Genomic DNA, 143,440 nt, shown 5'->3' with positions numbered 1-143,440 from the left:
GAATGATTGTCTAGAGCAATCATATGTTTACATATTGCTGTGTCCTAGGTGTGTGTGTCCCCCAAAATTCATATGCTGAAATCCTAGCCCCCGTGACAATGGAATTAAAGAGCAGGGCTCTTGGGGAATGATTACATCAAGAGAGCAGACCCTTCACGGAAGGACCAGTGCCCTTACAAAACAGAGCCTCGAAAGACAGACCCCGCCCCCTCTCACCAGTGTGGACCCAGCAGGAAGTCAGCATCTATGAACAAGAGAGCAGGCTGACAGCCGACACCCAGCCTGCAGGCAGAATCTAAGCACTGAGTTCCTACTGTTTATAAGGCACCCAACTTACAAACTAGAACGAAAGCACATCCTCAACTCCCAGGTGACCGGAGATGGCTGACTCGCCCAGTATTACGAGTGACCAATGACACGCACTGAATACGTGGGCCAGGGGGAACCAAAGCCAGCTGAGTTTAGGATCATGAACCAAAAATGTCCTCTTGTGGGCAAAACCAGGGAAGGTACTGTGGATACAGAAACTTATCTGAAAACCTCAAAGAGGAAATCAAGAGTTTGCAAAGCCTCTAAACTTGCTATGGCAAAGCAGTCTTACCCCAGGAGTTCTTCTATGATCTCAAAGAAACAAACCACAATTATGAATTGGGGAGGAGTTTTCACAGTATCCTCTGGACCCTTGGCTATCTCTGCTCTGATGAGAATTAACCCATCCTATGAGTGACCCCCACAACCATATTAGGACCATGTGACTCTGCCACCCAGCCACAGACAATGAGAAAATTTGATGGCTAAGACCCCAGGGCTTGGATGCACTCTATAAAAATCTGATTTTGCTTATATAAGTTGAAAGTGGGTCTCTGTTACTTTCAACCAAAGGACCATTAACCCAATCAGGAGCTCATCAACAAATCCAAGGTGTGTTTCAGGAGCAAATGTCTAAGAAGCCCTTCAATAGTGGGAGGGTGTTCCGCTTGGTCTGCTACAGAGGAGAGTGATCCCAAAATCTGGAATTTCTGGCAAGACTTACATATTTCTCCATTACTTTCAAAGAGTGGAGTCATCAGCACCACAAAGCAACTTCCTCTGATAACACCCTTGTGAGCAATACCAAAATTACTCTAGAAAATGGCATGCAAATGCAAACTTTAGCCAAATCTGTCTGAAGTGCCCAAAACAAGAACCAGATGTTTTTTTTTAATCTAAAGCTGTAGACACATGGGTATTCATTAATTAGAATTCATTAATGAATAATTAAGCTAAAACATGTTTGGGACTTTTGTTGTTATTTCTGGTCCCACGGTGGTGTAGTAGTAGTAGTAGCAACAGTAGTAGTAGTAGTATTTGATTTATTCAGAAGACAGAGAGGCAGGCAAACAGAGGTCTCTCACCCACAGGTTCACTCCCCAGATGCCTGCAAAGGCTGGGGATGAGCCAAGCTGAAATCAAAAGCCAAGAACTCAATCCAAGTCTCCCATGTGGGTGACGTGAGCCATCACCTGCTGCCTCCTGGGGTGCACATTCAAAGGAAGTTGGACAGGGAACAGAACTGACACTGGAAACCAGGCACTCTGAGATCCCTCATGCCCACCCTGGTCCCTTCTGCTTCGCTGTGACAGAGAACACTTGGCCCTTCCCTCTAACTCCAGTGTGTTTCCTATCAAAGGGAAAAGCCCGTATAACTTGAGCATCGCCCAGTGTGCATGAATATTTCATTGTTGTTTAGCTTTAATTTTGCAGTCTGGGGAAGAGGTCACGGTTGATGGCCTCTTTTTATCGGGTTGATAATGTAACCTGAAATTTATATCTATAAAAATGCTAAGTGTCTTTTTAGATCTCCATCTGCTTTTGGTTTTTGCTTCTGCTTTCTTTCCTGGACATCGAGGCTTTGGCTTGGATAGATTCAATTAGATCCTTCCTCCTGCCCTTCTCCTCTATGGCTCTCCTCTAAGTGCTGGCCACCCTGATCTCTTTAAAAGTCAAGATGAGCTCAGTCTTTCTAAGATGCCCCAGCACGATGCCCCTGCCTCTAAATGGCTCTGCCCCATTAAGCCATTAGTAGGCCAACTAGAGGTTGTATTCTCAACATTCGTGAGCACACCGAGCCTACGGAAAATAAGGAGGACTTGATATTGATATTGATATTGATATTGATATTGATATTGATATTGATATTGATTCTTCCTGCTCTATTTTATAAATCACTCCTTGGGTGCAACTATCCAAAGATTGATTTCTACTCTGAAGATCATGGAATGCACTCTTAGTTCCAAACATTAGTTGAACCCTCAAGGATCATCTTTGTGCAGGGCTGTTACTGGCCTGTGCCTGTAGGTGAAAATTAGCAGAAGTGTATTTGTGCAAACTAGAAAAGGCACCACGGTAGGCAGGCACTGCTCGCAGGGGCTGAACTCGGTCAGTGGTCTAGGGGCCGGATTTCAATTCCTGCACCCCCTCTCAGCCACACTGTAAAAAGAACAGATGATGCAGCCATAGATGGCACCTTCCTCTAGGGCTGGGAGATTTGCAGCGATGCATTTAAGAGATGTGGTATAATAAATGCATACAGTTGCTGCTAACCTGTGAAGGATAGAAATTTTTAAAATCAGGCACTTTGGAAATACAAGTTTTAGAGTCCTTTTTTTTTTTTTTTTTTTTTTGACAGGCAGAGTGGACAGTGAGAGAAAGAGAGACAGAGAGAAAGGTCTTCCTTTGCCGTTGGTTCACCCTCCAATGGCCGCCGTGGCTGGCGCGCTGCGGCCAGTGCACCGCGCTGATCTGATGGCAGGAGCCAGGTGCTTCTCCTGGTCTCCCATGGGGTGCAGGGCCCAAGCACTTGGGCCATCCTCCACTGCACTCCCTGGCCACAGCAGAGGGCTGGACTGGAAGAGGGGACTAGAACCCGGTGTGCCGGCGCCGCAAGGCGGAGGATTAGCCTGTTGAGCCGCGGCGCCGGCCTAGAGTCCCTTTCTGAGAGACACCTGGGCATACACAGAGACAAGAAATAAACCAGAAGGCATGTTTTTAGTAGGTACAGAACACTTCTAGCAGCCCATAAGCTTCCTTTTAGACACTTCCCGGGAAATTCCCCCTTCCCATATGATCTCTGTCACCTTTGATCCATTTTACCTGCCCTTGACCTTGACAGGCGTGGATCACGCAATATAGAGCCTTTTGTCTTGCTTCTCCCACTCAGCAAAAACCCGCAAGCCTCTTCCATGTTGTAGGACATATCAGCAATGTGACTGTTTTTAAAATTCCAGCCTATGATGGCACCACAATTTGTAAATTCTCCTAATCATGCATATGCAGACTGCCTTTAATTCAGAGCTATTATGACAACAAGCCCCTAGCCTTTTTGAATTCAATAACCTGGAATTTATATCTTTCATCAACATTATTCCACAAAGAAGATACATAATAAAATAACAGCAAAAGTAAAAAAACATGGAGAATTAGAATGAGGATAAAATAGCCTACCTGGGCAGATAAGTATAACCTGCAATCTGTCTTTACAGTTATGGCTATTGTGTTTCATGTTAGACTCTGAGCTTCCTGGAAGCCAAAGCAAAAAGGAAAATAGGATGAGTAATATGATATTCACTGGTTCACTCCCCAGTTGGCCACAATGGCCGGAGCTGTGCCGATCTGAAGCCAGGAGCCAGGAGCTTCTTCCAGGTCTCTCACGTGGGTGCAGGGGCCCAAGGACTTGGGCCATCTTCCACAGCTTTCCCAGGCCATAGCAGAGAGCTGGCTTGGAAGTGGAGCAGCCAAGACTCGAACCGGTGCCCATACGGGATGCCAGCACTGCAGGTGGCAGCTTTACCTGCTACGCCACAGTGCCAGCCCCTGTCATTATGTCTTACAGTACCCAGCAGACTTGACGCCAGCCTAGTAGATTGTAAAGCAATGTCAGTCAGAGGCATTACTTGTAGGTGATGCCCACACATAATTTTTCAGAATGGAAAAGAGAGAGGATACTTTCAAAAGTTCATGGAATTATGAATTATGTATAATTCATATACATAATTATACATATGTATATTCATATACATAATTATGTATTATGAAAAATGATACACAGATTTCAAAAAATTTACATCAAAATAAATGTAGCTTTTCGGTCCATTTTCCGTGCATTGTTTGACCTAGCTTCTCTCTCCCTTGCTGGCTGGAAGAAGCCAGAGAGTGCTGTGAGGGCACCTCTGGAGATGACCAAGAGGCGGAGAACTGTGGGCAGCCGGGGTCCTACAACCACGAAGAAAATGCGCCAGCAGCCAGGTGAGCTTAGCAGAGGGTCCCAAACCTCGGGCGAGACCGCAGCCCTGGCCAGCACCCTGCCTGCAGAGAACTTCTAACCCCTGCCCCAGTCCATACTTACGAAACCTGTGGGACACTAATTACGTGTTGTTCTAGCCTTCATTGTTAGCGATACAGATACGCATTGCATAACATCCCAGACAGCTACGGACCGCACGCATACACAGCAGTGGTCCCGTAAGCTTGCGTCATCAGCGCTGTCTTCGTTGGTACCAGTGCACTGTATGACTCACACAGCCATGAAATCACCCAACAGCGCGCGTCTCAGGAAGGAGCCCAGTCATTCAGCGACGTGGGATTGCCATCTATCAGGAGCATAATCTTCCCACTTTGGTTTCTACACTACCCCTCAGTTTAAGCGGCCAAAGATGGATGCGATCGGAAGAGAACCCAGAGTACTCCACCCCTCAGCTGAAACACCCAATCCGCAGTCTTCATAAAGAGGTCTTTCACTTCAGAAGCACACGCTGAATGATCTATCTGCGTCAGAACAGTGGGAGGGGATGGGGGACGGTGTAGAGGAATCAGCTGGCTCTGGGCTGGTCAGCGTGGACGTGAACTGAGAGCTTCATGGGGATTTGTTGCCCCGTTCCTTCCACTTCTGTATCTGCTCAATACAGACTCATACAAACAGAATTAGCTAATGGGGTGCTACTGGCTTCTGCGAGGGGAAACTAAAGTCGCATGTCCAACAAAGGGACTGATTCATCCCTAAAAGTGTGCAGCCTGTTGGCATGTACTTTTAACATTGGTTGAATAGAAAAACGATGTTGCTAACATGTTTCTAGTGTCCTCTTAATTTGATGTAAATATATATATATATATATATATATATATATATATAGGGACAGGAGTTTGGCAGAACAATTCAGATGCCAGTTGGGGACCGGCACTGTGGCTCCGTGGGCTAAGCCGCCACCTATGAAGCTGGCTCCCATGTCAGAACAACAGTTCAAGTCCCGACTGCTCTGCTTCCAATCCCGCTCCCTGCTAATGGGCCTGGGAAAGCAATGGAAATGGCCCAAGTGCTTGGGCCCCATATGGAGTTTCTGGCTACTGGATATTGCATGCATTTAGAGAGAGAACAGTGGAGGAAAGATCTCTCTCTCTCTCTCTTTCTCCCCCCCCCCACTTCTGCCACTCTGCATTTTAAATGAATGAATGCTTAAAAAATAAAAGGACTCCAGTTGGATGCCACATCCCACGTCCCACATCAGAGTGCCTGAGTTCGAGTCTCAGTTCCAGTTCCAGCTTCCTGCCAACGTGGACACGGGGAGACAGCAGGTGATGGCTCTAGTTGGACCCCTGCCGCCCACATGGGAGACCTGAATTGAGTTCCTGGCTCCTGGCTTTAGCCTTGTCCAGCCCTGGCTGTTGTGAGCACATGGAGGAGTGAGCCCAGCAGATGAAATACCAGTCTCTCTCTCTCTAAATAAAAATAATTTTATTTTTAATATTTAATTGTAATTTCAAAATAATTTTTTTTAATTTTTATTTATTTGAAAGAGAGAGAGGGAGAGAGCTCCCATCCACTGGTTCACTCCCCAAATGACTTGACTGGATGCACCTGGGCCAGGCCGTCCTGGTCTCCCACATGGGGGTCAGGAGCCCAAGTACTTGGGCTACTCTCTGCTGCCCTTCCAGTCACATTAGCAGGGAGCTAGATGGGAAGTGGAGCAGCCACAAACACCGTGATCCGGGATGCTGGTGATACGGGTGGCGGCTTCAACTGCTGTGCCACAGCGCCAGCCCCCACATAAAAGAATTGCTTTCGTAATTTTAAAGAACAAATGTCCAGAGATGAAAGTAGGCTTTAAATCATTTCAAATTTGCTGCACTAACCAGGGAGAGAGACAAGAGACCCAAAGACATAAAGCAATTATGGGTAGCCGAGGTCGCAAAGCAGGGCAGACTTGAGAGGAGAACTCAGACATTACAGCACTCGGGCCAGCACCTCCCCGCAGGCTTCCTGAGTCAGGCCTCTTAGATTTTCATCAATAGCATTAGTTCAGGCTGATGCTTAGATCTACAGAGCAGTAGCACAAAAGTTGAGATCCGAGCAAGCGGGTGACCCACAAATGTAGAAGCAAGGAAAGGTGGGTAGGGAAGAAAGAAAAATACAGAGAAAATCTAAGTGGCCAAAAAAAAAAATAATAAGATATTGACAATGTGCCACACACACACACACACACACACACCCCAGAATGCTTTTCAGGCATTAAAAAGAATGGAATCTTGTCATTTGCAACAACATGGATGGAACCAAAGGCTGTTATGTGAAGTGAAATTAGCCAAGAACCGCTTGATCTCACACATATGTGGGATACAAAGGGTTGGTATCATAGAAATTAAACATAGGGGCCAGCGCTGTGGCATGTTAGGTTAAGCCTCCACTTCTAGTACCAGCATCCATATGGATGCCGGTTTGAGTCCTGGCTGCTCCACTTCCGATCCAGCTCTCCGCTGTGACCTGGGAAAGCAGTGGAAGATGGCCTAAGTCCTTGGGCCCCTGCACCCACATGGGAGACTCCTGGCTCATGCCTTTGGATCGGCCCAGCTCCAGCTGTTGTAGCCATTTCAGGAGTGAACCAGTGGATGGAAGACCTCTCTCTCTCTCTCTCTCTCTCTCTCTGTTTCTCCCTCTCTGTAACTCTGACTTTCAAATAAATAGATCTTTTTTTAAAATATATAGTATAAAAAAGCTCATGGATTTCAAAAATATTTGCAGCAAAACAAACCTGCTTATAATTCTACTTTTTAATGAACGTTTTGAAGTACCCTCCTGTGTGTTGTCTTTGGTCTCTTTTACATTAGACATTGTCATTAACCCAATTTTCCAAGCCAAAGACCCAAAACAGAGACCCCAAGATTGCAAAGCTCCTCAGCAGCAGAACCGAGATGCAGATCCAGGGTCACTTTACTCCCAACACCAAGAGTTAGTCCAGCAGGCCCCACGTAATTCCTTACATGGCCCGAGGCTGTTACTGCCTTTGACTCTTACCCATAAAACAACCTCATAAAACTTGTGCCTCACAAATATCTCACATACACAAAGCAGCCGAGGTGATTTCTCCGGATAATTATGGTGTCATGCTCTGTTGCCATTTACAACCCGGGAAATATTCCACAGTCTTTACTGCTAATGAGAAAATAAAGGGGAGTCACAGGTTCCCTAATTCCCAAATATTATTGACTTGCCCATGACAGGCAGAACACAGCCACACCACCCCCCGAGAAGCCTTCTGTGAAGGGAGGGCTGCAAAGGCCACATTACTCTTAAAACTTTTCTTATTGCAGCTGTTTTAGTATGGATACATTTCTAACAGCATCGCAGGGCTTGCTTTATAGGCCTACTAGCGCTGAAGTTAATGGTAAAGACGTGACAAGGAACTCCACTTGAAATTTTGAACTAGAGTCAAAGTTGACCAAAAGCACGGACCAATAACACCAAAGACTTCTGAAACGCTAAGACCTTGTGTCCTGACGGAAATGGAGGCAGCGTGCAGGCTTTATTGGGCTTCACCAGAATGCAATGTTCATTACAACTACAGAAAGCAAAGCCTTCGTGTTAGGATGGATTAGAGACAAACACATAAACAAGGAAAACATTCTTCTATTCTTCTTTCCAAATGGATGCGGTAGGAGTTGGAAGATACTAACAAGGCTACTGTGGGTATAAGATCATGCAGCTATTAAAGAAGTCTACTTAAACTTCCAATGTTGATATGCTTAGTTTGGAAAAGGCTGATGGTGATGGTCGCCTTTCACTAGAGAGACATGAGTTTTGTTAACTGTTTTCATGGTTCTACCATGTGAGTAATTGAACCACAATCTTGCCCATTACCCCATGCATGAGACATTCAGAACTAATAGCAGAATCCCTTCCACATCCACATGGTTGGGTTTCCTGGAAATCTTCCTGAGAGTAGAAGAGTGAGACCGAGAAAAGCAAGGTCCACAGGGTAGGCTTCTGGATGAACGTTTTATAAAGCTTTTTAAGCGTGCTAACACACAGCAGAGCCATCTTTCACATCTAGCGTTAGTAGGAACGCCCTCCACACGGCTAATCTCATCCTGCACCTCTTGGCTCCACTGATACTTACTAAGAGTCTCCTTAAGCTTCAAAAAGATGCTGGTGAATCCACAGCTAAATAAGAAACCAAGAGGCAGCTTTTTCCAACTGAAGTTCTCCAGGCAAACACATTTCTGCCACTGACCTTTTACAACTCACAGACTCCTGGCCACCTGCCTCCCCCAACCGGCTGGCTGCCTTGATCTCAACAATGCAGAGTTGCTCTGTGATGGAAAACGCCTTGGATGTTCTGAAACAACTTGCGCGTCCCAGCTCAGTAAACTGTCTTTCCTCTCCATCCTCAGAATCCTGGCTCTGAAATCCACACACTCCTTGCCACAGTCATTCTCCTCTGGAAGCCAGCTTCCCTCTCCCTGGTTCCTGCTGCCCCACTGCAAACACTCCAGCTCTCCTTCCTAGGATGTTTACTTATGTGTCAGCGTGGCTAGGTGAGAGTAGCCAATGATGCAGTCAAACACTAACCTAGGTGTGGCCGCGATTGGTGATGATGTTGTAGGTGTCGTACCATGGGCGGTCAGATGGCGCTCAGTGATGTGCTCAGACCTCAGCCAATCAGGGGAAGGAGCTAAGGTTTCCGGGAGGAAGAAGAAACTCCGCCTGGAAACTTCAGTAATGCTTCCGTACCCAAAGAGGTGTTCTAAGACACCCCTCCCCAGTGTCTGAATAGTCTGAAGCCACAGACTGTTCCCAACCCTATATACTCTGTGTTGTGTCTATACATACTTAGAACGGTTAACTAATAAGTTAGGCACAGTACAAGATTACCAGCACAAAAAGCAGATAATAAAACGGGACGATGTTAACAATGTACTGTAACAAAGGTTATGTGAATGTGCTCTATCTCTCAAAATATCTTACTGTACTTTTACCTTTGCACTTAAAAACCACCTCACAGCTTTTCTTTGCATATCTGCCTTGCACTTTGGGGCCATGACTAAGTAAAAAAGGGTTATTTGAACACAAGCACCTTGATACCAGGACAGCCCCTCTGATTACTGAGACATCCATGAAGTAACGGGTAGGTAGTACATACAGCACGGATACTCTGAACAAAGAGTTGACCCACATCACAGTTAGAACAAAGCAAGACAGCAAAACATTTTACCACGTTACTCAGGGGAGCACTCAATTTAAAACTTACGAATTATGTTTTTCTGGAATTTTCCATTTTATGTCTTCAGACCTATGTTAATTACAGATGACTGAAAAATAAGAAAAACTGCAGAGACAGGAGACTATACATGGCATGACCTCCTGCCTGAGTTTCCAGTCTGCCCATACAGATGTCGGATTTTGAGCTCGCAGCCCCTACAATGCAGGAGCCATGCCAGAGAGAGGCACTTATTTCCTACCTTCTCTATCCCTGCAACTCTAGTTCTCTCAAAGCAAGGGACTTGTGAGCTACCCCCCTAGGCGAACTCTTAGCTATTCCATAGTACTTTTTATGCACTAATATTTCATGGAAAAGGGGATTTAAACTGTGTAGCTTTTGTTACAATTCAACATCCTTTCTTCCATTTTCAAGGTGGCTTATTATTAGAATGAATAGCCTCGTTGCTTAATCATTCTCCAACATTGAAAAGACTTGTGTTGGGGCCCGTGCTATGGTGCAGTAGACTTAGGCAGTGCCTACAACACTGGCGTCCCATATGGGCACCAGCACAAGTCCTGGCTGCTTCCATTCCAACCCAGTTCTCTGCCAATGCACCTGGCAAGACGTGTAGTGAAAATGCCCCAAGTGCTTGGGCCCTGCACTCGTGTGGGAGACCCAGAAGATGCTCCTGGCTTTGGCCTGGCCCAGCCCTGGTCATTCTGGCCATTTGGGACTTGAACCAGAGGCCTTTCAAATAAATAAATAACTCTGAAAAAACAAAGAAGAGAAGTGAGCCCCAGCAGCGTGGCTGCAGGCAGAGGCCTTCAGTCAGCCCTGCAGCACAAAGCAAACCTCTAGAAAGTGCCTGGGGACGGAAGAAGCAAAGGACTGGGGCATCAGCGCTTGGGGCGAACAAGGCAGCCGGGGGCCCTTTTCTGTCTCTGGGTTGTGCAAATCTTAGAAACTGCATTTGGAAGACTGTGTTTGGATATGAAAGAAACAGAGGCTGGGGGACTTGGCAGCCTGTGGGTTTCACACATAGAAAAGTTAAAGCAGTAAACTTGAAAGTGACAGGGAGGCAATGACTGTGACCTTGTGTCACCCTGAACTAGGGGCAGGACCCAGGCCCTGTGTTTTACTCTGAGAGCTGTGGCTGATGCAGGTCACCCTGGGACACCAACTCCTTCTCCGATTCGCCAGACACTGCCTCCTCCAGGCTGTATCCAGGCAGACTGAGGGAGGCTCTTGTCTAAGGCAGGCAGACTGCTGTAACACTGACAGAGTGGTTAAACAATAGAAATGTACTTCCCATAGTCTTGGATGCTGGGAAGTCCCAGATCAGCGGTCCAGCACAATTGTGGTCCAGGGAGGGTCCCCTTCCGGTTTTTTTTTTTTTTCCTAAATTTTATTTACTTATATTGAAAGGAAGAGCTGGGGCCAATGCTGTGCATAGTGGGTAAAGCCAGCACTGCAGCGGGTTAACGCCCTGACCTGAAGCGCCCGCATCCTGTATGGGTGCTGGTTCAAGTCCCAGCTGCTCCACTTCCTATCTAGCTCTCTGCTTTGGCCTGGGAAAGCAGTGGAAGATGGCCCAAGGCCTTGGGCCCCTGCACCTGCGCGGGAGACCTGGAAGAAGCTCCTGGCTTCTGATTGGCTCAGCTCCAGCCATTGCGGCCACTTGGAGAGTGGACCAGCAGATAGAAGATCTCTCTCTCTCTCTCTCTCTCTCTCTCGCTCTCTCTCTCGCTCTCGCTCTCACTCTCAATCTTGCTCTCTATTTATCTCTATTTCTCTTTCTCTCTCCCTCTCCTTCCCTCCAGTTCCCCAACCCTTTGTCTTTCCCTCTATCACTTTGACTTTCAAATGAATAAATTTTTAAAAAAGAAGAACAGGAGCTGTGTGTCTTGGAGTCCGGGTAGACTTGGAAAATATTCAGAAGCATTTCCATGAGTACATAGCAGGTGCTCCTCAAAGTTTCTGTAAATAAGAGGCAGAGGAAGCGTCCACCTGGCCCGTGAAGGGTGATTGTGATTTCACTAAACAAAGATGAAACCAAAGACGCTGCAGGACTCGGAGCTCCAGAAGAGAGGACAGAAAGGAGGGCGTGATTGGACGCGGTGGGCGGGATACAGGCACTAATCCCTGCTCTCCTCTGAAAACCCACTGACTGAGAGGAAGGGAAAGAATTTGTTGGAGAAATTTAAAAGAAAGACTCCTGTAAAATCCACAGAATACATAGGATTGGCCAAGTCAACATGCTTTTGGATAAATGAGAAAGGGATGGAGGAGTGGATGTTGTTAAAAAGGACAGAGCCTGAGACGGGGTGTCCAGAGAGGTGGAGACCAAGGAGCAGCAAGAAATGTAGGCTTAGATCTCATGGCAGAGAGGACTTGGCGCTGTGGCTTAGCAGGTTAAGCCACTGCCTGCAGCACCAGTATCCCATACAGGCAACCGGTTCGAGTCCCAGCTGATCCACTTCCAGTACAGCTCCCTGCTGGTGCACCTGGAAAAGCAGTAGAAGATGGTCCAAGTGCGTGGGCCCCTGCACCTGCCTGAGAGACCTGGAGGAAGCTCCTGGCTCCTGGCTTCAGACTGGCCCAGCTCCAGCCATTGCAGCCATTAGAGGAGTGAACCAGCAGATGGAAGACCTTTCTCTCTCTCTCTCTCTCTCTCTCTGCCTCTGCCTCTGCCTCTCCCTGTCTGTAATTCAACCTTTCAAGTAAAATAAATAAATCTTAAAAAAAAAAATGAAATCATGGCAGAGAGACCCCCCCTGTGTTCCCAAAGCATGTCCTGTGTGGAAGGTTCCTTGGGTTTCCCCAGTTTCTGTCTTCCTCCTTCAGCCATGTTGATGGCAGCAGCAAGGTAGGCAAGAACTCACAGCCCATTTCCCAAAGGAGAGGAAGCCATCACCTTGCATTCAGGGTACATTATCTTTGCCATTTGCAAGGGCATCACACTTAAAGGGGGGAAGGGAGAGAGAGAGAGAGAGAGAGAGGCAAAATCCATGAATGAGCTTGTACTATAATATTCCTATTACTAAACGACCTGCCTTCAGGGTGATGAAGGGATTCACTCATTATTCTCAGCCTGCTTCAGGATTTCGTAATTTGTAGTAATTATGATTTCTTTTTTTAATACCAAAAATGTATAAAAAGGAAAACTTGAGGGAGGTGGGCATTTAGCCTAGTGGCTAAGACACAGGTTAAGAAACCCACAGCCCAGATCAGAGGGACTGGGCTCCAGACCCTTCTCTGCTCTTGACTCCAGCTGCCTGCTAATGCAGACCCTAGGAGACAGCAAAAAAGGACTTGGGTCCCTACCACCCCTGTGGGAGACCTGGATTAACCTCCCAGCTTTGGTCCCATCCCAGCCCTGGCCACTGGGGGATCTGGGGAATAAACTGGTAAATCATAGGGGTGTTTTCTCCCTCTCTCCCTTCATAAATAAAAAATTAAATTAAAAAGAAAACTTTGGAGCCAGTGCTGTGGTGCAGCGGGTTAAGCCACTGCTTAGGATGCTTATATTCCCTTATCTGAGAGCCAGTTCGAGTCCCTGCTACTCGGCTTCCGACCCAAACACTTCCTGCTGACACTTCTGGGTAGGTAGCAGATGATGGACCCAACGCTTGAGCCGATATCCCAAGGCAACAGGAGCAATGAGACCGGGAATGAGCTTTTGTGGGTTGAGCAGTCCCCAAAGGAAAGCACAGAACTGACGTCTCTATCAAAGCAGGAGGTGATTTGGTTTAGGATAAGGAAGTTCCTGTAATTAACACCGGAGGTGACTTTTTCAAGAAGCTCAGAAAACCTCCCCAGGAACTCTGGGTAAAGATGAGAGGCTGGTTCTCTCCTAATCCTTAGTAAAATAAAGGCATGTTCTTAATCAAAAGAAAAATCTTACCCAAATTCCAGTCAAGGAAAATGACATAATATCCTGTCCTAAATTTCAAAAGTGGCAGCAAAGAAAAGAAATAAAACATTCTCAAAAAACGTATGGAGTCTCTGGAGTCAATCGTAAAAATGTTCTCAATTCTTTTTTCTAATTTTGTTTATTTATTTGAGAGGCAGAGAGACAGACAGATAGAGAGGGCTCCCTTCAGCTACTTCACTCCCCAAATAGCAGCAATGTCGTCCAAGGCCACAGCCAGGAGCCAGGAACATCAATCCAGACCTCATACATGGGTGGCAGACTCAAGTCCTCCAGCCCTTAGCTGCTGCCTCCCAAGACGACATCAGCGAGAAGCTGGAAACAGGAGCAGAGTCAGGACTCAAACCCAGCCACTTGGAGACAGGGTGTGGGGGACTTAGCTGCCTGTTGTCAGTTCTTTGCTTTCTCCCGTTTACAGGGTTTTGCGTCCTTGCCGTTTGCCCCACTAGAGTTCGACTTGGGCAAGTGACTTGCCTGGGCACTTGCAGACGTGATGTAAACAGAGACTTTAAATGTCCTTGTAGACCTCACTTGGCCTTCAATGCCATTGTGATCCCACCAGATTGCACCCGCCCTTTCTTCCTGGGCTCCCTGTGACAACTCAGTGCACCCCTGAACCAGACCAGGAACCTGGAGTGCAGCCAAGCCCAGCCTACACCAGACCAACCATAGCTTATTTACAAGTTCATGAGCATGGAAATAAATATTTGTGGTAAGCCGCTGAGATTTTGCAGCTGTTTTTTTTATTTTTTCCTGCATAGCAGAAACTGCTCCAGGCTTCTTAACTTAATCCTCATCTCTTAGAGACAATCAACATCAGGGAAAGAACATGAGCAGACAATATTCTCAAATTCTCACTTATCGCCACTAATTTGAAGGGAAGAGTATTGAAGGGGGTGTGGGTGGCCCAGGAAAGGTTATGGAGGAACCGTCAAGACAAGAATTCACCTGCCTCTCCCAGGAGCTGGAATCTCTGAAAATCACCAGGGCTAAAACAGGGGATCTCTACAGGCTGGGCCTTCCAGCCTCATGGGAGCTGAACACCTGAGACGTGATGAATCCTGGTACAAGACAAAGTCGAGGCCTCCAAGAAAAGTTTTGCACAAACCCAGGATAGCCTGAGCTCTGCACCCCCAGCCCCACATCCTCCAATTGTATAAAAGTAACACAAGTTCACAGAAAGCAAGACACAGCCTTCAGACAGCCCATCAGGAGGAAAGACAAACAGGTCTTAGATAAGGAAGAAAATTCCATAGAAGTGATTTATACTACACTATATTGACCACCAAGTGGACAGAACTGTTCATGTCAAGCCTGTTCAAGACAAAAAGAGGGCTGGCACCTGTGACTTCTGCAACCCATGTGGGTGCAGGTTCAAGTCCCAGCTGCTCCACTTCCGATCCAGCTCCCTGCTGTGGCCTGGGAAAGCAGCAGAAGATAACCCAAGTGCCTGGGCCCCTGCACCCACATGGGGGACCTGGAAGAAGCTCCTGACTCCTGGCTTCACTGTGGCCCAGTCCCAGCTGTTGCGGCCATTTGGGGAGTGAACCAGCAGGTGGAAGACCTCTTTCTCTGTGTCTCTCACTCTATCGTATCTCTAGAACTCTGCTTTTCAAATAAATAAATAAACCTTAAAAAAAGAAAAGAAACAGGGACCAGCAGTGTGGCATAGAGGGTAAAGATGCCAGCATCACATATAGGCGCTGGTTAGTGTCCTGGCTGCTCCACTTCCAATGCATGCTCCCTGCTAATGCACCTGGAAAAGCAGAAGATGGCCCATGTGGGAGATCTGGATGGAGTTCCTGGCTCCTGGCTTCAGCCTGGCCCAGCCCTGGTCATTGCAGCCATCAGCAAATGGAAGATCTCTCTCTCCATCTCTCTCTCTTTCTCTGTAACTCTGTCTTTCAAATAAATAAAAAAAAATAGCTTTCATTTTTATAAAAGTGCTTTCTTTTTTTAAAATTAGTTTTTTTCTGTATCAATAAATCCACAGAGATCTGAGAAGGAAAGAAGGAGATTTGAAAATGAAATGCAAATCGACAGTTGCTTTAGATTAAGTGCTGTGCAAAATCAGGCCCCAAATAAAGTTTTATTGGAACACAGCCGTATATTGTCCATGGCTGCTTTCAGGTTGCAAGTGCAGAGCTGAGCTGTTGAGAGAGAGACCATATTTATCTCTGTATGTAAGTATAGTTTGGGATGGAATGGAATGGAATGGAATGGAATGGAATGGAATGGAATGGAATGGAAAGATAAAGCCTGGTACAGACACATTACACCCATGCTTTTGCTGACCCCCGCCCATAGAGGATGAAACTGGTGGGGAGGAAGGGGATTGTTGCAGTGTTTTACTTTCTTCTTTGTTATTTGTTGCATTTATATAGCATTTGTTCATTATGGGGTGGGCACTTGGTGTAGCAGTTAAGATGCCACTTGGGATGCTAGGCTTCCATCCCGGCTCCTCCACGTCTGATGCAGCTTCCTGCTAATGCACACAGGTGATGGCTCAGTAGCTGGGTCCCCACACCCACCTGGGAGACATGGAGCGAGTTCTGAACTCCTGGTCTTGACCTGGCCCAGCCCTGGCTGTTCAGGCATATGAGGAGACAATCAGCAGTCAGGAGATTCTCTCTCTCTCTCTCTCTCTCTCTCTCTCTCCCTCCCTCTCTCTCTCCCTTTCAAATAAATAAAAATTAAATGTTCAATATAATTTTTAACAAAGTAAAGGCATTAGTGTATTTCCAAAATGCCCAAGAACTAGTCTGCTGTAGGTAGGAAGACAGACCAACTGACTTCCCAGCTAACTTGAGCTTCAATCTTTGCAGCCATTGACAGCTGAGAAGATGCTGCTTCTATGAAGCCTCAACATAAAGCTAGCCAGGGGCCGCGGGACTCTGCGCCAGTGCATCAGCTGTCCGTCAGAGGACATTGGTTATGTCGTGGTCCTGGCAAGCCGCTTGATGCCCAAATAATAATAGGATGATGGTACGGAAATGCAGAGAGGGAGAAAAAGAATTTCTCTATTTAGCATCTGCCAAAATCCCAACCCTCAGCAAACATCACATAACTCATCTAAAAACTCCTCGTTTGCTGAAACTAAAATGGAAGCGGCCCAACCATCAGAAGAAAAGCGTAGCTCTGTTCACGCCGTTCCCAAACCTTTTCTCAACGCCCGCTCGCTTGCCTGGGCCTTTTCTCAAAGATTCCAGATCTCAAGGCCGTCTCAGTGTCTACCCAGCCCAGGACAGACTGCTGGGGTCTGTGCAGTCCCAGCAGATCTGTGTGGGAGAGGCCTGGTCCGGCTGAAAACTGAGACGCGGCCGGCACATGGTCCCCCAGGGAACCGCTGCCCACCCCCGCCTCTCTGTTTTTCCACCTTAAATCCCTGCCGAAGTCAGCATCTTACCCGGCCCCAGCCTGGGACCATCGTCCAATCCCGCTCCGCGTCTCACTTCACCCATCGTAAATTATTCATTAATGACAGCACATTCCAAGGGCACCGGGGCAGAATTCTACAGAGTGAGCCATCAGCAGTTAGGAACACGGAGGAAGGTTAAGACCCACAGATGAGGAGTTTTCCTGATTCAAGATGTGTCCCGTGTTGCAATAGTCAATAATGCTGATTTTATTTCCTTGTTGAATAAATGTGCTTATTCCAAGAACAGTACATCTCCCTAAGTCCAATAGCTTTCAGAATAAAAATGTTCCCAACAGAAGCCTGATAAGATAGCACCTTTACTTTTTAGGGAAAGGAACAATCTACATACAATTTGTATGAGGATTGTTTTCCGTAAATATGCTTACTAGATCAACTAACTATATCCCAAAAGAGAGAACTAGAAATAAATTCTCTTCTTTGTACCTCTGCAGGCTTATTATATAGTAAAAGTTTTCTTTTTTCAGTCTCCCCAAGACTGCCTCTTTTCTTAATTTTTTTAATTTTTTTTTATTTTATTTTATTATTTTATTTGAGATGCAGAGAGAGACGAACAGACAGAAACCACCCTCCCCCTCATCCATTGGCTCATCATCCAAACGCCCACAATAGCACAATAGCAATAGCTGGGCTAGGCCAAAACCGAGAATTGAGAACTCAGTCCTGTCTCCAGCCTGGGTAGCAGGGACACAAGCACTTGAGCCATCACCTGCTGCCTCCCAGGGTGCACGTAGAAGAAGAAAACTGGATTCAAGAAGAGAGCCAGAACAGAAACTCAGAAACTGAAATGTGGTGCGAACATTCCAACAGTGTCTTAGCCACTACGGTGAATGTCTGCACCAAGAGGCTTAAAAATCAAATGCAATAGGTAAAAATTAAATTAGTCCAACATGCAGCACAAATTAAAGCTGCCTATGACAAATACCTAAAAATCCTTATCACGCACCAAAAAGCTACAAGATGTGTCTTCTGCAGATTTTTATCATTTTTGCGCAAGTACTATGATTCCTTGCTACTTTACTATCAACCACCCAGATGGCCAACAAAATCTAGGATAGTCTCCTAAATACACAGATGATTCTCCGCCTGTGTTACCCCAGCATCCATCCCAGTTCTGTAAAATCTTACCTAGAGGGAAAAAGAAACAGACAACAGGACCGTCTTTTAGAAGAAGAGGAGGAAACTCTTGGACATAGTTCAAAGCAGCATCCTCTACCTGAGCCACAAAGGTACAACTGCAGAGGCTGGGTCGTCCGTGCTGGTACAACTTCCCACCAACAAGCGGACGCAGGGGAGACCAGCCAACCCACTGAGAGCAAATAGAAAACAGACAGCTTGTGAGTCCAGATCAGATAGGTATTCAAGCGCATTGATAGATCTCAGACATGCAGAGCTCCATGAATCATTGAAGTCAACCTCTAACTCTGCCAGAGAAGAAAGAGGGATGGTGAAAGTCGTTGGGTTTTCAAATCATAAGGGCAGTCTGGGTCCAGCGCTGTGCCATTAGCAGGTAAAGCTGCTGCCTGTCATGCCAGCATCCCATATGAGCCCCAGTTCGTGTCCCAGCTGCTCCACTTCCAGTCCAGCTCCTTGCTAATGGCTTGGGAAAGCAGCAGAAGTGGCACAAGTGTTTGGGCCCCTGTCTTCCGTGTGGGAGACCCAGAGGAAGCTCCTGACTCCTGCCTTTGGCCTGGCCCTGCCCTGGCTATTGCAACCATCTGGAGAGTGAATCAGCAGGTGGAAGATTCTCTCTCTCTCTCTCTCTCTCTCTCTCTCTCTCTTCCTCTCTTTCTCCCCTCTCTCCCTCTGTCTCTCTCTCGTGTATGTGTGTGTGTGTCTCACTCTTTCCTTGTAGCTCTGACTTCCAAATAAATAAATAAATCTTTTTTAAAAAATCATGAGGAAAGGGGCCAGTTCTGTGGTGCAGTGGGTTAATGCCCTGGCCTGCAGCACCAGCATCCCATATGGGTGCTGGTTCAAGACCTGGCTGCTCCACTTCTGATCCAGCTCTCTGTTAACACTCCCAGGAAAGCAGCAGAAGATGGCCCAAGTTCTTGAGCCCCTGCACCCATCAGAGACCGGAGGAGGCTCCTGGCTCCTGGCTTCAGATCGGCACAGCTCCAGCAGTTGCGGCCATTTGGGGAGTGAACCAGTGGACAGAAGACCTCTATCTCTCTCTGTCTCTACCTCTCTCTGTAACTGTTATTCAAATAAATAAATCTTTAAAATAATCATAAGGAAAGTCTTCATATTTAATTGGATTCTCTGTATGTCTAAACATGTTTTATAACATGCTTCCATGCTTTGAATGTATATGTCCCTTTAGAATTCTTATGTAGGGGGCGCAGCCGGTTAAGCAGCCACTTGTGACTTTAGCTTCCCGTATTGGAGCACCTGGATCCCTGGCTGCTCCTCCCCCTCATCCAGCTCCCTGCTAATGTGCAGGGAAGGCAGTGAAAGACGGCCCAAGCGCTTGGGCCCTTCCTCCTCATTGGAGACCCTGATGGAGTTCCTAGCTCCTGGGTCTAGCCTGGTCCAAAGCAAGCTATGAATTTTTGAATTGATACAGTAGATGGAAGATCTGTGTGTGTGTCTCTTTCTGTTTCTCTCTCTCTCTCTCTCTCTCTCTCTCTCTCTCACTCTGCCTTTCAAATAAATAAACCTGCAAAAAATAAAATAGAATCTGTATGTTGGAATCTGAGACCCAATACAACAGTATCAAGATGCAAAGCTCTTTGGGAAGCAGTTCACTGGTGCGCGCACCACCCTCATGAACGGGATTCGAGCTGTTATAGAAGGTGAAGGGAGCACCCGACTTCCTTTCCCAGACACAGCAAGAAGGGTCAGGATGAGAAACAGGTCCTCGTCAGACAGCAAATGTGCCTCTCTCTGCCTTGACCTTGAACTTCCCATCCAGAGCTGTGGGAAAATAGATTTCTGCTCTCTATAAATTCCTCAGGGTCAGGTGTGTTGTCATATAGCAGCACAAACAGACTAGGACAGACACTGGACGTGCTGTGAAGAGCTGGGATGTTGTTGTCTTTCTCTGAAGGATGTGACTCTCTGTTCCAATATGCAGTTAAATTACTAACATGTCACCGGGATCCCGTTGAGTCTCGGGTTTTGGCTTTGTGAAGACTGGTCCTCTTTCTCAGTCCTACTGCATGCCCCTAGTCCTAAGATACAGTCTTTCGTCCTATGGGGAGTCTCTCTGGGGTAGCAAATAAGCATCCAGCCCTACTCGGTCTGGATAAGAACTCCAGCCTCTTCCTGCCAGATACCACTTGGAAAACTGCTGCTCACGGGTAATTTGGCTTAGTGGTTAAGACACTGCTTAAGATGTCAGCATCCCTTGGGGCCAGTGCTGTGGAGTAGTAGGTAAAGCCTCCACCTACAGTGCCGGCATCTCATATGGCCGCCGGTTCGAGTCCCAGCTGCTCCACTTCCAATCCAGCTCTCTGCTATGGCCTGGGAAGGCAGTGGAAGATGACCCAGTTCCTTGGGCCCCTGCGCCTCCATGGGAGACCGGGAGGAAGCCCCTGGTTCCTGGCTTCAGATCAGTGCAGCTCCAGCCGTTGCAGCCATTTGGGGAGTGAACCAGCAGATGGAAGCCCTCTCTCTCTCTCTCTCTCTCTCTGCCTCTCCTTCTCTCTCTGTGTAACTCTGACTTTCAAATAAATAAATAAATGTGTAAAAAAAAAAAAAAAAAAAGATGCCAGCATCCCGGCTCAGGTTGCCTGGCTTCGATTCCCAGCTCTGGCTCTCGACTTCCTACAAACGCAAACCCTGGGAGGTCCACGTGGGCGCTGGTTCAAGTTCCAGCTTCTGATCCAGCTCCCTGATAATGTCCTTGGGAAAGCAGTGGAGGATGGCCCAAGTGCTTGGGCCCTGCACCCACAGGGAAGATCTGAATGAAGCTCTTGGCTCTTGGCTTAAGCCTGGCCCAGCCCTGGCCATTGCAGCTACTTGGGGAATGAACCAGCAGATGGAAGACCTCTCTTTCTCTGTGTCTCTTCTCTCTGTAATTCTGCCTTTCAAATAAATAAATAAATAAATCTTTAAAAAATTGTTTAAGTTCGTGGGAAATGTATATAATGAAGATTACATGGGGATTTCAAATTTTTTTGCATCAAATCATATTTTTTAAATTTATTTTATTTATTTAAAAGAGTTACACAGAGAGAGGTCTTCCATCTACTGGTTCGTTCCCCCAAATGGCTGCAACGGCCAGAGCTGGAATGATCTGAAGCCAGGGGCCAGGAGCTTCTTCCAGGTCTCGCATGTGGGTACAGGGCCCCAAGCACTTGGGCCATCTTCCACTGCTTTCCCAGGTGCACTAGCAGGGAGCTGGATAGGAAGTGGAGCAGCCGCGACTCGAACCAGCACCCATATGAGATGCCAGCGCTGCAGGCCATGACATTAACCCACTGCACCACAGCGGTGGCCCCACAACTTATCTTTTACTTCTTCTTTCCCGTGAGCTTGTTAAGTACACTTGTCTATGTTTCAGAAGACCAGAAGTTTTTTTGTTTGTTTTTTGGTTTGGTTTGGTTTGGTTTGATTTGTCACTGATATGTAAAAACGCACAAGATGTCCCTGAGTGTCGCTCCCCCTCTTCGTGGAGGAACGACACAGGACCCTGCGCTGTTCTTTCGTCTGCTCAGCCCTCCCCGGGTTTGCTGCTGGTTCTTCCCGGGTTGGCTACTATCCCTTCCACCTCCGTGGAAGGGCAGTTCCCCCTGGCCACATTCCCCACTTCCGCAGGGGAGCGGCACACCGCCAGCCGGCTCTCTAGGGGCTGCACAGGCGTTCCCTCAGATGTTCCCCTTAGATGTTCCTGGTGAATGCCGTCTCTCTCCTCCTTTATAGTCCTCCTCCGCCAATCCTAACTCGGCTGCCCACACGCCGAGTACGCTGCTCTCCTCCAATCAGGAGCAAGTCCTACAGTTTATTGGTTGAACTGGAGGCAGCTGTGTAAAAGCTGTTTTCTTCTCTCCCAGCGCCATATTGTGGGAGAGCAGATGCACAGAATAAGTCTTAATTCCAGTAACTTAGTCTAGTCCGAATTGCTCCCCACACCTGAGTGACCTTTAGGAGATGATAACTCACTCACTCAGGTTTGAAATATTCTGCCCAGCATCCTCTCTGCCACTCCAGCACCACCACCCCACACTGCATGCTGGCCAGCAGCACACCCCACAGTGGCGCCTCACTGCCCATCCCCTCCCTTTGGAAATCATCAGATTTCCACTTTAGATCAGAAAGAACTGGGAAGAACTCGGATCAGTTAACATCATCTCAAAAGACACAGGAATAAACGTCAGCATTGAGAAATGCATGGGAGAAACGGCTCAGGTAACCAATCTTTCCACCTTACACTCAGGACTAAAGACAGGCCAGGGTCTTAGGCCCTAGCAGGAGGTCCCTTGAGCCATTCCTAAGGATTCATCTCAGGGGAGAATGACTGAGCGCTAAGTACTGCTCCAGAGAACCCAGCATGCAGCACCCTGGACTGAGGGGAGTCAGAGGTGATGGTGAAAGGGAGAAATATTCTTGCTTTGAAGGGTAACATTTGCACCTGATCCTGGGGCCAGACTACAGGGTCAAGTGAATGGAGCATAATCTGTGTTCAGCAACGCCCCCAAGTGGCAAGAAACAGCAACTGCAGAGCTGAAGACCGATGCTAACACAGTTTGCTCACTTGGAAATGGAGAAATTTCCCTTCAAACTGCAAGAGTTCCAAAAGCCTCATGAGTGTTCCTTAAAGGAGAGAGCCCATGACCATTTTGCCAAGCCGGTGGGCAGGCACCTGTCATGTGGGTGAAGACCAGTGACAGGTTCAAGCACCCAGGTAAGTGGGAGCCGCAGGTCTCACCACTGAAAGAGAGGGGAATGCGAATTTGTATTTACCCAGTGCCCGCAGCAGGCAAGGTGCCAGACCAGGAAATCCAGGCAAGCTCACTTCTCCCTCAGCATAGCCCTTTGAGATAAACATCTATTATTAATACAGGATCCGTACATCCAACCACCTGCAAATAGGTGGTTAGTTGAAAGAAAATCAAAGCAGGGGAAACCAGAAGATGATACATGCAAACCTTAAATATTTAGTCTTTTTTAAAAAAAGATTTCATTTATTTATTTGAGAGGTAGAGTTACAGGTAATGAGAGGGAGATACAGAGAGAGGTCTTCCATCTGCTAGTTCACTCCCCAAATAGCTGCAATGGCCAGGGCTGAGCCGATCTGAAGCCAGGAGCCAGGAGCTTTTTCCAGGTCTCCCACATGGGTGCAGGGGCCCAAGCATTTAGGCCATCTTCTACTGCTTTCCCAGGCCACAGCAGAGAGCTGGGTTGGAAGAGGAGCAGCCAGGACTAGAACCAGTGCCCATTTGGGATGCCGGTGTCACAGGCGGAGGATTAACCTATTGCACCACAGTGCCAGCCACTTAAATATTTACTTTTAATCCAGTACATATGGCTGTTCTTTCCTCAGCCTTACAATGAACCAAGCCCTTCTTTGGGACCAGGTCTATTGATCAGTCCACAAGGTCTTCCTTTGATAAACTCCGCTTGTAGGTATTGACCACATTTCCAGTTTCCATTGCTTTAAAACGCAGCAAGACGCCAACCCCTAAGCAGCCATCTGAACAGAGACCTTTCCCAGGCTTTCCTCGTTTTCCCAGGTCTCATAACCTCCTCCTAACTCAAAGGCCACTTTATCAACTCACAGGACTTCATCTCTTCTCGGCAGCCAACCATTTCAGAGAAGGGGGAAACAGGCCCCCTCTGCCTGCCTGGGCATTCGTGTTCCATTAACTTCCGTAAGAGCTGACGACATTGTACGATTTCCTCATCAGCAGGACTGACGACACAGGTTAGGGGACCACCGTGACTTCAGGGGCTGGAGTGGCCATGGGAGTCCCCAGAGCACCTCCAGCCACTCCCCTACACGTGGCACAGACACCCATTAGCTCACAGAGCAAAGCTGCGGAGGAGGCTCGGGGCCGATCCAAGATTCAAGCGTCTGCTCCACTTTTCCCTGCTACAGTGTCCAGCCCGTAATTCTCTGAGCCATCAGGCGCTCTGCTCCCCTGAAGGAGGACGGCAGAGTTGGAGAAACGTCAGATGAACAGCAGGGCTTGTCCTCTCCAAAGGCTCTGGTCACGGAACTAAGGGGCCTGACTGATCTCCAAGGCCCCCCAACCCAGAATCTGCAAGAATCTCCACTTCACTCCACCGTATGGCTTTGTGTTCATGTAGAGCTCAAGGCTTGTGCTAAGGGGCTGACATTGTAGCACAGTGGGTAAAGCAGCCACTTGTGACACCAGCATCCCATACGGGCACTGGTTCAAATCCCGGCTGCTCCACTTCCCATCCAGCTCCTTGCTAATAGCCTAAGGAAAGCAGAAGAAGATGGCCCAAGTGTTTGAGCCCCTACCACTCATGTGGGAGATCGAGAAGAAGTTCCTGCCTTTGGCCTGGCCCAGGCTTGGCTGTTGTAGTCATCTGGAGTGAACCAGGAGATGGAAGATCATTCTCTCTCTCTCTCTCTCTCTCTCTCTCTGTGTAACTCTGAGTTCCAAATAATAAATAAATCTTTAAAAAATGTTTTTAAAAAACGTATGCTATGATTTTAAACACATCCCCACAACTCTCATGTTGGGAGACATCAAGAGAAAACATCAAAAGCCTAAGCCTCAAAACAAAGGTAAGCAAAGCAGTTTGAGGCAATTCTGGAGAAATTGGAGTGTTTGGACAGAGTAAGCTGGCACTACGTCCTGTGACGGGAGCCCGAAGTCTAAGAGGGTTCATGCATGATCTTCATTAATTCCCAGGAGACCAGCGGAAAGTCCACCGGGATAGGCATGAACTTGACTGATGGGAGGGACAATGGCCATACAGGGGGTGGGGGACCCGGCCTGGGCACTCGGTGTTGAAAAGTGGACAAACACAGTTGGCTCCACAAGGCTGTCAGCTCAGACACAGCACAACAGCTTCTGGCTTCCCCTCCCCAGATTCTGCTTTAGATACTCACCTGGGGTGGGGGTGGGGGGAATCGAGCCCAGAGGCTGCGCCCTGGGCACAGCATGCCCTCTGGGGAAAGACAGAGTTTTGAGCCCTGTCTGCACCCTAAGAAGTTCTTTTTTCCTTTCTTTCCTTTTCTTTTCTTTTTTTGAGAGGTAGAACTACAGACAGAGAGAGGGAGAGACACAGAGGGAGGTCTTCCATCTGCTGGTTCACTCCCCAGATGGACACAATGGTTGGAGTTGGGCTGATCCAAATCCAGGAGAGAGACCATCCAGTGGGGCAGGGAGGCGGGGCTGGGGGGCTGTGGGCCCCTCAGACATAGGTAGAATGTCCATCACAAGCAGGCCGCCGGCTGAGGCTGGAAAGCCCGTCTCCAGACCGGCTGGCCTCTCCCCCCACAGCTTCTTGTGCTGCGTGTGTGACCCTGCGGTTTTCAATCACACCTTCAGGGTGGGTGCAATCTTCACCCAGAGCCAGCAGAGGAGGGGGCTGAGCCCCTGAGGAGAACTGGACTGTCTCCAAGAGACCCCTGCTATCTCCACGAGCCCCAGGCCAATCAACACACAGTATGTAACCTCCCCATGCAATGGGCACCCCTGTAGAGTGACCCAATGAACAGAGAGTAATGCCTTAAACACCCTGGGCACTGCCTGAAAGCCAGCGTCCATTCGGGCACTCCGCCTGTTCTCCTCTCCAACCTCCGACCAGATGCTTCACTGTCACTTGCCAATCAAGTAAGAGTCTCTGCTTCTTTGCAAATTGTCTCCCGGCCTTTTATTTCTTTACTGAGCTGAGGGAAAGAACCCACGAAATTCTCTCTGGCAACCACCTCCCCCTCCGCGACCGGTAACAAGGAGCCAAGAGCTGTCTCCGGGTCTCCCACGCAGGGGCAGGGGCCCAAGGACTTGGGCCATCTTCTACTGTTTTCCCAGGCCCTAGCAGAGAGCTGGATTGGAAGTAGAGCAGCCGGGACTCAAACCGGTGTCCACAGGGGATGCCGGCACTGCAGGGGGAGGCTTAGCCTACTATGCCACAGCTCCAGCCCCACACCAACTAGTTCTTAAACTGTGCGAACAGCACAGAAACCAGGAAGAAAATGCCCTGTGTTGGAGAGCAACGACGAGAAGTCTGCGTTTTGCCTGCAAACATCTCAGCAAGCACAAAAAACGGAGACTAGGGTGGGACAACCCTGCAGCATCTTGAGCATTGAGGTCATTCGTAAGTAAGGCCTCGGTATTCACTTTAAAGAGTACATGTGAGCCCCCATCTCTGAGGACCACAAGGGCTCCCGGGCCCCTGCTTCACAGTTAAAACCTGGGTTGCAAGAAGGCTGGGATGACCAGGAGCAACCCTGCTTCGTGCCCCACAGACACCCAGTCCCACTGGAACGAGTGAGTGCAGTGCAGTCCAGGACCCCTGTGCTTCCAACACGGAAGCACTGACGTGGGGAAACTAGGCAGGCATTCAGGTAGAAACAGGTGAGCTGGAGCTGTCTCCCTGCACCTGCCAACCCAATACCTCCCCTCCCCAGGGTGCACCTGCCATCCTAATACCCCCTTCCCAGGGTGCACCTGTCATCCTGATACCCCCTTCCCAGGGTGCACCTGCCATCCTAATACCCCTTTCCCAGGATGCACCTGTCATCCTGATAGCCCCCTTCCCAGGGTGCACCTGTCAATCTATTACAGCCCCTTTCCCAGGATGCACCTGTCAATCTATTACAGCCCCCTTCCCAGGGTGCACCTGTCATCCTAATACCCCCTTCCCAGGGTGCACCTGCCAATCTATTACACCCCCTTCCCAGGATGCACCTGCCAATCTATTACAGCCCCTTCCCAGGGTACACCTGTCAATCTATTACAGACCCCTTCCCAGGAGCACCTGTCATCCTAATACCCCCTTCCCAGGGTGCACCTGCCAATCTATTACAGCCCCCTTCCCAGGATGCACCTGTCAATCTACTACACCCCCCTTCCCAGGGTGCACCTGTCATCCTAATACCCCCTTCCTAGGATGCACCTGCCAATCTATTACACCCCCTTCCCAGGATGCACCTGTCATCCTAATACCCCCTTCCCAGGATGCACCTGTCAATCTACTACACCCCCTTCCCAGGGTGCACCTGTCAATCTATTACACTCCCCTTCCCAGGGTGCACCTGTCAATCTATTACACCCCCTTCCCAAGATGCACCTGTCAATCTAATAGGCCCCCTTCCCAGGATGCACCTGTCAATCTAATACCCCCTTCCCAGGATGCACCTGTCAATCTAATAGGCCACCTTCCCAGGATGCACCTGCCAACCTAATACCCACCTTCCCAGAATGCACCTGCCAATCTATTACACCCCCTTCCGAGGATGCACCTGTCAATCTATTACACCCCCCTTCCCAGGATGCATCTGCCAATCTATTACACCCCCCTTCCCAGGATGCACCTGCCAATCTATTACACCCCCCTTCCCAGGATGCACCTGTCAATCTAATACCCCCCTTCCCAGGAGCACCTGTGGCTCCCCCAGGATCAGGAAGGAAGAGACACCATGATGGCCATGTGGACATTGAACACAGAGGTGTCATGGAAATCCCAGTGTCGGCCTCTGCTTTGAATTCTCTCTCTGAGACACAAGAACCTGGAGTAAGGAGCAAGGTGCTTTGGCCCGCCTGCGTCACTTCCTCGGTGACACAGGAGAAGGGGCCACAGCAAGCGCCCCACACGGTGGCCCATCTTCCTGGAGGCTCAGTAAACGCACAGATGTCTGGGCTCCAACCCGAGGAACAGAGGCAAGGCCTCGGAATCCGGGTGTCTCGGGGCTGACCTGAGGGCCATGGAACTTCCACGCACATCGAGATCCGTGGCACAAAAAGGGAACCGTGGCTGAGAAGGGTCCTGGGACCTCACTCCCTTTCCTTGGCCTTATCCCTCTCCCCCAGCCCCAGGCTTGGTTTCCGGGGGTCTCACTGCACTCGTGGGGCACCCTGGCCGGAAATGGCTGGAGCCAGCTCTTAGAGGGGAGATGTTTTATTAGGAAAAGAGGCAGGGAGGAGCCAGGGGGTATCGGTTACAGCCATGATTTTCCACCCTTGAGCCTTGCGGGAGGGCCCCATAAAACAGCTGCGGGGATTTCATTAAAGTCGCCTTGGCCCATCAAAGTGTAACACTTCCACCAAGTGGCCGTTCTGCGTCACCGCACCCTGCCGCCACCTCCCCACGCACCTGCAGCTCCACCTGAGAGAGACACAACTTGACTGAGCAGAGGGCCCTGTTCCTTCTTTGTCCCAAAACCGCTTCACAGAAATGCATCCCCGTGGTGCAAAACTCCAGGTCCAGAGTGGTGCTGGTGGCTGCTTCCAGGACTAATGCGGGTGAAGGAAGTTGAGGGCCTCGTTGGGGGTCACTGCCAAGTCTCCCACACCTGCCATTCCCCTAGCACCACTCCCAGTCCTATGGGGCTCTATTCTGAAGTGCCCTGCACCGGCCCCCTTCTTAGCATTGACCGCGAATAGGGGCTGATTCGGCAGCAAAGACTGGTGCTAAAGCTGGCAACTCCTAGGAACATCCTGGGTCTGAACAAGTCCCTAAGGGGGATTGTCCCACATGTTGCTACCTTGCAGAATTGTAGTCTACACAAGGACAAATCCCTCTAACGGCCAAACTGGTTGGCTCGTGGGACCAACAGGATTTGCTCCGGAGATCTTGGCAATGCAACTACGTTGTGAAATTCGCCTACGTATAATAATGAATCTAAAATGCCATACTAGACCGGGCAAAAGCTAACTAACCTAGGAGCCTGAGGAATTCACTTGCATTAGGAAGTCACTTTCCAACATGCGTCCACTACATGCTTTCTGAGGATTATTTTATTAAGTCACTTGGGGTGGGTAGATTTGTCTAGGTGAACCATTTGTGCCACAGTTGGCAGTGCATTTTAAAAAAGGTAACTCAGGGGTTACAGGCAAAATAGTTTATGTTTCCATTTCGTGAGGAAAGGAACCAAAATACTCTTATTGGTAGCTGTTTCCCTAATTGATAGTTTCCATAATCAATTGGATGTGCTGTAAGTTTTAACTTTTCGTTATATAACAACTCACTTTCACATCAACTAAGAAATTGTCCTTTTGGGTTTTTTTATTTTTTAGAGGTTTATTTATTTATTTGAAAGTCAGAGTTACACAGAGAGAGTAGAAGCAGAGAGAGAGAGGTCTTCCATCACTGGTTCACTCCACAGTTGGCCGCAATGGCCGGAGCTGCGCTGATCCAAAGCCAGGAGCTTCTTCCAGGTCTCCCACGAGGGTATAGGGTCCCAAGGACTTGGGCCATCTTCTACTGTTTTCCCAGGCAATAGCAGAGAGCTGGATCAGAAGTGGAGCACCTGGGACTAGAACCAGTGCCCATATGGGATACCAGCGTTTCAGGCCAGGGCGTGAACCCGCTGCACTGCAGCACCGGCCCAGGGTTTGTTTGTTTGTTTGTTTGTTTGTTATTTTGTTTTGTTTTGCTTAATTTACTTATTTGAGAAGCAAACAGAGAGAAAGAGCAAGACAGAAAATGGGAAAGGACCTCCATCCACTGGTTCCCTTCCCAAATGTTCACAATGGCCAGGATTGGGCAAGGCCCAAAGAAAGAAGCCAGGAACTGAATCCAGGTCTCCCTCATGGGTGGCAAGAATTCAATTACTTGGGACTGGAGCTGTGGCATAGCAGGTAAAGCTGTCATCTGCAGTGCCAGCACCCCATATGGGCGCCGGCTCGAGACCCGGCTGCCCCACTTCCGATCCAGCTCTCTGCTATGGCCTGGGAAAGCAGTAGAAGATGGCCCAACTCCTTGGGCCCCTGCACCTGCATGGGAGACCCCGAAGAAGCTCCTGCCTCCTGGCTTCAGATCAGTGTAGCTCCAGCCGTTTCAGCCATCTGGGGAGTGAACCAGCAGATGGAAGACCTCCCTCTATCTCTATCTCTCTCTCTGCCTTTCTTTCTCTCTGTGTGTAACTCTTTCAAATAAATCTTCAAAAAAAAATGAATCCATGTATGGTTTTTCATAATACGCATCTTCCATAAACTTACTGAAGCTACTCCATATTACTTATGGAAAACCTGGGTCCAGGGCACTGAAATGACTCGCTCACAGCCCATCCCTGCCACAGGCCCCTGGGGACACTGGCTGAGGGTCCCAGGTCTCTGAGTTATGGTCACTCAGCCAGGACCTGGCTGGGATACTCCATGACGTCATCCTAGGTATGATTTTCCCAAAACTCCCTTCGGTACTGTCAGCATCAGGTGGGCAGGCATCAGTGTCCACGGCTTTGCACCATCACCAGTCCATACCCTCTTGCTGGGTTCTCAGCAGGCACCTCCACCACCATGCGTCCTTCTCATTCATGGCTTTTGCCACACGACAATGCAGAGTCCTCCACAGAGGAGCCTGACCCAAGGAAGATCCTCCACAGCTGGCTGAGGCCATTGTTCCCAAACAGCTTGTTCCCTACCCCGGAGACGGGTGCAGCAGACACCTTGCAAGCCCGCCCAGTCCAGGAGCAGGAACCGCCCACCAGATGGGGCAGCGGAGCCAGGCAGAGCACACAGCCCCCGAGGCCCGCGGATGACAACCGCACCCACAGCCAAAGTCTCTTCCAGCACCACCAATGTGGGGTCGCAAAGCATCCCACCCGGAAACACAAGTCTCTCCTGTGTGTGTGTGCGCGCGTGTGTGTGTGTGTGCGCGTGTGGAGATGGTTATTTATAGACTGAAACTATTGCCAAGATGGCAAACTTTCCTATACCATTTTAGGGGTAGCTGAGGCTGTCTCAGCAGGTGTACCTGGAATAGGAATACGTGGTGAGCTCCAAGAGAGAGGCTCCACAGGAGGGTACCATCACCTTCCCGCCTGCCCCTGAATGGGCAGACACTCCTAGGGCAGCTCCGAGCCTGCAGCCTGGCCATACTCAGTGTCAGCACACAGAAAGGCGGCAAGGCCACAGGTTTTTGCCTGAACCGACCTGATACAATCCTGGCTGAAGGCATCCCAGGGCGGGGAGGGGGTGGGGTGGAAGGGGTAGGGGGTGCGGGGGTGGGATTGTCACGAAACTGACTCAGCAGGATTCTTGCTGGCTCAGACTGCATTCTCGCAAAGGACGGAAAGCAAAGCCCAAAGTCAGGCTGGCCCTGGCAGTGAAGATGAAGAGAAGCCAGTTCAGGAAGCTACACCGACTCAGACTGACCCTCAGCTCAACAGCTCCTTGGGATACTTTCGCAGGTTAGATGACACACTCGCCAACACTAGGACAGGACACATTGGGCTACATGGGGAGTGACAAGGAGCTAGATTCTGGGAAAACTCTACCTACTTCCCAGAACACCACGAATGTATTTCTCCTCTCATTAAGCAACCCATAGAACGTCCAACACAGCTCGGAGACAGGCCCATTCCCCCTCTGAGGGGCACCAGTCTGTAGAGCGCCTATCTTTGCTTCCTCAGTGAAACACTTGCTGGTCGCTAACTCGCCATTCCCTGGTGGCTCCTGAATTTCTTCCTGAACCAAAGCCAAGGCCCTGGGTACCCGGCAGCTCTTGCCACCTGGCACCAAAAGGAAGGTCTCTGTCACCTTCTTCCAGGGTCTCCTTCTCCCACACCCTCTCCCAGGGGCCGACCACCTGGCTCCACCTGTTGGCATTGTTTGAGCTGCCAACAGGAGAGCTGACACTCAAATGCCACCTTTTCCTAACCAGGGCCTTGAAGACAAGGGTTACAGAAGCAACTGGAAAAACCCAAAGCATAAAATGCATAAAGAGGAGCAACCATCCGAGCTAGGGTTGTCCAAGGCCCCAGGTGACAAAAACCCCAGAACTTGGGGTCCACTCGGCCGATTATTGACACCAGGATGGTGGCAGAAGGTAGGCATTTAGGTGCAAAGTGCAAGGCAAGCAGCCAGGCAGCCAGGTCCTAGTTCCCAGACCCCTAGGGGGACCAGGGTTCTTAGAGGTTGAAGTTGGGGTTCGGAGGTGCACACGCAGGCCCCTGCAGGTCCACAACTCTCATGGATGGGTCAGGTTCTTTGCGGGGGGGGGGGGAGTTTTGATGAAAGCAAAATGGGCTTGGTTGGGTGATAGTTACTTCCTGCTCAAGGCCTACCATTCCTAGATAAACCCTCAAGACAGGATCAAACACCAAGAAGTTATCTACAGGGGAGATAAATGCCCCCACAGGGCTGCCTGCACCATTCCCTCTGCTCAGTGAGCTAATTTTAGTGACAGCCTGATTGGCAATCACCAAGAAGGGCAAGGGAGCTTTGTTGAAGCTAAAGGGGTGGGGAGGGTGGTGTCTTGGGGCCCAGTGCTCTCTGGTAGCCAGCATTCAAGGCCCTGCACAGAGCCTGTTTCAGACCCAGTACTTCAAGGTGCTCCCCTCTGCGTGCAGTCTTGCCCTAGGTGGGATGGACAGCCGGGAGATGGGAAGAGAAAGAAGAATGTTCCGCCAGCTGTGAACATGTCTGCACCAGGCCAGCACTGAGCTCCAAGCTTTTCTGGGGAGACAACAGTGTCCCCTTCTTCATTGCTGTCCATGCAAAGGGCCACTTCCTCCCAAAAGATAACACACTGAGGCCCAGCTCTCTGGAACCCTGCACCCCAAGCCTGGGACACGCCCTGCCCTGTCCTGCACTCCCACCAGCTCCCAGGAGCCTGGCCCGGGCTGAGCACCCTGCATCTGTGCACCTGCTGGTCTCCCTTCCCCCCATGCCCTTCTCTCTATCAAGGAACCAGGCCTGGAGGCAACCTGAGCTGCAGCAGTTTTCTAGGGCCTCCAGCTAGTTGACCCTTGTGTCATTGTCCTCATTCCATAAGGTGGGTCCTGCAGGGATTAGTGACAGCCCCTCCCCCATTACATACCTGGAATGGGCCACCCCCAGGCCACAGAGAGCGGTGGCCTTCCCAAGGACTAACCCCAAATATCCTCCTTCCCTACTGGATTTTCTGGTGTGGTTGGATGTTTCAAGGAGGGCTGAGCAATCTGCTGTTCAGATAAAATGCATCTCCCTATGCGGAACAGGTTGGAGGTAGGGAAGGAGCGGGCTCTTCTGGCTTCTGTCCCCACAGTGAGATGAGGGCCCTGCTCAAGTCCCCTGTGCTGGTCACCGCTTCCGCCACGGCAGAAAAACTCAGAAAACTGCCCTGGCTTCTTCAGAAGGAAAAATACACACAACCCAGCAGATGCCTTCTGGTTTCCTCTCCAAGGGAACTGCAGGGTGACAATTCCCATTCCAGGGGCCGGCGCTGTGGCGCAGCGGGTTAACGCCCTGGCCTGAAGCACTGGCATCCCATATGGGCGCCGGTTCAAGACCCAGCTGCTCCTCTTCCGATCCAGCTCTCTCCTATGGCCTAGGAACGCAGTGGAAGTTGGCCCAAGTCCTTGGGCGCCTGCACCCGTGTAGGAGACCCAGAAGAAGCTCCTGGCTCCTGGCTTCGGATGGGTGCAGCTCTGTCCATTGCGGCCATCTGGGGAGTGAACCGGCGGATGGAAGACCTCTCGCTCTACCTCTCTGTGTAATTCTGACTTTCAATAAATAAATAAATAAATCTTTTTTAAAAAATTCCCATTCCAGTGCCCTGGCATATTTTTTTTTTTTTTTAATTTTTGACAGGCAGAGTGGACAGTGAGAGAGAGAGACAGAGAGAGAAAGGTCTTCCTTTGCCGTTGGTTCACCCTCCAATGGCCGCCGCTGCAGCCGGCGCACCGTGCTGATCCGAAGGCAGGAGCCAGGATCCAGGTGCTTTTCCTGGTCTCCCATGGGGTGCAGGGCCCAAGCACCTGGGCCATCCTCCACTGCACTCCCTGGCCATAGCAGAGAGCTGGCCTGGAAGAGGGGCAACCGGGACAGAATCTGACGCCCCAACCGGGACTAGAACCCGGTGTGCCGGCGCCGCAAGGTGGAGGATTAGCCTATTGAGCCACGGCGCCGGCTATTTTCAAAAACTCAACCAAGGATATGTTAATAGGATGTTAAGAAATGTAACGCTTTCTTTTTTTTTAATTTGGTAAAGAGAGTAAAAGAAGATAGCTACCCACGAGCCTGCTTCACACCCTTTCGTCTCCCAGCAGTTGTCTCCCTGTAAGGCTGCCAGCCCAGGTTTTCAAAACACAAATCTGATCACCCCTAACCTTAATAGAACCGGGCTTAGCAGCAACAGAGATGGCCCCAGGCTGCCACAGACAGGGTCAGTATCCCTTTAGGGGATACCAGGCGTGTCCTATTAAAAAAATTATCCCCCATACAGCCATTGGGTACAATATTTGTCAGACAAATCTGCCTCCAGATCACACGTGCACCTGAGCCTGGTAGGACCTGAAGGGCCGGAGCACAGTGACTGCTCACTAACAATTGTGTATTCAATCCATGGGGGGGGGGGGGGGGCTGCAATTCTGTCTGAATCCATGGGCCACTGGTTCACTCCCCAAGTGTTGCCACAGTTGTGGCTAAAGCTAGGAACTAGGAATTCAATCCTGGTCTTCTGTCTGATTGACAGAAACCTGATTATTTGAACCTCATCCCTGACTCCCAAGGTGTGCACAGAGCGCTACAGACCTGAGGCCAGGAGCTGGGCTCTAACAAGCCCACATCCGGAGTCATTGTTTACAGACCACCCAAGGGGAAAGGAGACAGGGGAGAAGGGGGCCATGTTCCCACATCCCCACCAAAGCTCATGTTGAAACTAGCTCTCAGGGTCAGTGCTGTGGCGTAGCAGATAAAGCCACCGCCTGCAGTGCCAGCTTCCCTTGCGGGCGCCAGTTCAAATCCCGGTACAGTTCCAGTTTCTTGCTAATGCACACCCAAGTATTTACTTGAGTCTCTGCCACCTGAGAGTCCTGGATGGAGTTCGAGGCCTGGTCCAGCCTTGGCTATTGCAGCCATTTGGGGAGTGAACCAGCAGACAGAAAATAAATCTCTTTCTCTCTCTCTTTCTCTCTCTTACCCTTCTTCTTCCCTCCCTATCTCTATGTCACTCTGTCTTTCAGATAAATCAATCTTTTAAAAAAAAATACTATCTGGGGAGTATAGGATGTGAAAATCATGACTTGTCCCTCTCTCTGCCTATCTCTCTCATTTATTCACCCAACATATCAGTCATGAGTCCCTACAATGCCAGGCTCACTGTTCTAAAACCTGAGGGTTTGGGGCTGGTGAGGTGGCATAGTGGGTTAAGCCACGGCCTGCAATGCCAGCATCCCATATGGACACTGGTTTGATTCCCAGCTACTCCACTTCCAATCCAGCTCCCTGCTAATGCGCCTAGGAAGGCAACTGAAGATGGCCCATTGCTTGGGCTCCTGCCACCCATGTGGGAGACTCAAGAGTTCCAAGCTCCTGGTTTGGCCTGGCCCGGTCCCAGCTGTTATATCCTACTTGGGGAGCAAAAGCAGTGGATGAACCATCTCTCCCCGACCCCGTGTGTATAGCTCTACCTTTCAAATAAATAGAGCAATCTTTAAAAAGAGAAAGCAAAGAGGTTCCACTATAGACAAAACTGACCACCTTTCTGCCCTTGTACACCTTATGTCCAACAACAGTGACTTCTGCAGAGTTAGCCCGGATTGTACACTTGGGATTAAAGGTTGCTCAATATCTGTGGCACACAACAGGGGGGTATGTTAGTCCTCTTTCTGTCGGATACCACAGCCTGAGAAATTTACCAAGAATTCAGGTTTATTCAACTTACTGTTCTGAAGGCAAGAAGTTCAAGATTCGACAGCCGCTTCTACCAAGGGCAACTCTCGCTGTCAGGACTCTGCAGAGTACCGAGATTGCTCAGGGCATGGATGGAGAGAGGGACTGAGTGGAGCATACTGGCTCAGGTCTCTTCTCTTCTCATAAAGCCACGGTCCCACTAGCTTGGGGACCCCCCATGCCCCCGTCGAACTTTAATCACCTCCCAAAAACCTACCTGTGAACACCACAGTTGGATTAAGTTGCTAAGCTCTTAACAGCTCACAATGGAGAGCTAGTTTTTTTTTTTAAGATTTATTTATTTATTTGTAGGTCAGGGTTACACAGAGAGAAGGAGAGGCAGAGAGAGAGAGAGAGGTCTTTCATCTGCTGGTTCACTCCCCAGTTGGCTGCAATGGCCAGAGCTGTGCCAATCCAAAGCCAGGAGCCAGGAGCTTCTTCCAGATCTCCCATGTGGGTGCAGGGGCCCAAGGACCTGAGCCATCTTCTACTGCTTTCTCAGGCCATAGCAGAGAGCTGCATCAGAAGTGGAGCAGCCAGGACTCGAACCAGCGCCCATAAGGGATGCCGGCACTGGAGGTGGCAGCTTTGCCCGCTACGCCACAGCACCGGCCCCGAGAGCTAGTTTCAACATGAGCTTTGGTGGGGATGTGGGAGCATGGCCCCCTTCTCCCCTGTCTCCCTTCCCCTTGGGTGGTCTGTAAACAATGACCCCTGGATGTGGGCTTGTTAGAGCCCAGCTCCTGGCCTCAGGTCTGTAGTGCTCTGTGATATGACCTGATCTCCACAGTGTCCCCAGATCAGGCTGTGGTCATGGGCAGGACTTGACTTGAGATGATGGCTTCCTGAGCTTCCTCCTTTCTCACATGTCCTCGGCTCCCTGTTGGTCCACCCCAGGGGGCGCACTCCCTCCATAAATGGGTAGTACCCAAATCCTCATCTCGGGTGTGAGAGCAGACCTAAGACAACAGCAGTCCTAAATCCATCCTTGCCTACAGCAAATGCCTTCACGTCGTCAAGCTGGCAGCGTTACTGAGCGCATAGCCTTGTGTCTGAGCGTTGTGCCGAGTTTGGGCAAAACCAGCGCAAATATGACCCAGCCCAGAACAGGAAGACACGTCCAGTGCAATGCAATAAAAAGCAGGCCACGCTCATAAAGTGGTGACTGACGGAATGGGGTTGGGGAGGGTATGGGTTGAGGTTAGACTGACTCGAGGGCATCCAAAAAAATGTCTTAACAATAAACCCAGCCTGGGGCCAGTGCTGTGGCACAGCAGGTTAAAGCCCCGACTTGCAGTGCCAGCATCCCATATGGGTGCAGGTTCAAGTCCTGTCTGCTTTTCTTCTGATCCAGCTCCCTGCTGTGGCCTGGAAAAGCAGTAGAAGATGGCCCAAGTGCTTGCACCTGCGTGGGAGACCCGGAAGAAGCTCCTGGCTCCTGGCTTCAGATTGGCTCAGTTCTGACTGCCGCAGTCATCTGGGGACTGAACCAGCAGCTGGAAGACCTCTCTCTCTCTCTGGCTCTACCTTTCTTAATAACTGTCTTTCAAATAAATAAAATAAATCTTAAAAAATAAATAAATAGGCCGGCGCTGCAGCTCAATAGGCTAATCCTCCACCTGCGGCGCCTGCACCCCAGGTTCTAGTCCCGGTCAGGGCACTGGATTCTGTCCCGATTGCTCCTCTTCCTGTCCAGCTCTCTGCTGTGGCCCGGGAGTGCAGTGGAGGATGGCTCAAGTCCTTGGGCCCTGCACCCTATGGGGGACCAGGAGAAGCACCTGGCTCCTGGCTTAGGATCAGCACTGCTCCTCTTCCAATCGAGCTCTCTGCTATGGCCTAGGAAAGCAGTAGAAGATGGCCCAAGCCCTTGGGCCCCTGCACCTGCGTGGGAGACCTGGAAGAAGCTACTGGCTCCTGGCTTCAGATCGGCACAGCTCTGGACATTGCAGCCAATTGGGGAGTGAACCAGCGATGGAAGAACTCTCTCTCTCTCTCTTTCTCTCTCTGCCTCTCCTTCTGTCTCTGTGTAACTCTGACTTTCAAATAAATAAATAATAATAAATCTTAAAAAGAAAGAATGAGGACACTAGAACCCACAGCTCTCTGGCAGCGCAGGACTCTTGTCCACTCACCTCAATGAAGAGATAACCAGCATCCTGAGCAGGTGTTAAAAACACAGAGGAAGAGGAAGATGAAAGAAAAGAAAAAACCAAAAATACAGGGGAGGGAGGAGGGGGGAGGAGGAAGGGAGGGAGGGAGGGAGGAGTGGGAGGAGGAATAAACTCAGGTGCTGCCCCAGGATAATCAGGTATTGATATCAGGGGCTCCATCACCCCCACAAGGCCCTTCTTGCAGCCGCCTTTGAAAACCACTGGCTCCTGAGAGCAGACTCCTGCTGGTTTTCAGCTCTGTGACCTGTGATCTTGGACCAATCCCTTGCCTCAAAGCCTTCCTGCCAATTCCAGAAGGGATTAAATGAGGGGTCAACGCACAGAAAGTGCTAAGCCTTGTAATTCTTTCCCTAAGGAATGGGGCTCTGGGGTCAGGGCAGGTATAGACGCACCTGAGAATGGTTAAGGAGGGGCCAGAATGAGCTTTGTTTAGAAGACTCTTTGCTTAGGAAAATTACTTCATCAGGGCCAACACTATGGCGTAGCGGGTAAAGCTGCCGCCTGAAGTGCAGGCATCCCACATGGGTGCCAGTTCAAGACCCGGCTGCTCCACTTCCTGTCCAGCTCTCTGCTGTGGCCTGGGAAAACAGTAGAAGGTGGCCCAAGTCCTTGAGCCCCTGCACCCATGTGGGAGACCCAGAAAAAGCTCCTGGCTTTGGATCAGTGTAGCTCCAGCAGTTGCAGCCAATAGGGGAGTAAACCAGCGGATGGAAGATCTCTTTCTCTCTCTGTAATTCTTTCAAATAAATAAAAAGATAAATATTTTTTTAAAGTATCAGAGGCAAGCATTTGGCACAACAGTGAAGCTGTAGCTTGAGACACCCACACTCCATCAGAGTGCCTGGATGCAAGTTCCGGCTCCTCTTCAGAATCTAGCTTCCTGCTAATGCACACTGGGACCCTGGGAGGTGGGGGCGAGGGTTCAAGTGGCTGCATCCCTTCCACCCACAAAGCAGACCTGGACTGAGATACTTGTCGAATCGATTGAGAAAAGTGGATGGGCCAGTGTTTGATGCAACAGGTTAATCTGCCACCTGCAGGGCCAGCATCCCACATCAGTGCCAGCTCGAGTCCTGGCTAGTTGATTTCTGATCCAGCTCCCTGCTAATGCACCTGGGGAAGCAGCAGAAGATGCTCCCAGTGCATGCGCCCTTGCCCCTGGCCTTGGCCTGGCCAGCCCTGGCTGTGGTGGCTATTTGGGGAGTGAACCAGAGGATGGGAGACCTCTCTCAGTCTCTCTGTTTCCCTGTCCTTCCCTCCCACCCCGTGGGCGTGTAGGTGTGTGTGTGTCTCTGTCACTCTGTCTTTCAAACAAACAAACCATTTTTTTTAATGTAGAAATACATTTCTAACAAATTCTGAGACGCTTACTTTAAGACGGTCACCTTACAGCCACTGGTTCACCCATGATGCAATGCCCCGCAAGGGTGACCAGCAAATCTTGCCCAGACGGTGTCAATCAGATCCGCACAGCTTGATAGCAGTTTCACAAAGCACATCCATCCCCAGGCAACTGCATGCTATCGCTCGCGGCATTCAGGCCTTTTAATCCACAAGAGGGGATTTGGATCCCAGCCCTATGAGGTCAAGACTCAGCAGCGGAGAACTCTGCTGTGAACAAGCCCCCTTCCTGCCAGACACCCCCTGCAGAACCGGCCTTTTCCTCCCTCGCCCTCGACTGAGCCTCGGGACCCACCGGAGAAGGCAGACTCTCCTACCAAACTTCTGTTCATCTCTATTACTTTCTCTCATGCTGCTTCCTAACATCCGCTCCTCGGCTGGGGGATGAGGGGGTGAGGGTCGGCGTGCTGAGCACCGCTCTGTCACACACGCCGTGTGCGTGCACGGCGGTGCGGCAGGAGCTTCGGAGAACACAAGCGAAAGTCACTGTCTTTCTTCAAGTAGGCAATCCGCGGAGGAGACGGCAGGTGAACAAATCGCAACAGTGTATTCATGCGATGACAGGAGCCATCCACACAGCAGAGAGGTGTCCACCCATCGACGGATGATTATAATCATGGACGTGGGACCCAATTTGGGGCTCACTTTTCACATCTGGAAAACTGAATAGAATGGTGCCAGACTACAGATGTGAGGAGAGATTGAAACCCCGTGCTGCCAGCGAGCTGCAGAACCTAGGGAGTTGTGGGCATTTTTCATGAATGCACGGTTGTTGTCCTTATAAAGTACGATGGGAACACGCTGAAGACATCACCTCGGTATGCCACTCTCCTTCAAAGACAAACAGGTGTCAGGAAACCAGAAACTCGGGGCAGGCAACGCCAGGGAGGGATAAGGGAATCCATGGGGCTCAGAGGGCTCGCTCCCTTCCAAGAAAGTCCATAGAAGACGAGGGAGGAGCTAGGACACGTTTAGGAGTTGAGCCATGACACCACACTGGGGAGTCAGCTCACGGATCCATCCGGGGAGCTCAGCAACCAGGCTGTCCCGAACGTTTGATTTCAATCAGTGCTCACAGCCCTCTCCAGTCTGTCATCACAGGTAAATCACCGCCACCTTGTTCTTGCCGCTGCGTGAATGCTACCCGGCTTCCTGGCTGAGTCCAGGGGTTAAGAAAATCCAATAAGATGATACCTTCCTTACACTGTCGAACGCAGTCTTTCTCCAGCATCTGTGGGGTCTGCCAGGGTGGAAGTGAACACGAATTTCAAAAATGTGAAGATACATACAATTCATTTGTCCTGAAATGCAGACGTATACTGGAACCAACCAGAACGAAGCATTTTCGGAGAACAGCCCTGGGGCCCGTTGGCTTCTCCAAGGGTCAAGCTGAGGTTGAGTAGAGTGAGTAAGTAAGTAAGTAAATAAATAAAGAGAAGTGAGGGCTGCTATGGGGAAAGAAGATCTGACATCACCCACAAGCAGGCCAGACAGAGCCCACACTCAGAACAGATCAGGTGAACTTAATCAAAAGCGGAAGGTGCAACTAATAAAAGGAGGTGGTTTGAGTCAGTCCTTTCTCAATACAGCAGCCAAAGTGACGATTTCAAAATGGAAATCGGAGGCACGCACTTGATGTAGAAGTTAAGACGGCCATTCCTCATCTCACAGTGCTGGGGCTCCTGAATCCAGTTTCCCGATCATGTGTGCCCTGCTAGGTAGCAGGTGATAGCTCGGGTGTGGGAGACCCAGATTGAGTTCCTGGCTCCTGGCTTCGGCTGGTCCAGCCCCAGCTGTAGTGAGCATTTGGAGAGTAAGTCACAGGACAGGATCTCTTTCAGTGTCTATCTTTCCCTATCTCTATCTGTCTCCCTCTCTGACTCTCAAATAAAATCAAGTTTTAAAGCTTTGAGCATGGCCCCTGCACAAGGATAATATACAAATTCATGAAGTGTTCCATATTTAAAAAAAAAAAAAAGGTTTTGAGGATGAGGGTGGCATTGTGGCACAGCGGGTTAAACCGTTGCTTGCAATGCCGGCATTCCAAGTTGGAGCACCAATTCAAGTCCCAGTTGCTCTACTTCTTTCTTTCTTTCTTTTATTTTTTATTTGACAGGTAGAGTTATAGATAGTGAGAGAGAGACAGAGAGAAAGGTCTTCCTTCCGTTGGTTCACCCCCCAAATGGCCACTACAGAGCTGCGCTGATCCGAAGGCAGGAGCCAGGTGCTTCCTCCCAGTCTCCCATGCAGGTGCAGGGCCCAAGCACTTGGGCCATCCTCCACTGCCATCCTGGGCCACAGCAGAGAGCTGGACTAGAAGAGGAGCAACCAGGACTAGAACCCGGCGCCCATATGGGATGCCAGCACCACAGGCAGAGGATTAACTAAGTGAGCCACAGCGCCAGCCCCACAGTTACTCTACTTCTGATCCAGGTTCCTGCTGGTGCACCTGGGAGACCAGCCCATGACGGCCCCAGTGCGCGGGCCTCTACCACCCAAGTGGAAGACCCAGATGTAGTTCCTGGCTCCTGGATTTGGGTTGGCCCAGCTCTGGCCTTTGTGGCCACATGGGGAGTGAATCGCAGATGGATGATCTCTCTCTCTCTCTCTTTCTGTGTCACTCTGTCTTTCAAATAAATGAATATATTTATTTGATTAAAATGAATCAGGACTCATTGTCAGGCTGAAACAGGCGTACTGAGACCACGGGGAGTCAAAGCTTTTGTTTTGCTTATAGCAGAGAGCTTAAGAGGCTCAGATTCAGTCTCCATCATTAAACCTCTCCTGCCTTGATGCCGTCTGCAGAGTGGAGTAAGGATGCCAATGACTGCGTTGTGTGAGGATTAAATCAATGATTACTGAGTGCCTGGCTTGGAGTACATGATCATAGCCCCAAGAACCAACACATGGTGTAACCTTAGGATTGGAAATACCTTCCAGTGAATGAGTGAATGAATGAATGAAGGATGGACTCTACCTACTCAATGTGCAGGGTAAATCCCTGGGGAGGTTATGAATGACCCAGACCTTTGGGTTCCCCCCGTGGACATTGTCTTGTCCTGCCTTCCAGAATTCTCCCTCTGCTGGCTGGCCTGCCCGTGCTTCTCAGTCTCTTTTGCTCAGCCTCTTGACATCAGAGCATCCCAGAGAAGAGTCCTGGGAACCCCACATTTCTTTATCTACTCATTAGTGCATATTCACGTGTTCTGCTGCTTCAAACACTAGGCCAGGGGATCCATGATCCCAGATGTGGAAGACTGTTCTCTGGCTGCTCCTTGCTGTGCACAGGTTGCAGGTCTTACACTTGGGAATCAAGTCGCTTGTGACTGTCACTGTCAGGAACCATGCACAGTTTCTGTTCTATGACGGTTGGTCCAGATATCTGAGAGTAACACCACTGTTGGCCACTTTGAAACTAAGGCAGGTTATTTGATATTCTAATCTCTGTGTTAACACATCAGCACAGGAGCATGTTACATTACTGTATAACAATTTTTTCATATCGAATTATATTTTTTAAAGTTTTTTAAAATTTTGTTTTATTTGAAAGACAGAGTTACAGAGAGAGGTAGATACAGAGAGAGAGGTCTTCCATCTGTTGGTTCATTCCCCAAATGGTCGGAGCTGAGCTGAGCTGAGCTGATCTGAAGCCAGGAGCCAGGAACTTCTTCCAGGTCTCCCACACAGGTGCAGGCGCCCAAGGCCTTGGGCCATCTTCTACTGCTTTCCCAGGCCATAGCAGAGAGCTGGATCAGAAGAGGAGCAGCCAGGACTCGAACCGGCACCCACATGGGATACCAGCACCGCAGGCAGTGGCTTTATGCACTACGCCACAGCACCAGCCCCCACCCTTGATTTAAATGTCTGTCTTCAGCTCTGACTTTGCCCTAGCTCCGGCCTCAAATTGTTTTCTCCTTGGTATCTCCACTTATTGGTATCTCCATTTGGATGGCCAATAGCATCTCCATGTCAGCAACACACAGGCACAAAAAAAAAAAAAAAAAAAAAAAGAGGCAAGCTCTGGGGCCCGCCCCTGAAACGCGCCCTCCCCCACGCTCCTCCTCCAATCAGCGTTTCAATTGTCAAAGCCAGAACTGTAGAACTAAGTCACTGCTCTCCGCTTCCAGCCACCTTCAGAACAGCAGTAACACCTTTCACAAAAGATTAACAAGTGTCATCACCCCTGGACTCCTCTCTGTCACGGGAAGCCTCGGAGACACCTCTGCAGCTCATTTCCAAGCAAAGAGTTTCCTCTCTCAGAATCTAGGAGCTCCTCTGGTTTATCCTTTGGGGATGTCCCCTAGGGTGGGACGATTGGGAATGAGGGATGGAAACAAGCCAATCCTTTCACATAGACCTATCCACGCCCAGGCAGGTCTCCTCGAGTATAAAAGCCATCTGGCTGGGAGCTGGGAAGCGAGTCTGAAGCCTGGCTCTCCATCGGACGCATCGGACGCGGACACCGGACGGCGCCGGGACCACCTGCGGCTTAAACGGTGGGTGCGTGGAGCAGTTTCCTTTCCTGAAAACAGGAAAGACGTGTTCGCTTGGCAATCCTGTTTCCTGTTTTCTGGAAGTGACTCAGCAATGCGATGCCTCCTGTTTGCATGTGTGTACCTCGCGGGCTGCCTGGTTTCAGGGGAACCCATGCACGCTGGGGCTCATTTCAACCAGCCTTGCCTGAAGGCGGAAAGCGACTGAGTGGTGACCGCGCGGTCCAGGCTCTGTGCGGGGCTTCCAAGTGTGTGAGCTCCGAGAGTGCTTGTAAGCGGGAGCGCTGGAGCTGCTGATGAAGCCTGGAACTTTCTTTCCTGCTCATTCTACACGGCTAACTTCCTTCTCGGTGCAGTTCTTTCTACCTCTCTTCCTTGGAGGCCCTAACACCGTCTGACATCGCTGGGACTCTCCACGCCCTGCCCCACCCACACCACCCAACTGCTAATCTCCACCATTGCTTATCTCAGTAACCATGGCCACATTCTCTGTCTCCCAGCCCTGTTCTTTGTTGCCATTACCTTGGCCCAGCCATCAAAATCATTGACCTGGACCCTCACAAATTCTCCCAATGCAGACCCCCGTCCGGGCTCTGCTCCCATCTGTTCGGCTGCACCCAAACCTTCCCAGTGGCTTCCCTGGGGCCTTAGAATGCGGATGCCCTAAGGGGAGCTTGTGCTTTGCAGCAGGGGCGGGTCCTACTCCTATCACTGGTTGAAATATCCAGGGGAAAAAATGCGTTTGTACTGAATATGTGAAGATGACTTTTTTCCCTTATCCTCATTCCCTAAACTATACAGGCATTTGTTTTTATTTTATTTGCAAAACAGAGAAACCAAGATTTCTCCATCCTCTGGTTCATTCCCCTAATGAATGCAACAGCCAGGGCTGGGCCAGGTTGAAACCAGGAACCCAGAACTCAATCCGGGTCTCCCAGGTGGGTGGCAGGGACCCAGGTACTTGAACCATCACCTGCTGCCTTCCAGGAACCTGGAATCAGCAGTGGTGCCGGGACTTGACCCCAGGTATGAGGATACAGGATGAGATGCCCCAGGTAGCGTCTTATTGCTAAACAAAATGTATTTACATTGGGTTAGGTTCTCTCAACACTCTAGTGATGGTTTAAAGCATGTGGGAAGATGTGCGTAGGATATGTTGCAAATGCTATGTCATTTTACCTAAGAGATTCCAGCATCTACACCTAAGAGGACTGTGCCCTAGAGCCGCCCCTCACCCTGCACCCCGAGCCGGGGATGAGTGTCGCTGCCGCTGGTCCAGACACGTTCTCAGCTCCTCGGGTCCAAGTTTCCTCCATATTCTCAGGGGATTAACATGAAAGCTCTGTTTGAAGGTTTTGCAATTTAATCCTTTTTAAAATGAGGTCCTGTCACGTTTTCTTGGGCGTTTACACCTGCTCTGTAGCTTTCAGTTTAGCTCCAAGATGTTTTCGGTCAGTCACCCCACTTCAAGCTTTGATTTCTATTCCTACACATGCTTCTCGCTCATACAATGATGCTTCCAAAAGTGAGGGAAAACGAAATTAAAACAGGAGTTTATTTTGGTGCAAAAAAATTTGAAATGCATGCACATTATTTTCTGTAATATGCATTTCCATATTCCATAGTATGCAAGGATTTAAAATTTTCTGGAACCAAAATAAATTTATATTTTAAGCCCATTTTCCACAAACATTTTGAAGCACCTTCATATACCCAAAAATGAGATAATGGTGCAAATAGCTTGTACTTTTTTTTCACACATACTTTGCAAAATCTTTTTATATCCATTCTTATAGATGTGCCTCCTTCTTCTAACTGCTACTTGCTGTCTGATAGCATAAATGTGTAATAACCCACCATTTCTCCTATAAACTGTCCTTTTTATTTTTCTTTTATTAATGAACATATTTGGTTATGTGTGTTCAGGATTTGTGTTACTTTTTTATAAGATAGATTCCTAGAAGTGAAATGTTGACTCATAGACATTGTATAGCTTTTTAAATTTAATATATATTGTGGGACTGGCACTGCGGCGTAACGGGTAAGGCCGCCGCCTACAGTGCCGGCATCCCCTAAAGGCGCCTGTTCGATCCTGGCTGCTCCTCTTCTGATCCACCTCTCTGCTAGGGCCCTGGAAAGCAGAAGATGACCCAAGTGCTTGGGCCCCTGCACCTGCATGGGAGACCCAGAGGAAGCTTCTGGCTCTTGGCTTCTGGCTCCAGATCGGCGCAGCTCTAGCCATTGTGGCCATTTGAGAGTGAACCAGCAGATGGAAGACCTCTCTCTCTTCTCTGCCTCTGCCTCTCTGTAACGCTGCCTTTCAATAAAATAAGTCTTTAAAAAATTAATATGTATTTGAGAGGCAGAGTGACAAAGAACTCTCATTCTTCTGATTCATTCCCTAAGTGCCTGGCCACAGCCACCGCTGGGCCAGGCCAAAACTTGGGAGATCAGAAACCAATCCAAGTCTCGCAAGTACTTGGTTGTCAGGAATCCAAGTACTTGAGCCATCACACCTTACCCCTCAAGGTCTACGTTAGGAGCTGGAGCCGGGAATTGAACACCAGCACTCCTGTATCCAAGGTGTACCTCTTTTAAATGTGGTCAGTTTCTCAAGTCCGGTGGCCATAGCACAGTTCTAGAGCGGAAATGGCTTGCAGCGGGCACGGGGCCCAAGGTCTCCTGTTTATAACCGGAGATGAAAGAATGAGAGGGTAGGGCTGCAGCTGTGTGTTTGCAATCTCCCAGGGGTGTTGGTGTAGGCTGTGGCGCCCGGGGAGTGACGGCAGCTCCAGGAAGAGGCACCACGAGGGGTGGCCAGGGGCAGAGGAGTGTTCAAGGTCACAAGGTGGAGAAGTAGGGCCTGGAAGACCCAGCAAAGAGCAGCTGCATCATTAGTGCCAGGAGCCGCCCAGACCAAGCAGAACAAGACCTGAGCAAAGACACCCAGGAGTTGTTTTTTGTTTATTTGTTTGTTGTTTTGTTTTTTTTTGGTGGAGCAGGGTGTGAATTCAGCTCCTCTGAGGATGTGTTTGAGATTCTGACATGGAAACAATTACTGTGCCTTGGCGACTTACTCATAAGCCACCAAGGTTACAGCTCCGTGTGGAACAGCTACTGAGAGACTGGAGTCTGTTTGCTAATTCACAGGTTCTCCTGCGCCCCTCAGGGCAGGGGGAGCTGCAAGTCTGCCCCAGACCCATTCCGATCTGGACTCCAAGGGTGTTTGTTGTGATTGGTCCTCCCCACCCCCTTGCGAAGGGCTTATGGCGTCCAGCCTCCTTCACGTCCCACTCTGGTGGCTCATGCTCACCAGGACCAACCCCTCCAGGGCTGGGGGCGACTCTTCCCAGCAGACCTCGCTTGGCTGCACCACTTCTCTGACTGTCGGAGCGATCCTGGCTTCTGGTGGTCCCGCCCTGATGGCCCAACTTCCGGATGGTGTGAGAGCGATGCACTTCTGGGAGAGACTTCAGTTTTGCGTTGGCGTCTTGTCCCGGGCTAGCGCGGAGCAGTCTGATCCTCTCCTGCGATGCTGGGCAGTGGCAGGGAATGGGGTTCTTGCTCAGCCCCAGGGTCACAGTCAGGAGGGGCACAATGGAGGCTCAGTAGGGGGCGCTGTGCTGCTGAGCTCTGATGTCTAGCAGGTTTGGTGGGTTTTGTGCATTTTCAGCCGATTCGACTTCAAATGGGTTTACCAGGACATAAGCCCATCCCAGATCAAGCATCCTCTATGCTATTTTTGTGGTTCAAGAGAAGGGCGGCACGTCAGGGTGAGGTAGCACTGGACACCAGAGGCTGCTTGGGCTTAAGTTTGGGTTTTACCTCTTAGAAGCCAAGGGATGTGGCCTAGTTACCCAAGCCTTGATTGTCTGAAAGGTAGACCATCACAGCACCCACCGCGGGGTTGGTGTGATAGTTAGATGAGATCACCTCTCGGGTGAGCCAAGAACAGAAAGTGCTCTTCCCTGATGGACAAGTTCAAGGGAGGCAGGGACTAACCCATCTGTGCTCTGTCACCTTGGCCGTGACCTGGGGACGAGGAGCCCCACGGCAGGCAGACCGTCGTGAGGGCTAAGGAGGTAATGGCATCGCACAGTGCCTGGCACACAGCACCACAGGCGTGCTTGCTGGTACTCACTGTTCTCTCCCCTGCCCCTGGCTGACCAGCATTGCGTGGTAGAGACTCTGCTTACTCGGAAGCGCAGTGGATCATCTTTGTGAGAATTATTCGAACACCTCTCTTTCCAGTTTTTTTTTTGGACAGGCATTCAATAAGCTCATTGTTAAATGACCAAAGGGAGTTCTAGCCCACATCGGCGGAGAACTTACCTACTTGTCTGCAAGGTGCCAGCCTCGGAGGTGAAGGAGTACTATATCATTTTGCTGTGTTGTTTAATCCTCACAGCCACAGATACACCCATAAAAGGGGAAGTGAGGATGCAGATGAAATTAGGGGAGTGAGTTTCAGAATGCTCCTGCCTCCACGCCACGCCCATGTAGCTTGGGAAGACTTGGAGGCTGGGACCTTTGCACACGTTGTCCTTCTGTTCTGTCCACTACCCTACTTTGGTTCCTTATACACAGAACGAGTTCATGCTGCCTGTAAACCATTGAAGGATTTAGAGCTTTCCTCCAGCAGAAAGAAAGAAAGAAAGAAAGGAAGGAAGGAAGGAAGGAAGGAAGGAAGGAAGGAAGGAAGAAAGAAAGAAAGAAAGAAAGAAAGAAAGAAAGAAAGAAAGAAAGAAAGAAAGAAAATGTAGCCAAGAAAGAAGGAAAGAAAGAAAGAAAGAAAGAAAGAAAGAAAGAAAGAAAGAAAGAAAGAAAGAAAGAAAGAAAGAAAGAAAGAAAGAAAGAAAGAAAGAAAGAAAATGTAGCCAAACAGGGACGTGACACTTGTAAGCTGTAACCAGTGGGGCATTCCTGGGAAGCGGGGCGAGCCCAGCAGCCTGGCCTGTGGCACGGGGGCAGCCAGGAAGGCATCAGAGAGGAAGCCGCCCTAGAGGGAAGGTTCTGGAAGGGAGAGGAGGTTTGACTGATGGACTGCACGTGGAGAACCAAATGGAGGCAAGAGTTGTGGGGGTGACGTCCCATGCACAGACGCTGCAGGTGCAAAGCAGTGTGGGAAAGAATGATCCAGGGGCCACCAGAAGTTCTGTATGACAGACCAGATCCAAAATAGAACTGGGAGCCTGTGGCGGGGATTAGGTTCCAGCTTTAGCTCTGTGAAATTGGAGGAGCCTGCAGGACATAGAGGTAGAGACGTCCAACCGGGCAGTTTCCAATACAGGGGTGGAGCACTTGTCCTCTGCAGGCCTGGCCTCTTTTGCATCCTTTTTACATTGCCTCCTACCTTCCTTTTGGGTTCCTAGGGGGTTATCTGTCCTCAGGGAATATCAATGCTCAAGACCCAGTCTCTGGAAAAGCCTATGGACAAGCATGTAAAACATTTGGTTTCAGGGGAGTCCCTTCGTGGACCTTGGAAGAGAAATTCTGACTCTCACACTCCTGATAGGGTACGAGGAAGCTCTCAGGGACACTCACTCTCCAAAAGCGGGTAGAGGAAGCAGCTGCCGCTGCAGGTAACCGAGAGGGAGGGATCAGGGAGAGGAGGGTGAGTGAGACTGGAGTCACCGCACCAAGGCAGGGCCAGAGTTCAGCACCAGAAAAAGCACTGCCAAACCCAGGATCTGCTGATTTGCCTCGATTGTTGTGACGTTAATGCATGCAGGGTCAATGTCGTCATCAGGGCCCAAGGGCTGGGAAGTGATGAAGGGGATCGGCAAGCACAGCCTCCTCTCATTAAGGGCTTGATTAGACCTGAGGTCATTACTCACCCGCGCCTTGCAGAGTGATTGCTTCTGCCAGCTGTAAATAACCCGTGGGTTAGTCAGCTGTTAGCACTGTCACTGCAGTACCAGTAAGGAAGTACTTAGGAAGGAAGGTTTATTTCAGCTCACGGTTGTGGAGATGCACAGTCTGAGATCTACGACTCCAGCGGCCTGGCCTCTCGAGAGGCTGGATCACCTGATGAGCCAGGAAGCAGAGAGAGGCAGGCAGCATGCTTGGTCCCCACGCACCTGCATCATGAGTCCACCATGAAGCCCCAGCTGAGTCACTTGACCCATCCGGTCCCTTCCCAAAGGCCCTCCCTCCACATATTGTAGTTGGACCAAGTACTCAGCCTTTATCCACCGACTATCAACCATTAAAGGAAGACTTTGGGGACACACGTTGCGTTCAAGCTATAACAACCAGCAGCCAATATTTATTTATACTGCTAACGTCCCTTTAAAACTCAGTGAGATTTGAGATTAGAATACTTTGAGGAGGGTAAAGTTGAGGAAATTTGAGAGTGGGGAAGAAAAACTAAAGGAACAGAGAGATGGTGTTATAATGAGAGTTAACGATTTTGTCCATGTGAATGAAATAGCTTAGTTTTTTAAGATTCATGTATTTATTTGAAAATCAGAGTGGCAGAAAGAGAAGAGGGGAGGGGAGAGAGAGAGAGAGAGAGAGAGAGAGAGAAGGAGTTAGTTTCCATCTGCTGGTTCACTCTGCAAACAGCCATAACAGCCAGGTCTGGGCCAAGCCAAAGCCTGGAGCTAGGAACTCTCTTCGTCTTCCACACGGTTGGCAGGTACTTGAGCCATCTTCCACTGCCACCACTGCCTTCCCAGATTCTTTAACAGGAAGATGGATCAGAGAAAGAGCTGGGACTCGAACAGGTATTCTGCTATGGGATGCCATCATCGGAAGCAGCAGCTTAATCCACTGCACCACAATACCACCCCATGGAATGTCTTTCTTAAACAGTGCATTGCTCTTCCCAGCATCTGCATCCTTCGTTTTCTGCAGTAGTGAAATCCAAAATTCATAAACATTTGAGGGGGAGAGTCATTTCACTTAGTAAGCCACATACAAATAAGGTCTCGCCCTTTTAGCAAAGACAGCAGAAAAGCATTTGGCTTAAGAGCGAACAGAGACCAGCGCCACAGCTCAATAGGGTAATCCTCCACCTGCAGCGCCGGCACACTGGGTTCTAGCCCCGGTCAGGGCACCAGATTCTGTCCCGGTTGCCCCTCTTCCAGGCCAGCTCTCTGCTGTGGCCCGGGAGTGCAGTGGAGGATGGCCCAAGTGCTTGGGCCCTGCACCCCATGGGAGACCAGGAGGAAGCACCTGGCTCCTGCCTTCAGATGGGCGTAGCTCCGGCCACAGCGGCCATTGGAGGGTGAACCAACAGTAAAGGAAGACTTTTCTCTCTCTCTCTCTCTCTCTCACTGTCCACTCTGCCTGTAAAAAAAAAAAAAAAAAAAAAAAAAAAAAAAAAAAAAAAGAAGCTAACAGAGAAAGAATGCATTAACTTTAAAGGTACACATACCTTTAAATAATTACATGCACTGTACTGTACTACATGTGAGTAGGAAGCCCCTGATTCAAACAGCCCCTACATGTGGAGGGTGATAAAAAATGGCCTTGTGTCTTGCTTCCTGGAATCTGCACTTTCCGTAGAAGCTGATTCTTCTCCGAACCATAGGAAGGAATCTTATTTTTTTTTCCCCCTGGGGCATCCAGGTTGCAGAGCCTTCGCAGAACTCCTGTGAATCCTTGCGTTGATGACTTTATAATTGTTTAAAAATATCCCTAGTCATAAGACAGCAGCAGCTGTGTGCGAGTGCTGGTCTGAGTGGTTTCCACGCAGATCCACTCTGTCCTTCCAATGCAGAAGGAGAGGTTTCTTTTTTCCGTAGAGTAATATACAGCACACTTACATGATCTATCTTTGCCCTCGTGTGCACTAGAACCACAGAATGTCTTACTCCTATCTGGCTAGAACCTAGCACCTGTCAAACCACCTTTCCTGATCCCTCCCTCCCCACCTTCTGGTAACCACAATTGTAGTTTCAACTACTATGAGATCGCCTATATGTTTTTTCGTCTCTGCATATGCGTGAGATCATGGGACGTTTGACTTACATTGCTTAACCTCACAGCCTCTGTTCTATCCACTTTGTTGCTGGTAGCATGCTTTCATTCTTCTTATGGCTGAGTAGTATTCCGTTGTGTATCTGTGCCACGTTTTCTTTATCCACTCGCCAGTTGGTGGACACTTATTGTTTCCATTTCCTGAATATGGTGAGTAGTCTGACAACATGGGACTGCAGATGTCTCTGACAGATGGAAGAACCAAAAATAGTACACACAGATAAACAGTTCTGTCATCAAGTACCCTGTGGCCATGGAACCAGCCTTCCTTCTCTTGTGATGGGTAATCACTCATTAGTGCAAATTAATTTACATTCTTCCAGTTTGATTGGTAGCAAGCTTTGCTACAAAAGTTTATGGACAATGAATGAAAAAAATGTATTTTGATGCAAAAAAGGTTTTGAAATCCATGCATTTTTCCATTAGATGCATTTGTCAAAAAACTTTTTGAATAGCCTGCCCTTCATGGGCACAGATTTCAAAATGTGTCTTTTTCACATCATTTTCCACGGACTTTTTGCAATACCACGGCACATGAGTACCTATGTGTACTCTGATTTTTAGTTACAGCATGAACAGGGCCCTTCCCTGTTATTTGTGTCCAGTTTAAGAAATACTTATCCACGGCTCCTCTCTCCACCAAAACCCCTTCCTTGGTTGTTGTACTTGAAATCTCAGGAAGTGTATTCGGAGTTGCAAGGACTGATAGGGATCTGTCTAGAGAACAGGGTGTTTTGTTTGTTTGTTTTATTTTTAAGTGACACATAATATTGGGTGCCATGTGCTATTTTTATTTATGCATACACTATGCAATGTCTGATCATTAGAGAGAGCCCAGATTCTAATGCTCCAAGACAGGACCATGGAAGAAAATTCAGGTGAGACAGGAGAGACAAAGGTGTTTGGAGAGCGGGAATTCCCTGCTCTGCTTCCAAAGCTGCTCCCTCCCTCCCTGTCCAGCCAAGGTTGTGCTAAGCATGGTCTCCACCCCCTCTGGAGATTCCCAGCCTTGGTCTGTGGGCTTGTGATCAGTCACACCGATTCAGAGTCAACAGAGAGAGAGGGGCAGGGCTGGGGATTGCGTTCTGACTCATAACTACCATAAACCGAGGGAGAGTTGCAGGGAAAGCCCAAAGCTGCCAAGCAGGGAGACACACATTTCACATACTGACACCAAGACTCTCCCCTGACGCTTCCATAACTCAAAGCAGCCCTGGACAGAGCCACGCCCATTTTACGGGCTGAGAATCCAGGTCCCGGATTTTACTTCCTGATGTCGAGAGTGTGGCAATAAGTGAGGAGCATTTTCACATTCAGTGAGCAGCTATAAATAATACCCAAGCTTGGGGCTGGACCGCCTACACTGGTCCTTATCAATCACTTACTATGCAAATAGGTGTTCGCGATGCATCAAGGAGCAAAAAAGCACCTGAGTTCAGGAAGCTCACGGTGGAGCAGTGGAGACAGGCAGTGAACAATGCCTTCCTCCAGGTGTGAGTGAGGCCTTCCCAACCCACCCAACCTGTCTTCCAGGCTTACAACAAGGAAGCTGAGGGTCAGACTTCCTACGTGACTTAACTCATATAGGCTACTGGTGGGAAAGCCTCAAACCTGGGTCCTGATGTCTTGATGTGTCTCTTGTCACCTCCCAGTGAGAGGTGACAATCCCATGGGCTGGACTGGGGTGCTGTGGGAGGAGAGGAAACAACATACAAACACACTGACTACATTATGACTACAGAAGATACAGAACTAATCAAGTGTTTGCAGTAGTAAGAGCTAACTTATTGAGCATTGGGTGTTTTGGGCCCCATCTCAACAACTGCACAGTGTTCATTAGATCCTAGGCAGACTCCAAGAGGCTGCATAAACAATTCAGAATCCCAACCCAGAAGTGGAGGGATTAGGGTTAGAACCGGACAGCCTGACTTAATGGACTCTTAAGACATAATGTATAGGGGCCGGCAATGGGTTAATGCCCTGGCCTGAAGCACCGGCATCCCATATGGGCACCAGTTCAAGACCCAGCTGCTCCACTTCCAATCCAGCTCTCTGCCAGGGCCTGGGAAAACAGTAGAAGATGGCCCAAGTGCTTGGGCCCCTGCACCCTTGTGGGAGACCCAGAGGAAGCTCCTGGCTCCTGCCTTTGGATTGGCACAGCTCTGGCCGTTGCAGCCAATTGGGGAGTGAACCAGCGGATGAAAGACCTCTCTCTCTCTCTCTCTCTCTCTCTCTGCCTCTCCTCTCTCTGTGTAACTCTGACTTTCAAATAAATCTTTAAAAAAACACATAACATATAAAACCAGATAATATCTACTTCATACTGTTGGATACCAGAAGCTTTGCTATCTGGTGCACTCCGGTAGAGGCGACTGCCAATGTGAATTAGGACTGGCCTGATGTTGATGTCTTCATTGTGTGACTTCACTACCCCTAGGTGCCAGTACCTGCTGCGACTTCAGCTTCACATGATGTCCACCAACTGTTCAACCAGTGGTTTATATAATGGCAGTTCCCAGGGCCTCCAGATTCTCCCATTCCTTTTCTGTGTGCTGCTGGCATGATTCTAGATGGTGTAGCGGCTCCTGGCCAACAGGAGTTATTTGGTTGTACTGAAATGCAATTCTTTGGGAACAATATAAATATTTTCCCCCCATTAGGTTTCTGACTAGAGTTTCCTTTTTCAATTTTTTTAGAAGGTTTGTTTATTTATTTGAAAGAGTTATAGAGAGGAAGAGGGAGAGGCAGAGAGAGAAAGAGAGAGAGGTCTTTCACCTGCTGGTTCACTCCCCAGATGTCTGCAACAGTCAGGAAAAAGGAACAGCTGGGCCTCTAACCAGCACCTATATGGGACGCCAGCTTTGCAGGCAACAGCTTAACCCTCCACACCACAATGCCGGGCCTAGAGTTTTAGGTTTTAAGAAGCACCATGGGCCGGTGCCGCGGCTCACTAGGCTAATCCTCCGCCTTGCAATGCCGGCACACTGGGTTCTAGTCCCGGTCGGGGCACCGGATTCTGTCCCGGTTGCCCCTCTTCCAGGCCAGCTCTCTGCTGTGGTCCGGGAGTGCAGTGGAGGATGGCCCAAGTGCTTGGGCCCTGCACCCCATGGGAGACCAGGAGAAGCACCTGGCTCCTGGCTTCGGATCAGTGTGGTGCGCCGGCTGCGGCGGTCATTGGAGGGTGAAGCAACAGCAAAGGAAAACCTTTCTCTCTGTCTCTCTCTCTCACTGTCCACTCTGCCTGTCAAAAAAAAAAAAAATCAATAAATAAATAAATAAAAAAGAATCACCATGGACTTACAAATTTTCATAGATTCCATATGTTTAATCCAGCTCACTCCTGCAACCTTTAGATCCAACCTCAGGCAGCTTTAGAAACTTCCTTGTTTCTAGCTTGAGAAGTCCTAGGTACAACCTATTGAGTTCCCGTGGAGGGGATGGTATTTAGGAGCTGAGATCTGAGCATTCAAACCCGCTCTCTGTGCTGCCTCCATGGCAACACAGGAGAGCCCAAGGTACACCACAGTGTCCTCAACTAGAGCTGGGTTGGTAAGAGGATTGAGTGACCTGGACGGCAACCACTGAGCAGCAAAGACCCAGCTGACGAGGAAGAACCATTCCAGGTCCAGTTCAGGTTCAAGTGAACACGCCCCGAGGTGGAAACGAAGCCCACAGGGCCTGGAAGATTTGCCAGCCAGGAAGAGAGAGTTAGAATGAGATGAGGTGAGGACCAGGTGTTCTGCCATGTTCCTCCAGGAGCAGAGAACAATGGCGCCAGTATCTCAGTTCACACAGCCTTTACAAGGGAGTGCTGGGAAATCAGATGTCTTCATACTTTGTATGAAGGCCTGAATGGAAGTTACCAGGAATGACTAGTTTTGACAAGGTCTTGAATCACGCTAGTGAACCATGCTGACACGAAAACTCTAGCTGAGACTTGGCTTCATGCACTTCTGATTGTTAAAATGTAGAACTAAGACACGGTCCTTTTGGGCTCATAAATTGTTTCTAGAACGATAGATGGACTAGAACAAAACCTATCAGTCCTACACTAGTGTTCCTTAACACTTCAGGTCCCAGATGTTCAACCACCTGGTTAAAGAGCCAAGACACTCCCCAAATCTTCCACTAAGGAGAAATAAAAGGGTATGAGTAAAATAAAAGAAATTAGTAAAGCTGGAAATGTTTGCTCAAAACGAGATCTGAAACATCTACTTTTTGAATTATAACAAATTTCAAGGACAAATTATGTCTGGGGTTTATCTTTAAGCTCTTTAAACTTAGTATCAGCAGTAAGTAACATTTTAATAATTCTTTATTTTTAAAGATTTATTTTGAAAGTCAGAGTTGGGGCTGGTACTGTGGAATAGTAGGCTAAGTACACTTGCGTTGGGATGCTGGGTTCTAGTCCCAGCTGCTCCTCTTCTGATCCAGCTCTCTGCTATGGCCTAGGAAAGCAGTAGAAGATGGCCCAAGTCCTTGGACCCCTGCCCCCACATGAGAGACCTAAGGAAGCTCCTGGCTCCTGGCTTTGGATCAGCCCAGCTCTGGCTAATGTGACCATTGGGAGAGTGAACCAGCAGATGGAGGACTTTCTCTCTGTCTCTCCCTCTCTTTGTCTGTAACTCTACCTCTCAAACAAACAAATAAAATCTTAAAAAAAAAAAAAAAGAAGAAGAAAGAAAGAAAGAAACTCAGAGCTAGAGAGAGAGAGAGGAAGAGAGAGAGATCTTCCATCCACAGGTTCACTCCTCAGATGCTTGCAAGAGCCAGTGCTGGGCCAAACCAAAGCCAGGAGCCAGGAGCTTAATCCATGTCTCCCATGTGGGCAGCAGAGGTCCAAGCATTTGGGCCATTTTCTGCTGCCTATTCTAGACCATTAACGTGGAGCTGGATTGAAAGTGGAGCAGCCAGAACTGGAACTGGGGCCCATGTGGGATGCCGGCACTGCAGGCTTTACCCACTACACCGCAGTGTCAGCCCCAGTTTTAGTAATTCTGAGTCATATGAATTGACTCAGTGATGATAAGTGCTACTATTATGGAAATGTCATGTAAGGAGTAATCCCTTTCCCCAAAATCTGAATCCCCATCAGTAGCAGAATATTATATGTATGTTGTTAAATAAATCCATCCCAACTCTGAATTGAAACAGTAAAATTCCATGGATAGAATTTGTTCTTAGGAACAGAGGGAAATATAAGGATCATATATGGCTGAGACTTGAATATATATTGATCATTTCACTACCCACATATATAAATAAAATGTATGCATTTGCATATATGAATAATTCTGAAAGCATCTTTTTGTGACTTTTCATTTTGATATCATTTCAATCTTAGAGAAAAGTTGCAAGAACAATACCAAACTCCCGTAACAGATTCATGAGTCCTTGTAATCCACTGTGTCCTCTCTCATGCTCACAAGATTACATGGGAGTGGTTTTATTTGTACCATTATTGCTGGCACTACTTGGGAGTAAATTGTAGACCTCATACCTCCTTATTCCTAAATACTCTGATGGGTGTTTCCTAAGGACATTCTTTGACAGTAACCACGGTGCCGAGATCAAGAACTGGAAATTTAATATTGATGTATCTCTTTTGCCAATATTCAAACTTGATCAACTGTGCCTACAAGCATGTCGTTTGGTCCAGACATCACACAGAATAATGCATTGCATTTATTTTTCCTGCCTCTTTAGTATCCTGAAATCTGGAATGGGGTCTCTGCCTTACGAGTCTTTCATGACCTTCACACTTCCAAAGAATTCAGGCCGATTATTATTTTTTTTTTCTATTTATTTGTTTGAAAGACAGAGCTACTAGAGAGGCAGAGAGAGAGAGAGAGAGAGAGGTCTTTCATCTGCTGATTCACTCCCCAGATGGCCGCAATAACCAGAGTTGAGCCAATCCAAAGCCAGGAGCCAAGAGTTTCCTCCAGGCCTCCCACATGGATGCAGGGGTCCAACCATTGCTTTCCCAGACCATTAGCAAGGAGCTGGATCAGAAGTGGAGCAGCTGGGACTCGAACTGGCGTCCATATGGGATGCCTGCACCACACGTTGGAGCTTTAACCCCACTGCGCTACAGCACCAGCCTTAAGGCTAATTATTTTGTAAAACATTCCTCGATTGGATTTAATGTCTCCTTATGATGAGATTCAGACTATGCACTTTTGGAAGGAATAAAAAATGATGTTGCATCCTTCTTAGTGCTCATATCGGGAGGCACCTGATGCCATTGTCCCATTTTTGGTCATCACTTAGTTCAAGCAGTATCTGTCAGGTTTCCAAATTATAGTTTCGGGTACGCCATATCTTTGATTAATATGTAATCTGTGGGCAGAAAATCCATGCAAACATTTTTGCCATCAGATTTTTTCAACCACTAGTACAGTATCCGTACACGGCTCCCACCATGATGGCTGCAAATTAGTGGAGAAAACATCTGAGAGTTCTCTTTTCCAAAGGTGGTGATATTTTACCCAGTTGGCAGCTGACCACCCAAAACCACCCACCTCACTCCCTGGTGAGCTGTGTTTGTCCTGTTTTCTTTTTTCTTTCTTTCTTTCTTTCTTTTTTTTTTTTTTTTTTTTTTTGGACAGGCGGAGTTAGTGAGAGAGAGAGACAGAGAGAAAGGTCTTCCTTTTGCCATTGGTTCACCCTCCAATGGCCGCCGCGGCCGGCGCACCACGCTGATCCCTGATCCGATGGCAGGAGCCAGGTGCTTCTCCTGGTCTCCCATGGGGTGCAGGGCCCAAACACTTGGGCCATCCTCCACTGCACTCCCGGGCCACAGCAGAGAGCTGGCCTGGAAGAGGGGCAACCGGGACAGAATCCGGCGCCCCGACCGGGCCTAGAACCCAGGGTGCCGGCGCCACAGGCGGAGGATTAGTCAAGTGAGCTGCAGCGCCGGCCTATCCTGTTTTCTCATCCGTGAAAAGGACAAAGAATATTTGTCACAACAGAATGGCCATCTCGGTGGTGCTGAGCAAATGAAGCCTGAGGCGCTCAAACCTTGGGCAGTATTTGTGGAGACTGAAATCACACTGTAGTGTGTGATCAACCTGACCACTCCAGAGCCTCGCAGCTGGCACTGCTGTGTAAAGATGAGAACAGGTGACCATCTACACACAGACCTAGCCCAGCAAAACTGTCTATATCCATGCATGTGCCAGTTGTTTTCTCTGTACGTCGTAGATAGATGCTGATACTATTAGGAGGGAAGAATTCTTTTTTACATCAGGTAATGTTTTGCTTTATTTATTTTTATTTATTTGAAACGCGGTGGGGAGAGAAAGATTGATCTCCCATTTGTTGGTTTACTCCTCAATTTGTTACAACAGCCAGGGCTGAGCCAGGCCAACACCAGGAGCCAGGAACTCCATCTGGGCCTCCCATGTGGGTGGCAGGGGTCCAAGCACTTGGGCCCTCCTCCACGGCCTTCCCAGGCACATTAGCAGAGAGTTGCATTGGAAGTGGAGCAGCCAGGACTCAAACCAGCACTTTCACATGGGATGCCTGATTCCCAAGCTGCAGCTTAAACTGCTGCACCTCAAGACCCCCAGCTTAGAAGGGAAGATTTTTTTGTGTCTGGAAATCTCACTTTGTCTGAACAGGCTTCTTGAATTGTCTTTGTTCATCCAAAAGTTCATGCTGTAACTTTGATTCTTTACTATCTCTCTTAACCTTCTCCAGTCAGGTGTCACACTAACACGCTTAACCTGATTGGGCCCAAGGAATTTCAGGGACATTAGGAACTTAACTGCAGAGGTAGCTGCTGGCCATTTTCCCTTAAAGCCTTGAGTGTTTTGATATTTGCTACATGATGCTAGACACTTTCCATGCAGCACTACATGTAACTCTCATGGCCTACCCAATGACAGGTGCAACTTATTGACCTAGTTCTTCAGGTAGCACCAGATGTTTATAGAGTTCATTGATAAATAACTTGCCTGAAGTTCCAGCTAGTCAGAGGTAAAGCTTAAACCAGAAGATACTTCGAGTCCAGAGCCTGCACTCTTTTTTTTTTTTAAGGATTTATTTATTTATTTGAAGGTCAGAGTTACACAGAGAGAGAAGGAGAGGCAGAGAGAGAGGTCTTCCACCTGCTGGTTCACTCCCCAATTGGCCACAATGGCCAGAGCTGCACCAATCTGAAGCCAGGAGCCAGAAGCCTCCTCCAGGTCTCCCATACCAGTGCAGGGGCCCCAGGACTTGGTCCATCTTCTGCTGCTTTCCCAGGCCATAGAAGAGAGCTGGATCAGAAGTGGAGCAGCCAGGACTCGAACCAGCACCCACATAGGATGCCAGCATTGCAAGTGGCAGCTTTACCCACTACGCCACAGCGCTGGCCCCAGAGCCTGCACTCTTAACTGCTGTATCACACTCATCTAAAACAAAGCCATAGAACATCCTTGACAGACCCTGGATTAGGGCACAAAACCTAAGGAGACATTCTCAGGTGCTGACCTTGCACTTGGCCCAGAGAGTGAGTCTCTTCTTAAATTTTGCACCCAAGCAAGCTCTTTGCTTACTATACCCTAGCCTCAGCCTGGTTCACCCAGAGAGCTGACCGGCTGCACTTTGGAACTCACACAGAATCCCTGGGACAATGAGAATGCAGGGATGTGAGCGTTCTTCCTTTCTTCAGTGGAGAAGCTCTTCTCGAGCAGACTTCAATCCAGACACTGGGGGAGAGCCCAGAGACAGAGGAATACAATCCCTGCCCATGGGAATCAGCTCTCCTTCCCATGGGAATCAGTGTGGCTGGCTTATACCTGTGCCTTAAGAGTCACTACAGGGTCTGGCCCTGTGGCGCAGCGGGGTTGAAGCCCTGGCCTGCAGCACTGGCATCCCATAGAGGTGCTGGTTGGAGTCCCAGCTGCTCCACTTCTGATCCAGCCCTCTGCTATGGCCTGAGAAAGCAGTAGAGGATGGCCCAAGCTTTTGGGTCCCTGTATCTACATGGAAGACCTGGAAGAAGCTCCTGGCTTTGGATCAGTACAGCTCTAGCCATTGTAGCCATTTAGGGATGGAAGATTCAATCTCTCTCAATCTCTCTCTCTCTCTCTCTCAAATAAATAAGTAAATCTTTAAAAAAAAAAAAAAAAGCTGCACACAGTGGGACTCGCATCTGCTGCTGCCCAATCCCCAGGCCAAGGTCTTTGCAAGGAACTGATGGACTGGCCAGTCTTTTGAGGATTTCCAAGTGCACAGATCCATTACACTCTGCTTTCTTGATAATCTTCAGATCTTTCCAGTCTAGAAATTGTTTCCATATCACTTTCTTGTGATTGGCTTTCCCAGTGAACATCTTGGGTTCCAACCTAGTGCTTTTTTTTCTTTTTTCCAGAACTTGACCCTTGACAGTAGGAGGCTTCCAGCATGGTTTAGAAAGTAGAAGAGAAAGAACATATTAGCTTTAAAGCTATGTATGTGTTTATATAATCTACATGCACAGCCCAGCTCATCTGTGGCACACACAGGTACCAAGGGTTATAATTAAAAAGACAAGTGACGAGGTAACAAGGAAGTAGTGTTTTTAAAAAGCCCCTGTGTATGAAAGGTGATGAAAATGGCCTTGTGTCTTGCTTCTTAGAAGCCATGCTTCCTGCATGTAACCTGGAACGAAGGGGAGGGCCCTCTTTCCCCCTGGGGTGTTCTTGGGAGTGAATCAAGCAAGTGTCTTGAATATGCAGGTCCCAGGGGCTTCCTCCTCTCCTGGTGCCATCCGCACACCAAACTAAGGGGCATTGTCACTTCTCAGCTGTTTGGAGAAGTCACCTTGCCCTTGAGCCTCTTGTCTTTTGCCTGTGAAAAGGGCCATTAATGCTTCATGGGAAGAGCTGTTGTGAGGATGGCGTGGACAGAGTTGGGCACATAACAAGGACACTGAAGCACTCAACCAGTACTTGTTCTCTTCTCTTCATTCTTCATCGGTTTTCCCTGACTGCTAAAATCATTCTTCCCAGGATTCTGACTAAAGACAGATAGATAGTCAACCATCATTCAAGCCCAGGTAGGCATTATGGGCTGGCAGATTCTTCAGGGAGTCTTTGGTTGCCATTGGTGATCTAGTGCTTGTGGATAGCAACAGTGTTGGAAAACCTAACTGCAAAGATGTTTTGGGAAAACCAAGTGCAAAAGTATTTCCTATGTCAAACACACTTTTAAAAAAGGTTTAAATTTCAGAAGTGGAGAGACAGACATAGAGCTCCAATCCGCTGTTGCCAGGGCTTAGCTGGAGCTGAAACTGGGAGGCAGGAACTCCATCCAGGTCTCCCTTGTCAGTGGAAGGGACCCACGTGAACCACTAGTGTCTCCTCCCAGGATCTGCTCTGCAGGAAGCGCGAGTCAGGAGCCAGAGATGGGAATCAAAGCCTAGACACTCCAAGCAGAGATGCATTAGTCTAAGCGCCCACTCCCTGCATTTTTCTTAAACTGCGTTTGTTTTCTCTTGGATGATCTGAATTATTGAAATAGACTAATTAGATTAGACTTATAAACCTCTCAGGATCACATTTTTATTACGTCTTGTGATTTATTGACTCTAAGAATGTGTCCACAAAGATTAATTTGTGATGCATGAAATGTTTTTCAGGGAGGAGGACAGCAGAAGGCACGTTGAAATGACACTATTTGGCAGGTGTGTGGCACAGTGGTTAACTTGCCACCTGGGATGCCCACTTTGGAGTGTTTGGCTTAAGCCCCAGCTACTCCGCCTCTGATCCAGCTTCTCACTAGCATGCATTCTAGGAAGCAGCAGAGGATGGCTCAAATGTTTGGATCCCTGACTCCCATGTTGGAGACCCAAATGGGGTTCTGGACCCCCTGGTTTCAGCCTAGTTCAGCCTTGGCTATTGTGGGCATTCGGGGAATGAGCAACAGACAACAGGTATCTGTCTGTCTCCTCTCTCTCTCTCTCTCTCCACCAGTCAAATAATATAAAAGCAAGTGAATAAAGCCATGCTATAAGACATAATACAACATCGGGCCAGTGTTGTGGTACAGTGGGTTTAGCCACTGCTTGCAAGTTTGCCATCACAGTTGAAGTCCCAGCCTCTCTGCTTCTGATCCAGCTCCCTGCTAACGTGCCTGAAAAAGCAACAGAGGATAGCCCAACTGCTTAGGCCCCTGCCACCCAGATGGGAGAGCCAGATGGAGTTCCAGGATCCTGGCTTTGGCCTGGCTCAGCCCTAGTAATTGCAGTGATTAGGAGAATAAGCCAGCAGATAGAAGATCTCTCTTTCTCTGTTTCTGACTCTCTGCCTGTCACTCTGCCTTTCAAATACATTTAAAAAGTAAATAAATCATGGGCGCCATTTTGAGTCCCAGTTGGCTCCACTTATGATCCAGCTCTCTGCTATGGCCTGGAGCTTCTTCCAGGTCTCCCATGCAGGTGCAGGGGCTCAAGGACTTGGGTCATCTTCTACTGCTTTCCTAGGCTGGATGGGAAGTGGAGCATCCGGGGCTCGAACCGGTGCCCATATGGGATGCCGGCATTGCAAGCAGCGGTTCTACCTGCTACGCCACAGCACTGGCCCCTGGAGGTTCCTTAAATGCAGGCTTCAGATACATGCTATTTTAAATAAATGCTTCTCTAGATATGGCCATTATTCTGGAATTTTAGTATGGGGGCTGCATGTGCAATTTACTCTATTTCAATATTTTTCATCTGATACATTCATTACACAAGGAGGAGTCTACTATATCTTTCAACCAGCACTATCGTATTGCTCTTGCTTGCACAGTCTTCCTGAATATTGCATTCTTTTCAAACTTTTCAAAACACACTGGATGGTTGCGTTTTACAGGTATCTGCAAGCATGTCAGGCATTTCAGTCCCTGCAATTCTAGCTATAAAATATGGTAGAATGAGATTACTTCTACAGAAAGTGATGATCACCCATAACCTTAAACTCAGTTGAGTCTTGGATTATGACATCAGACTGCAGCCACTGGTTTCTCCCAACTGTTTCATGATGAAAGTCATCTATATACCTGCTCTCTGCTTCTCTGTACCTCTCTTAATCACTTCCAATTGTGCTGTTAATTCAAGGACAACCAAAATCTTGACAATGCCCAGGTCTCACTCTTCAGTTAGAAGTGCTAAAGAGCTGCAGCATAAAATGGTTGGGATGGTGTTGAACCATGTGTCAAGCACTCTGCCAGGTGCTTCTAAGGATTTTAACGCCCTTACCACCTCTGCCATCTCCAGGTTACAGCTGTGCCCAAGCTGACATACAAAGGGCCAGCTGGTGAAGATTTTAGTCTTTGGTCCATGCAGACTTTGTCGAAACTGCTCAGCTCTGTCCTTGTGGAGCGATAGCTGCTATCGGCGATGCATGAATTGATGGGTGGGCTTGTGTTCCAGCAACATTGTATTTGGGGCACTTACATTTTAATTTCAGATAATTTTGGTGAAGCAGTATAGGCAGTGAGCTAGAGAGTGGCAACCTACAGCAGAGCACGATTCAATTCCTAACAAACTCGACTTCCAATCTAAACTGTGCTATGTGCTTTGGAGACAGTGGAAGGTGGCTCATATTTATGTATTTGAGAAGCAGAGAGACAGAGAGTGAGAGATAGACAGAGAGAGAGCAGAGAGATTGATCTGTCTTCTGCAGAAATGTCCATAATAATCAGGGCTGGGCCAGGCCAAAGCCAGGAGCCAGGAGCTTCTTTTGGATGTCCCACGTGCGTGCAGGGGCCAAGGACTTGAAACACCCTTTGCTGTTTTCCCAGGCTTACTAGCAGGGAGCTGGATTGGAAGCGGAGCAGCTGATACCAGCGCTGCAGTTGGGGCTTTAATATGCTTAGCCACAGCACCAGCCCCAATAAATCTTTTTCCTTTAAAAAAAAAAAAAAAAAGGCGGGGGGGGGGCGGAGATAGGGCAGGCACTGTGACATAGTGGGTTAACCCTTTGTCTGTGGCGCCAGCATCCCATAAGGGAATTGGTTCTAGTCCCAGCTACTCCTCTTCCAATCCAACTCTCTGCTTTGGCCTGGGAAAGCAGTGGAAGATGGCCTAAGTGCTTGGGCCCCTACACCCACATGGGAGACCTGGAAGAAGCTCCTGGCTCCTGGCTTTGGATTGGCCCAGCTCCAGCCATTGCAGCCATTTAGGGGGTGAACCAGCAGATGGAAGACCTTTCTGTCTCTCTCTGTGTCTGTAGCTATATCTCTCAAGTAAATAAATACAGTATTTTAAAAAATACACATTTTCCACAACCTTTTTTTCTTTTAAAAATTTATTCATTTATTTGAAAAGCAGAGTTACACAGAGAGAGAGAGGTCTTCCATCTGCTGGTTCACTCCCCAAATGGCTATAATGACCAGGACTGGGCCAGGCTGGAACCAGGTGCTTCCTCCAGGTCTCCCACTAGGGTGCAGGGACCCAAGCACCTGGGCCATCCTCCACTACATTCTCTGCTACATTCATGCTATAGCAGAGAGCTGTATCAGAAGTGGAGCAGCCAGGACTCGAACCAGCATCCATATGGGATGCCGGCGCTGCAGGCCATGGCTTAACCTATTACGCCAGAGCCCCAGCTCCTCCACAACTTTTTTGAAGCTCCCTCATAGAATATAAATTAAAGTATATTTGTGATTCTGTATATATATAATATAGTGTAATATATAAATACCTATAATACATACTACACAACTACAGCATATTGTATGTATTATATAGCATATAGTATAATAGCAATGATTATTATGGTAAGTATGAGTAAAATATATTGTATACTATATAGTACATAGCCTACAGTATATACGGTGATATGTTTATCCTAGTCTTGATTTATCTCTAAATTCCATTTGAACACATGGAGGTACAGGAAAATTGGCAATGTGTTCAGGCTCTCCAAGTTCCTAAAGGGATGATAAGGAGTTCAATTCCATCAACTGATAATCCCAAGTACTTAGCATGTGCCTGGTGCAGAGAAAGAGAGAGAGAGAGAGAGAGAGAGAGGCCCAGGGAGCAGCCAGCCCTTCTGTTCCTCCATTCCTGACCTAGCCACTCCAGGTGTGGAATGGAAATGCGGACCCGAACCTGTGGAGAGAGGGAAGGCAGGGGTGGGCGGGCCTGCAGCCGAAGCCTCCACCCCCCACCCCAGCTCAGCCCGCCCCTCCTGGACTAGCCGGGTGAGCCCCGGGCGGTCCGAGGTAGACGCGGGAGCTCCCAGCCCGAGCAGCGCCCAGGTCCGCGGACGGCAGGTGGCGTCTCATCCGCTGTTCTCCTCCCCAGGCACCGACGTGCTGGAGAGCAGACACCAGCGAGCGCAGCAGCCGGGAGGAGCATGGAGCTGCAGGGTACAGCAGCGGCCCGCGGGGCTGAGGGCTTCAGCAACACCGGCTTCCAGGTGAGAGCGAACCTCCCCTTTCTGGGTCAGCGCTTGGAAGTAGCGCACCTGCCTTACCCCTCGGCGAGTCCTGAGCTGAAGCAATGGGACTGTTTTCCAGCGGCACGCTGGAAGCCCATGGTTTTTTTTTTTTTCTTGTTGAGCTCTTCTGGGTGGACAAACCTGAAAAGTCTCTTGGAACAACCTGTTCTGATCCCCGCGCCAAACTGCCGCGCCTCCCGCTTTGTTTCCATGGGTTCGCAGCAGGGTTACAGTGTTCACCTGCAGGTACCTTTCTAAAGAACTCAAATGGAAGAGCAGCAGGTGGGAGGCGGCGTAGTGGGTTCAGATCCTGCAGGGGGCTGGATGCCTTTCTCTGACACCAGGCTCCCCAGCCTGTGTCATTCAGTGCCCCCTTATGCCTGTCCCAGAAGGGCTGGGTGGTGTAACCCAGTCTCTCACTAATCAATCAAAGCTCAGTGAGTGATTAACGCTTTCCGGGTGCAAGGCCGGAAACCCAGAGCTGGGAACCGGCTCCTCTGACTGAGTCTGGGATGGGGATTTTCAGTCACTTGGAGGTGTGCTTCCTCTCCTGTCCTGACTCACAGCTGGGAGGAACCAGCAGGAGCAGCTACGCACAGCGTGCTCCCTGGAGGAGCAAAAGAAAAGCTTAAGGTGTTAGAAGAAGAGAGAGAGAGAGAGAGAGAGAGAGAGGTAAAAGTGCTTTGATGCAACTCCTGCCTGTTCTACCCGTAAATTTCTGTAACTTCCCCAAACCTCAGTTTGATTGCACAATGATCATATCACGAGTTGTAGGTGTTGGGGAGGTTAAACGTCTCAGTCCCCCCAACGTTCCCAAGGATTGCGAGTTAAACTGACCAAAGGCAGATTCCCAGGAGAAAAGGCGTACAGATCGTATTAATGTGTGATGGGGGGGCTCACAGAAAACAAGGGAAAGTTCCCCAAGATGCGGCTGGCTCCAGAAGCTCGTGCAATTTTAGTGTGGGGAAGTTTCTAGACAGAAAGGACTTGGGGGTTTAGATGCAGTGAGCTAGGGGAAGGTGACGAGGAGAGGATAGGGAAACTCATGGAAGATAAGGGCTATCTTATGTATTTCTAAAAAGATTTATTTATTTATTTGAAAGGCAGAGTTACAGAGAGGGAGAGGCAGAGGGTGAAGAGGGAAAGCGTACTGCGGCCTTCTAGCAAAAGCGAGCACCCCCAGGCCACGAGGGCGTCTCAAACCTAGCAGAGTTCCACGCTGACCACGTGAACACCAACAAGCGGTGCCCGGGGTACACAACTCAAATACCTGACACAAGCAACCGAGGAGCAGGAGCGAAGCTTTCTTTTGTCATAAGGCCCAAGATCGGGCCACCCGATGAGTTCAGGCATTTGGTGGGACCAGGGAGGAGGAATGAGCGCCTGGGAGGGAGCCGGCTCAGCCTGTGTGCCCAGCCCTCTCATGACAACTACATCCCGAGGGGAAACTCCCAAAACCTAAAGACCTCCTGCCACTTCCACCTCGCAGATGACGTAAGCGGAGCGAGTCTCCACCATTCAGCTATCAATCTGTTCTTGTTTTATTTATTTATTTGAAAGGCAGAGACCGTCCATCCATTGGTTCACTCCCCAGATGCTCGCAAGAGTTGAGGCTGAGCCAAAGCCAAAGCCAGGAGCCCAGAATTCCGTCTGGATCTCCCACACGGTGCACAGGGACCTAGCTGTTTGATGCATCACCTGCTGCTTGCCAGGGGACACCTCAGTAGGATGCGGGGACTAGGACCCAGGCACTCTGATGATGGATGCTAGTGTCTACACCCGCCCCTCAATTTCCTCTTTGGTGGCCCTGTTCAAAGACACTTAAAATTGAGAGACATCTGTGTGTTAGGAAGTTAGTGTACTACTGCAGGCTAGGCTAGAGGTAGTGGACACAGATGCAGGGGCACAGGGGTTCATAATACTGATTTTTTAAAAGATTTATTTATTTATTTGAAAGTCAGAGTTACACAGAGAGAGGAGAGGGAGAGAGAGAGAGAGAGAGAGAGAGGTCTTCCATCCACTGGTTCACTTCCCAATTGGCCATGACGGCCGGAGCACAGCCGATCCAAAGCCAGGAGCCAGGAGCTTCTTCCAGGTCTCCCATGTGGGTGCAGGGGCCCAAGGATTTGAGCCATCTTCTGCTGCTTTCCAAGGCCACAGCAGAGAGCTGGATCGGAAGTAGAGCAGCCGGGACAAGAACCGGTGCCCATATGGGATGCTGACACTTCAGGCCAGGGCATTAACCTGCTGCGCCACAGCACTGACCCCATAATACAGACTTAAGAGGCCTTTCCCATGGAGATTATTCGAGAATTTGGATGAGGATATAAGTGCTGCTTTGGGTCTGAAGATTTCCATCTTCTGCACAATAGCGGATTAATGGTGTTGGGATCGTGGAGTTAGTACCTGTACAGAAATTTATGTAATATTAATGTTCTTGCTGACGACAAACCAGGTGCCTGGCACACAGTAGGAGCATAGAATAGCGTCTGGCGCTGCGGCCGGTTCAGAGAGCGAGGAGTCAGTACTTCTAGCCTGGTGCAAATCTGGGCGTGCAGTGGGAGCAAGGAGTCAGATGAGTTCCTCTAGAGCTAGGCAGATGCCAAGCACCTGGGTGAGCAAAAGATGAAGCCGGCAGCTCGGAGCACGCACTCCCTGCTTTTAGCACAGACAGCCGGGGCGTGGACAAGCCTGCCGGGCAGGGGAAAGCCGGGAAACTTAAGCGTTTAGGAGTGGGGAATGTCAGGGAATTACTTCCGGGTCAGAGGCCGAGGCAGGAGAAGGACCAGGAAAGGAACCAGCAGCAGCAAAGACCCTGGTAGGACAGGGCAGCCCATAGAGTGAGACCACGGGTGGCTGGGGACCTCCGGGGGGAGGGGGAGGGAAGGAGGGAATTTTATGTTATGCTTTAGACGGGGAAAAAATGAAGGAAGTGCAAACAGGGTCAGAGGTCGGGGGCCGGGGGGAGACTCGGCAGAGACAAGATGGAGAGGCACTTCCTTGTGAATTGTAACTCGCAGTCGCACATGGTGTCAGCTCTCTGATTATCAGGAGGGGAACTGCTCTCCAGGTGCACAGCCAGGCACTGCTGTCCCTCAGGAGCTCCAACCGGGGCTGGCGCTGTGGCCCGGCGGGTTAAGCTCCCACCATACCATATGAGTGAGCACCAGCTGCTTCACTTCCCACCCAGCTCTGCTAATGCACCTGGGAAGGCAGCAGAAGACGGCCCAAGTGCTTGGGCTCCTGCCACCCTCGTGGGAGATCTGGGTGGAGTTCTGTCTCCTGGCTTCCACCTGGCCCAGACCAAGGCGTTGTGGCCATCTGGAGTGAATCAGCCAAAAGATTGTCAATTCTCTCTCTCTCTGTCGCTCTGCCTTTCAGATAAATCTTTCAAATAAGCCACAACTCCACACACACTGTCAGAACCACTTCCTGCCCACAGGGCAACCCCAACCAGGGCCAACTACACCCCAACTTTAAGTTAAGATCATTGCTTCTTTGCTTTTCTTTGTACCTTAACTTTTAATTGTAAATCCCTAAGCAGCACTTTCGCTGTGTTTTGGAATATAACCAGAAACACACATGATGTGTTCTTTGTTTATTTTTAAATCCACATGGTATTAAACAGGATGAAACTCTTTTGTCCCTGGTCTCTTCTCCTCGGCCTCAACCCCCAAGATCCAGCCATGGAGCTGGGTGTCCCTGCAGCTCACCCACTCTCTTGCATGTGCGTGACATCAACATTTCAACTGCGAGTGGATGTTAGAGCTGGTAGGTTTGGAGGATTTATTTTTTATTTTTTTATTTTTTATTTTTTTGCAGTTTCTACAAACAGTGTGAAAAATTCTACAAACAGTGTGAAAATTCTTGTCTGTGCCTCTGGGGGCATCCGGGACCTGTTGTGCTCTGATTGTATGTAGGAGTGTAGTTGCTAGGTCAGTGGAATATGTTACGTGTTACACTTGACTGATCGCATCTATCCGGTTTCCTAAATGATTTTTTTTTTTTTTTTGCCAATCTGAAGCGGTCTCAGCAGAATGTGAGTCCTGATTATTCTAGAGCCTGCCACACAGCTGTCACTGTAGATGTTGGGTAGGTTATGGTATAGCAGGGTCCCCCAGGGCCATGATGAACAAAACACGAGATGACATCAGACACAAGAGTAAAAGTAGTTGAGATGCAGCACACACACACACACACACACACACACCCCGATACAAGAGGCTGCTGCGGACACAGCACAGTCCACTCTTCTTAAAATAAGTAATGCATACTGTAAAAGAAGGGTGAAACATACAGGATAAGACGGGCATCGAACCCAGCAGTTAAGATGGCCACATCCCACACAGGAGTGTCTGGGTTCGATATCCGTCTCCCCAGTTCCTGCCTCCTGCCAAGGCACATGCTGGCAGGCAGCAGATGGCTGGGTCCCTGCCACCCATGTGGGACACCTGGGTTGAGCTCCCAGCTTCCAGCTTTGGCCAGCCCAGTCCTGGCCATTGCAGGCATCTGGGGAGTGGAGCATCAGATAGGGTGCCTCCCTCTCTCCTGCGCTAGTTCTGTCTGTCTGTTGGCCTCTCAAACATTTTGTTAGCATTGTCAATGCACGAACTAGTAATCTGTTCATGTCCCATCCTTAGCAAGTACCGTGCACTCTGCCTAACGGGAGGCACCGTACATTTTTTATAGGACTGGTTTACCCCAGCGTCCCCACAGACTCTTGACTAGTCCCCGTACTGCGACCTTGCCGTGGTCATGACATCACGAAGTGGTGGGCACTTTTCAACTCTGTTCTAATTTTCTGGAACCGCCATCACATATGTGATCTGTCCTTGGCCAAAATGTTCCCAGGCGTGTGACTGTGCACTCAGGGTTCACTTCAGATTTTCTGTGTTAACGGTCATGAGATGCCAACTTTACACCAACACATGTTCCAGTTTCTCATCCGCTAGATTTTCTCCACTAGATTTTACCTTTTTCTTATTGTTTTCAATGTTCTGGCTCCAAGCCTCTGTGAGTTATGGTTTGTGGGTGTCTTCTACCACTCTGGTGCATTTTCATGAACAAAAGTTAGTCTCATGGTGCTCTCATTTATAAAGTATTTCTATCCTTTTTTTCTCTGTGAAACTGTGAAGATACTGCCCTTAATTTCCCAAATTCCTGCTTTTCTCTTTCACATTGAGATCTCTGGTCTTGACATTGAGTTTAATGTATAGTGTAGCTTGGGAGTCAGGGGTTTTGTTGTTTTGTTTTGTTTTTCCACATGAATATACAGTCATTTCAGCATTACTTCTATTTTTTTAATATTTATTTTATTTGAGAGGCAGAGTTACAGAGAGGCAGAAGCAGAGATAGAGAGCCATCTTCCATCCTCTGGTTCACTCCCCAGTTGGTCGCAGAGGCCAGAGCTGAGCTGATCTGAAGCCAGGAGCCAGGAGCTTCTTCCAGGTCTCCCATGTGGGTACAGGGGCCCAAGGACATGGGCTATCTCCCACTGCTTTCCCAGGCCATAGCAGAGAGCTGGATCAGAAGTGGAGCAGCTGGGACTAGAACCGGCACCCATATGGGATGCCAGCATTGCAAGTGGCAGCTTTACCTGCTACACCAAAGCATCAGCCCCTCAACATCACTTCTTTAAAACAATCATCTTTAGGCCGGTGCCACAGCTCACTAGGCTAATCCTCTGCCTGTGGCACCAGCACCCCAGGTTCTAGTCCCAGTCCAGGCACCAGATTCTGTCCCAGTAGTTGCTCCTCTTCCAGTCCCGCTCTGCTGTGGCCCAGGAGTGCAGTGGAGGATGGCCCAGGTGCTTGGGCCCTGCACCCCATGGGAGACCAGGAGAAGCACCTGGCTCCTGGCTTCGGATCTGCGCAGTGCGCTGGCCGTAGCGGCCATTTGCGGGGTGAACCAATGGAAGGAAGACCTTTCTCTCTGTCTCTCTCACTGTCTAACTCTGCCTTTATTTTTTAAACAAAAATAAATCATCTTTTGCTCACCAACCAAATAGATTTGTCAAGGGCTCCTATTTGGGAGGGGAAGGCTTTTTGGAATAAAGCAACTGAAAGATTTTTTTTTCGTTGCTTGAAGGAGAGACAGAGAAGAGAGAGATGAGGGCTGACAACATGGGAGTGCACAAAAACCTCAGAATTTCAAAAGATGAAATTCAGGCAAGTGTTTGGAAGAACACCTGTAGGTCAGAAGCAACCCAAGTGCTTCCTCCCCATGAGTAAGCAGCCAGGCTGCTCAGAGCTGACTTGTTCCCTGGTCAGTTGGGTGGAACCCACTCATAAAAGCCTTGGGATAGGACTAGGTGTGGAACGAGCCTCCACTCTACCCAAACTCATAGGGAAGCTGTGTTACCCAACAAATGCTCGGTGAATCAGCCAAGCTGTTTTGGAGAGTTCGTTAAACAAGGTCAACATTTGGGATGTCCCAAGAAGGATCGCGTTGGTCTACACCATTTACCTAGGTACTAGGATGTTGAAGATCTGAGGTTGGAAGTCGTGGTTCCAAGCGGGCTAGTGTGGGCTAGTATCTTCATTCTCTGCACACAAGCCTGGCATGCCAGCACGATGTCCACTCATGTTGCTACACAGTTTTTCTCCTGCCTTAATGTTAGGGAGTAAACAACCTAAATGACTGCAAATCGCTGCTGTGACACATCAGAGGAAACAGATTTAGGGATTTTATTTCCTCCTCATTCAAACATTCCGGAAGTGGTTCCCATTAAAGAGACCCACTTACTCATCAGTGGTTCAAGCACTGGAAAGAAAATAGGGTAATATTACTAAATGTGGCTAGACAAAGATATTTGCCAAGAGCTAAGGTAAAACTGTCTGATGGATGCATAGCACAAGCCACATATGTAATTTAAAGTTGTTCTACAGGTTCACTAAACCCAAAAAATGAAGCTGATACAATGAGTTTTTTTTTTTTAAAGATGTATTCATTAATTTGAAAGTCAGAGTTACAGAGAGAGAGAGGTCTTCCATCTGCTGATTCACTCCCCAATTGTCTGCAATAGTCAGAGCTGCACTGATGTGAAGGCAGGAGCCAGGAACTTCTTCCAGGTCTCCCACATGGGTGCAGGGGCCCAAGGACTTGGGCCATCTTCTACTGCTTTCCCAGGCCATAGCAGAGAGCTAGATGGGAAGTGGAGCAGCCAGGACTTGAACCAGTGCCCATATGGGATGCCAGCACTGCAGGCAGTGGCTTTACCTGCTACGCTACAGCTGGCTCCAAGACATGTTCCTTATAATTTTGGAGTTTGGGTCTCTTCACCTACCACCCTGCTCTCCCCCCACAAAAAAATTGATTATCCATACCCACTAAAGATTTGACCACCTACTTTATTCCTTAGATGTATGTCTGTAAGAGCATAGCAATGTTCTCTCTACATTTCTGACTTTTACTTATTTGTCTTTTTTTCTGGACTTTTCTTTGTTGGGAGGTTTATGCATTCACTTGTTTTAGTTTGTTCAGATTTTCTATTTCCTATCTTTATAAGACAGGTACTAACAATCTCAGTTGTATTTCTGATTTTTGTGATTTATAGTCCTTATTTCTTTATCAGTCTAGCTAAATGTTTTTCCGTTTGTTGTTCTTTTCAAACAACCACTTTTTTGTTTCATTGAGTCTGTTTTATATTCTTTGTTTCATTTATCTTCATCCTGCCCTGCTGCTGGCTTTGTTATTCTTCTAGTTATTTCACAGTAGAAGGCTAGGTTATTGATATCTTTCTCTTTTTTCAGATTTATTTATTTATTTGAAAGACATAGTAGAGAGAGGGGGAGAGACAGATCAACCCTTCCATCTGCTGATGCACGTCCCTAAATGGCCACAATGGCCAGGGCCAGGCCAGGCTGAAGCCAGGAGCCCAGAGCTCCATCTTTGTCTCCCAAGGAGCAGCAAGGACCCGAGCACTTGGGCCATCCTCTGTTGCCTTCCCAGGTGCACTAGCAGGGAGCTGAGTTGGAAGTGGAGCAGCCAGGACTCAAACCAGTGCCCATATGGGATGCTAAGTTTTGCAGGCAGCAGCCCAACCAGCTGCATCCCCCACACAGGCCCCTGGGTTATAGATATCATCTTCCTTCTCTGCTAGTGCAATTATATCTATCAGTTTCCCACTGAGCACTGATTGTTCTACATCCCATACATTTCAGTCTGATCCGTCATTTTCATGTTTAACAACTTTCTAATTAAGGAGCGTCCATGTTCCCATATTCCGTGAATTTTTCCCAAATTTCCTCCTGTTGTTTATTTCTAGACAAGCGAAGACACTTCATATGACTTCAGCTTTCTAAGCTTAGTGAGATTTATTGTGGCTTAACATCCAGTCTAGCGTGAGAACATTCTATGTGCAGCTACAGTGTATTCTACTGTTAACAGAGTGTGCTGTATGCCTGTTAGTTCTGGCTGGTTCAGAGCACTGTTCAATTCCTCCATTTCCCTGATAACTACCCCCCCCCAGTTTGCCCCATCTTTGAAGGTGGATATTGATATATTTAAGTATTTTTGCATTGTCTCTTCTCCTTTAAAGTCTGTAAATGTTTCCTTCATGTATTTGGAGCTCTGTTATTTGGTACAAGTATGTTTACAATTGTTAGGTCTTTGCATCGACCCTTTTTACATTATGAAATGTCCCTTGTCTCTAGTAGCAGTTTTTGTTTTGAAATCTGCTTCATCTTGGATTACAACCACTCGAGCTGTCCGCTGCTATTTCCAAGGCTTATCTTCCCCATTCTTGTGTGTTGACCTATTTGTCTCTTTCAATTTAAACTATATCTCTTGTAAGCAGCATGTAACTCAATCATGCTTTTTATGCAATCTGTGTTTCCCTTTTAATCTAAGGGCTTAATCCAGTGACAGTTAATGTAGTCACTAGTACTTGAGGATCCACATCTACTACTCTGTGTGTGTGTGTGTGTGTGTGTGTGTGATCTGCAGTCATCTCCGTTTCGTCCTTTAATGTTACATATTTTTAAAGATTTATTTTATTTATTTGAAAGAGTCACAGAGAGAGGTAGAAACAGAGAGAGGGGTCTTCCATCCACTGGTTCACTCCCAAGATGGCCGCAATGGCCGGAGCTGCGCCGATCCAAAGCCAGGTGCCAGGAGCTTCTTCCAGGTCTCCCACACAGGTGCAGGGGCCCAAGGACTTGGGCCATCTTCTACTGCTTTCCCAGGCACTGCAGAGAGCAGTGGGACTAGAACTGGTGCCCATATGGGATGCCGGCCCTTCAGGCCAGGGCTCTAACCTGCTGCGCCACAGCACCAGCACCACAAAACTGTATTTCCCTGTATGGTTCTCTTTGCCAGCATTCTTTATTTCTTCATGTGGATTTGAGTTACTTCTTAGTGTCTTTTCATTCCAGCCTAAAGGATCCCTTTAGTATTGATTGCTGACAAGGACTATTAGTCATGAATGTGGTTGTCTGGGAATTGGATTTGAGTGTGAGCTTCAACCCCATTTCCCCTGTCCATAGACTGCTGGTTTTCTTTGTGTGCGAATCCCCACCCCCACCTACCCAAGGCTCTCATGAGTCTGGGGAGGGGAATGGAACCAGGAGGGCAATTAAAGACCCCAAAGCTTGCTCTGCTAGGAAGGGATTCATTTGGTTTACTTGAAAAGCTCCATGGACTGCTGTAAGCCTTTGGCTTTCTCCCGAATTCTGGAAGTGTGATGTTGACAGTCTGTCAGTATGATGAATAGTACTGGCCACATCTCCAGGCTGTAATGCGTGAGTTGGTCTGTCAGGGATAGAGTGAGGGCTGAGGTTCTGGGACTCAGAGCTGTCACTGCTATCTTTCACCAAAACCGGCCCGAGAACTTAATCATCGAGTGGTTACAAAGGGAAGAAGAAAGAGATCAGATGCTGTTTCTCCTTTTCTCCTACTAAGAATTTTCCAAGAGACATACTTTCTTGATTCCAAGAGTCTTCTTCTAAGGCTCTTTATTTTGCCTGCACGGGATTGGATGCGATTTGCTGAACCTCTCTGGGTCTGCATGGGTTGCTTGCAGATGTCATGTCAGTAATGGAGGGAAAACCCCCAATCAGCCATAGGGCTACCAGTTTTATTTGGCTTACAGGTCAATGCTTCCGGTGAGCACCACCCCAAACCAGAAGGAGGAAGCTGCCTAGGTTTTCAAAAAAAAAAAAGTTCTTCTCTTAGTTACACCTGATCGAAGACTTCCAGGCTATGGTTTCGTTTTTCATTTCTGATGTCAAAACCTGCACTGCATGGTCTCTTCACTTAAAACGAGAGTGGTGGTCCCGCTGACTCACCTCACCAACACTCTAGATGGTTCTAAGTGAAGAAGCTATGCCCTGACTGCTAGTTGAACTATTATTTATCAAACTGGGAAAAAAATCAAAGCTGAGAGTGTCCAGGATGCTGTACAGAAAAGACTGCTGTGAGCTTGAACCCCCAAATCTCTACTGTGCCCCGGAAGTTTGGGACCCTGCCTTCACACTGCAGTCATCCGTACACATGGCACAATTTTCACTTAAGCCAGGTTTCTGGAATTTCGGTATCATCTCGTTCTCCATTTGGGGACTAGGGGTTTGAAAAGGATGGTGTGCGAGCCTTTGGAACTGAGTGAGACAGGGAATTCTTAGGAAACTCCTCCCTGTGCCATGGTTAGGGAGCTTCCCGCAGGTGATCGGAACACAGCCGGCGACTGTCGGCAATGGTTGAGCCGGGACACAGGGAGCGGCACCTGAAGATAAGCTCCATCTTTCTTCCAGCCTCTTGGTTCTGTAAATTCCAAGATTTGTGTTTGTTTCTTTCCCTCTGAGAAGCAAAACTCAGTGACATCATGGGTGAGATGGATTGATTCAACAAAAGCTGATGGAGCTCACCCATGGTGCCAGCTCTAACAGAAAGCTACTGTTGGGTTCAAGGGAGTTCAACAATATCAAACTCACCCAAAGCAGATTGTCAAGAGTACTATTCAGGACTGAGGAAGGTGACCTCGCCTCGAGTTCAGAGGTCAGGAGGTCACACTACTTTCCAAATGTTCCAGATAAACATTTGATGTTTCATTCTCATGTTCATTCAGCTAGCAAATTAGATTGAGCAACTGCTGTGGTTGATGGAGGGAAATCACTCAGTAAACACAGCGGCAGAACCCCTCCAGCTGCCTTGCCCAGGACTGTTTCTGCACATGACAGTGTGTGGAGGCATCCAGATCCCGAATGGGAGACGCTGAGACGACAGAAAGGAGAGCGAGATGCAGGCAGGAATAGAGGCCATTTCTCCTGATGGACCCAAGACGCTGGTCTCAGGAATCCAAAAACCATTAATATGTTCCAATTTAAGATTTACATTCTAAGCTCTGGGCTCAGGACCATTTTGAAATCTTAGCTCAGGTGATGAGGGGTTCTAATAAATGTAAACAAGATCAGAAAGCAGCCCATTCATGGCATCAGATCTCCTTACACTACGCCTAAGTGTCCAGGGCCAACACAGGCACAGCTGATCCTGCGGTGACTGTTCCTCACCACCGCCGGAGAATGAGGCAGGCTGCCTGCAGCTTGCCTTGACCGAGGAGGGCAAGTGCGCCACCCGCCACTCAGCCTTCCCCAAACCCGGGGGACAATCAGGCGCCGTGTGGAGCCCAGTTGAAGCAGGGTCTCACTGTATTGCAAAAGGGAGGTGCATATATAGCTGAGGTACAGAGTGGATGAGCAGATGTGGGCAAGGGGTGGGGTGTTGTGATGCAAAAGGGTCCCAGCCACTCCTGTTATACCACCTTAATGATCCTTAGGCAGAAGCACCCTGGGGCTGGGGTGTTTGCTACCAGGGATTTGAAACTTAAAGTCAGGTTTTCAAATTTGAGGCAGGCTCAGGAAGTTCCTCTAGGCCTCTCCAGATTCAGCATCCCCCACAACTCCCCCTTTTTGTTTTAACACGCGGTCCCTGTCTTAGGTTGCCCCCAGCCGTCCTTGTCCTTACCCGTCATTGGTAACCCAGGCAGCTTGGCCATGAGCCCTGTCTTAGGTTGGTACAGGACGCTGGGTGCTTCACCCGTCTTGGGGTGTCGCGTGACTTGTAATTATGGGAGCGTGGTGAGCCTTCTCCACCGCCTGTCTTAGGTTATTCCCGTCCATCCGGAATCTTACCCGTCATTGGCAATATGGAGAGCACCGGGGGCGCTTCCCTAGTTCAGGGCATCGTAGCCCTTTGTGGCTACCAGCCTCTGGTAGTGAACCTCAACCTGTCTCACCCTTGTTGCCTCTATGCACTGTTGTATAAACTGTATAAGCCTATTCATTATGCATGGGCCAATAGCAAGGATTAAAAGCAGGGCAAGAAGCAGTCCAAGAAGAGGGAGGAGGTAGGGCAAGAGTCTATTAAGGCCCATCCAAAAGGGGCTTTCTTGGAGTTCTCTTCGTCTTTTTCCAGGTCCTCCTGAAGTGTTTTGATGATCACGTTTGGGTCATCGAATCCCCCATCACTGGGCTGGGCACTTCAGGATCACAGCGAAGAGTAGCGTCTGCATCATCACCTGCCTCTGGATCTCTGTCCGTTTCTGGAAGAGGAAAGACAAGGGGATCTCCCTCAGGGGCAAACCGCTCCCTGGGTGGGTTGTTACTTGTATCAGGCATAGGCCTGATATTTCTGGCCGATATCCAAATCGGAGTCAACTCCCCTGTGGGGAACACACAGCCAAATCCTCTTCCCAACTGAATCGTGGGTCAGGCCCTCTCCAGAGTCGGGTGAGAGGGTCTCTCCATCTAACGAGCATCTGTGGTTTAGGGGTTAAATGTCCCCAGTGTTTTTGGAATCTTGATTCCCTTGACCCTTTTGAAAAATTTAAAATATTGATGGTAAACAAGGCCTTATGTAACTGTAGATGAGGGGTAGCCACTCCCCCTTTTTGTTTTAATAACTGTTTCTTGAGGCATTGATGGTTTCTTTCCACCATAGCCTGTCCCTGTGGGTTGTGAGGAATTTTAGTAGAGTGTTGAATTATTTTACATCTTGGCGGCACTTTTAATCTAAACATTCTGATTGGTTATTATCTCTGTAAGATGAGAGATATATCTTTTGGCATCTCCAGGGGCCCTTTTGGAGATACCAAAAGTTTAGAGAATTTAGAACTTTGATTTTTAGAAAGTTTGTTAAAGTTGCCAAGAGAACTTAGAGTATCTGGTTAAAATAGAATTTTTTAACATCCTGAAATGACAGTCATTTATTTAATTAGGGTGATTTTAACATCTTTAGACCAGATCTGATGATATTTATGTAGCTTTTTAAGACTTATTTTTTTTTATTAATTTAAACTGAGACAGTAGAGTACAATAGATTACCTTGGCAGAACATGAATTTTATGTTTTTTGTTGTTGAATAAACCAGAAATAAAAACCTTGAACATAGGAGTTAGCACACAAAATCCTCACATAACTCAGAACTATTTAACAGAGCTAAAAAGAGCTTACAGGACCTAAATCTAGAAATGGCAGAGTAACCAATTAAGTAGACACTGTTAAAAAGAGACACTACAGTTTCTGCAAAAACAGATCAGTAAAGGAAACAAGTTTAAAGCATATTAAGGACATGTAAAGACTTGTATACACAGAATATAAGACCACTTTAGCTGGAAAGCAAAAACATGAATACAACATAGGTCTGACATCATTTACAATATTTTAATTCATTTTGTATAATTTGAATTGACTCAAACAATTGTTACTTTAACAAATTTAGAGTCCCATCCTTTGAGAGTTCCAGGGATCCAACTGGAAGTCCCAAAGTTGGTAGACTGCATTTGAGTATTTAAACTGTTAAAGAGCCAAACGGCTCAGCCAAAACTAGTACATATAACCTGAGTATTTTAACCAAGGCTGTGGGGTAGATCTGATTAGGGTTAGGTAATCACTCAAACATAAAGACAGACAAGTCCAATAAAACACCTTCAAGACACCTGCAGACTCAGATAAGTCAGCTGCAGCAGCACAGAGAAGAGCTGATCATCAGCGTAGGAGCCCATTGCTTAGGACAGGGGAACACATCTGAGCTTAGGACAGGGAAACACATCTGAAACAAAGCGGCAGGGAATGAGACTTCTGTAGGGCTGGAGGAAAAGTTTTATGAACTGCAAAGACAGACTCATCAGGTTGGATTAATGGATTGAGGTTTTTGTTTCCTTAGGTAAGGCCAATTCCCTTCCCCACTCCTAGTGGGGAGGGCATTGGATTGTAAATGGAGAGGAAAAAAGCAGCCCTAGGGAATGCTCTCCCTAGAGACATCTGGCCATGCCTGCCTATTAGCTTTGGCCGATTCCTGTTTTTTCCTTGTAATATTGCACCCATTTAATGAATTGTGGGCCACTGAGAGTAGCCCTTGCGCAATCAAGCCAATCCGTAGGCACACAGGGGTGATATGCTATGTCTTGAAGGAGAGTAAGTGCCCATGGTGAATTGGGGCCGTCCTCAGCAAACGCCTTGCGGAGCTCCTTGAGGTCTTTGGCCTCCCAGGGGTACCAAGCTTGCGGCCTGGCTCCCCCAGGCTCTAAGTTGACCAGGAAGGCCTGGAGTTTAGTTGGTGCTGGTCGTGAATTGCCCCCTCCCGCCCGTAGAGAAGGAGGGGGGTGATCCAATGCACACACCCAATCCCCTCCAGGATCGCGCCACGACCTGAGGTCGCCCGTCCCCACCTCAGCCGCCTCTTTCGGAACATAAGAGGCAGGAAGTTCCATTCGTCCCTGAGCCCTTTCAGGGGGAGGGGGAGCTGTAGCTGTAGGCACATCTACGCCTGCCTCCCCTGCTCCTCCAGCCTTCCTCAGGCTCAGAGCGGCTCGCCGTTTCCTAAAGTCAGCCCAGGCTTCTTCCTCCCGGTGCTCTTCCTCTGTGGCCTACACCTGATCCAGCCCACCCTCCTGGCAACAATGGGGTGAGCCCTCCTCCAGCCCCTGGGAAGGCCGAACAGGACCTAAGGCTCCCGACACAAGGTCCTTATCATCTCCCTGTGGTTGGGAGAATGCCTTAGCAGCATCGCTGCAGGCTAGGGAGGAGCTTCACCGCCTTGTTCCCTTACAGGGGGAAGCTGGCGCTCCGGGTGAAATGAGGCTTTGAGAGCCCAGATGGTAGGGAAGAACCCCAGCGGAGGGCGATCCCCAAATGTTTTTCTCTATCTATGGCTATTTTCTCAACCCTTGCCCATATGGTCCAGGAAGAGTTCCAAGCCTCTGGACCTGAGCATGAGGCGCAAGGCCTTCAGGGCTGGGTCATTTCTTGCTGAAGTTGCATTACCCATATTTCTAGGGTTTCACTTACCCTGACAAACCGCTTGGCCTCGGCCAGACGTTCTGGTCGTGCCCCGTGTGCCCCACGTTGGGCGCCAGCTGCGGTGACTGTTCCTCGCCACCGCCGGAGAATGAGGCAGGCTGCCCGCAGCTTGCCTTGACCGAGGAGGGGAAGTGTGCCACCCGCCACTCAGCCTTCCCCAAACCCGGGGGACAATCAGGTGCGGTGTGGAGCCCCGTCGAAGCAGGTCTCACTGTATTGTAAAAGGGAGGTCTATATATAGCTGAGGTTCAGAGCAGATGGTACAGAGCAGATGAGCGGATGTGGGCAAGGGGTGGGGTGTTGTGATGCAAAAGGGTCCTAGCCACTCCTGTTATACCACCTTAATGATCCTTAGGCAGAAGCGCCCTGGGGCTGGGGTGTTTGCTACCAGGGATTTGAAACTTAAAGTCAGGTTTTCAAATTTGAGGCAGGCTCAGGAAGTTCTCTAGGCCTCTCCGGATTCAGCGTCCCCCACATGATCCTATGGTGGGCTCTCCTGGCCTGGTCAGCCTTGGAAAGACACCCAAGTTGCAAGCAGCACAACGTATGACACTGTGCAGCTCTCTGCTGATGGGCCTTACCGGTCTCCTTATCAGTGTCCCTCCCAATACCTACGGCTACAATAGCTGTTGCAATTGTTTTTTATATTTCTCATTAAAGTCACCAAGCACAGAGTTTTCCACCAGCGTCCATTGATTAAGGAACAGGTGCAAGGAGGAAGCTGGTTAGAGAACACCCAGCCTAATCCGCGCAACCAGGCAGGTTGCTGCCTTGAAGTCCAGCTCCATACAGACAAAACAAAAGTGTTGTTATGTGGTACGTTGGTTGCAGCAAGGCAGAATGCAGACAGTGGTGCCAACAAAAACATTTCTATAGCCAGCAAATGTTGGACTTCCTGTTGGCCCACGATGCCACTTCCTCATTCCCCTATACGTTTTAGGTCACACAAGAGGAAGAAGAATTGAGAAAGCGCAGGTGAGAGTAGAAGTAGGGTGCAGTGTTCCAAGTGCTGACCGGACTGTGTGTGTGCCTTAGACCTTGGCTGAGGGTGAGAAGTGGTCTCTTGCCAAACAGGAAGTGGGGCGGGGGGAGAGGTGTTGGGGGAGATCATGAACCCGTGAGAAAAGCCAGATGATGGGGGCAGGGCCACAGCAGATGAGAAGGCTAAGCACCACAAAGCAAAGCATCAACTCTTCAACTCTTCAGGCTGCTGGACCTGCCAGGGCCTACGTGTAGGCAAGCTACTCAGCTTCTCCACACCTGTTTGCTCATGCAAAACAGGCATCCTCATACCTTGGACTGTAGGACAGTTGGGAAACCCATGGGAAGCACTGGCACTCTGCAAATGCTCACGTATCTGCAACTGTTCTCTAAGGCCATTTATTAGAGACACTACTTTGGTAGAGGCCAAAGATGGTGTTGAAACTCAGGTGTGTAACCTGCCTCTTCTCACGGCAAACACTAGGATGCACTAATGCACTAGGGAAGAGCTGTGAATCGTTGCTGACCCAGCAAAATGTGAGCTTCAGTCCTGAGGTCCCAGCGGGACAGGGACCTTGGCTTTCGATGACCGAGACTCATCAAAAAGCTTTGTAATGTTATGTTTCAAATGGGTCACCTTGATTCATTTTCTATTTACACAAAGGCATCTCAACATTTTTATAAACTGTAAATCTAGTCCATGGGTTTCCAACTCAATTTACATTCATTTAATCGCTGGCCCTTGGAACCACAAGTGTGATGGCCAAGGTGATTTTTAGAAATGCCCCAAAGCTGTTTTCCCAAATGTAGACTTAAGGTTAATTCCATGGAATCTGCGGGAAGATCCTAAATTGTGGTATCTGTGCAAGCCACTGGTTACAGAAGAAAACCGGATTTTGAATAGCTTAGGGATCATTCAAGATGCCCCAAGGTGAGGTTACAGGCTAAAGGTCTCATCCATACTGTCCATTGTTTTTTTAACACTCCCTTTATAACTGCTTTCCTTTCCCTCCCTACTCGGTCATCCTCCAATCTGACACCAGTGCAGAACTGAAGTGATCCTCGTTAATATTTTTGTTAAAAGATTTATTTATTTAATTGAAAGACAAAGTTACAGAGAGGCAGAGAGTAAGAGAGAGAGAGAGAGATCTTCAATCCACTGATTCACTCCTCAGTTGGCTGCAACGGCCAGAGCTGGGCCATTCCGAAGCCAGGAGCCGGGAACTTCTTCCAGGTCTCCCACACAGGTGCAGGGACCCAAGGACTTGGGGCATCTTCTACTGCTTTCCCAGTCACAGGCCACAGCAGAGAGCTGCATCAGAAGTGGAGCAGCTGGGAATCGAACCAGTGCCCATATGGAATGCTGGCGCTGCAGGTGGCAGCTTTACCTGCTATGCCACAGCACCGGCCCCAATCCTTGTTAACCTTACAAGTAAATTTTCATGGCCTGAGTAAATTCCTTCAAAGACTGAGGTGGCTCTATTTTTTTTCCTTCATATACCGTAAACACTAGATGACAGGTGGTGTTTCTTAGTTTCAAGCTTAGATGGTCAAAGGACCTAAAGGATCACACTCTTGGCCTGCTGTGCCCAGGGTGAAAAAAGCATTTTTATAAGCAAAAAAAAAAAACAGAGTCACATTACAGCCTGAATTTTGATCCCTTCAGACAGACTTGGGATTTGCCTATTAAACGCAAATCAGAGAAGGAAATGAGACTCAGAAAAACTCCTGGTTTCGAGGGACAGATGCACAGGAATTCTAAACTCGCACGCTTGTCTCATCTGTAGGAAGATGAAGATGTTTCACTGGTGAGAACATTTCTAGTTCCCCAAGACTGAACAGGTCATATCGTTGAAATTTCAGAGGTAGCCAATTAGCTAAGTAGCTTGTTGAATTGTAATAGTCCTTACTACAGTTGCAGGGAAATAGTGAACTGTGTAATTTATGGCTGATGGATTTTCTTCTAGACTCTGAGCACGGGGACCTCCTATGCAATCCGCAGTGCCCAACACACGTGTATCCTGCAGCAGGTGCACAATAAGTACTCGTGGAAAGAATGGATGAGACACTCTGGGACAGAGCCCTGAGGAACTGTGCACAGCATTCAGGGTTGAGTAGACAAGGCTGCTGCTGTGTGGCACAGGGAAGGGAGAAAGGGCGGCCAAGGGGCAGGAGGAAGCCAGCCGAGTGTGACCTCACATGAGTCGGGGGCAGCAAAAGAGGACGTGGTCCACTGTGCCCGAGAGCTGGAGTCAGATGTGAAAACCACTGGTGGCTTTGGCCAGCATCATGTCCATGGAGTGGCGGCAGGGAAAGCCCAGCTGGAATGAGCTAAAGATGGGTTATAAGGCAAGAAAATGGGGGCACCAGGGTTAGATAGGACATTGGTTTTCAACGGAAGGAGAAAGGCTGCTGATCTATGAATTGTTGGTTCCACGGCAGTAAGCTGATAGAGATACAAATATTAGAAAATCGAGAGAGAGAGAGAGAGAGAGAGAGAGAGTGTCTTAGTCCATTCTGTGCTGCTATCACAGAAAACCAGAGACTGGGTAACTTACAAAGAAAAGAAATGTGTTTCTCACTCTTCTGAAGGCTGGAAGTCCAAGATCAAGGGGCCAGCATCAGGCATGGCTGCATCACGCCGCAGTGGAAGGAGAGAGGGTAAGAGGGCTAGAGAGGGCTAGAGAGGCTGGCGCCGCGGCTCAATAGGCTAATCCTCCACCTTGCGGCGCTGGCACACCGGGTTCTAGTCCCAGTCGGGGCACCAGATTCTGTCCCGGTTGCCCCTCTTCCAGGCCAGCTCTCTGCTGTGGCCAGGGAGTGCAGTGGAGGATGGCCCAAGTACTTGGGCCTTGCACCCCATGGGAGACCAGGAGAAGCACCTGGCTCCTGCCATCGGATCAGCGTGGTGTGTCGGCAGCAATGCGCAGCTGCGGCGGCCATTGGAGGGTGAACCAACGGCAAAGGGAGACCTTTCTCTCTGTCTCTCTCTCTCACTGTCCACTCTGCCTGTCAAAAAAAAAAAAAAAGAGGCTAGAGAGACCAGCACTCACTCTCAGAGCAAATTTGATCTCCTTTCAACCATCCCACTCCTAAGAATCCACTCTGGAGGGCAGGGAGGCCTCAGCTGTCACCACTCACTGCTGCATCCGGTGAACTTTGGAGACATGCTTAAACCACAGCAGAGAGGCTGTGTGGGGTACGGGAAAGCACAACCCACAGCGGCTGACCCAGAGTGAGGCGTGAAGGCGCTGTCAGGGGCACCTGCTCCCATCTTCCCACTCCCAAAGGCACGCAAGAGGAGTTCTTCTTAGGGATGTCTTCCTCCACTCAAACAGAGCAGCCCAAATCCGAGAAAGCCAGGAAACAATCGTGGGAGATTCGAGCCAGGCTAAAATAATGACATATTGCTCAACACAAATGACCACCTATAACATAGAAAAGCTTCTGTGAACATGAAAGATAACCCAGCGGAAGCAAGGGTGCTGTTGTCTTGGATTGGACAACTTTGCATTCACGGCTTTTTAGCGGCACCTTTGGAATCCCTGGATATTAAAAAGAAATGTAAAACACCATTGCGTTCAGATGAGTATAATCTAGATCTTTTGGGATATTTTTAAAGATTTATTTATTTATTTGAATGTCAGAGTTACACAGAGAGAGGAGAGGCAGAGAGAGAGAGGTCTTCCATTCACTGGTTCACCTCCCAGATGGCAGCAATGGCTGGAGCTGTGCCAATCTGAAGCCAGGAGCTTCCTCCAGGTCTTCCACATGGGCACAGGGCCCAAGGACTTGGGCCATCTTCCACTGCTTTCCCAGGACACAGCAGAGAGCAGGATTGGAAGTTGAGCAGCCAGGACTTGAAACCGGCACCCATATGGGATGCCAGCGCTGCAGGCAGTGGCTTTACCCAGTACACCACAGCGCCGGCCCTGACCTTTTGATAGTATCTCCAGATGTGGTTAAATGCTAAAGACACAGGAGAGGAGATTTTTTTTCAGTGGCAAACTAAGGCAGTGGGGATTGGCTCCAGAGAGAACAGAACTCAACCCCAATTAATGGAGAGGCGACTCGGCAATTTAAAGGGAGAATGAAGGAGTCTGGAGGGAGGAGAGGCACAGAGCATCCTGGAAGTGTCCGGTAGAGGCAGAAAAGAGGAAATTTTATGAAAGCAGGAAAGGAGTGGGACCTGGCCTGTGTGAAACCCACTGGATTTGCTCACTGGGCTCCTGGGCCCTTTCAGAGTTCAACTCCTACCCTAGCGGGGAATGGGGAGCAAGAGAGACTGGATCCTTCTGACAACTTGCATTTCAGAAATCCTTGAAGGCAGCTCCCCAGGAGAATATCTCCATCTCAAAGGGGCAGCGGTAGGATTTATAACTGTAACTCTTCGAAACACACACCCTTGCTGAATCTAGAGGGAGGATCCAGGAGCCAGTTTGACTATCTCCAGGTGCAGATGGACCACACAGTGAATTTCCCAAGTAGCACTGAGCTTGCATAGACAGACAGGCGGGGGCGGGGATGGGGCGGGAGCTGGAGCCATCCTCAGGTGAGGCTTGGAGCTTTCAGAAACTGTGCCGGCGTTTGCGCAAGTCTCAGTGTGGGAAGGGTGGACGAGACCGCGTGTCGAGCCTCTGGTTTTTGGAGCACAAGATCGGCGCCTAAGTTAGGAAGAGAATTCAGGAGAGCCTGAGTAGTGTTTTATTAAAAGGAAGGACTAGGTCACTGAGCGCTTTGATGTAAGAGCAGATCAGGGTACTGCATGCACAGGGACACGCCTTCAACCCTCACATCGGATCTACCCCGGGCGTTTCTTCTGGGTTCACCTTCATAAAAGCGACTGATTCTTTCTCCAAGAAAGCGAACATCCACTCAGCAATGTCTACTCATTGTTCGAGTTCCACTTGCTCCAGTGTCCCGCAGTATGTTTTCCACCCTCTGAAACGCTCATTTGGTTGTGTATGTCTCTTACAGTCACAACATCCTCCAGCATTTGTTTATGCTTGCTTTCCGTGCAACTGACATTCTCAGAGGGGCATGGCAGCTGTGCACTGGAAAAAAAAATCTCTGTCAGCATTTGCCCATTGGTTTCCCCAGGATTTGACTCATATGGCATGTAAGATTTATTTATTTATCTGAAAGTCAGAGTTACACAGAGAGAGAAGGAGAGAGAGAGAGGTCTTCCATCCACTGGTTCACTCCACAGTTGGCTGCAAAGGCCAGAGCTGCGCCAATCTGAAGCCAGGAGCCAGAAGCTTCTTCCAGGTCTCCCACGCAGGTGCAGGGCCCCAAGGCCTTGGGCCATCTTCTACTGCTTTCCCAGGCCATAGCAGAGAGCTGGATCAGAAGTGGAGCAGCCAGGACTCAAACCAGTGCCCATATGCAATACCAGCACTGCAGGCAGCGGCTTTACTCACTACACCATTGCACCAGCCTCTCATACGGCATTTGTGGTGAGACATCACGTACCTGACAGTCAGTACTCATAACTGCATCTACATCCAGGGGAGAGCTATCTCAGACTGTGTGAATATCCAGTTCCCCAGCACAGCTCAGTGGCCTCCCCGAATCAGGAATTGCCCTGAGATCTGAAACGGTGATTTTTTCATTTGTTCTATATTCATTTAACTCTCATTCTTCTGAAAAGAATAGATTTATCTGTTTTCTCTTGGCCAAAACAAAATGCCATAATAGGCTGGCTGGCCCTAATCATTGTCACCCTAGTAGAGGTTAGGACATTGAAACTCATGGTGCCACCAAGGGAGGTTCTGCTGTGGTCTCAGAGCTGCCACCTCCCCGCGTGGTGAGACAGAGAAGGGCAGAGCCTTGCCTAATCATGTCAGATTTCAGATTTCACCCCAGCTATCCCGCCCCCACCACAAACCCTGACCTCCAAGTACCCTCTCACTGGGAGTCTAGGCTTCAACACATGAACCTTATGGGGACACACTCACTCCATCATATAGACCAACATTCTCTTTCTTCCATGCAATATATAATACTCAGCTATAAACATTGCTTCTTCCTATACCTTTTTACAAAATTTTTCAAATGGAAAAGTTGAAAGAATTTCATGGTGGAAACCGATATACAAAGAATCTTCAAAAAGTTTATGGGAAATTTGTATTATGTAAAAATTGCAAAAAGAAATTTTTTTTGCAACAAAATAATCTTCAATCCATCTTTCCATACACTTTTGGAATGCCCTTTGTACCTGCCACCTACATTCTCCCAGTAACATTCTACCCTACTTGCCTCATAACATAGGCATTCACCTGTGCCACACTTTCATCATCCGTCCATCCATCCACCCATCCATCCATCCACCCATCCACCCATCCATCCACCCATCCACCCATCCATCCATCCATCCACCCATCCATCCATCCATCCACCCACCCATCCACCCATCCACCCATCCATCCATCCATCCATCCACCCATCCACCCATCCATCCACCCATCCATCCATCCATCCATCCACCCATCCATCCATCCATCCACCCACCCATCCATCCATCCATCCACCCATCCATCCACCCATCCACCCATCCATCCATCCATCCATCCATCCAATTTTTCTGGCCCAAGTAAGTTGCAGGCATTAGTCATATTTATTTACACTTTTTGGCTTTCAGTTTTTCTCAGATGTAGCCAAGGATCTCAGTATGCTTTTCTGTTTTGTTTTTGTTTTAAGATTTATTTATTCATTTGAGAGTCAGAATTACAAAGCGAGAGGGAGAGTTGAAGAGAGAGAGAGAGATCTTCTATCTGCTGGTTCACCCCCAAAATGGCAGCAAAGGCCAGGACTGGGTCAGGCCGAAGCCAGGAGCCAGGAGCTTCATCCGGGTCTCCCACGTGCATGCAGGGGCCCTAGCACTTAGGTCATCCTCTGCTGCTTTCCCAGGCACATCAGCAGGGAGCTGGATAAAAAGTGGAGCAGCCAGGACTAAAGAACTGGCGCCTATAAGGGTTTCCAGCGCTGTAGTTGGTGGCTTAACTCACTGTACCACAACACCAGCCTGGAATGCTTTTCTGACAAAGATGAGTTTATTTATTAGATATGGTCACCCTAGACAACATACAAGGAAGACATTTACAACAGGTGAAAATGAAGTTTTGGTTAAAACGATAGTACCTTTTAATTCCACACATTTGATTTTGTATATTTAAATTTTTTGTTTGTTTATTTGGCTGGCACAGCGACATGCAAAGAGAAAGAGAGAGAGAGATCCTATCCACTAATTCGTTCTTCCAAATGCCCACAAGAGTCGGGGGTGAGGTGGTCCCAAGCTAGGAGTGGGAAACCAATCCAGGTCTCCCCCATGGGATTCAAGCAGCCAATTACTTGAGCCTTCAGCTGATGCCTCCCAGGGTGCACATTAGCAGGAAGCTAGAGACAGGAGATGGAGCAGGGACTAGAATCCAGGCGCTCAGATACGGGATCCGGGCATCTTACTCTGAAGATGCCTTGGCCGCTAGGCTAAACGCCCACCCCCACAGCACATGTGCATCCTCTAGGTAGCGTTAGCTTTAGGTGTGCTGGAAGGCGAGCATCCTGGAGCGCGTTCTCCCTGCAGATCCTTGCAGCCAGGTGCGTGTGGTCCCTGGGTTTGTTTCCTGCCTTCGGCTCCACACTTCACGCATGACTGCAGGTCCAGAGCAGGTGCGTCAGGGAGGTGCAGGAAGGCAGGGGTCCATCTCTACATCCCACACCATCTTCTGGAAAACTGGAACTTTTGAAAGTCCCTGCTCCTCATCTGTGGTTTCTCCTTTCAGTGGATTTTAGCTGACACGTGAGCACCCAGGGGGAAAAAACTAGATTTCTCAGAGTCCCTTGCAACTAGATTCTGGCCAATGAAACATCAATAGAAGCAGCGCCCTCATGAGGCCCCTTAGGGAAGGTTCTTTCAGGGATGGCTGGCAGGTGCACCTGGTCTCTTTTGTCTTTCACTCTGGCTGGCTGCCTGGTGTGTGAATGGTTTTGTGAACACAAGACCAGATGCTAGTGATGTCACAGCAGTGAGCTGGGAGGTCCAGGATCTCTGGAAACATTGCATAGGCCACTCACACCAGCTCCAGGCTACTCCCCTTCCGACTCTGGTCCTGTGAAACTCACTTCTCCCTTGTAACTTGGTTTTTGCTTTTATTTTGCACTGCACAGTATTTCCTATATCCAGTCACTATTTAAACCTTCACTTGAGTTGGGTATTTGATCCTCCTCAGAGGCCTCTAAGGTAAGCTGTGTGATATCATGTGACTCGGGTTTTGCAGCCCGAAGAGGCCGGGGCGGGATCTGGTCTCAGACTGGCCATTTCGGGAATCGTATGAAACCTGCTTGGTCCTTTGGCCGTGGCCAGTATGCAAAGTGCACCGTCTCCAATTCAGTCGCGAAAGCCTAGTTTGCACTGTAGATATGCAAAGACAGGAGTGGAAATGATGGAAGTGTTGAAAATGGCAGAAACGCTTGCGGCTGCGTTGGGCGCGGGAGGCCATCTCTCAGGCCAGTGCAGAGGCCGTGCCCACCCTGCACACTTCTCTAAGAAGCGGATCTGCCCTTTGGCAGGAGTGAGGCTCCTGCATTTGTGAACACCTCTTGCTTTCACTGCTGGTTTGAGCTTCCCTGGTCTCCCCTTCTTGCTATGCCTGGCTTGTGTCACTTGGCTTCCATTTCTCGGCTCTTTTTCATATGAAAAAAGATTGTGGGGTCTGCAGAGGGAGAGATCTTTCATCTACGGGTTTACTCTCAAAATTCTTAGCAACAGCCGGGGCCGGGCCAGACCAAAACCAGGAGCCAGGCACTCCATCCGGGTCTCCCAGGTGGATGGAAAGTGCCCACGTACTTAAAGCGTCTTCTGCTGAATCCCAGCAGGAATTTGGATTAGCAGGAAGTCGGATCAGACGCAGAGTAGCCAGGATGATAAACCTCGACCAGAAGACCTCACACAGTCGGTCAGATCTGATGGCTGATCACAGCTGCTCATTTGGTCATCTGCCTACTCACCTACCTACAGGGCGTTTTCAGAAAGTTCAGGAAAATGCGTACTATGAAGAAGCTACACATGGATCTCAGTTGTTTTTCTTTTTTGCAACAAAATAAATTATATCTTTTAATTCCATTTTCTCCCATACTTTTTTTTTAGATTTATTTATTATTTATTTGAAAGTCAGAGTTACACAGAGAGAGAAGGAGAAAGAGAGAGAGGTCTTCCATTCACTGGTTCACTCCCCAATTGGCCCAATGGCCTGAGCTGCACTAATCTGAAGCCAGGAGCCAGGAGCTTCTTCCAGGTCTCCCACACAGGTGCAGGGGCCCAAGGACTTGGGCCATCCTCCACTGCTTTCCCAGGCCACAGCAGAGAGCTGGATCGGAAGTGGAGCAGCCAGGACTAGAACCAGCGCCCATATGGGATGCCAGCACTTCAGACCAGGGCGTTAACTGACTGTACCACAGCGCCAGCCCCAAGGGATGGTCCATTTTGAATGGCAAACAATTCAAGGTGTTAAAAATACAGAACAAATTAAAAACATTGAAGCACCTGACAATATGGATCATTAGAACACTCTTTGAATGGGGAGAAAAGAACACATAGTAAGTAGGCCAGTTTCCTCATTTTGGGAAGTCAAAGGAGTTATTAGTTGCAGTGTAAGACAGAAAACTAAATACTAAAATATGTGTATATATATATATATTTATTTACTCAGCTAAAATCGAGTAAAAATAATGAGGCAAAAAAGAAGGGAGCTGGAGAAGATCCTGTTATGTTGGCCATAAAGAGAACCATTCAAACAAAAAGAAGTGCAAGTCTTGAGAAGAAAAGCAAAAATAAAACAGAAAAATCACATCTGAATGGAGCTGTTGAAAAAACAGCACAAAAGGGAAGGCAAGAGCTGAGAGCATTCAGTCGCCTGACAGCCAAGGCCTGGACTGAATCAGAACAGCAGAGCAGTTGTGGACTTGGAAAACACCTCACTGACTCAGAAAGGTGAAAAAGGCAGCCGTCGGGTCGTCACCCAGCAAGGCTGAATTTAGGACATGAAAAGGAATTGACGGGTGTGCTCAGGGGGTCCACTCTCAAACTCTGAGAAGCCTGAATGTCTGTTTACAAATGGCATAGATGAAGGAAATAGAGGCGGAAATATCTAGACACATCCATCAAGAGGTTCTCTCCTCCCCTTTCAGGCTACTACAGGTGAAGAATAAAACCTACACCCATGAGGGAGACCCAGATGGAGTTCCAGGCTCCGGGCTTCAATCTGGCTCAGCCCTGGCCATTGCAGCCATTTGGGGAGTGAACCAGCGATGGAAGATCTCCCCCCACACACACACCTCCTATGCTTCTCTTTCACTCTGCCTTTCAGATCAATCAATCATTTAAAAACTCACAGCTGGAGCTGGCACAGCGGCTCACTAGGCTAATCCTCCACCTAGCGGTGCTGGCACACCGGGTTCTAGTCCCGGTTGGGGCGCCAGATTCTGTCCCGGTTGCCCCTCTTCCAGCCCAGCTCTCTGCTGTGGCCTGGGAAGGCAGTGGAGGATGGCCCAAGTGCTAGGGTCCTGCACCCCATGGGAGACCAGGATAAGCACCTGGCTCTTGCCTTCGGATCAGCGCGGTGCGCCGGCCGCAGCATGCTGGCCGCAGCGGCCATTGGAGGGTGAACCAATGGCAAAGGAAGACCTTTCTCTCTGTCTCTCTCTCACTGTTCACTCTGCCTGTCAAAAAAAAAAAAAAAAAAAAAAAAAAAACTAAAAAAAAAAAAAAAACCTCATAGCTGGTAGCCTCTAAGCTCTGTAATCTGAACAGAGTATATTGTGGCCAAGTCAGCTAATTGTCTCCGATAGCTATGGTTCACCATTTTCCTGTAGAACCATGACTTAGAATTTCAGCAGGACCTACCACTGCAGAGAAGAAAAAGGTGTCCAGGTCCCCCCTCTCTGCCCCTGTCTTGGTTGTGATTAGGTTCTGCCAGTGTGATCGAAGCTGTGTGCAATCTCTAGGCCTCAAGTAGGAAATCTGGTATTTCTTGTGGACCCCTTTCAGAAAATGTAAAATACGTAAAACCAGGGTGTGTGTTTAGCCTTGTGGTTAAGATGCCCGTGTTCCATGTAGGGGAACCTGGGTGGGATACCCGGCTCCCACTACCAACTCCAGCTTCCTACCAACACAGGCCCTGGGAGAGGCAGCACTTGGTGGTTCAAGTAGTTGAGCTCCTGCCATCCGTGTGGGAGACCCTGATGGAGTTCCTGTCCTGTCCCAGTACCGTTCACTGCATGCGTTTGGGGAGTGAACCAGCAGATAGGAGCTCTCTCCTTGTCTGCTTCTCAGATAAACAGCTGTTTTACAGTGGTTTACTGTAAAATACGAGTACATAATTCCCACCACTTCCCCACCTGTTCAGTAGAGCGATGGGCTTTGCCATGGTTGTCGGCATGAGGAGATTTGCGAAATACCTGGAGTCAAACAATGGACTAAGAAGTCATTATAGCCACCAGGTATGGTCCCAGGACTTCAACCGGAAAGGAAGCAGGAAAACAGGTGTCATACTGATTATTTTTCAGGTCCTATTCAAGGCGCACAATAACTCTATTATTTCTGATGGAAACTCTCAAGGGCAGGCATTGATCTTGCTGAAAATACTGAAAGGCCAAGGCATCTCCTCTGCTGGGGGCAGAACGAGCACATTATCCTGCGAAAACTGCATTCCTGCATTCCGAGGTGCCCTGATACCATAACCCTCTCTCCCCAAAACACACACACCCCCCTCCACTTTCATTAACTGCTAAGAGGCGGGAGCCTGCCTTGTGTCGCACTAGTTAGTTTCAGGTCCAGCCACCAGATGGCAGTAGCGGCCAGCATCAGGAAGCTGAGAAACCAGAAAATGTCAGGATTCTGAAAGAGGGACCTCAGGCCCAGCCCTTCGGTGCTCCGAGTTGTTTTTCCGGCAACCCGCGCTCGGTTTTATTTTTAACTTGATGTTATGGAAAATGTCAGCATGCATCAAAGAGAGGGAACAGCAAAATGAGCCCCTAAGTGCCCATCAGCCACCTTCAGCCATGAGCAATTTGTCTTCCGTACTCTATACCAAGTACCTAGAGGCCCTGGAGGGCCTGTACTAATGCAACCGTAAGATCACCATGGTTCACGGGGCTGGAGCTGTGGCATAGTGGTTAAAGCTGCCGCCTGCAGTGCCGGCATCCCATATGGGCGCTAGTTCCAGTCCTAGCTGCCCTTCTTCCAGTCCAGCTCTCTGCTGTGGCCTGGGAAAGCAGTGGAGGATGGCCCAAGTGCTTGGGCCCCTGCACCAGCGTAGGAGACCCGGTAGAAGCTCCTGGCTCCTGGCTTTGGATCAGCACAGCTCCAGCCATTGCAGCCAATTGGGGAGTGAACCAGCAGATGGAAGACCTCTCTCTGTGTGTAATTCTGCCTATCAAATAAATAAATAATCTTTTTAAAAAATAACCTTAACTTAAGGTTCCTTAACAACAAATAATTGTTAGTGTCTGCTTTGTGCAAAAGAAAAAATTAAGGCAATGTAATATAGCAACGGTTCTAACATGAGAAGGAAGAATGACAGCGCATCTTGTGGGTACATCATGAGCGTGCTGTAAGATCGTATTGACATTAACACCCTTGTGCTTTAATAAGTGAAAAACTGTGACCATCATAAGCTGGAATTGCATAGTTCTACATTCTTGGGGCCAGCCAGAAATCTAACGTTAAAACCAAACCCATGTACTTGGCTTTGTTTCAAAGACAAGGTCACAGCTGTTGGGCTGGTAGGGGGAAGTTCCCAGTGCCTTCTACCAGCTGTTGCAAAGAAGGCGAGTTGGGACCTGCTGGAAGAAACACTGGACACCTCCAAAAAAAATAAATAAAGAGAGCCAGGTGTTTGTCACATCTGGCCACGGCAGCTGAGGGATTCGGACGGCCCCACTGGGAGCAGCCGGGTTCCTTAAAATCAAGATAGCCCCAAACAAGCAGGCGTGATTCTTACTTCGGATTTTCATCCCTACCAGCATTTGCTCTCAACTAAATGAAACACAGCTAAGAAAAATTCTCTGGCCAGTGGTTTAGTACACTTTTTAATTTTGCTGTTAAATTTACTTAAGAGAGAGAGAGATTCCATGCACTGGTTCACTCCCCCTGCAAATGGCCAACAGCAACCAGGGGAGTAAGCCAGGAGCTGTGGTACTCACTCTGGGTCTCCCATGTGGGAGAACCCAACCAGGCAAGCCAGCACCGCTGCCCCCCTCACTCACACACACACACACACACACACACAATGGCCATTTGCATTAGCAGGAAGCTGGAGTCAGGAGCTACAGCCAGGACTGAACCTAGGCACTCTGCTGTGAGACATCCAGCATATCCTAACTGCTAGGTTCAACACCCACCCCCGAACAACCTGTGTGATATGACAGCACGGGGAGGGACCGTCTGCCTCTGGTTCCATGTGAGTTCAAGCAGAGAGTCATCTGGCTTAGCCTAGGACAACTGTCCTCCTCCTCTTCCTCCAGTCTTTGCCATCAGAACAAAACAAAGGAAAAAAAAAAAAACAACAACCTCACGTTTCTGGATAAGTCTGGAATCAAATGCTTCGTTGCACACCTCATCTTGGGCCGCCTCAACCTTCAGAATTCTGGGCTTCATTCATTGGAGGATGTTTGCCTTTGACGTGTTTTTACAATCTGTACTTTTCTTTTTTCTATTAGATTGAAGACAATTTCCTGGAAAACCAGAACACGTCAGAAAACAACAGCTCCGTGAGGAATCGAGCTGCACAAAGTGGGGAGCAAGGGAACACCAAGCAGGTAGATCTGACGACGTAGCGTGAGGGATTCCCTGTGGCAGCCGCCGGGTGGCAGGCGCCTGGGAGCTGGGAGCTGTGAGGACAGGGTGGGGTGCTCAGCTGGCACTCCGAGGAATGAACTGAACAGCAGTTAAGGTGTGCTAGGCAGAATCAGGGAGAAAACACTGCCCAGACACTCACTGTGTTTCTGTACACCTCCAAGTCCCTAAAGAAACCATCTCACCCAGGCTCACTTTCTTTGAGTTTTCCTTTCATTTTTTTTGGAAGGTAGAGAGACGGACAAACAGAAACCTGCAACAGACAGACAGAAATTCCATCTCCTAGTTCCCTCCCCAAATATCTGCAGTGCCAGGCTGAAACTGGGAGGTTGGAACGCGGGTCAGGTCTTTTATGTGGGTGGCAGGGCCCCGAGTAGTTCAGCCCTCACTTGCTGCCTGCCGGAGTATGCATTAGCAGGAAGCTGGAACTGAGTGTGGAGCTGCGACCCAAATTCAGGAACTCCCATATGAGATGCAGGCAATCCAAGCAGCATTATTTTTTAAAGTCAGAGTTAGAGAGAGAAAGGGAGAGACACAGAGACAGATCTTCCATACACGGGTTCATTCTCCAAATGGCCACAACAGCTGGGACTGGGCCAGGCTGAAGCCAGGAGCCAGGAGTTTCATCCGGGTCTCCCATGTGGATGCAGGAGCCCAAACGCTTGGGCCGTCTTCCACTGGACCGGAAGTGGAGGAGCCCATATGGGATGCCAGTGCTGCGGCTTAGCCTGCTGCCGGCCCGTGCACCCTCTTGACTGCTGTGCCGAACACGCATCCCTCTTTCCCGGCTTTCTCTCCCTTCCCGCTGTTCCAGAGTCCAAGCCCCATTTCCAGGCAGAAGGCATTGGCTTCAGCAAGAGCAATCGATGTTTAAAGCAAATGAGGCAGACCAGAGGAAGGCTCTAAGATACAGTTCTTAGAGCCGGGTCCCTCATGCCCCACGAGTTCCTAATGACTCCCTAAGTTAAACGAGTTAGAGGAGTTCTTTATTTCACTTATATACCGAATTCTGGGTCAGTTTTTAAGGAAATCTTTCTGTTGCTAAAAGAGTGAAAAAGTGACCTGTGCAGCTCTGCCTGTAAAAAGGTCCTGGGTGCCTACACTTGGGCCATTTTGTAAGCTGTCTTCTCTTGAGAACCTCTGTAGGGTAGGAAATTTGGAAAATTACCCCCGCAGCAAAATTTGGAAGACCAGCAAAAGGGCTGTAACTTCAGATGAAATTCAATTTAAATTAAAAATTAATCTTAGTTTAAAATGTTAGTGCCTAACATCTTGGGGTTTAGTATTTTTTATACACGCATAGAGCCTACTTGTATATACTAATAATATATAGCACCTTATATGTTGATAATGCAATGCCTAGCATTTGGTATCTGTCTATTTCACTTAATAAGCCATAAAAAGCATTCATATCACTATTCTACATCAAAGGAAATAGGAAACAATGCTTGTGAACACATAATCATTTACGCACAGATGTTTCTAGTGGATTTATCCATAACCACCAAAACTTGGAAGCAGCTAAGGTATCTGCCAGTGGGTGAACAGCTAAATAAACTGAGATACATGCAGAGGTTGCAATCATTTTCAGCTCTGAAGAATGAACTATCATGCCATGAACAGATGCGGAGGAATCGTAAAGGCATATTACCGAGTGACGGCAGGCCAGTACCGTATGATACCCACACTACAACATTCTGGAAAGGGCAAACCTCTGAAGACAGTCAGAAGAAGAGGGGTTGCCAGGGGCCAGGGGGAGGCATGGATCAATAAATAGATTTTTGGGGCAACAAAGTCATTCTCTGTGACACTGCGATGGTAGATCCGTGTCGTTATCCAGTTGTCCACACTCACAAGCACCCAACATCCAGAATGAACCCAATGTGAACTGTGGACGTGGGGTGATAACGCAACTGTGGCTGTCGGTTTATCAGCTGTAACTAGTGCATCACTCTGGTATTAAGATATCAATCTTATATATATCTTATATATTAATATCTCTTAAGATATTAATAGTGGCAGAGACTTGTTGTATATGTGGGTACGGGGTATGCTTCAATTTTGTCTCAGCTTCAGTTTTGCTGTGTAAGTAACACTGCATGTTACCAAAAAAAAAAAAAAAAAAAAAAGAGTCTATTAAGAAATTCACAACAAACCAACATGTCCACAGTGCGCAGTAGGGGACAGGAACCTGATACCAGTGGGGGAGCTGCTGGCTTTTGCAGCACTGAGCTTTGGGTGACCTTGGCAGAGGCCATCTCCCGCAGCAGCTGCGGCACAGCGAGCTGAGAAGTGAGCAGATGTGAGAAGGAGTTCAGACAAAGCAAAGACAACTCCTCCCAGCTGCTCTGGCTGTGAAAGGCAGGCAGGAGCCCACGTCCCAAGACTGCAGCTGTTTGGAGTGGGGGTCTTGTTGCTTTGAAAATGTGAAAAGGCATTGGAAAAAAGAAAAGTATGGCTAGACATTCTACGGAGAGTAGGGAACTTGGGGTACTTTGAGCTGTTGAAAGTAATAATTGGGATCACAGTAATCAAGCATTTACCAAACATTGACGGTTGGTAGGCATTCAGTAGAATTAAATGAGTAGGATGCACTCACTGTTACCCTGTAACAACTGCAGGTTGTTTCCTCTTATCTTACTGGTCCCTAGGGTCCAGTTTAGAAAGTGCAAGATACCGGAGTCAGATTGTGCTAGAGTTAGGCAGTGGAGGATGACTTGTTCTTTGAGGATCCTTCCTGCTCAGCAACGCGCTAGTGATTTCTTTCTGTGATTTTTGTTAGGGTCAAGACAATCACCACGCTGGCCGCAGCTGGGAAGGAAACTGTTGCTTCCTTCCTCAGCGTTTGCTGCCCCTGGTGGCCGTAGCCAGAACTGCACATTGAGGCACTGAGCAGAGTGGAGAGAGAGAGGAAACCCTCCAGGCCGCCCTGGAAACAACACGGGCCGTGGAGATTCTGTTTTTTAAGATTCATTTATTTTATTTGAAAGTCAGAGTTACACAGAGAGGAGGAAAGACAGAGACAGAGAGAGAAAGAGAGGTCTTCCATCCGTTGGTTCACTCCCCAATTGGCCACGACAGCCAGAGCTGCGCCGATCCGAAGTGGGGAGCCAGGAGCTTCCTCCAGGTCTCCCACGTGGGTGCAGGGGCCCAAGGACTTGGGCCTTCTTTCACTGCTTTCCCAGGCCACAGCGGAGAGCTGGATCAGAAGTGGAGCGACCGAGACTCGAACCTGCACCCATATGGGATGCCAGCATGGCAGGTGGCGACCTTACCCACAACGCCCTGTCATGGAGATTTGAGAGGTCACACTGCAGCAATGAAGATTGCCTGTGAAAGATGACCCAGGTGCATAGGACACTTCTGACTTCTAGCAAAGGCTTGCCCAGTGACCCAATGAGGGAACTAGTCCCCCTTAGCCCAAGGATAGCCTGAAGGTGCAGAGAGCTAGTGTTCACATCTGCAGACCAGGCCTTGGGTGAGAACAAAATAAAACTGTTTGGTTGCAGTCTTGAAATTGGAACCGGCAGAGAACAGAGGGAGCGGTATGCAGCCCCCTTAGTTACATTTGCCTGAAACAGAGCTGGGTTTGACTGTCACAATGAGGAACAAGACCCAAAAGCAGATCCATAAGCCTGATCCCTCAAGAGAAGAAGAAAATACCAATGATTCCTTTGCAAGAAAGAGAGAGGAGTGATCCTGGACTTTTTTGTGATTATAAGGGGAAGGGTGAAGAATGTCTATGCAGTAGATAATTGGTAGCCATCTTTTCAGGTATTAATTTAAGCTCTGTGCCAGAAATCTGCATTTAAGGAGACAGGGTTCCATCATGCCAGGACACCCATTGTTGCTTGCTTTCTGATGGTTGATTTCCAGGGTGAAGAACAAGTCATTATTGAACAGGATCCTGCAAGAAACAAAGATGACGATGACGATGACAATGAGGTGGATGAAGAAATGCACACCAAAGGGTAGGGAAGTAGCCACGCCCACTTCCTGCTGGGGTTTAGCACTTTGCTTATCTGACATTTATTAGCCACGCCCACTTCCTGTTGGGGTTTAGCACTTGGCTTTCCCCTTTCTGATGTCTGAGGTTTATTCTGATTTAGTAAAGATTGCCACCACCATCCACACTCTGACACTCCACCCAAAGCCATTTTTTGGAAAAATTGATGGAGCTCTCGAATGAGCAGTGGGGTCATTTCAAGCTGCTCATGTCCTGGACACCCACTATCTCAGTTTAAATGTACCAGGATAGTCTTCTAATTAAAGGTGGAAATTACCAACTAATAGCTCCAAGTCTTACAAAAGTAGATAGATAATGCATCTTCTCCATGTCAGTCAGTAATAATCAATTCCTGAGGATGGAATCCACTCTAAATCCCAACAAACTATTCCTCTTACCTGTGGTATCCTGATAGCATTCCCTGTGCCTATGGCTCTGTAAGGTTGGGGCCCAGAAGAGTGAAGCTAAGAGAAGTGGCTTAGCCGAGTTCTGTCAGCTGGGTGGGAACAGAGCTGGCTCACAATGTCAGTCTCTGATTCTTAGTCCAGGATTGTCTGGGTACTCTTAACACTACAATATTTGTCCATTGTCTTCCTTTTTTAAATTTTATTCATTTATTTGAGAGGGAGAGAGGGAGAGCACGCACACACACCTATCCACTGGTTCCCTCTCCGAATGCCCACAACTTGGGTTGATCCAGTTCAAGTTACATACAAGGTTGTGTGTGTGTGTGTGTGTGTGTGTGTGTAATTTGTGGAAAACAGAATGAAAGACTAAATTTATTTTGGTGCAAAAGGTATTGAGATCTCTGCGTATGAGTGACTTCAAAAATCTCATAGATTCGAGTGGGCATTTGGCACAGCAGCTTAAGTCACTTCTCGGGATGCCCACATCTCATGTTAGAGAGGCTGGCTTGGGTCCTGGATTCAGATCCAGCTTCCTGCTGATGGCCACGCTAGGAGGCAGGAGCTGACCCAAGTGCCTGGGCCCCTGACACCCACATGGGAGACCTGGCTATAGCCTGGCTGCACTCTGGCTTTTGCAGACATTTGAGTAGTGAACCAGTAAGTGAGAAATCTCTTTTTGCCTGTCACTCTTCCTTTCCAATAAATGAAAATAAAAGTTTTTCTAATTGCTTAGAAAATGGAAACTGTGTAAAACTTTTAAGTTTTTTTTTTCCCACACCAAAATAAGCTCATCTTTTAATTCCATTTTTCCATGAACTTTTCGGAAAGAGTCGCGTATACCATCAGGAATATTTGGCACCTCAGAAGGCTGAGCTGAGTTTTGTTTTCCATGAATGAGCCTGTGGCCAAGGAGATTGGGGTATATTCTCTCGGGTGGTCAGAGGCCCGTAGGTGTCGTTAATGTTCCTGGGACGGATGACTCCATCACCAGGGAGATGAGAATCGATCCAGCTTGGAGACCCAGGGGCCCGCGTGTCGATTTGCAGCTACCTCACTTTCTGCAGAGTTGGGCTGCTCTAATGGACCACACGTCCTCCCTGCCATTAAAGAATCTGATGACGTCATCCCACAGGTGCCAGAAGTCCCTCGACATCCCTTGACCGCTGCACCGTGGCTGTATCTGCAGCCTCTCCACCATCAGCCATGTACCACCCTTCTCTTTCTCCCAATGGTCTCTGATTCTGAGCACGCATGGTCACGTGCCTCCCGTACTGTGAAAGGCTCACACGGTGATTCTGGTCGCTGTCACATGTGATCCACTTCCTACCCAGAAACAACCACCCTCGGTGACTGCCTTCCACTTCCGCTCCAGTATGTGCTCTCTGCCACTCCCTAATCCCTTGGGGCTTGGTACCCTCATTCAGTGAAGACTGATGCAAGCCGGGGTTGAGTTACGTCTGAAATGAAACCAATTTCCCATTTGGATTTTGTAAGACATGTGCCCCCTCCTAGATCTATCTGTTCATGCAACAAAGCTCAAACTGGCCTTAGTGTGCCAGTTATCCCATGTTCTTGGTGTTTACTTGTCTGTGCCATTTTGCTTTTGTGTTGCAGGTGCTTGGCAAGGAAGTATGATAGAGTCTGCGATTTTTGCAGGAAACACAAAACCACCCTTCGCTATATCATCTGGGGCATTTTATTAGCAGGTAAATACCAAGGCAGGGTGGGAAGGCCATTGTCTCTACTTTTTTAAGATTTGTTTTATTCATTTGCAAGGCAGAGTTTCAGGAAGGGACATGGGCGGTCTTCATCTGCTAGTTTACTCTCCAAATGGCTGCAATGGCTAAAGCTGAGCATATCAAAGCAAGGAGCCATGAAATTCACCCACGTCTCCCACATGGGTGCAGGGTCCCAAGCACTTGTGCCATCTTCCACTGCTTTCCCAGGTGCATTAGCAGGGAGCTGGATTAGAAGTGGAGTAGCCAGGACTTGAACCGGCGTCCATAGGGATTGCAACCCACCACAGCGCCTGCCGCAACCCCACTAACTGCTTTCTTTCAGAAACCTTGCCCCTTCCCTGGATCCCACAGACCTCTCCAGAGGAGTAGAGAAGTAAATCAAGGCACCGGCATCTTTGGTCTTGGGTGGGGTTGGGGGAGTGCGGCATAGAGGCCCATTTGGGAGGCCAGCAGCTACTTGTTTGAATCACTTACTGTTTGTAGTCGAGTCTGTTGCTATAACTGAATACCAAGGCTGGGAATTTTTGCAGAATAAAGGCTCCTTCCACTCACGGCTCTAGAAGCTAGGTGTCTGGTGAGGGCTTCCTGCTGCTTCAGAACACAGCAGGAGGCATCCCATGTGCACTCTGTCTCATCTCCATTCCTCTTATGATAGAGCCAATAATGTCACCTTCATGGCCTCGGCTAATCCTAATCCCCACCCCAAATCCTCACCTCCAAATATCAGTAAATAAGAATCAGGAGACTGAGTTCCAACACTGAACTTCATGGTGATGTTCTTTTTTCTTTTTTAAGATTTATTTATTTATTTATTTATAAGTCAGAATTACAGAGAGAGAGGGTGAGATAGAGATGGAGAGAGAGAGAGAGAGAGAGAGAGAGGTCTTCCATCCACTGGTTCACTCCCCAAATGGCCGCAACGGCCAGGGCCTGGCTGATCCAAAGCCAGAAGCCAGGAGCTTCTTCCAGGTCTCCTATGTGGCTGCAGGGGCCCAAGAACTTTTGTCATTTTCCACTGCTTTCCCAGGTGCATTAGCAGGGATCTGGATTGGAAGTGGAGCAGCCAGGACTCAAACCGGCGCTCATATGGGGTGCAGGCATTGCAGGCAGTGGCTTAACCCTCTGCAACCACAGCACCAGCCCCTGGGGTTATATTCTAACCATATCACTTGCCAAACAACCGCCTGGGAAACCACCCCAACCCCTTCCTTAGAGAGTCTGTGGCACACAGAGATTGTCGACAGGTCGCTACGTCACTGCTGAAGCTTAGGTCAAATCTAACCTCCAGTCCAGGAGGATCAATGCCTCTGGATCTGCGTTGGTCCCAGCTCTCATCAGGTCGTAGCTCACCTGCTGAGTCTCGCTGGGCAAGGGACAAGCTGATTCCTACCATGTGACAGGCCCATGATCGAGCGTCAAGATTCAAACAGGAGAGGATGCTGGATGCAAAGACTTCACCCTTTGTCCTCTTAGATTCATGATGGAAATCTTAGGGACTTGCTTTGAAAAAAAAAAGAAAGCCTTCGCAAACTCCTCACCCACTCCCACCCCCCACCCCCCATCAAAGAAAGCAAATAGTAAGCGCCCCATGTATTCAGAGTTTCCTTGATTAATCCTCTCCTTGCTGGAGTCAGACCAGGCTGGAGGCTGGGGTCCAGCTGGCGTGGGTGATGTTTCACGCCTGTGTCTGCCTCCTGCACAGGGTATCTGGTGCTGGTGACCACAGCCTGCGTGCTGAACTTCCACAGAGCCCTTCCTCTTTTTGTGATCACCGTGGCTGCCATCTTCTTTGTCATCTGGGACCGCCTGATGGTCAAATACGAACGTCGGATGGACGAGATCCTCTCTCCTGGGAGGAGGTTTCTGAACCGCCACTGGTTCTGGCTCAAGTGGTAACTGTACCACCTGGTTCTCTTACTGCCCCGGGGCGGGGGGGGTGTTCGTCTTCTCCCACACTGTTCCCAAAAGTGTGCCCTGAAATTGCTTCCTCGTTTATGGGACACTGAAGCTCAGGAGTCCGTTGGACAATGAAGAAAGCAAAGCCTCAATGAGAGGTGACGGGCTGCCATAATTTCAAGAGCTGCTTAATCAAATGTCCAAAAGACATTAGTAATCTTCCGTGTCCTCCATGACAGATGCTGGATCCATGTATCGGGAAGCAGTGGAGAGTACAGCACCGTGCAAGAATATGGGCAGAGCAGGCATGGGTTTGGCCGTCTGCTCATTTCTTTAGTCAGTTGTTCGATGGTCAATAGACTTTCTTTTGTATTTTATTTGGGAGACAGACAGACATACAGACACAGATATCTCCTATCTACTGTATCACTCTCCAGATACCTACAGAAGGCCAGGGCTGGGCCAGGCCGCAGTCAGGAGCTGGAAACTCAAGCCAGGTTTTCCACGAGTGACTGGGACGCCAGTGCTTGGGCCATCACCCCTGTCTCCCAGGGCCTGCACTGGCAGGAAGCTGGAATCAGGAGCCAGGACCCGGAATTAAACCCAGCCACTCTCGTGCGGGGGTCACAACCTCTAGGCTAAATGCCCTCTCCAAGGATATATTTTTAGTATTAGGACATCCTGTCCCACACAATAATGAAACCAGAACTTGGCCAAGTGTCCCGGCAGGGGCCTGCACAGCCCCATTCTCCCTCTAACCTGCTTCTAAAGCAGCCCCAAAGCCAGGAAGAGGTCAGGGCTGGGACAGTTCCGATCCAAGAGGCACCTTCCCAATCCGGGCACAAAGTTGGCCTCCTTGGGAATTCTTCAAGCCAACTCTCTCCTGTCGGATCCCACATCCAGATCCCATCTGCTACCTTCTCTCCCTCCACGTGATCCTACTGGGTGGGACTCTCCAGTGAGATGCTCATGGGATCTACTGAGAAACTTCCCACACTGTGGCCGAATAGACCAGGACTGTGCAATCCCAGTAGAGCATTCTTCCCAACTCTGCCATGCAAGCATGCCTACTAGACCCCAGGGGAGCTGCAAGCCAGCATAGATTCTTAGCTCAAAGGGCCCCGAGTTGCAGAATGTTTGATGAATTTTTTTTAACTCTGAGCCACCATAGCCACAATCATAGGGTCTCTTGCAGTTTCCAAAAGCACCGGTTCCTGCGCCAGGGCGTGTTACTCTGTCTTTAGTGTGTTCAAATCTAATGATGATTTTCAAGGCAGCTCAACCAGTGTCTCTATCCCCATTCTCGTAGGGTGATTTGGAGCTCACTGATCCTGGCGGTTATGTGCTGGCTGATCCTCGATACTGCCAAGCTGGGCCAACAGCAGCTGGTGTCCTTTGGCGGGCTCCTAATGTATGTCACCCTGATATTTCTATTTTCCAAGCACCCGACCAGAGTAAGTAGGAAATCGGTCTTTGGGGAGACTTTTTGCGCGATTTAGCCCCATGTGAAAATTGCCAAAAATAATGATTGTGAGAGAATTGGTTGTTCACTATTTTTATGGTTACCTAAAGGTTCTCAGGTATCCTTCCTCCAGGATTTTCATAACTCTCTGGTACCATTTCCATTGCATTCTCAGTAATTCCGCAGGTGCACTGCCAGTGAGACGTTCTTTCGCTGTCACATCCGATTTCCAACCCGTGTACCCCTCCCCAACACAAACACACAGGAAAACTCATTCTGTTTTGATCCAGATTTCCCCAGACCAGTAAAAAAGCCTAATAGTCTCCCACTGGATGCTGTAGTTTATCAACATCTCATTTGCAATGTGAGCTTTTGTATTCCAGACAATTGGTCCTTGGACAGCGCCTTTCCGATTGAGCCCGATTGTCATTGTCATTGTCATTCTCGTTCCGCCCAGCCCCATTGCTCTCGCACAGGACTTGCACAATGGCAAGCCATTGGAGGGCTTCTCTGGCTACAAGGTTGACCCAAGGGGAAAAAAAAGCATTAACCAGAAACTAAATTCTTTTTTCTGGCTGAAAGGTTGACCCAAGGCAGGGGGTGGGAAGCATTCATCAGAGACCGTGTTCACTGGTGTGGTCCAGATTCTCTCCTGTTCAGGTGGATGTCTCCCTGTACCTGCCTCTGAGCTCACTGTTCTTTGCAGGCCGCTCAGCTCTCCACCACAAATGGAAGCAGATGATTGTCCATTACCGGGTCCGCATCAGAGTTAATTGGTTCCTTTTACAGAGAAATGGCAGTTCCTACAGCAGGGCAGAATTTCACTTAATTCACTTTCAAATTGCCAGGTCAACAAACCTTGGACACACAGAGAAGTCGTGTTCTGCCTTTCCATTTGCCAGACAAGAAAAGTAATTATATGTAGCTGATATTGACATGGGACTGGGACAGCCAGAGCCTTCCTCTGTTAATGGCCTTTCTTATGCTGCTTCGCGTGGACATTACTGGGGCACAGTGGTTACCTATTTTACTGGGATTGAAGGCTTTGATTTAGACTCAGTCCAAGCCTGAGCTGTTTGTGTTGTTGCTGTTTTATATTTTTATTTATTTAAGAGAGGGAGAGGGAGAGAGCGAGCTCCTGTCCACCAACTCACTCCCCAAATTCCTGCTGGACTAGGCTGGAATCAGGAGCCAGGAATCCAGTCCCCACCTGAGAGACAGGAACTCAATTACCTGAGCCATCACTTGCTCCCTCCCGCGGTCTGCCTTGGCGGGAAGCTGGAGTCAGGAGCCAGCACCAGGCATGGAACCCAGCTTCGTAACTGCTAGGGTAAACACTTGTTCCAAATCCCGAGTTGTTATTGTTGTTTTAAGATTTATTTATTTATTTATTTGAAAGTCAGGGTTACAGAGAGGGGGAGGCAGAGAGAGAGAGAGAGGTCTTCCACCCACTGGTTCACTCCCCAGATGGCTGCAACAGCCGAATCTAAGAACCAGGAGCTTCCTCCAGTTCTCCCACGTGGGTTGCAGGGGCCCACGCACTTGGGCCAGCTTTCACTGCTTTCCCAGGCCATTAGCAGGAAGCCAGATTGGAACTAGAGCAATCGGGACACAAACTGGCACCCATGTGGGATGCTGGCATCACAGGCAGCAGCTTAACCCACTACGCCACCATTCTAGCCCCAATCCTAAGGTTTTTAAGTACGGTTTTAATCAAGGGATTCTCTTGTCATCAATGCTCTGGCCTCTCAAAAAAGGTAGGTCCCAGGCTACATATGAGAATGCAACCAAGGAAATATATGACGCTTTGGACATGTGTGCCTAGGTCAGCAATCATCTAATAAGATTTCTCTCTTCATCTTCCTACATAGGTTTACTGGAGACCTGTCTTTTGGGGAATTGGGCTACAGTTTCTTCTTGGGCTCTTAATTCTAAGGACCAAACCCGGATTTATTGCTTTCGATTGGTTGGGAAAACAAGTTCAGGTAAGCTTGGTTCAGTGGAACACCTTACTTCCATGATATGTTTGGATCTACTCCACAGCTCAACATATGTCTGGAATAGGCTGCCTCGTCTGCCCTAGTTGATTCAGGCTTAAACCCCATAGTGGGAATCAGATAACTGTGTTTATGTTGAACGTGTTCACCTGTCCCCACTGGCATCCTGCCCAAGGGGTAGCACACTTCCGATGTGGCTCTGCTGACAATAGGCTTGCTCTGTATTCAGTGGGAACTGGTACCATCCACGCGAGTTTCATAGTTTGCTGGAGCAAATCATCACCCTCAGCTCATTCCTCTGCATCCTGGAATCAGGCGGAGTGTCAGAAACGGCAGGTGTAATTCCAGAATGCACTCTGTGCCATTCCCTGGAGGGACCAAGCTGAGAACGTGCATTTTCCAAGTCCAGTCAGCCAGATTTCTGTCCATCCTTGGCAGAGCCTGGTGTCGCTGTGCACTGTAGCCTCCAGTTATCATAATAACTTCTTTCTTTCTTTCTTTCTCTAACTCAGACTTTTCTGGGGTACACTGATGCTGGCGCGTCGTTTGTCTTTGGTGAGAAATACACAGACCACTTCTTTGCATTTAAGGTAAAGCCACACCCCTTTTCTACGTAATTGCCACATTGGCAATAGCTTCTTGGTCTCTGCAGGTGCTCAGATAGGACCTCCCTGACCCAAACCCAGGTCTGCTCCTGCAGGCTGTTGCATTTCATCGTTATCTGAACTCAGTAGACTGAATACTTTTACGTTCTTACAACTGTGTAGCATTGAGGAAAACATCTAGATATTTTGTAGTGGTGGTTGGGGAGGATGTGGGGTGCTTGTAGCATTGCCTGAGATGCTAATGAAAAATATCATCAGGCTAGTAGCATCTGGTACCTCAGGGGCGAGAAGATTGTGTATTTGTTCATGACCAAACTTGTGGTCCCTGCTGAATTCCACGTCCAGGACCCGTGACAGTTCTACACTCAGAAACCAGCCCCATCCCAGGCCGACCAGGATAGCTTAGCTGGTCACCCACATCAGCCATCCTCACACCAAACCCTTCTCATCGCCCCTTTGCACAGCCTTGGTCTAGACAGTTACCAGAGGCAGGGGTCAGGGGATAGAGATCTTCCATCCACTGGTTCACTCCCCAAATGACCACAGGGCCTGGGCCAGGCCAAAGCCAAGAGCTTCATCCAGGTCTCCCACATGGATGTCAGGGGCCCAAGCACTTGGACCATCATCTGCTGCTTTCCCAGGCATAAGAGCAGGGAGTGTGATCAGAAGTGGAGCAGCCAAGGCTGGAACCAGCACTCGGATGGGATGCCAACATCACAGGCAGCTTCACCCCACTGTACCACCTGAGTCTTTTCTTAAGCTGTTGGCCTGATGCTTTGGTGTTGTGGTAACTACACCATCTCCAAAAAAAATCAAGCGTCTATAGGCTGAGATAAAAATATGCTCACGCCGGGGCTGGCATTGTGGCACAGTGGGTAAAGCCACCACCTGTGATGCTGACATCCCACATAGGCGCCAGTTCGAGTCCCAGCTGTTCCGTGTCTGATCCAGCTCCCTGCTGGTGGCTCTAATCACCCCCGACATCTGCTTCTGGCCTTGCCCATGACCTCTGCACGAGGGACTGCCTTGATTGCTTCCCGCCAGCACAGAACCCACCCAGGAATATCATGGGGATGAGCCATAGCTTAGCCACTCCATGCAATCAAATGCTCCTAAGAGAGCAAGCTCTGAGTACTGGCACAAAATGTCTTTTAATATATATTATTAATAGGCCTCTCTAAATTAGATCCTGAAAAAATTGTCCTCGATCATCCTGTACCTCTGGTGGCAGCTCGTGTCTGGCCGTGTGTCTGGGGAACAGTGGCCAGGGCTGCCGTGGGGCAGGCGCAGCAAGGGACCCAGCCTCCAGCACTATGCAGACCAGAAAACTGCTCCCCCTAGAATCACCGGCTGCCTGGCAGGCATCAGAACACTCCAGGAAAATGGGCTCTAGGAAAAGACAGCTTTTCTATGACAGCAGAACTAAACGAGCTTCCAAACTGCCGTCACTTGTTGTTGGTGATTTGAAATTCACAATCATTATTTTAAGTCTTTATTTTAATTTGATTAGAAAGATAGATGCACAGAGAGAGAGAGAGAGAGAGAGATTTCCCATCTACAGGTTCACTCTCCAAATGGCAGCACACCCAGCGCTGGGCCAGGCCAAAGCCAGGAGCCTGGAACCCCATCCAGGTCTCCCAAGTGGGTGGCAGGGACCTAAGTCCTTGAGCCATCATCTGCTGCCTCCCAGGGTGTGTATCAGCAGGAAGCTGGATTGGAAGCAGAGCCAGGACTCGAACCAGGCACTCAGATGTGGAATGTGGGCACCCTAAGTGGCCTCTTAACTACTGTGCCAAAAGTGTGCCCCAAAGGATTATTATTATAAAACCTAAAAGACTTGGGGTTGGCACTGTGGCATGGTAAGCTAAGTTTCCTCCTGAGGTGCCGACATCCCATGTGGGTGCCTATGCGAGTCCCAGCTGCTCCACTTCCGATCCAGCTCTCTGCTGTGGCCTGGGAAAGCAGAAGATGGCCCAAGTCCTTGGGCCCCTGCACCTGCATGGGAGACCCGGAAGAAGCTCCTGGATCCTGGCTTCAGATCTTCCCAGCACAGGCTGTTGCAGCCATTTGGGGAGTGAACCAGTGGATGGAAGACCTCTCTCTCTCTATGTCTGTAACGTTACCTCTAAAATAAATAAATAAAATCTTAAAAAAAAAAAAAAAAAGCTAAAAGACTGAGCGCTTACTCTACAGAAGGCATTGGCTAGGAGCCCGGACCTGCCTTGTCTGATCTGTGCAAGCACCGCAAAGAAGCATCCGAGGTGACCACAGCCTCAGCCCGGGTTCCTCTGCCAAGGAGTGGCGAAATCCATGTGTTTTTAGGGCGACAGGAATGTGTGCCAGCGGTCTTCAGCCTGTTGATGCAGTTATTACAGGTTCCCCGCAAAGCCACATGCATTATGTAAGGGAAGAGAGTCTATGAGAGAAAAAAGGTCTCATCTGATGTGAAACACACTTGGCTTTGTCCATTTTCTTTTGTTAGAACAAAATCCCTGAGGCCAGGTAATTTCTAAGGAGTAAGTTTATTTGGCTGATGGTTCTAGGGACTGGGAAATGCAGGAGCATGGGGCCAGCCTCTGCTTAGCAGCTGGGACGGGCTTTAGGCTGCAACCGAATGTGGCCGAGGGCATCCCACCACAAGACTAAGAGGGTCCCCCTTTCTCTTCTTATACAGCCACATCTTGGGGCCTCCACCCTCAGAGCCATATCTAATCCTAATTACCCAAATCCTACCTCCAATGCCATCAACATAGGCATTGGGGAGTTAAGTTTCCAACACACAGACTGTAGCAGTACTCAGACCTCTTTGGAAGACACTAGAATAAGATCCCACGACGGGGAAGCCGCCTGGTAAAGTTGAGAGGAGATTCCAGTGCAGAGGGAGGAAAGCAGGCCCAGAGGAGACCTGATAGGAAGCCCGCAGAGGCTTCTAGAATCAGCACTGAGCCGAGCCATGGTCACTTCTGTCTCCCCTCTGTCATCCCTAGGTCCTGCCGATTGTGGTTTTCTTCAGCACTGTGATGTCCATGCTGTATTACCTGGGGCTCATGCAATGGGTCATCAGAAAGGTACTGGTTCTGGGGGGTGCTGGGTGCCGACTGTGTCCAGCACAAGGTCATAAATGCCTTTGATCCAGGTGTTTCTCTTCCTGCCAAGACCTACCTCCATCATCCATGCTACAAGAGTCAACCCCGAAATCCTACCCATGCCCAGGGAGGACCTGTTTGTGTCAGGGCCCTGGTTCGGTTTATAGCCCGGTGGCTGCCTTCATGAAAACCTAGCAGTTATTTCTTCCACCGAGGAATTGAGGCCAGACACCAGCCGGGAGGAAACAGCATTCTCTGTCCCTCTTGGTTATCTGCTACGTGTCTTAGACAAAGTCGCCCCTTATCTTCAGGGTGTTACACAACGAGACACTTCTGCTCCTGCTGTGTGAAACAAAGCAAACAGGAAAAGCTGCTCTTTTTTTCCATAGGGAGACTTGTAAGCACACAAACATTTTATTTTATTTTATATTTTACATTATTTTATTTTTATAGGAGATGCAGGCATCCCAAGCATTAATAATTGTGCTAGGAGCCAGCGCCATGGCTCACTTGGTTAATCTTCCCCCTGCAGCGCTGGCATCCCATATGGGTGCCGGGTTCTGTCCCGGTTGCTCCTCTTCCAGTCCAGCTCTCTGCTGTGGCCTGGGAAAGCAGTACAAGATAGCCCAAGTGCTTGGGCCCCTGAACCCGCATGGGAGAACCGGAAGAAGCACCTGGCTCCTGACTTCAGATCGGCGCAGCACCAGCCTTGGCGGCCATTTGGGGGGTGAACCAACAGAAGGAAGACCTTTCTCTCTGTCTCTCTCTTTCACTGTCTAACTCTACCTGTCAAATAAATTAAAAAAAAAAAAAAATGTGCTAAATGCCTGTTCCAGTCTTCCTTTTTTTTTTTTTAAGATTTTATTTATTAATTTGAGAGGTAGAGTTACAGGGAGAGAGAGACAGAGTCAGAGACAGAGACAGAGACACAGAGAGAGAGGTGTTCCATCTACTGGTTCATTACCCAAATGTCTGCAATGGCCAGAGCTGGGCTAATCTGAAGCCAGAAGCCAGGAGCTTCTTCCAAGTCTTCCTACGCAGGTGCCAGGGCCCAAGGAGTTGGGCCATCTTCTACTGCTTTCCCAGGCCATAGCAGAGAGCCGGATCAGAAGAAGAGCAGCCAGAACTCAAACCAGTATCCTTGTGGGATGCTGGTGCCACAGGCAGAGGATTAACCTATTGTGCCACAGCGCCAGCCCCCAAACAGGCATTTTGAAAAATTAAAAAGGCTGAAGAGTTCATTCATCTCATCCCTGCTAACTGCGCATCCTACACTTGTATGTCAGATCCGAAAGCAAGGACCTTTGTGAACTAGCCGGCGTACACATGAGAAAAAGCATGCTTTCAGAGTTAGGGGGCAGCCCACAACCCCCCTTTCCTCTCCACCGAGAAGTCAGATGGATCTGCAAGAAGCATGAGAAAAGAGCGTAGGGAAAGAGAGAGCCAGAAAACCAGCAGAGAATTAAAAACCCGGCAAGAACTCCAGGCACCAGAGTTTCCTCCTTGTCACACTTAGCATCAATGCACTCCTGTCTAAGCCAAAGGAACGCAAGGGAGAGAATCCCACAGGAAGTCCCCATCCTGGGGTGGGGACCACAGTCCCTGGCAGAAAAACCAACACACAAAGAAGAACCAAAAACCATGTTCATGTGAAGGAAATAAGAAGGCCAAACCTCTGCTACACCCCGCCACCGATCAGCAGGGTGGCCTTTGACAGAACACAGAGACTTCTAGGAAATGGACATGATTACAGGGCCTCTCTCCAAGAGTCATTGTTAGGATTAAACGCATTACCTAGGTCAAGGGCTTGAGATAGGTCAGTAAAGCCTGCCATGGTGCCTAGCAGTTGTCATTATTATTTGTAGTCTACTATGAGGAGTACCTCACAAAGCTTGTGGGAAAAATAGATTTGGAAGGTAAGCTTATTTGGGTGCCAACAATTTTATTTTTCATAATCTACACATCGTTTTTTCATAGTACTCATTTGTTCTATGAACTTTGCAAAGAGCCCTAGTATCTAAAGAAATCCATTTGTGGAACGTTCAAATTTGCCCAGCAACTGAAACTTCTCGCTCCAACGGGAGGATTTCACCGCCGCACCACCTGCTGCGTGGGTTACGCTTCCATACCGTGCCATCACTAGCCCACCAACAACTGCTACAGGCCTCAGCATTTTTTATTCCAGTTCGGCAACTTTTGAAGGGTTGTTGATGCAAAGAGCTCTTCACTGACACTGTCCCTTTCTTCCTTTTTAGGTCGGATGGGTAATGCTGGTTACCATGGGCTCATCTCCTATTGAATCTGTAGTTGCTTCTGGCAATATATTTGTTGGACAAGTAAGTTATCACACCCAAAACCTAAAGACGCCTGTTGAAATGGACAGCCTACTTCCAGTAAGGGCAAGGAGAATACATGGCAATTTGTCATTTTTTTTAAAATATTTATTTTATTTATTTGAAATACAGAGTTATAGAGAGGTAGAGACAGAGAAGGCTTCCATCTGCTGGTTCACTCCCCAAATGAACACAATAGCTGGAGCTGAGCCGATCCTAAGCCAGGAGCCAAGTCTCCCATGTAGGTACAGGGGCCCGAGGACTTGGGCCATCCACTGCTGCTTTTCCAGGCACATTATCAGGGAGCTGGATTGGAAGTGGAGCAGCCAGGACTCAAACCAGTGCCCATATGGGATGCCGGCACTGCAGCCCAGGGCTTTAACCCGCTGTGCCACAGCAGCCGGCCCCTGTCACTTCTTTTAGCGTAGAGCAAAGGGAGTCAAAATAAGAAACGGCAGGTATTGGCAATCTTCAGATTTTTAGAGAGAGAAATTCTTTCCAGGGATGGCGTTGGTATGGAATTGGCTTCTTAGAGGAAGTTCTGAGTCATTTTATTAAATCGTAGGGCTTCTCACATCTAGATTCTCAGCAAATCTCTTCTGAGTTCATTGAGTCACTGAGATCTCTGTCAACTCTTCAAAGGCTAGCAGCTCTTGCACTCAAAAAGATTTCAACATCTTGAAACTGCGAAAGACGTAACAGGCAGCCTCACGTTGTGTGCTGTGGTACCTGCGGCAATGATGGAGACCAAGAGCTTTCCACCAACAGCGGAGCAGTGGGGCAAATGTTTGGTGCCTTCTCAGCCTGTCTGAACTGGCAGGAATTGTCTGACAAGCCTGAAGACAAATGCTTTCAGGTGTTGTTTTTTTTTTTTTTTTTTTCCTCATCTCATCCAAGATAAGCCTTTAGGCTACAATTTTCTTCCTTCTTGGTCTATCACATGGATCGGTATTTCTTATTTTTTTGGCCTGGGTCCATTGAATCAAAGAAATATGATGCTAGGGGGTGTCCCTCAAATAACAGCCTGCCTAAGGGGTGTGCAAACAAGACGTGGTGATAGCTGCTCCACACTCAGGATATATAGCTTTGGGCAGAATGGAATCACACACCCAGGAATGAAGTACGCAAATGCTTAGCCAGCACCACTGCCCAAGGAAACTGAATTTGAAGCAAAAATCAAGTCACTCAGAAAAACACATGACTCCATACCCCAGGCTGACAACTGCTGCAGGCAGCTGAGCTTTGCTGGGGGTGAGCCAGGCCCCGTGAGCTTGGAGCACAGTTCACAGAGAGGGAGGGGAAGAGTGGCCCACACTTCCTTCCCAAGGAGTTGAAATTATTATAATTATAGTCATAAAATCTCAGAACTAATTAGGGCACCTTCTTGAGTTGATTGCTCCTAGCTGTGGGGTGAGAGGGCTCCCGTACTGGGTCCCTATTTAGTCTATAAATTGAGGCTCGACACATTCAATCTTATAGAACAATTAGAAATAATGAGGAGAAAATTGTAAAATTGCACACATGCTTCTGTGGTGCTCAATTTGATACTTAATATGCTGAAAGTACAGCTATTACGCATGGAGAGACCCACACTGTAGGCTGCCTGTCTTCCTTTAATGAGATTCAAGCTTTTAAAGCTACATCACGTCTGGGTCCTTCCCACCCACCAGAGAGAGAGGTCTCTCATTCCCCAGGACAAAGGTGCCTGCCGATGCCCATCCTGGTTACTGCTGCAGTTTAGTTTTTAAATACTATGTCTCTGTTTCCCTGAGGAGGAGGCCCCCTATGAGTGCAGATTTTGCAAAACTCACCCATGATTCTATACACACACTGAGCTCAAGTCCACATGACCCAGGTATGGATAGAGTTTTGTCTCATGCTTGAACATGCATCACGGTCACATGAAAGCTTGGATAAAACGCAGACTACTGCTTCAGTAAGTCTAAGAATTTACACCTGTCCCCAGGTGATGGTGAAATGCCACACTGTACCCTATCCATACGTACAGTCAGGGGCCAGAGTGGTGGCCCAGCCAGCTCAGCCTCTGCCTCTGATTCCGGCATTCCGTACCCAAGTGCTGGTTCCGACTCCTGACTGCTTTGCTTTCGATCGAGCTCCCTGCTAGCCCACCTGGGAAAGTAGCAGAAGATGGCCCAAGTGCCGGGGCCTCTGCCACCTATGTGAGCGACTGGACGGAGCTCCAGCCTCCTGGCTTCTGCTTGGACCAGCACCACCTGTTGCAGCCATTTGGGGAGTGAACCAGCAGATGGGAGATCTAAGATTCTCTCTCCCTCCTCTCTTTCTCTCTCTCTGTCACTCTACCTTTCAAGTTAAAAAAAAAAAAAAATTGGTACAATTATTGGGAATCAAAAAGAGAAAGAAATTCTGCCTGCAGAATGCAGTGTTGGGCAGGTCGGCGTCACCCGAGGTTTAAAAGCGAGCGCTGCATCAGGCCGGCCTTCTTTGTCTCCAGACAGAGTCTCCACTGCTGGTCCGCCCGTATCTACCGCACGTCACCAGGTCTGAACTGCACGCCATCATGACTGCTGGCTTCTCCACCATCGCAGGAAGCGTCCTAGGCGCGTACATTTCTTTCGGGGTGAGATGACGTTTGGAAAATGTAATCTCTTCCTTCTTGGCTGTTGTTTTGGGTTTTGTTTTCTTTATCATTGCTAGCGGGAGAAGGAGATCAAGAGAGTGTCCTGATTGTCACTGTTACCACTGTTGTGGCATTTGAATGTGGACCCCGAGGAATTCACTTTCCTATTCCTGTCCCCTCGGCGTGGGTTGTATCCAAACGTAGCCTAATTTTCAAAATCATATTCTGAAGTTGCTTTTTGCTGAAAATCTAAATTTGTTTAAAAACAAACAATTACTGGCATTAGTAAAGGTGATTTAAACCAGGGGTCAGCAAAATGGGACCCATGGGCCACATCCAAACCACTGCTGGATTTGTAAATGACGCTTTCTTGGAAACCAGATTCTCTGATTTGTTTTTGTCTGGGGCACTTTTCCTGCTACAGGGTAGTGTGGCCTGCAAAGCTAAAAATATCTATTGTCTGATCCCTAGCCCAGAGCACTGGTTCTTAAATCCTACTACCACACTAAAATCATCCAGTTTTTCAAAGACTCTCACTCCTGGGTCATTAATGCAGATTTTCTTGGGATGAAACCAAGACATCAATATATTTTTACACAACCAAGTTTGAAATTGGGCGATGTATGGTGTTGGACTGGAGAATGTTAGGGTAACTGGTGTGTGTACCCCAGGCACAGAGCTGACAGAGGTAGAAGACATAGACGTAGCTTCCAGTGGAGAAACCCAACAACAGAGTTCTCACAGTGTGACTGTGGTCATTGGGGTCTCTTACAAGGTCATTGCAGCCTGGGAGAGCCCACGATGAAGAAGGGGTAGGGAAAGACAAGGCAGAAGTCATGTTAGGGGTGGGCACTTTGGCGACTCCTAGATGCGTCCCTGCATCCTACGGCTAGAATGCTGCCTTCAGAATCGTGCCAGGCCTGAGGGGGATGGGGAGGGAGGTGCTGACTCTGGAATTCTGGAAAAATCCAAGACCGTGCAAGGGAGTGGAGTGGGAAGGGGAGAGTAGGTTTCTATTGAGAAAGACAGAAGTAGCTCTCAGAGTAAAGGGACTCTGGGTAGGTGAACGTGGTGTAAAGGAGGAAGGATTTCTGGAGTGCAGAAGGAACTATCTGATCTGGCGCTTGGGTCCAGAGTCCCTTCTCCAGTCGCCTCTCACACCCACGGTTGCTCTGTCGCAATAGAGGGTGCAATGAAAGACCACTGGAATGTCCCAAAGGCCAGCGGAGAGCTTGAGCAGTCTTCTTGGAAAGGGTTCGTTTTTCTTCTGAAATGACCAGGTTTTGATTCGATGCTTTGGCCCCAGGGTGTACCTGCCCATCAGCACCAAATCCTCCCTCTTCTCTGACTCCCAAGTGATGTCCATGGTTTGGCTCACTGAGCTGGAATTACTCTTCAGCCGTCTAGAGAAGCATCAACTTCTGGCTGAGTGTCAACTCCTGCCCTACCTCTTCCCAGGGAAGGCCTCTGGCCCGTTCTTCTGAACACAAGAGTAAAGCAAAAACCTGTTTGTCCTCTTTCTCCTGAAATTTCAGATTCCTTCCACCCATTTGTTGACGGCTTCAGTCATGTCAGCGCCTGCGTCATTGGCTGTAGCAAAACTCTTTTGGCCTGAGACAGAAAAGCCTAAAATAACCCTCAAGAATGCCATGAAAATGGAACATGGGTGAGTGAGACATGCTCACCTAACTAATGATGACACAGCTGGGATGGGGAATCCGAAGTCAAAGTGCAGCCAAAATGGGATACCCGGCCAACACAGTGAATTATGATATCAAAGTCTAAGCACTCTAATCTCAGTACATCCCCTTAACTTTTCATTTTAAACATACTTCCTTGTAAATTCAAAGACACCTCAAAAAGTTCCTGGAAAATGAAATTAAAAGATAATCTTGGAGGCTGGTATTGTGGCCCAGTGGGTTAAGCCATAGCATGTAATGCCAGCATCCCATATTATAGTGCTGTTTTGAGTCCCAGTTGCTCCACGTCTGATCCAGTGCCCTGCTAATGTGTCTGGAAAGGCAGCACTGGGCCCGTGTGACCTGGATGGGAGACCCGGTTGCAGTTCCTGACTTCTGGCTTCAGCCTGGCTCAGACTTGGCTGTTGTAGCCATTTGGAGAGTGAATCAGTAGATGGAAGATCTCTCTCTCTCTCTCCTCTCTCTCCCTCTGCCTTTCAAATAAGTTAATTAACAATTTTTTAAAAGAAAGTTTAGGGCCGGCGCCGTGGCTCACTAGGCTGATCCTCCAACTTGCAGCGCCGGCACACCGGGTTCTAGTCCCGGTCGGGGCACCGGATTCTGTCCCGGTTGCCCCTCTTCCAGGCCAGCTCTCTGCTGTGGCCCAGGAGTGCAGTGGAGGATGGCCCAAGTGCTTGGGCCCTGCACCCCATGGGAGACCAGGAGACGCACCTGGCTCTTGCCATCGGATCAGCGCAGTGCGCTGGCCGCAGCGGCCATTGGAGGGTGACCCAACAGCAAAGGAAGACCTTTCTCTCTGTCTCTCTCTCTCACTGTCCACTCTGCCTGTCAAAAAAAAAAAAAAAGTTTATTTTGGCCCCCCAGAATTTTAAATCCGTACATTGTCATAATGACCTTTTTGAAGATCCTTCCTCTATGGAACATAAGTGAATTGTGTGTTTAGGCAGACCTCATCCCCAAGATACCTCATTACATATGTGTAGATGTTCAAAGATGTGAAATCCAAAGCACTTCTTATCCCAAGCATATTTTCCAAAATGGAAACATGCAGCCTTACAGAATGTGCTACTCAGGGGTTCAGGCATGTAGCAAAATTGTAAAGGAAGACCATGTCCAGTAGAGTTCAGGAGGGCAGGTGTCTCTGAGATTGGAGGGGAAGTAAAGGATTAGGAGAACACACAGAGATCCAAGGTGACATGATAGTTTATTTCTTATGTGAGGCCATGGTGATGCAAGCCTTCCTTGAGTTGTCAGAATATTTTTTTTTTAAGATTTATCTGTTTATTTGAAAGGCAGAGTTACAGAGAGACAGAGGCACAGAGAGAGAGAGAGAGAGAGAGGTCTTCCATCCGCTAGTTCACTCCACAAATGGCCACAACAGCCAGAGCTGGGCCAATCCAAAGTCAGGAGCCAGGAGCTTCCTCTAGGTCTCCCACATGGGTGCAGGAGCCCAAGCATTTGAGCCATCTTCTACTGCTAGAAGATGGGGGCCATAGAAGAGGACTGGATCAGAAGAGGAGCAGCCGTGGCTCAAACCAGAGCCCATATGGGATGCTGGCACTGCAGGTGGCTGCAACTTTACCCACTACGCCACTGCTCCAGCCCCTGGTAGCAACTTGCAATAAATATTTTCTTTAAAGCTTGTAAGTGTTTTTTATCATTTCCAGTTTGTATTACAAATGCTCCCAAATTAGAACAAACATTCATACGCTCACACCTGTATTCAACGACTATAACCCATCACAATTCCATCACAATTCCAAGGCATTCAGGTCAGAGTTTTGACCACAAGGGCATGTATCTGAGGGTTCATCTCACCCTTCAATGAACTCCAATATTCCACTTCTACACCTGTGATATCCGTGCACCGCCAGCCCCTGGTAATTTTGGAATTGTTATTTTTTTGACAAAAGCGATTCGAGGAACCTGCTGGAAGCTGCGACCCAGGGAGCATCCTCCTCCATCGCTCTGGTGGCCAACATCACTGTGAATCTGATTGCCTTCCTGGCCCTGCTGTCTTTTGTGAACTCAGCCCTGTCCTGGTTTGGAAACATGTTTGACTACCCACAGCTGAGCTTCGAGGTATAGTTCTGTTGTGCTCTGGTCCTCTGGTTTCTGTCTAAAGTCCTGCAGCACATTGTTAACACAGTACAGAAGACAGACAGCTGACTTACCCAGGCTACTCCAAACAACCCAGTTCCCGTCCTGACATCTGCTTTGGTCTGTTTTCTGTTGCTGTCACGGAAACCCTGAGACTGAGTGTGTATAAAGAAGAGAGGTTTATGTCGCTCACAGTTCTGAAGGCTGGAAGTCCAAGGTCAGGTGGCTCCGTTGCTTGGTTTCTGGTGAGGTTTACGAGCTGCTCCTTGCATGTAGAAAGATGAGAAGGGCAAGCAGGCACTTGCAAAGAGGGAGAGGGAACAGAGGAGCTGACACACTTTGTAATAACCTGCTCTCCCAAGGGCTGATCCCTTCCCGCGAGAACTAACCGAGTCTCGTGAGAAAGACGTTCGTTCTTCTTAGGGGCTCCATGACCTCAACTGCAGTGTCAACTTTTGGTCTTTGTAGCTCATATGCTCCTACATCTTCATGCCTTTTTCCTTCATGATGGGAGTGGACTGGCAAGACAGCTTCATGGTTGCCAAGCTCATAGGCTATAAGACGTTCTTCAATGAGTTTGTGGCTTACGAGCACCTCTCCAGATTGATCAGTTTGAGAAAAGAGGCTGGACCTAAATTTGTGAATGGTGTGCAGCAGTATATGTCGGTGAGTAGCATTCTGCTTTTCCATTACATTTCCTCATCACATTCATAGGTTCATCAGGGGTTACGTGTGCCCCTGTGTGTCAGGAACTATATGGGCCCTTGGTTTTTATCATAATGTCCATGGCACTGGGTGATTTTCCGTTACATTGAATTGGGCAGTATGTATGGGTCCTCTGTCCGTTGCTCTGTGTGTGTGTGGGTGTGTAGACACACGGATGTCCTTATAGGGTGGTCATTTACTTTTGAGCACTGTGGACGCAGAGTTACAAGATCTAAGCCTACAATCGAATCAATAAATATTTATCAAATGCCTCCTACAAGCACACTTACTTTTATTAAAAAATATTTATTTGGAAGGCAGAGTTACAGAGAGGGAGAGACACAGAGATCTTTCATTAACTGATTCACTCCCCAACTGGCCACAACAGATGGGGCGGGCAAGGTTGAAGCCAGGAGCCAGCAATTCCATTTGGGTGGCAGGGACGCAAGCACTTGAGTCATCCTCTGCTGTGTTCCCAGGTGCACCAGCAGGGAGCTGGATCAGAAGTGGAGCAGCTGGGATTTGAACTGGCACCCATATGAGATGCCAGCGCTGCAGGTGGAGGCTTTACCCACTATGCCACAGCGCTGGTCCCTTAATGGCTTTTTCTAGCTAAAGGGTTCCTTGAACGTAGAAGCTGTCTAATTGTAATACAGTGACTGGGCAACCTCAGCAGGTGGTAGGACAGCATTGCTGCTCTCCAAGTGGATTTGAGGAAGGAGAAACCTCAGGCTCTGGGATCAGATGACCTTGAGACAGCCACTCCACAATTAAGCCAGGACTTAGCTCAATAGCCTGTTACGCATGCTCTTGTCTGCCTGCCTTTGGAGGGGTGAGGTACTCGGGTGAGGTCATGTTTGCATCTGAGTGTCCAGCTATTTCCCCTGAGGATTAATAGCATCCCATGGGGCAACTCTTAGGGCAATGGGTGGTGAACCTTTCAACCACCACCATCGCTCATCGGAGTGACCCATTTGGAATTAGCATTGCTATCACAAACATGGATTTCAAAGGAAAGGGGAGGAAAAACAGGCTGCCTGAGGTTCTGAGACAGACACCCCGAGCACCACGCCATCCCCTCCCAGCCTCCGGAAGTGCAGACGATGGGATTTCCTCCTACATGTTACACAAAGATGACAGCCTCTCCGGGAGAGCCCTCATCTGTGTAGCATGCTTGGGGGCATTTTGTCCTGCACATCTGATGTGACTGGGGGGGCCCTCCGGCGGTGGAGGTGGGGGGGGTCCTTTCCCAGTGGTATTAGCTGAATATCCTCACTGTGTGCAGGCCACCAGAACCAGTCTGTTTTCCTGCCAAAAGTAAATAATAAGCTAAATTAAGGGAAGTGGGTTTTTTATTTTTTTTATTGATTTATTTTTGCCCCGACTGCCAGTTGCCAGGAGAAAATAGCTTTGTTAATGAACAGTGAGCCGGGGGGGGGGGGGGGGGGGGGGGGGGGTCTGGCAGTGCTAAGCAGTTTTGGGAGAAGGTTAGCAGGAAGGTAAGGAAGGTAGAGACAAGACAGTGGAGCTGATTTGAGTTTGGGGGTGAGCCCAGCCGAAGGCCAGGTGTACAGAGACCACTTGGAGCACAAGCCCAGTGGCTTGTGCTATTGTTCAGTCAGAGGGAGGGAGGAAACGTTTTGTTCCTCCAAATCTCTGATCTCCACTCAACAAACGGGGCTGAATCCCAGCAATTTCTGCTTGCCAGCTAAAGAGTGCAGGAGCCCGTCCAACAGCTTCCTGTAAAGGCGCCACATGACAAGCTTACAAGTACCGTGTGGGCCCCAGAGCAAAGCCCCAGTGATGTCCACCTAATTGTGCACATTGGTGACCGCCTACAGGGGCAGAGAACCTGTTTTTTCTGTCAAGGACCATTTGGATATTTATAACATCTTTCATGGGCCATACAAAATCATCAGCTTAAAAAGGATTTATTGAATATCGAGTCCTACCTGTGGTTGCCTTGCCAGGGCGAAACCAAATGATTTTTTTAAGAGTTACTTATTTGTTTATTTGAAAGTCAGAGAGAGAGAGAGAGAGAGATCTTCCATCTACTGGTTCACTTCCAAGATGGCCACAACAGCCTGGGCTGAGTCAGGTCAAATCCAGGAATTGGGAGCTTCATCCGGGTTTTCCACATGGGTGACAGGGGCCTAAGCACTTGGACCATCTTCCGCTGCTTTCCCAGGTGCATTAGCAGGGAGCTGGATCAGAAGTGGAGCAGCCGGGACACGAACCGGTGCCAATATGAGAAGCCAGTGTTGCAGATGGTGGCTTTACCTACTGTGCCATAATGCTAACCTTGTGACCAAATGATTTTATGGGCCTTTTACAACCCAATGGCTGTCCTTTCTCCGCCCCTGTGAAAACAAGAGGTCAGAACCGAATGTAACGCCCATGTACCTAGAATGAGCTGTTCATTACATCTCTCTTAGAGTAAAGACAATGCAATTGTCTTGTGGTACCCACGTGGGATTGGTCCCAGGAGTCCCACCCGAGATACCGAAGCCTGCAGTTGCTCCAGTCCCTTCTATAAAATGGTGTAGTATGTGCCTGAAACCTAGGCACATTCTCCCATACACTTTAGGTCATCTCTGCAGTGCTCACTCCACCCCATGACTGTACGTGCTGTGTAAGAGTCATTATGCTTCCTTGGGTAGGGAATAATGAGAAGGGGGAAAGTGTGCCCGTGTGCAGTACAGATGCAATTTCTTCCCTGAATATTTTCTATCCAGGGCTGGTTGAATCTGCTTCTGAGAATCTGTGGGTGTGGAGGTCTGTCTGCTCTCTGCATGTTCGCTCCCTTGTTGACAGGTGATGTTTATCATGGAGTAGTAGTCGAAAGGTGCAGAAAGATGCAGAGGGAAAAGTGAGTTCTCTGCTCTTCTTTCCGGCACATGTCACGCTCCCCGTTCTTAACCTTGCTTCTTGCACTTAATAACACGTCTCCGCTATCTTTCCACATCAGTGCCTGTGACACTGTATTCTGGTGTACGACCACGCCGTAATTCATTTTAACTAGCCCGTGCTGACGGCCACTGTTAGCAAGTCTTCACTAATGGAAGTCATGGCCTGGTGATTGTCCTGCACGTAGGTCATCTTTGCTCACGAGCTAAGACAGCCACAGCGTGTGTTGGTTGGGAGTTTCCCTGGGGGGCCGTCCACATATTTCCATCATGTAGTCTTGCGCATTTGTGGGCAAAGTCAAAGTGCTGTGCGTCTCCTTTGCGCAGATTCAGGCAGGAGAAAGAAGAACCGACTCCAAGCCCCTTTACGTCATCCCTCTCCCCACAGTCTCTTAACGAGCATGTCTGGTTCTGAAGCCAATTGAAGGGACTGAAAAGCACTAGAGAGAGCAGTGGGCAAGGATGAGCTTTTCCACGAACAGTGGACTGCACAAATACTTGAAGAGTCTCTCCCTTCCCGCTCTATGCGGCTGATGGAAAATATCAACAAAGGAGTTCTCAGAAACCATGAGAGAGAAGAGAGGCCTTAGGATCAACAAAAAGCTTACCTTGACCACTTGAGTCTTGAATGTGAGCTTTCAAAAAATTCCGTTTAGCAAAAGGAAAAAGGGCACTGCTACTTTCGAATGTAGCATTGGCTTGGTTTCTTCTTTCAACCAAAACATAGATTATCTTTTCCCCCAGAATACTGGGGAAAAAATGATTGCCCCAATAGCAAGGGTAGCTTTGCCAGGTTGGGTAAGTCTCTGCTGCAGAGCAGGGCCCAGTGACTCCTTGGAGCCTCCTGTAGTTCAATCTGTGAACCTGAAGCAGCACCTCTCAGCTGTTGGGTTAGAGCCAGAGGACCACATGCACACTTTACAAATTCACTTCCATCTTCTCACTGCCGGTGAAGGGACCAACCATCCACTCTCACTCTCCCGAGTGAGCATGATAACATCCCCATGAGGTGGTCAGAGCTGAGGCACAGCAGGCACATGCCACGGACGGACATGGACAGGAAGCTCCCATGACCTGAGAAGTTCCTTTTTTGGCCAGTGTAACTCCTTTTTTCACACTGAGCTATAATGAAGGGTCATCTGTGTGTAACTATGACCACCATCCAGGTGTAGAACATTTCCCATTGTGATTAAAAGGTGCCTGTGGCCCCTTGTGGTCAGAATTCCCCCTGACCACCTGCTGTCATGCAACCGATGATCTTGCTTTTGCTGTAAATCATTCTTGCTCGTTCCAGAGTTTATATAAGTGGACTCGTGTGGCATTCGTATGGCTCTATGTGTCATCTTCTATTTCTTACAAAGAGCATTTTATGTTATGGACATCCACAGTGGGTTCATCCATTCGACTTTTGGAGGGCACTTTAGTCATTTCTCGCATTGGGGCTATTATGCACAACATGGCTATAATATTCTTGTACAGTCTCTCTGTGGATACCTGCTTTTAGCTCACCTATAGAAAATTGCTGGGTCTCACGGGCAGTGGGTGTTAACTTAGGAAGAAAAACCCTACTGTTCTTCTAGTAGGCTGGGTCATTTACATATCTCCCAGAAATATTCCAGTTGTTTCACATTCTTGTCAACACTTAACATTGCCAGTCTTTTTAAATTTTAGCCAGTATGGTGGATAAGTAGTAACACTGCATTGCAATTTTAATTTACATTTCTTTGATAACTAATGATGCTGAACAGATTCTTGTATGTCATTGAATGTTTTCCTTTCTAAACAATTTTTTGAATTATTTATTTATTGAGAGCTAAATAGTTGCCATCCGCTGACTCATTCCCCAAAGGCACCTGCCACAGATGGGGCTGGGCAGAGGACAAAGCTTAGAGCCAGGAACTCCATCCAGGCTTCCTGAGTGGGTGCAGGAACCCACTGACTTGAGCCATCACCGCTACCTTATCAGGAAACTGAAGTCAGGAGCTAGAGCTGCGCGTATGAAACCCAGGAATCCCCACAACCTCTTCCCACCCTCCCCCCTTAAAATTCCAAGGGAGGGGTTGGCGTGTGGCGTAGTGGGCTAAAGCCTCCACCTGCAGTGCCAGCATCCCCTATGGCTGCCAGTTCAAGTACCGGCTGCTCCACTTCCAATCCAGCTCTCTGCTGTGGCCTGGGAAAGCAGTAGAAGATGGCCCAAGTCCTTGGGCCCCTGCACCTGCGTGGGAGACCCAGAAGAAGCTCCTGGCTCCTGGTTTCAGATAGGCACAGCTCCAGCCATTGTGGCCATTTGAGGAGTGAACCAGCGGATGGAAGACCTCTCTCTCTTTCTCTTTCTCTGCCCCTGCCTCTCTGTAACTCTGCCTTTTGGATAAATGAATAAATCTTTAAAAAAAAAAAAAAATTCCAGGGGATGTCAGGAAGTATCAGGTTAAGTCCATGTCATGTGTTGTGTCTTTCTTTGCCACTATTGATGCTTTAGTCAAAATATGAAGCTCACTACGATGTCTGCTTGACTTACGAGGTGGGGCCACATCTTGTGAGTCTCTGTCTATGCTTCCTTGCAGATCCGCGCCGAGACAATTGCCACGTACGCCCTCTGTGGATTCGCCAATATCGGTTCCCTAGGCATAGTGATTGGTGGACTCAGTAAGTGAAGAGAATGTTCTGCAGCTCCCAGAGGTGACCCAAACAGGGCTGAGAATCTGCATCTTGCTCTATAATGGTATCCACGTCAGGACAGAAAGGTCCTGCCACAATAGTAAACCCCCCAGGGGCTATTTTTGGTCCCAGCTCTGCAGTATAGCCTTCCAAAGTCAGCTAACTGGGGAAGAATTAGGTCCAATGTGCAACTGCTCCTCCCAGCCCAGGGGCGACAGAGATTTCACCAGGCGTGCTAATCCCAACAGGCTTATGCTGGCCTGCCTGGAGAAAGACTCGGAGGACACAATGGAAACCCCCTGGGTTTGTTTTTTAAAGATTTATTTATTTATTTGGAAGTTAGAGTTACACAGAGAGGAGAGGCAGAGAGAGAGAGAGAGAGAGAGAGAGAGAGAGGTCTTCCATTTGCTGGTTCACTCCCCAGATGGCCACAATAACCGGAGCTGTGCCAATCCAAAACCAGGAGCCAGGAGCTTCTTCTGGGTCTCCCACATGGGCACAGGGGCCCAAGGACTTGGGCCGTCTTCCACTGCTTTCCCAGGCCATAGCAGAGAGCTGGATCAGAAGTAGAGCAGCTGGGACTTGAACCGGTGCCCATATGGGATGCCAGCACTATAGGTGGTGGCTTTACCTGCTACGCCACAGCACTGGCCCCAAATGCCACGATTTATTAGTGATGTCTGCCGTGGCATAGAAATGTCTGGGGGCAGTTGGGTTGCAGATCAGCTCATCAGATGATCTCTTCTTGCAACCCATCCGACTTGCTATGCTCCAGGTACACTGTGAGCCCCTCGGGTGAACCTGAAGACACTAACGCAGAGCTTAGAAGCCTCTGAGCCCTTTGGTGTGGAAGAGTCTCTTCTTCCCTTCTTCCCACAGCAGACAGCTTCTCTGAGGCAGAGCTCATCGCTCAGCTCTTGAGCCCTGAACTTCCCAGCATCACGCTCACAACACCCCCTCCCATGTTCCCCAGCATCCATGGCTCCATCCAGGAAGCGTGACATCGCTGCTGGGGCAGTGAGAGCGCTGATCGCGGGGACCACCGCCTGCTTCATGACTGCCTGCATCGCAGGTACTGCGTCCATCCTTGGGGTGCTGGGTGCCTACAGGGAGACAGCCTCTGGGGGAGGCAGGGTCTCCAGCCTGCACTGGAGCCTAAGCTGCTGCAGAGAGCTGGGGGCCAGCACCGCTGAGCGGCATGTTGTGAAGTGAAATGTGTGAGATGGGGTGGAGGAGCATGGGACAGGAGGGTTCCGTGACTTCGTCGACCATGACCATCAAAGGCACTCTCTCCTGCCCTTAGGCATCCTGTCCGCCACTCCCGTAGACATCAACTGCCAGCACGCTTTAGAGAATGCCTTCAACTCCAGCTTGCCCAGTAGCACACCTGAAGTGGTAGCTTGTTGCCAAAGTCTGTGGACCAGGTATTGCCTTCTTTGCACTCCGTCATCATCAGTTCCAACCCAAAGACCCCACTCCCTTATTATCGCTTTCTATCTCTTTATTTAAAGATTGATTTATTTATTTGAAAGTCAGAGTTGCAGAAAGAGAGAAGGAGAGGTAGAGAGAGAGAGGTCTTCCATCCGCTGGGTCACTCCCCAGTTGGCCACTACGGCCGAGTTGCGCCAATCCGAAGCCAGGAGCCAGGAGCTTCTTCCAGGTCTCCTATGTGGGTGCAGGGGCCCAAGCACTTGGGTCATCTTCCACTGCTTTCCCAGGCCACAACTGTCTATCTCTTCATTTAAAGAAAGAACTTGTGCTACCGCTCTAACAGCCTTCCGCATTGACTTTTCTCTGCTAAGACTAGGAACTGTAAGACTCACTAGTGCTGCTTGGGTATTGCATTGGCCTACTTTGTGAAGTAAACCACCACCTAACCCTTGCAGACACTCGGACAAATTAAACTCTAGAGCACTGCTTTGCATTGGATGAAATCAAGACTGAGGGAGGCTATGCCCACTCAAGCAAAATGAGTGCAAACATGAAGTCTATCTGTCCACAAAGACCATGCCCTTCATGGCTACCCTCCTCTATCACAAATGGTGATAGGCTATGGTCTATTAGAGACTACCAGTAATGCATGCCACCACCCTCACCGTGCAGAATTCCATGTGCAAAACTATTCTTCCCACTCTATATGCCCTCATTAAGGTGCAAGTGTGTTGTAAGGATTGGTTCTGTCCTTGCTTTGTTCCAAGGGCGGGGGGGGTGTCCTTGAGGCCATCCAAAACGAGTTTGTTGGCTCCTCTGTCCTTAGCCCTAACCAGAATGTGAAGCAGGAAGTCAGTTTCCTGGCCTGTGCTATATTTTTTAATGTTTCAGCTTCTATCTACCTACTGTTTCCACCATCCAAGGCTTAACTGTTGCATTTCGTTTCCCACCAGCGCTGTTGCCAAGGGACCCGGTGAGGTCATCCCAGGAAGAAACTATAGCCTGTACGCTCTGAAGGGCTGCTGCAAATTGAACCCATTGACATTTAACTGCAGTTGGATCCCGAATACATTTTGAGCTCACACACCTCCCCCCAGAACTCTGAGCACTGGTGCTGAATTTCTCCTTTGGAGACAGAAGAAGGGTGGGTGGGGCGGGGGGAGGCTATGGGGCCTGGATTGATACTTTCAGTGGGGAATCAGTTTTAGCTGCATGGAAAGAAGAAAAAGAAGAGTACATCCTTCAGGGCTACACTATCTTCCTCCTCCCCTTCTGCCCACCCCCAGTCCATCCCTTCCCCCCTGAGAAGCCATCTCCAGTTCCAACAAGATTTTCTTAGCTTAGATTTTCAGAACATTTCATGAGAATACAGATGTAAATCGTGGCTTGCAACAGCTGGGCTGTGATTCAAGCACATCCTCATAACATCTAAGTGGCTGACTGCCAGCACCTCTCAGGTGAGATCACTCTGTATCCACCGTAGCTTACCTGAAACAGCCGGAACTTGCATTTCACAGGGAGAAATGGTCAACACCAGTCACCCTCAGGAAGTCCTGAAGAGGTCGTCGAATGCTTCAGGAGATCACACAGACCCTACCGAAACAAGGGTTTCAACTCCCCTTGCTTAAAGGGTTGTAACAGTCAGCGCAAGCTAAATTGGTCTGCAGTAACATACAGCCCCCAAACCTCAGCAGTTCACCAATTTCCTTTTCACTCCCATGCATGTTTGTGAAGCTTGACTTAGGCTGCACTCCACGTTTCTTCAATTTCAGAACCCTATATGGGGGCATATTGGTCTAAAGTTAGAAAGGGAGGCAGGCGGGGGCAGGTGGTGACAAAAACGTCTCCAGGAAGTCGCATCCTTAATTTACACTACGTCCCTATCAGCCAAGGCAGTCCTATGACAAGCACAGCGAGTGACCACTGATGAGTGACCACCTTGTCAGAGACAGGGCCGAGCAGCGTGATAGGTCACAGTGATACGTGATACCCACGTCTCCCTTCAAGGAGCCAACCTTCTGCGGCATAAGTCACGTGCAGATCCCATAATATCCCTGTGACAAGATGGGAAAACAGCAACTCTTCCGTCAAGTAGTCATGAAAAGAGCAGCTGAGAAAGACAAGTCCTGGCAGAGACCTGGAAACCTTCCGTTAATACTTCATTGGCCAGGAAGACGTTAGCATCAAACTTGCTTAATGGATCTCAGCATCTCAGAAGAAAATTCCAGAGTCGGTGGTGGAAATGTTTTTACTGCCCTTACTAGTGTGACAATCATGTGGAATAAAAAACTGAATCAAAGATGACTCAAAGATGACCTCAAGAAAAACATTCTGGGAAAAAAAAAGGTTTTGAAATACCTTAAGTAATTTATTTTGTTTATATTTTCCCTGGTGTCCATTCAGAAAAATAAATTTTTGTAAATCCATGGGAAACTATTTGATATTTTCTTTTTTGAAGAAGAAGGTTTGTGGCGAAGGGGAGGGAGCTAACTGCCCAAAGGACTCTTTTTCTGTGACGTATAATACTTGTGTACCAAACTGTATCCAGTTTCTGATCATTTGTATCGATTTTTCTTGAACCTCAGTCTACATTTTTCTAGTCTCGGAGCTCTGCCGTCAGGTTGCATAGCAGCCGATGACAAAATTTCTCGGGAGTGCCAGTTATTCAATGTTGGTTCTCTTCTGTGCTATGGCTACTATCTTCTCTGCAATCCCCCCCCCCCCTTTTTTTTAAGATCTTTTATTTATTTATTTGACAGGTAGAGTTACAGACAGTGAGAGAGACAGACAGAGAGAAAGGTCTTCCTTCTGTTGGTTCACTCTCCAAATGGCCGCCAAGGCTGGCGCTGCGCCGATCCGAAGACAGGAGCCAGGTGCTTCTTCCTGGTCTCCCATGCGGGTGCAGGGCCCAAGCACTTGGGCCATCCTTCACAGCCCTCCTGGGCCACAGCAGAGAGCTGGCCTGGAAGAGGAGTAACTGGGACTAGAACCAATGCCCATAGAGGATGCCGGCGCCACAGGCAGAGGATTAACCAAGTGAGCCACAGCACCGGCCCCTGCAATCCCTTTTAACTCTGCATCTTTCTCTTCCATTTTATTCCCAAGTATCTCTTCATAACAGAACCTCTCTGCTGCTCTCTTGCCCACTAATTTTTTTCAATATTTTATTTTTATGTATTTGAGAGGCAGAGTTAGAGAGAGAGAGAGAGAGACGGAGAGACTCAGAGAAAGGTCTTCCATCCACTGGTTCACTCCCCAAATAGCTGCAATGGCTGGAGCTGTGCCAATCTGAAGCCAGGAGCTTCTTCAAAGTCTCCCACACAGGTGCAGGGGCCCAAGGCCTTGGGCCATCTTCTGCTGTTTTCCCAGGCCATAGCAGAGAGCTAGATTGGAAGTGGAACAGCAGGGACTTGAACCAGAGCCCATATGGGATTCCTGCACTGCAGGCAGCAGCTTTACCCACTATGCCACAGCACCGGCTCCTGGCCAACTAATTTTTAAATTCTGTCTTTTGTCATTACTATTCTTGAATGTTTTGCAGCCCTCACTGAGACTTCTTCTTTTTTATTTTAAAGAAAACTTAATAATTTCTACCCTATTAACTTTTATAAAATACGTAGCTATTTGGAATAAAAATGAAGAATCAATACAGAAGCGTATATATGCACATGCACGGCTAAATGTCTTTCTCCCCATCCCGTTTGCCCTGGCTCTCTTTCCAGTACCACAGCCCTCAGACTGCCGTTGTTAACTGAGCAGGACACACGCATAGTGTTCTCCTTGGCTATGTGAACTTATACATATGCATATGGAGCATTCGTTATGCAAATCGGATAGTCAATTTACATATTACCTTCACATTCCTTCTTTTCAGTTGGTGATATTTCTACAAGTCATTCCTTCTAGTTCTAGCATCAAACCCTCCCCTCTTCCTTGTTTGTTGTGTGTGCACACACACCGGTATCTTTCTATGTAAATACGCTGGGTGAGGGAGGGAGTCAGTGTTTCCATTTCTTTCACCTGCTTCCCTCTCCCTATCCCCTTATCACCCCTGTGCTCAACACACACAGTGAACCCAGGTTAAATAACATGATACATGCATAGCTCCTGTCCCTCCTTTTTTTTTTTTTTTTTTTTTTTTTTCAAATTGAAACCATAGTTTACAAGCAGACACACCTACTGAGAATTGGGATGGGCAATTTTATGAACCTGGCATTACTGCCATTTCTATGCCGTTGATATTTCTTTTAGAATAATCTTTGTGGGGAGTTCTTCCATTCCACTGGCAAAATGTTTTTTTTTTTTTTTCAAAAGTTGTATTACAGCCTGTAGCATGCTATATATGTGTATTAATCAGGTTAGTCCACTGTGAACATATATTCACTGAGTTTGAGGCTTTGGGGTTTTTCTACTGTAAATTATACTTTGAGTTTACATATTGGTGCTTTTATTTTTCTATAGCAATCTTGTCTGCTAGAAATATAAATCCAGCATTACATATAGCTTTTTAAAGGTTTATTTATATTTATTTGGAAGACAGAGTTTCAGAGAGAGGTAGAGACAGAGAGAGTCTTCCATCTGCTGGTTCAGTCTCCAAATGGCTACAACGGCCAGAGCTGAGCAGATAGGAAGCCAGGAGCCAGGAGCTTCTTCCAGGTCTCCCACACGGGTGCAGGGGCCCAAGCACTTGGGCCATCCTCTACTGCTTTCCCAGGCCATAGCAGAGAGCTGGATCAGAAGAGGAGCCGCTGGGACTAGAACTGGCCCCCATATGGGATACCGGCACTTTAGGCCAGGGCGTTAACCTGCTGCGCTACCTTTTATAATTTATTCATAAATTTTTTGTTGATTTGAATGACAGAAACAGATAGAACTTTTAACCCTTCGGTCCCCAACTGCCCCTAGCAGTCAGGGCTGGGCCAGGCTGAAGCCAGAAGCCCAGAACTTAATCCAAGTCTCCCATGTAGGTGGCAGGGATTCAAGTACTTGAACCTTGGCTTGCTGCCTCCCAGGGTGCAGGAAGTTGGATCAGAAGTGGAGCCAGGACGCAAACCCAGGCCCTCCGATGTGGGACGCAGGTGTTCTAGACAGCATGTCCACCACTGGGCCAAATGCCCTCTCCTAGGTTACTTTGTGGAGCAACACGTTGTCTTCATTTTCACCAGCCTTGGGGGCGCTTGCTACCATGTTTTACTAGTCTGTCTCTGGGCTGTGTGTGTGATATTTCTTCTTAATCTCAGCATGTTCACTTAAGTCCTGATTCCTTTCCAATAGCATCCATTCTTGAACTGAGAAAGGCAGCCTTGGCTGTGAGAGGAGACAGCAGGACAGAGGGCCAGGCACACGAGCTGGAGAATGCTACAGGAGATTCTATGGCGGTGGAGCCCCTTGATGGAGGCTCACGATGCACGGGGACATGTTCACTTCCGTTTACAGACATCCAAGCTGGAGGGATGCTTGCCCCTCACGCTTTATCCTCCGCCCAAAATGAGCAACAGAAGTTTGCTCTACTACTTCTTGCTGAACTTGCTGTTTTCTATTGGTTTGCAAAAAGGTGAGGAGGTAGGGGGAGAAAGGTACTTCTCTTCTTAACCCAGGAAATATGGTTACAAACAAATTGTCAGGCCCTAGAGTGGCCTGGGGATCTCAGCCCAGAATAGATAGGGGTCATGGATATGGAGAATTTTCTTTGAATGTTTTTTTTACCTCCCTTGGTAAAACCAAAATATCCAAGCCGCTAGGTCTGAATGACAAGGTCTCTGTAACTACACAGATTACTAACAAGCAATCATTTTGCAAATGCTGCCACTTAATTGCTTTTATATTTGTGTGGTTTCATTAGGCTGGTAGGGCACTGTGAAGAGCTTAAGATGTGCACCTGCCTGGTAAGGCTGATTTCCAACTGCAGAACAATTTCAAAAATCAGGCGTGCTTGAGAGGAAGGTATCCAAGGCCAACAAGGACACGGTGTGCCAGGAAGCGTTAAACCACCCCAGTGTACTCGACTGAGGGACAGGGGGGTGATCACTCACATTTTAAACAAGTGGGGACACGGGACTTGAGGAAGAACGGTGTCTGGCACAGGTGCACCCTGCAGTGCTAATGAACCGTATGTTCCCGAGAAAGGCAACTTTTTATAGCCTGTTATTTAATGTTGGCGTAGCTCAGGCAGGAAGAAAAGTCAGCCCCTAACCATTCTTTTTCTAGCTCTAATGAAGACACGAGTGTGTGGTGAGTATCACATTTTCCTTTAGATCCCAAAGGCCTTGTGCCTGCACTCCCTCCCCACCCCCACCCCCACCCCCGGGGATGTACAGGGAATACTTTCTTTTTTTTTTTTTAAATTTAACAGATAGAGTTAGACAGAGAGACAGAGAGAAAGGTCTTCCTTCCGTTGGTTCACCCCCCAAATGTCCGCTACGGCCAGCGCTGCACCCATCCGAAGCCAAGAGCCGGATGCTTCTTCCTGGTCTCCCATGCGGGTGCAGGGCCCAAGCACTTGGGCCATCCTCCACTGCTTTCCCGGGTCACGGCAGAGAGCTGGACTGGAAGAGGAGCAACCAGGACTAGAACCCTGCGCCTATATGGGATGCCGGCACCGCAGGTGGAGGATTAACCAAGTGAGCCACGGCGCCGGCCCCCAGGGAATACTTTCAAGCACTGGGCACTAGTGGGCTTCTTCCTGGATGGCATTGTGGTACAGGGGTTAAGCTGCCATCTGTGACACCAGCATCTCATATGAGTGCCGGTTCCAGTCCCGGCTGCTCCATTTCCGATCCAGCTCCCTGCTAATGCACCTGGGAAAGCAGTGGAAAATGGCCTAAGTACTTGGGCCCCTGCGCTCACGTGGGAAACCCACATGGAGTTTTGGCTGCTGGCTTCTGCCTGGCCCAGCCCTGGTCATAGCAGCCATCTAGGGAGTGAATCCAGAAGATGAAATCTCTATTATGTACAAATTATTCTAAACAAGTAATAAATACATAAAATCTTTTTAAAAATTAGTGGGCTACTTGGCATTCTCCTTTCCAGAAACCCTGGAAATTAAACTCTACATCTACATCAACTCACCCCTTCCTGGTCACGATGCATTTTGGAAAATGGAAGACACAAGGCACCATGTTTGGAGTGGTGTAACACAGAACAGGGCTCAAATAACAATCGGGAAATGTAATTGACCGTGAGTTTCCCATGAGAAAGCAGGATTAGGAAAATAATGGAAGATTCGCAAACCATGCTAACATGCAGAATGAGGATCTGCAACCTGCACATCCTGGACGGGCTTCCAGTAAAAAAGCAAGACACAATGATTCAGACGCTGCCTGGGGGCTCTGCATCCCTGCTTCACCCCTAGCTCATCCGCTTCAGTTTCAGCTTCCTGCGAATGAGCGCTCTGGGAGGCAGCAGGAGACGACGGCTCAAGTACCTGGGTCCCTGGCACCCAGATTGAGGTGTTTTTTTTTTTTTTTAAGATTTATTTATTTTATTTGAAAGTCAGTGTTACACAGAAAGAAAGAGAGGCAGAGAGAGAGAGAAAGAGAGAGGTCTTCCATCCGCTGGTTCACACCCCAGTTGGCTGCAACAGCCAGAGCTGCGCTTATCGGAAGCCAGGAGCCAGGAGCTTCTTCCAGGTCTCCCACATGGGTGCAGAGACCCAAGGAGTTGGGCCATCTTCTACTGCTTTCCCAGGCATAGCAGAGAGCTGGATGGGAAGTGGAGCAGCGGGGACTCGATCCGGCAGCCATATGGGATGCCAGCACTGCAGGCGGCAGCTTTATCAGCTGTGCCGCAGCGCCGGCCCCCAGACTGAATTTCAATTTCCTGGCCTGGGCCCAGCCTGGCTCCAGCTGTTGCAGGCTGTTGTTGGAGGGTGATACAGTAGATCTTTCTCTTTCTGGTTGTCTTTCTCTCTGTGTGTATCTCTGTCTTTCAAAAAAAAAAAAAAAAAAGTGAAAATAAATAAAAATCCTTAAATAAGAGGACGAAAGAACGTTAGATCACTCAGAAATGCTTCACCCCTCTCATCCCCCAGTCAGGCAGAGCCATCGAACCCAGAGATTACGATGGCTGTAGGCAGACCTGGGACGGTGTTTCCTGATCTACTAGGAATCCCTTCAGCTACAGGGTACTTATCTCCCTAACTGCCCATGCGTCCATCCAGAATGGGGAACTCCAGTACCTAGAACATGGCTCATCTCCCTGGAATAGCTTCCTGGAATGTCCAGTCAACCTCACCCCCATCGCTGCAAGCAATATCTGATTTTCCTTCCCCTCCACAATAAGTGGTTCAGAAATGACTTCCTGTAAGTGGAAGTATACAAAGCAGGCTTCTTTACTTCTTGCTGTTCTCATTCAGGACAGCGTATATAAATTTTCTCAGGTGGCTCATTCTGTCCCTACTGCTGGGCTGATTGTCTATACCACATCTGTGTGTCCCTTCTACCTTTGCTGGACACGTGTGTTGTGTGCTGTTTTTGCAGAATACTTTGTTTATTTGGATGTTTTAAACAACTTGAAGCTTAGGAGCCCCAGGCGGAGAGCGCAGGGGTGACTCACCCACATGGGGCTTTGCTCCTGACTCTCCTCTTCTTTCTCTCATCGTCTTTACTTTCTCGTTCTGCACAGGGACTTAGAAGATGGTTGATTTCAGGCCACAGACTGGAAGGACGTGATGCCTGAGACGCCAAGGGGTGTTAACAGAAAAGCCAGAGCTCCATGAGGTCACCCACAGTTGAATAGAGGGTTGATTAGCTGGTGTCTGTGTCACATAACGGCACTTCACTGCATTTTGAAAAAAAAAAAATCACTTAACTCCGGTAAAAGTAGGACTGACATTAACATATGACCTCATATGGCTACAAGGGAGAAAGAAAAGAAAGGTGGAAACTGCTTGGTCGTTTGGGAGTATTATAACAGGTGCATAGTGAGCTCTGTGGGCTCCTAGATTTTGCCCCAAGCCGCTTGCAAGTTACACAGGCTGGTTCAACCGCTGAAAATTCTGTCACTCGGTTTATAATAAACTTAATTCCATGTATGGAAAAGGCTGGCCAGTTCTTGAAAACACTTCTAATCCTCATTCGAATTCACCCGTCCGAATGCCACCTGCAGCCTGTTGGGACAGGGACATCTCAAACAGTTGAGAGTTATTTTGTGCCTTGGTCCATGCAATCGTCAACGTCTGGCCCCGGAAAACAAGTTATCCTGGAAGGGAAGCAAACAGAAGGAAACAGTTCGTTCTTGGGTAGTGAGGAGAGCCCTGTGCCTTCAGCGAGGTCGGCTTGCATCCCTGTTTCCATAGCGACGGCCCACGGCGTCTCCCGCCAGCCAGAACGCACCGTGCTCGCTGGAGGCTGCAGCTGGAAAGAGAATTTTTTTCTCTCTCCCTCAAAAGCTATTGAAGTATTCAGAAAGAACCCAATCAACATTCCACTTAGAATTGGCAGAGAGAGGGCGTTCTTCTCTGTTCCTCTAGATATGAGGATGAAATTAATTTCCTAAATGCTTTCTCCCTCCTTCTGACCGGCAATACCAGGAACAGGCTTCAGGGGAGTTTTGTTCAGGCTATAGACACGAGAACCGTGCAGATGTCTGGGTAGTCTCCCCAGCCTCTGGCTGAGAGCCTGTGTGGGTCTGGGAGAAGGCAGAGATGGGAGCTCCCCCAGACCGCTTTGTCGTCCCTACAATTGTTAAGGACAGGCGACTTGGGATGGCAGTTTTGTCTCTACTCCTTTTCCGAATAGGTTTTCAAACATGTTTCATTGCAAATGTCATCATATTTGTTGTAGAAAAATATAGTCTTAAAAGGAAAATACTTTATTCATGTCTGATGACAAAACTATATATAAGGAGTGCTTATAATCTGTGGTGTATAGCGATTCACTGTGCGTGTGTGACACTTTTCAACCAAGTTCCCTACGGTGATGAATTTCGAGCCCCTTTACTATGTCATAAGCCATGAATCTTGTCACATATGCTTCTATACCATCAGCATCCAGCATATGGATGGATGCTCCACACTTTAACAGCCTCTGTGCTTGTCCAATCTGAATGCTTCCCACTTTTCATGATTGCTAACAAATGTGTAGTAAATGCCAGAGTCAGATCTTTCCACAAATTGTGAATGGTCCCCTGCAGGACACACACTGTGGTTGCATGTGGTTGGTGCCCTCTGGGTTTAAGTGTCAGTGGCTTGGTCCCCAGTGTGACAATATCGGCAGGTGAGGGGACTTGAAGAGGGGGAGTCAGTGGGAGGGACTTAGGTCATTGGAGATGTACCCTCAGCAGAGATAAACATAATTCTTGTGGGACCCCACACTGGTTCTCATGAGAGAGCTGTGCCTTCCTCTCACTCTCTGGCCCCTGCTCTGCCTGTGATCTGTTCCTCCACACACTCCTGCCATCACAAAGCCATGGAGCTGGTGCCATGCACTTGAACTCTACAGCTGTGAGCTAAGCAAACCTCTTTTCTTTATAGGGACTCCGACTCGGGTGTTTAGTTCCAGTGAGGGAAAACTAATAGAACTCCCCAACAAGTAAGAGACCCACAGACATCTATCTTTCAGTGCCCCATTTCCTGTCTGTGTTGTATCCCATACTTTGCAAAAAAATAAAAAATGCTATGGTGAATACCCTCTGCATGTGTCACATCAGAAACAAGAAACATTTCCCAAAAATGAAATTGCTGAAACTTAGGGTGTGTACCTGAGTAACTGTGAAAGCTGGGACAACTCGCTTGCCACAGAGATTTGACGGATGGCTATGCCCAGCACAGCGTTGCATCAAACTTCCAGAGTTTCACAAAATGCCACAGTATCTCAGTGTTACTTACACACTTTTCCTCTCCTAGGAACAGACCGTTCCTGTCCTTTCTACTTCTCCACTGCCATCTCCCTCAGACACTTGTAAGTGCTGTTTATCTATTCGGGAGCATGATCCCTTTTCTAGGCTATGAATTGAAAATATTTTCCCCATTTAGTCATTGGTACTTTTATTTTTCTTTGGTTCCTTTGGGCCATGCAGAAATTTCCACATGTAAATTTGCATGTTTAAAGGTACTGATTTTTTATTAATAGTTTCTAGATCTTGTGCCATAGGAAAATAACCCCCATTATAAAACCAGAAAGAAATTTTTCTTGTAGAATTTTTATGATTTTACTTTTTATTTAAATTCTTCAATGCATTTGGGATTTGTGCAGGTAGACGGTATGATGTGGCTGCGATTCTAACAGTGCACTTTTATCACACTGTAAAGTCCTATATGTTGCAGTTGTGTGGGCGTTCTGTTCCCTTGATCTGTCCATTCCCAGGGGCATCCATTGCTTGGATGCTAAAATCGAGATTATAATGTCTACAACAGAGAGTTAAGAATTAAATAAAATGTGGGATCAATGCTTGGCCCATAGAAGAGTTCAATACATTTCAGACAGGATGACACATGGGGGGCGGGGAATTTTGTCTGCTTCACTCTTGTGGACAGAAATGCAGGTGCCCCGAGTGTTCTGGGAGTGTGACGGCTCCCATAACACCTGAGCCCAAGGCTTCTTCACAGGCAGAAAGTGACACCAGCAACGGCCTTGAGAATAGATCTGGGGCGGTCTCAGTGAGGTGTTTTTTGGTTTTTTGTGTGTTTTTGTTTTTGTTTTTGTTTTTGACAGGCAGAGTGGACAGTGAGAGAGAGAGACAGAGAGAAAGGTCTTCCTTTGCCGTTGGTTCACCCTCCAATGGCCGCCGCAGCTGGCGCACTGCGGCGGGCTCACCGCGCTGATCCGATGGCAGGAGCCAGGTGCTTCTCCTGGTCTCCCATGGGGTGCAGGGCCCAAGCACTTGGGCCATCCTCCACTGCACTCCCTGGCCACAGCAGAGAGCTGGCCTGGAAGAGGGGCAACCAGGACAGAATTCGGCGCCCCGACCGGGACTAGAACCCGGTGTGCCGGCGCCGCAGGTGGAGGATTAGCCTGTTGAGCCGCGGCACCAGCCTTAGTGAGGTTTTCACTACCCATTTTAGAGAAGGAAATCCAGGGTCTTTAACCCCCGGAAACTGGCCTGCCAGAGCTAATTTTCAGCTAAGACTGGATTGGAATTCTGGCTGAACCACTCATCTCTGGGCCTTATCATAAAAACAGGGGTAATTATATTTCCTTCTCATTCGGACAAATAATGAAAATATAAGAACATGGATAACACCGTGCTTGTCATATAGTATGTGTTCAATAAATGTGTTTTTTTGAATATTTAGTTATTTATTTTAAAAGCAGAGTGACAGAGAGAGAAGGAGACAGAGAGATCTTCCATGCACTAGTTCACTCTCAAAATGGCTTCAGCAGGCTGAAGCCAGGAGGCAGGAATTCCATCCAGCTCTCCCACGTGAGTGGCAAGGGCCTAAGTACTTGGACCGTCTTCTACTGCCTTTCCTGGTGCATTAGCAGGGAGCTGGATCAGAAGCAGAGCAGCCAGGACTCAAACTGGGGCTCCAGTATGGGATGCTGGCATCCCAGGCAGCAGCTTAATCTGCTGCTCCACAAACCCAGCCCCAGTGTTTGTGGTTTATCATCATCATTGTCATCACTAAAGGTGATGTCTTTGGGTGCGTGAGGGGGAGAAAAAAAAAAGAGGATAGTAAATACCAGAATTGGTAAGGAGCAATCAGAATATTAAAATCAAAGCTACTGGGGCCAGCACTGTGGCATAGCAGGTAAAGCCACCACCTGCAGCGCCAGCATCCCATATGGGCGCCAGTTCGAGTCCCGACTGCTCCTCTTCCAATCCAGCTCTCTGCTGTGGCCTGAGAAAGCAGTAGAAGATGGCCCAAGTCCTTGGGCCCCTGCACCCACGTGGGAGACCCAGAAGAAGCTACTGGCTCCTGGCTTCAGATTGGCGCAGCTCCAGCCGTGCGGCCAACTGGGGAGTGAACCATTGGATAGAAGACCTTTCTCTCTCTCTCTCTCTCTCTCTCTCTCTCTCTCTCTCAGCCTCTCCTTCTCTCTGTGTGTAACTCTGACTTTCAAATAAATAAATACATCTTTTTTTAAAAAATCAAAGCTATTTCCGCAAAATAAGATGTGTTGAGGGATTCACAGATGAATAGCTATGTGATAATGCACGTTTTTAAAAAAATGTTAATCTTGGAATCTAAATTTTCACATTAATGTCTTTCCAGTTTGCCATGTTAAAAAATGTTTTCATAGTGGAATACTGGAAAAATTCAGGGCTTGCGCTCACTCTCTCTCTCTCTCTCTCTTTCTCTCTTTCGCCCTCCCCAAAATCCTACTCCAAATGCTCAAATGCAAAAAGCTGATTGATTTTCCTCAAGTCTTGATCTTTCCTATCGGGTGAAGAACTTGTCACCTCCTCCGGGCCGGTTTTCCAAGCTGCCTTTGTGAACACGATTCACTCCCCTCCCCCCAAAACTCATGCTTCCCGGTGGTTTCCTGCTGGTCCAAAGGTCCTGCCAGCGCTGTCACCCTGGAGTCCCAGAGTCTGCCCTCCCATCCTGTTTTTCTCGGGCCACCAATACCCAGGACCCAGACGTGCTCGCACTCAGGGCCCAGCAGAGAGGAAGGAGTTGGAGCTCGGGCTGAAAGTCCTCTTCGCAACCCAAGCCAGCTGCAGCTCTCTCCCGTTGCTATGACACGGACAGCCGGGCAGCGGCGCGCGCTGGTTGCCATGGTGAGGGACTCGAAGGATGTTTGCTGCACGCCCATTGGCGCCTGGCGTTCAGGCGGCGGGAGCTGCCTGCCTGCCAAGAGCCCTTCATCAAGTCATTAACCTTTACGTTGGCACCGAATTGTGTGCAATGGGTCTGAGGGCTCTGCTTCATAATAGGGACGGGAGCGAGGCAGAACCGAGCCTCTGGGCCCTCCAACAAACCTGAAAATGAGGCATTTAAGGCAAATCCCGTCCTGCCCTGTTTGCATTCTTTTTTAAGGAAAAGTTTAATTCCATTTTGAAATACTGTTCCACTTTGGGCAAGCAGTACCTGCTAGTGCAATATTTGTCGAACGTTTTGTCTAGTCCTTATTTGTCTAACTGACCCCAACTCATAAATTGCATCAGAATCTCTAGGAAAGGAGCCCAGATATCTGTAGTTGTAACTATATCCCTAAGGTCATTTCTTTCTTTACAAAAAAATATTTGTTTATTTATTTATTTGAAAGGCAGAGTTACAGAGAGGCAGAGGGGGAGAGAAAAAGAGGTAGAGAGAGAGAGAAAGGTCTTCCATCCACTGATTCACTCCCCAAATGGCTGCAATGGCCAGAGCTGAGCCGATACGAAGCCAGGAGCCAGGAGCTTCTTCTAGGTCTCCCACACAGGTGCAGGGGCCCAAGCACTTGGGCCATCTTCTGCTGCTTTCCCAAGCTCATTTAGCAGGGAGCTGGATTGGAAATGGAGCAGCCGGGACTCGAACTGGCACCCATATGGGATGCCGGCACTGCAGGCAGCAGCTTTATCCCCTTCACCACAGCGCCGGCCCCACAATAAACATTTTTTGAAAATCAAGCAACCTCTAGGTAGATAGTTTTCAGTACGAAACACTCTCTGCCCTTTGGTTTCCTCCCACCTTACCACCTGCTCCATGTGCAGGGAATAAAGGAAGTGTTTTGTTTTGTTTTGTTTTGTTTTTTCTTCACTTTACAGACAGGGAGCAGAGGGGCTAAGAGTCAGGTTATTTAGGTTTGGGTCATGGTTCTACTATTTCCCGCCTGAGTGACCTTGGACAAGTGACTCAACATCTCTGCAATGAAGACAGAAAGTAGTACCTGCCACAGACAGATGTTGTGAAAGGCAGTCATGGACGCGTGGATGCTAGTCAAGTGCTCTTAGCTGAGGGCACGGTGCTCCGTGTGCTCCCCCAAGGATGCAGAACCAGTAAAGCATCTAGCCTTTCAACCCGAGAGCTGGGGTCTACCAGAAGCAAGAAGAGCTTAGACCAAGAGCCACACTGCCAACCGTGCACCTTGCTCTGTTGTCTTTCACCCCAGCCGGCCAGCTCTGCAAGCCGGGCTTAAAGAATTGAAGGGGAAGGGGCTGAGATACGGCACAGACGTCTTAAAGTCAGTGCAACAGTCTACAGAGAGTGACGAGAACCCAGAGAGTTGTGCCTTCCATCACCGGCAGGCGCGGCTTCTGCACCCTTGGGCTCTGCAGGAGGCAGCCTGTGCATTCTCAGGGCGGTGCTGCAAAGCTGAAGTGCAGAGCTGGCCGGCCACAAGGGGGCAGGATGTCACCAGTGAGGACAGGCAAGCCATCCTGTGGGCTGGAGCAGCCTCCAGCTCCTGCCCAGGCCGGGCGCTGACTGAAGTCTGACACCCAAGACAACCAACCACTCTGCTCCAACCATCACTACCGCAAAACCTGTTAATGCCTACAATTCTGTGAAGCTCATTTTTCTGCTTAATTGCTCCGCTCTGATTCAGAACAGTCAACCGGGCATGTCATCAAGTTCCCATGTGCAAAAACAGAATTTCCCGGTGACCGTGAACTCTGGGCTGGGTGCTGTGAGACAGCAGGTCAAGCCAGTGCTTGGGGCACCACGTTCCACATCAGGGGTCCTGGTTCGAGTCCCAGCTACTCAGCACTTCCAGGCCAGCCCCTTGCTAATGTGCCTGTGAGGTAGATGATGACGTT

At 48.7% G+C, this 143,440-nt stretch overlaps 1 protein-coding gene across 1 annotated transcript; it reads left to right on the top strand.

Annotated features, from left to right (window-relative positions):
* The first annotated feature begins 43,496 nt into the window (after positions 1 to 43,496).
* Positions 43,497 to 130,252, top strand: SLC28A3 (solute carrier family 28 member 3). Its single transcript, XM_017350819.3, has 19 exons — positions 43,497 to 43,687; positions 65,928 to 66,042; positions 96,054 to 96,152; positions 100,066 to 100,160; positions 102,217 to 102,308; positions 104,044 to 104,233; positions 105,547 to 105,691; positions 107,571 to 107,684; positions 108,209 to 108,286; positions 111,289 to 111,369; positions 113,643 to 113,723; positions 116,194 to 116,319; positions 117,855 to 117,985; positions 119,933 to 120,101; positions 120,588 to 120,785; positions 126,295 to 126,376; positions 127,362 to 127,460; positions 127,692 to 127,812; positions 128,773 to 130,252. Exons 1-19 carry the CDS (start codon positions 43,512 to 43,514, stop codon positions 128,894 to 128,896), a joined length of 2,316 nt encoding a protein of 771 aa, XP_017206308.3. The 5' UTR covers positions 43,497 to 43,511; the 3' UTR covers positions 128,897 to 130,252.
* Positions 130,253 to 143,440: the final 13,188 nt, after the last annotated feature.

The sequence above is a fragment of the Oryctolagus cuniculus genome, chromosome 1 (genome assembly GCF_964237555.1).
Source record: "Oryctolagus cuniculus chromosome 1, mOryCun1.1, whole genome shotgun sequence".
Classification (NCBI taxonomy): Eukaryota; Metazoa; Chordata; class Mammalia; order Lagomorpha; family Leporidae; genus Oryctolagus; species Oryctolagus cuniculus.
This window is presented reverse-complemented; position numbering and strand designations above follow the sequence as displayed.

Excerpts from the sequence above, each read along its gene's own strand:
- SLC28A3 (XM_017350819.3), top strand. The coding sequence starts at position 43,512 with ATGAGGGATGGAAACAAGCCAATCCTTTCACATAGACCTATCCACGCC. Across the intron at positions 104,234-105,546 it reads CACTGGTTCTGGCTCAAGTG|GGTGATTTGGAGCTCACTGA; the intron begins GTAACTGTACCA and ends CCATTCTCGTAG. Across the intron at positions 113,724-116,193 it reads GCAATATATTTGTTGGACAA|ACAGAGTCTCCACTGCTGGT; the intron begins GTAAGTTATCAC and ends CTTTGTCTCCAG.